Source organism: Dermacentor andersoni, chromosome 1 (assembly GCF_023375885.2).
Source record: "Dermacentor andersoni chromosome 1, qqDerAnde1_hic_scaffold, whole genome shotgun sequence".
Lineage (NCBI taxonomy): Eukaryota > Metazoa > Arthropoda > Arachnida > Ixodida > Ixodidae > Dermacentor > Dermacentor andersoni.
Genome location: NC_092814.1, coordinates 151,811,097 through 151,955,275, shown reverse-complemented (window position 1 = coordinate 151,955,275; position 144,179 = coordinate 151,811,097). Strand labels below are relative to the sequence as shown.

Genomic DNA, 144,179 nt, shown 5'->3' with positions numbered 1-144,179 from the left:
ACCCACGAAGCACCACAACAAAATTATATTAGGTTTTTAGATTTGACTCTAACCTTTCATACTCACGGTCACATTTGCTGGGCTTATAATCCAAGAACTAAAAAGACGTTGCTACCGTACCAATCCGCTCACTGGAAACTGGTCAAGCGTGGCATAGCTTTTTTTGTGCTTGTCGAATGCGGTGGAAAAGAGCTGTACGCATCTAATGCAAGACAGTGCCGCCCAGCAAGAGAGGAGACTGTTAGCGGAAGGCTATCCAATTACTTTGATCGCTGCAGTGGCTGAATCTGTGTACAAGCGATTGAAAATGAAAAACAGAGGGGATCGCGCAGTGCGAGACAAAATAAAAACGAACTTGGTGGTTATACCGTATGTACATAGCATTTCACAGAGATTGAAAAAGGTTGCGGCAAGAAATGACATCAGATTGGTATGTTCTGCGCCTTGTAAGCTTGCAAAACTTTTCATGGGGGTCTCGCAGCAATGTACGCGAAAGAGTACGTGCAATACCAAGCATGTCGCGAAGTACCGCACGTGCGACACATGTGTAGTGTACAGTATTCCTTTGAAATGTGGTAGAGATTATACATAGAACAAACCGGTCGCTGTGTGAATGATCGGAAGCGTGAGCATGCGAATCTAATACCCACAGGCACAGGAGGTAATCTTCCGCTACCATTGTAAGGAGTGCGGTTGTAATCCCATTTTCAGTGGCGTTTCAATCTTGGGGAAGGCTAAAACTCAGCAGGAAAGAGAGTTGATTGAAGCCTATCGCATCTATAAACATGGCCCCGAGAAGCGTGTAAGCGCGCCATCTGTGTTGCTTACCAAGAAAGAGCTTTTATTTCTTGACTAGTGTAGACGTGTATAGGTAGGGTATTTACCGTGTTTTGTTATGTTGTGCCATGCGCATGTTCAGTACGGACTTGGGGGACGTCGTTTTCATGAAGTTCAGTTGTTAGTCCAGCCACCTTCCTGTCGCTTTGTCTATGTTTGCTCCTCGATGTTTTCTACTTTCAAGTTTGCTGACATTCTCCTGGAATAAAATCAGGATGGAATAGTTTTAGGCTATATGGTCCCTTGGCCTAGACACAACAGACTCTGTTATTCTTCCGTTTGGAGTGTCGACCCTGGGATGCAGCAACAAAGTTTGCTTCGTCGTCCAAGTATTATTTATTGAGTCCAGCCGACTACGCCCTTAAATGTGCATATTTTCTCTTTTATTTTTCTCTTATTTTTCAAATAATTATATTCGATTTTTACTGTTGTTCTTATTCTCGTTTGAACATGTTTTGCGTATTTCCGCGTCATTTATACTCAATCATTCCTGAATATTTATGTCCAATTACAGGGGTGAAGCCAGGGGGGGGGGGGGGGGGAGCTTATGGGGCGTCAGCCCGTCCCCCCGAAATTCTTTCATGCTGTCATGTACCGCCGACCAAAACAACCCATGCGCCGGAAATCATTCTGGATTTCGACTACAATGTCTTTTTTGTGCTCGAAAAGACATCTCGGCGCGAACATTGCGAACTCGGGCTGGATTTCGTGGCAATTGCCATGCACCAGGAGTCATATAACGCAAGGAGCCCTAATCGAGCACAAAGTTTCAAAGGCGTTTTGATGGCGAGCGGGCTCGTCGCGGCATCTCGCGGCGGCCGCAGAACCTACGGAGCTCATGGATTTTAGTTCCGGCACCTTATGGGCATAAAGCTCTCATAAACTTTTGATGCGAAAGGTGCACTGACATTTCCAAAGTCGGGCTTTAGATTTTCAATTCCGCAACTTTGTGGATTTAATGTTCTTTTAAACATTTGATAACAAAGGTGCATTGACTTCTTTAAAGTCATACATCGCACTATACAACGAGACAAGCCAAATCAACATACTATCATACAAGTTGGCAAAGCGCGCAGCGAGGTCCTATAAGACAAAGCGTTGTGGTGGTTCATTTGCGCCGTCATGTCGCAGAAAAGAATATTAACATATTTTTCACCTGCGCCAAAGCATCGATGTCTAAACAGTAAAGCCAGCAAAGATAACTACGTTCTTATTTATTTTTTCTGCTTTGACTTTTATTCGCGAGGACACATTCAACCTCTTCAGTTTTCTTGTACACGCTACTCGCGGGCTGCCAGAGCCAGCCAGAGCGCATGCGTTTTTCTCGTGTTGCCCCGACCACCGCGCGGCGCACTTTGGTGTGCGTTCGCTTTTCTCTGGCCGAGTGGATTTTGGCCTGCGATAGCTTTGGACGCTTCCTGGCTAGCAGACGAGAAGAAGAAACAGTGGTCGCTTGCCGCCATCACTGAGGGGACTCGATGGACTGCAACGCCTCTGCTTGAGGTCATCACTTTGATGTTATTAAAACCCCTCCGAAAAGTCTTGTCTCGCCGGTGTAGGATACCGAGCAGTCTCACGTTTTCTTCGATATTCATTCGTTATCCACATTAGGTGCCCAAAGTAGGCATACGATTTAGGCCAACACGCTTTCCTTAGCGTTTTTTTTTTTTTTCACTTCAGTGCCCCCGCCCCACAAATAAAGAAAGACGTTGTTGCGGCGCAGAGAATTGTCGCTTGGTGAAAGTTCGATTTTTTTTTTTTTTTTTTTTGCGGAAAGTGATGCGCCACGGGACTCTGATACCTTATTATACTATTGCGATAGCCAATTATATGAAAACTCCAGGCGCATTCCTGCCGTCACCGTCATGTTCCGTGTAAACTCCAAGAGCTGAAATCGAAAGTTTGACGGCAGCACGCCTGGCCCGAGAAATACATGCTGAATAAACGCGAAAAGACGGCGTGATTCCAAGGGCTGAACGATTACTACTACAAGCAAGAATATCGGAATGCAAGGTTAAGGTCCGTATGCTGGAATATGATACCTTCTATGCCCGTCACCGACTGGAGTTCCTGTGCCCTACCGAATTCGCTTCAATACAGCTACACGCTAACTTTCAAGCAAACGTCAGAACACGAAATAACGACGTCATGCACCATGCCAAGCTGCAAAGGTTGCGACCATCCTGAAACGGTACGTCTTGAAGTTTACGAAGAGAGACTGTACACAATTTCTCTTCCTATAAGCCTGACAAAGCGGAAGTATCGGTCCCGAGCCTTGGTCCAAACTTTAGCACAGGGCCCACATGAGATACGAAGTAGCTGATTTGTGCTGTTGAAAAGGCTGTAAGCCAAGTCGACGCCACTAGACGTGGCGAAGCTCGCACGCGTGTTATTAATGTGCTTTCTAAGCTTCAAAACCCTTCTTCAAACTCCGCGCTGTCGCTAGAGAAGCATGAGGTTATCGACCGGCTTCGACGCAATCCAGACATTGTCATTCTTCCGGCTAAAAAAGAAAACGCAACTGTTTTGCTTGATAGTGGTGACTACACCAAAAAGATGCTGGCACCGGTTAGTGACGCCAATACCTATACTCGCCTGACGCGTGATCCCACAGGAAAACTGCAGAGACTTCCAAAAGCTTCTAACTCACGACTTCGATTTGGTCCCGCCCCAGCACAAATCACTCCATTACCAACTACTTCGTCACAACAAATCAGCTCCTGCTCTTTATGGCCTACCAAAGATACACGCAAGGTGTTCCTATGCGGCCCATTGTCGACTACACTGCCTCACCTCTGTGCAAGCTTTCCGGTTTCTTACACCGGATCATTTCACCGCTTGTTGGAAAAGGCGGTGCTCATGTACGCAATTCAGGCAACTTTATTAGGCAACTTTATACGACATGTCATAGTTTCATTTGATGTTAAGTCACTATTCACAAGCGTTCCAGTAAAACTGGCTGTAGAGGCTTGCACCGCTGCCCTCGAAGCTGACGGGTCGCGGCCCGACAGGTCTCGGATTGACGTTTGAGACCTGTGCCGTTTTCTTAGGTTCTGCTTGTCGAATACATACTTCGTCTTCCAACAACATTTTTACCTGCAAACGCCTCAGGGGGCGGTGATCTCCCCGACGCTGTTCAACATCTCCCTGATCAACCTTTCGAGGGCCTTGAACAAAATACCGAACATTAACCACACGATCTACGCGGATGACATCACCATCTGGTGCTCCAGCGGATGTGAGGGTAATGTCGAGGGTGCTTTGCAAGAGGCCATCGATGTGACTGAGCGGTATCTTATCCCCACCTGGCTAAGGTGCTCGCCCGCTAAATCCGAGCTCTTGCTCTACAAGAAGAGGCCCAGAGGCGGTTCTCACCGGTCCTGGAAGCCAGCAACAGAGAGCCACATTACGTTATTCACTGGTAAGGGCTCTCCAGTACCGCGGGTAGACACTATCAGGGTCCTAGGAATGTTTATCGAGTCGAACGGGGCCAATGGAGCAGCCCTCAAACGCATTTGCTCCAAGACCGAAAGTGCCCTCCGCCTGATCCGAAGAATCGCCAACAGGTACCGCGGAATCAGGGAGGACAATCTGATCCGGATTATCCACGCCTTCGTGCTATGCCACCTCGCTTATTCAGGGGCTATGCACAACTGGCTCGTATCGGAGCGCAACAAGGGGCCCTATAACGTAAAACTATTCCAATATGTTTCTATTCCAATTTCCTGACGTCAAATTCGCGTAACCACCGACGCAAGCACCGGGCGGTCACCCACAGAGTTGTCTGAACAGACCAATCAAACGCTCTCCTCGTTCATAGGAGGTCACTTTTGTTTGCTTGAAAAACGAATAACATTGCTTACACTGAGCGGCTTGTCGCATCTAATTGGGTGACAAGAGGCGAGGAGAACGCTCAAGTGGAGAGGGATTCGATGGGGCTGAGCCACTGCACTGAAAGTCGATAAACGGATGAAGAGGGTGGTGCCGGCGGCTACGATTGGTCGGCTTTCCCTTACTTAGCTTGCGGTGGCTGGTCGAAAATCGCGGCGGCATGCAACGGAAGCTCAAGAATGACGCTAAAACGGACCCTCAGCAAATAAGAGTTGGAAGAATGAGGGGGTAAACGTGCCGAAAATGCTCGAAAACGTTACACGGCCACGCAAGAAGGTTTATTATACGCAAATACACCCATGCTCTCAGGCAGGTACGAGTAGCCAGCGTCTGAGCGATCGGCGGCAGCCGTCTTCTATTCCTTTGGGAACGGGGCAGCCTGCGGTTATTCCGAAGAAAATTCAGTTTTGTTCGGCATAATAATACATATTTATCGCATACACGTCACTTTGACGCGGTGAGTTCTTGCGGTTTTGTGACGTCGCGTGACAGGCAGGTGAAGTGGGTGCAGCCCGAAAGCTTTTTACCAATAGCTGAGGGCTAATGGCGAAAAGGGTCTAATAAGAAATAACCGTTTTTCTTTCTTCTGTCAAATCATGCATAATCAGTGTGTACACATCATATCAGATGGGGAGGTATCGCAGTTTTCGTGACGTCGCGTGACAGACAGGTGAAGTGGGGGTGGTCGAAAAAAGTTTTTGACCAATCGTGGAGGGCTGATAGCAGAATTGGAATAGAAAAGTTTGGAATAGTTTTACGTTATAGCGCCCAAGATCAGTGCCCTAATCAGAAGGGTTTTCAAGCTTGCCCTCGGCCTTCCTATCCGAACGCACACAAAAGACCTCCTCAATTTGGGAATTCACAACACGTTCGAAGAAATCGTTGAAGCCCAAGAATTTTCCCAGTTTGTCAGACTCTGCGGTACCCCAGCGGGCCGAGCCATACTTGGCAAGCTGGGACGTAACCCCACGGTCGTCAGTCTCGACGCTGTGAAGCTGCCCAACGACGTAAGATCCAAGATTTACATACACCGGATGCCACGCAATATGCATCCCACCTACAACGAAGGACGAAGACGAGCCAGGGGTAAAGCTTTGCTCGTCAGCGCCCGCTTGAACAAGGACCGAACATGCTTCATAGACGCTGCTTCGTACGTTCAAGAAGAGGCCTCCTCCTCAGTGGTCATCGACTGTGATTCTAAAATCCTTAGCTACGCTACCATCCGCACTTCTAATTCGAGCGTTGCAGAGCAGGTTGCTATTGCTCTTGCATTGACGAACAGTGTGCATGACACGATTTATGCAGATTCCAAGGCCGCTGTTAGGGCCTTTCAGATGGGAATGGTGGCTCCCCAGGCCCTACGTATCATCCAAAGTGCTAAAGACATGAAACATCACTCTTTGGCCTGGTTCCCTGCGCACCTTGGAACCATTGAGGGTGCCTCGATCAACCCCAACGAGGAGGCGCACTCGGCTGCACGAGGTTTGACTGACCGTGCGCTGGGTAACGCGTCCTCTCCTGGGCGACCCGAGCCTCTCTGCTCGTACAACGAAATTTGCAAAGATAATTATCTGTCAAGAAGACTCCTGCCTTTGCCGCACTCCTCGCTGTGCAAGGCCCAGGCAGTCACTCTCAGACTACTGCAAACAAGCACTTACCCGAGCCCCGCGGCGCTGCACACAATGTACCCCGAACGGTTTCCAAGCCCGGACTGCCCTCTGTGTGGTGATTATGCGGACTTCGAACATGTCCTGTGGGGCTTCGCCTCTGCCGGTCCCCCTTTCACCCAAGTTGAAATGATGAAGCTAATTAGGGCCCAGGATCAGACCTCTCAAATCCTGGCAGTCCAGAGGGCTCGCGAGAGGGCCGTCAGGTTTCACCTGATGGTCCCCGAGCGGGCCTAGCCAGGTGACGTTGAGTTTGCTTACGTCTATAGTGGACCAAATAAAGTTGTTTCACTCACTCACTCACCTGCAAACGCATGCTACGGCTGTGAGTGCATCTATATCAGTTTCTGCTACGAATCTGGTCATGGAGGACGTCGAACGTTGGGCGTTTGCATATTTTACTCCTTTTCCAAAGGTTTTCCTGGGATATGTAGATGATTGCTTCTGCATAATTCACAAGGATGATTCTGTGATGTGTGAATCTGTGATTTCGCAACATGTTTATTTACCTTGTTTGATGCATTATAGACAGTGAGTTTTGTTTATATACGTAGATTTATTGGAGACTTATATTTAAATATCTTGTAGCGAGCTTTTGTGTATACATGCAGTGAACTTTGTTTCCAGTAGCGCTTTCTTGCCCTTTTTCAGGCTCTATCTTCGCATTTGTATATTCCATTTTATCTTCGCATTTCTAATGCATATTTTGCAGAACTGCTTTTTTATAACTTCTCTCTGTTGCGACGATAATTTCGTGCAATTACTCACAATACACGACCGTTGACAGCTGCTCCTGCGCAATACGTTGGAACGAATGACAGCGTCATTGAGATTTTTCCCTGGCCGTTGCATATGTACAAAAATGTAAAGAAGGTTCTTGAATTACAAAGTATCCAATTACAAAGTTTCATTAAAGTATTTGTCCTCAATTTGCTCACTTCATGGCCTTCACATTTTTCATATCAGCGGCATGCACTCCTTGCTGGTTTTGAACATATATAGTTCTAAAGCTCGTGTGATATTTTCTTTTAAATCTACAAAAAAGGTGGGAGCATTGATATCAGTTATTTCTGGCACAATTTTTTGGGACATACGAATATATTCTTTATGAAAAAAATACATATTTTACATGTCTTGACAGTGCGCAGCGCTGAAGAATTCATTTGCAGCATCTTTGGCGATGGCAATGCAGTTATTATCATTGATGTATTTGATCCCTCGACAAATTCTATAAGGAGCAGGCCCAGCTGGAACGTTAGCCCCCCCCCCCCCCCCCCCACAAACGAAATTTCTGGCTACGCCACTGTCCGATTATCAGTTGCAATAATCCATCGAATTCCACGATTCCAGAGTGGGTATGAGAAATATTGTTACTCAATAACACTTTCCCCTGCACGCGTCACCGTTGTGAAATTCCACCATCCCGTCCTTCCTAATTGGCACCGAGGGAGGTCGCGTCAATTCCGATTAGCTCAGAGGTTAAAACAGCATAATTCGACAGCGAAGAAATGTTTGACAACGAAACGAAGCCTAGCGACGAGCAAGCCCGCGCACAGCCGCCACTAGGCTGTACGTTCTCATACCCTGCACTCAGATGGCACTTAACAGCTTACACTCGGCCTAGCAGAACCGTGTTTATTTACTTCGTCTATGAGCAGGGCTTTTTATGGCGGCACGTTCATGCTTTGTCAGCGAAGGGAATGACGAATAATTAGCCGCACTTTCTACAAAGAATAACGGCGCTGTGCCATTAAAGGCGCAGCACCGATGGATCCGGATCGAGTTTGTGTCGACAGTTATTACGCTTGGCTAGCCTGTCTACGCCCGCACCGCCTCGTCGGCGTCCCAGCAGAGTCAGGTGTCTATAGCACTTTCGATTCGCGTTCATGCTGACGTCGAAAGCGTTGTCGTCGAATACAATGCGAAAGAAAGCAAGTCACAAAAAAATCCACGCCTGCGGACTGTCGAACGTTGAACGCCCGCCGACATGGGGCTAACCGTTTTCCGCCTACACTTCAGCGTAATTAAGCAGGAGCTCCAACGCACAGCATCTGTGCATTAGCGGTTACTCTGGAAAAGAAGCAAGTGCGCTTCATTCCCGCAAGCACTAAATGGCTGCAATCAATTTAACTGGCGCACGTCAGCCATTTCGGAACGAAAATGCCGGCGCAATTAACCGAACGGTCACTTCTCCGGATAAAATTCCGTCCATCAACGTATACTGCTGCGCGCAGGGAACCATACGGGAGCTCATAGATGCGCTGCGTCGAGCTTCGTTTAAAACTGTTGTGCGCAGCGAGAGCTTCCGAAGAGGTAATCGTGTTACCACCGACAGCAGACATCGCGGGCGGCCGGGCGAGCTCTCACCCTTCGTATACCTCCGAGCCAGGAACGCGCCAAATTAAGTGACGGGCTTCCAGGGCCCATATTGCGCCGAGCTGCTGGGCGCTGCTACAGCGCGCACGGCAGCGCAGCCTCGCTCGAGGCAGGCCACGTCAGCACACACCAAACTGCATCCCTCGTGGAGCACCTTTGGAGCTGGTGAATGCAGGATTTGCTGCAAGAAGCTCCCCAAAGGAAGTATCTAAAAGTTCGCAAGTGAATCTACCTAACGAGTCAAGCAGTGATCATTGCGCAGTCTCCGATGCTCGAAGGAAGGAATAACGTGTACCCACAGACCATGTTATTTCTATTTCAGTTTTTAAGAATAGTTCTGCGTCCTTCGATGCAGCACTCGGTATATACCATCATATATATTCGTTGAACTTAAAGGAGCCCTGCAACATCTTTTAGGGTGTAGAATGTACCTGGTATTAAAGGGAATCTCCTCACAAGGAGCTTGTGCAACATTTTTTTTTTTTTTTATGTCTTGCATGCGCAGAGTCATCGACATTCAGACGCTTCCGTTGCCGCGTCCTAGCTATGGCTTTCCTCTCCTTTTCGTCATTGCTACCGCACTCAGAGCTGTGCCAATGCGGAATATGACCACCACGCTACACCTACCATCAAGGCTGAGCTTAGACAAAGCCATGGCCTTCAAGGCCCGTCCGCAACGACTAATCATGGAACAGTCACAGCAAAGCGGTATTAATTGCTTTTATTGCTTCATAATTGCTATCCGCTATGTACGGTTGACATCACCACCTCACTTTGAGAATTCTCTCATTTTTTTGCCCTTGCTTAGTAGTTGCTTAGTCATGACGTCTATTGAAATCTGGTGAATAGCAATTGTGCATTTCTTGCGTATGAAGAAACAAGACAAATGGCCAAGACATTTGAGAGTTAAAGGAAAGATCAGGGCGGTCCTTCGAGTGAAATTGTGAACTTCCATCTATGTGTACAGGAATAATATTTGGCTCAGGTCTTCACGACATCACTTTCTAGCAGCTAAGAAAGTTTATTTGGCACGTTCAAAATTATTGCAGGGTCCATTTAAGTGAAGTACTACAGATGGCCTTCCTAACACGTTTCAAGATAGACAACTGATACTGGTAGTGGTTCCCCGATACCAACAAAGTACCAAGACACAAGTTGACACTACCCTCCTTTGCTCTCTTCTGGCAAGACACCACCTGCCTCGACAGCACTTCGAGGACAACCACTGCCATATTGATTGTGTCGATTTAGACAATTGGGAAAGCCTGCAAGTGAAATTTCGTATTCAGTCTGTTGGTAAACATAAGATTAAAATGTTTGCTCAAAGCCGTATCTATTCGAGTATAGGTCGACCTTTTTTGTTTTGTTTTCGAAAATGTTACGCAAGATGACCTGTCGACCTACATTCGTGACCGAAGAACCTCGACATATGCTCGTGAAGAAAGCTAGCAAAAGTGCCGAGCTACCTCGGTTCCTCCGTCGCGCACCCGCCGTAAATCCAGCCTGCAGCTACACAGACTGGATTTAAGAAATGCTGCATATCCAAAGCACCCGACGGCACCGAGGACGACATAGTTTATGTTGCCGAGGACGCCTGCGAAGCATCCGACGTGTACGACTTCTCTAGCTGTTACGACGTACAATATATATTTTGTGGCATCGCCTAGCGAGGTTTAGTAGCCGGGCTTACGGAGTGTGTCATCTGTCACGTTCAAATTTGTTTATCATTCTTCTAAAAAAATATGAGTCGACCAACTTCCGAATTTCATTTTTTTTTATTCGTCGGCGAGTTCAATATACATCTAGGCTACAGCATAAATGATTCATTCGTTTTGAAAAGGCTATGTTTTCAAAAGTATCTTCACCTCGGCTTCACGCTTTCTTTTAAAAAAATTGCTGGCCTAATTCGCCCAAATTAAGAGCAAAAGCCGTGTGTTCGACTCCCAATAAAGGTCGTGGGTCTTAATTCACCGTAATTAACACCTCAGTTAGTGGGTTCCACTCCCACCAAAGGTCGGTGGTCCGACTCCCAATTAATGTTGGTACCATAACGCCGGACATCCGATTTTTCGTCCCATGAGCCGTCTAAGGCTTTCGCCTTAATAAAAAACAAGCTTAAAACAAGCATCCGAACCATCAGTAAAGCATGTATAATCCCTTCAGCAGTTGTAGTGGTGGTTTTGCAACTGCATGCTTTGCTGGACATCCACTTTCACAGGGCCGGAATGGCGAGTCATTTTATTTCGATAGCAATAATATAGACACTCCAGGCACATTTCTGCCGTCGCCGTGAGGTTCCGTATGAGTGAAAGCGTGTGAGGGCGAGCCGGAGAACGTGGTTCAATCTCGCGTGCACGAGCGAGGAACGCGGCCCGGATGCACGCCCTCTCCTGTGGCGCGCGAGGCAGGGGGGTGAGGCGAGGGAAGAGGGGGGCGTTCTTCTCCGGCGGCTGCTACGGTACCTCGATGTCCTCCTCGCCCGCCGCTCCATACGGAGCGGACACAACCGCGGCGTCTACTACGACCTTGGCCACGCGAATCGCGGACGCCGTAGTAGACTCCTTTGGCGGACGCCGTAGGCACACTGTCTGCGCTCGTGTGTCTTGAAAGCGGTCTGCGACGTGGCTAAACTGCGCGCCCGCACGGGCCTCATCTTCAAAGCGATCGGCGATGTTTGCAGAGTGCGCGTAGTGCCGGTAGCTACGTATGCACTGTGCGTTTGAGGTTTCGTACGCGTTGAAGTGACAGGTGCACAGAGGTCACTTGGCTCGCGGCTCACGCCTTTCCGGGGCAGTCGCTCTACCATTTGAGATAACCAGGAGGCTAACCGATTGCAAACCGTGGGCAAATCAATCGACAACTCGAGACACTGGGTCACTAAAATGGCAAATCAGTTATGCAGAAGCCTGCAAGTTGGAGGAAAGTACATAAAAGGGGAAAAATTTTTTTTTCACTTTCCCAATATTGTTTCTTGAACATCTCATTGCAATGTAGCACTTATTTTTAACCACTTCTCAGCCACAAATAATTTTTACATACTTACTACAAGTGCATGTTTTTTTACCTGCATTTATTTTGCCATATGTACATAAAAGAATATGAGACCAGGAATGCCTATAGCCATTCTTTTTACTGCTATTGTTTAAAAAAAATAGCAGAGGTCATTGTGTATTATTTATTTGTCAAAATTACAAGTAGTGCAACTTTTGTCATGACGAGTTAACTCGTCCTCGGGAGTTTACAGATACATATCTTTAATTAATTTACGTACATTAATAGGTACATAAGGGTTAAAAGAGTACAGAAATTTCATCAGAAGTTCCAGCCAGTTCTTTATGAGCCAGGGTTAGCTATATATTTACATTCTTCACCGGTTGAGGACAGCATGACTATAGGACTACAAAAAGAACTTATGTTTCAGTGTTTTGTTTGCAGTGTAAACAGCAGTTATCACGAACAGCCAGCAGTAACCATAACTGCATCCTTCAGTCAATGTCTCTCTTAAACCAAGATATCTCAGACTACTCTGTGCAACTACCATTTTATATTCACTAAACTGTTGCATAGAGACACTACATGAACTATCTAGAAATGCAACGGCATTGCTTAAACTAGCACCAGTAATGACAAGCATCAAACTTCCTAAAGTTCTAAGACAGAATCTAGATCTCAAGTTTCTAAAGAACTTTGAGGAATTTTCAGAACCATAATATAAATAATAATGCCAGAAACAAGGCAGAAAATGCAGTGGTGCTGAAAAACAAAGCCACACAATCAAATGAAATATTACAGAGAGAACAACGACTAATAGAAGCGAGCAGATCATAGTATTGCAGTAGTTAAATTCCTTAATAAAAGGCATATCATAAGAAGCTAACAAACACTGACACCAAGGACAACATAGGGGAAATTACTTGTGCTTAATAAATGAAATAATGAAACGATAAATTAATGGAAATTAAAGTGGATGAAAAAACAACTTGCCGCAGGTGGGAACCGAACCCACAACCTTCGCATTTCGCGTGCGATGCTCTGCCAATTGAGCTACCGCAGCGCTGTTTCCCCATCCACTTTCTTGGTAATGTTGTGGGTTCAGTTCACACCTGCGGCAAGTTGTTTTTTCATCCACTTTAATTTCCATTAATTCATTGTTTAATTATTTCATTTATTAAGCACAAGTAATTTCCCCTATGTTGTCCTTGGTGTCAGTGTTTGTTGGCTTCTTATGATATGACTAACAAACATCGGGCCCCTTGGTTAACCCCCTTTCTTCTCGTTTAATAAAAGGGAGCTATTTAAATTCCTGAGAATATCAAGTACAGCTGAGAAAACCAAAAGCTTATTCCAGTGAGATATCATACTTCTTGCACTCATGAAACAAAGCACTGTTGAAACAATTTATCACTTAGACATGTAAAAATGTAAAATTTTCAATACAAGTAATATACAAGTATCTAAAAAACATGGGTTTTTAACATTGAAAGAAATACCAAATTGTTTTCTTTATACATTTCTGAAAAGTATCGAAATAAAGGTGGCAAAGAAAAAAAAAAATACTATTCACAAGTACATTTAACTGGGCAGCTTATAATTCGGCAAACATTAATGGTCTCTCCAATACATGTCACCATGACAATAACAACAGAAAAAAGACAGATCATGTGATTAGATTCACGATGAACATCATATTTATTAGATCTAAGATTAGGTCTAATAATACATCTAATACAGATCTATTCCATCTAAGTAAGTAATTATCATTTAGAAGAAATACCAGGTGTTTCAGTGAATACTTGGCATTTTAAAGAGAAAGCAGTGGGATGATATAGATTTTCTTTACATTACTTCGAACTGTCAAAAATGTGATAATCACTTATTCACTCTTTAGCTCCACATAGCCCAACATATCATTTCTGATACACTCACTTTGACACCTCCGAACTCCAATTTAAGCGTGGGAAAGGTAATGTAAATCTCATAGTAGCATTTTTTTTATATAGTACATGCTGGAGCAAGTTTTCAGATGCAGGTAGTTCAAGAAACGAATCATTATTTGTTACTATACTAATTCATCTTTGCTAAAACATCACTTCTTTTCATATGAATGTACTCTCCATGGCCAGAAATGAAGGTGAACAAGTTCTCCCATTTTTCTTTGCGTGGAATGGGGTTCAGGCTTTATGGGGTTAACTTAATTCACTAATTAACCGTTACATAAATATTGAATAGAACATGCTGCAATTGCTGAAATGAACCAATATTCATGGCACTGAAGCATGCCGGCATAGTATGTAACCAAAGACTAGCACCATTTTCAATGTCTGCCCACAAACTTGCAAAGAAATAGCATTGGCATTACGTTTGTCTTTTCCCAAATGCCTTCGCAATTTCTCTGAAGAAAAAAGTATGAGGAACTCGAACCAATGTTGTGTGTGGTAGCTTTCCAAAGATGAATACATCAAAATTGTGCTAGTCTCAAGATTCCTATTAAGCAGAGATGTCTGTAAACTGAAAAGAAAGTATATAAATGTTCGCTGAGCATGTTACTAAAACAACTTGCCAACCAGCATATTGCCACATACAGGGCGTTTCACGTAACTTGAACCAAGGTTTTATAAAAAAGTGGTAAGCCGCAGCTGAACGACACCAACGGCATATGGTTTGTCCTCATGTGGCGCTCCTTAGAGTATTCTTTATATTCCGCTTAATTCGTTCAATAACTAATATGACTTATGCAAAACTTTTAATATTCACTTAGGGCCAAGTGCGTTATGTTGCGTTGTAGAGGGGATTCACAAACGACCAATCCAATTTTTTGTGGCAACGTACATGCTGCATGTCAATATTTTTCGGCGTTTAAAGAAAGCCTGTGAAATATGAAATAAAAACCATATGACTGCGCTCGTGCACTATCGTATTGCAGTGTTCTCAACTCTGCATCGTGCCTATCGCTTATCAGAGACGACGGTGCTTCCTTTCCATGTGCCACCGCCAAAGATGCTGACGCACTGTTAAGCTGATGCCTATAGCCGCAGCCGCTCACTTCGTCACGGTCCACGTACACAGTTCTTTCACACAAAGCGCAGTTGGGAGCACTGTAATACGATAGCACGTGAGCAAAGTCACATGGTTTTATTTTATATTTCGCAGGCTTTCTTTGAACGCCGAAGAAAATCACCACGCAGCATGTACGTTGGCACTAAAAATTGGATCGTTTGTTTCTGAATACCCTCTACAATGCAACATGACACACTTGGCCCTAAAGTGAATATTAAAAATTTTGCATAATTCATCTTAGTTATTGAATTAATTAAGCAGAATATAAAAAATACTCTAAGGAGTGCCACACGATGGTAAACCATATGCCGTTGGTTTCATTCAGCTGTGGCTAACCTTTTTTCTTTAAGTCCATGGTTCAAGTTACGTGTAACACCCTGTATATCGGGTATCACTTACCTAGATAATGTCTTCCAAACAAGCCACAGGTTTATTTTCATGCTCTATTTTACACCATCGTCAGCCAAGTGCCATGATTAATCTGTGTAGTCAAGAATGTTTCTTGTAACAGAAAAAAACAATTTAAATGCTAGCACTATCCTCAATCTTAATGTTCACTGTTCAGTTTCCAGACATTTGGAACTCAACATTAGGAAGTGCAGCTGCAACCCTGTTTTAAGTGGACATGCTTTAAAAACCAACTGGCTTCTATTCTGCAATAATCTGTCGCTGAAAAATAAGCTCTTTATCTATACAGCACTGTTTTTGAGAATTACTGAAGCATTTACTGAAACCCCTAGTAAGACAACTCCCCGTACAACGGATCCACATGCAACATAATTTCGGATACAACAGACCATTCTTTTCACTTAGTTTGGTCTAACTATATTATTCCTGCCACAAATCCCAACTGAAACAGAGGAATCTTTGAGCAATTTTTGTCTAAATGATGCATATGCAGCGTACTTGGATGCGGCAATGTGTGCATGAAGCAATGCACTACACGGAACTTTTTCTGGCAACTTGCGGAAAACGCGGCTTTTAAGAAACGATCACACTGATGGAAAGCTTCATTTCACCTTGTAATCACATCAATTCGCACAAAACAGAACAGAGACTGCTATTTGTGGCGTCCAGGCTGCAAAGGACATGCAGCCAGATGGCAGCTCTGAATTGAACATGCCTCGCATAGCAGCTTTCATTCGTGCTAGAGGTTTGACAATGGCTGTTGCTTGAGACAAAATATACAATTAGTAAATCAATTTGTTCAAACACCATTATTTTGCGTGATAACAAATCGTAGCCTATGTTTTTGTCATCAGCCTAAATGAGGCACTTGGGCTGGCCGTCACGGCAGTAAGCTGGCCGCAAAGGCAGAAATATTGCTTGAACCCATTCTTTCGCCCACAGGATAACCACTTGCCATTGTGCAAGGAAACCATGGGAAAAGTGGCATTTGTCGGCAGCCAGCTTCTAGAAAAGGGCAGACAGCAAGTTACTGTGTAGCTATTGTGTTCACACCATTACTGTAGGCTCCTTCTCCCTTTCCATTTTCTTATCTTTTTATTCTTGATCTTTGTATTTGTGATAGCCTGCTTCCAGGTTCCAATAATCAAACCCTAGACGGTGATATATGTGGAGTTCTGTCATTTTACAATATACCACACCTTAGACGAGAATTTGGATGTAACCTTTCTCATTGTATTATTACAGTTCGTTATAACGAGCGTTAACTACCACACATCAAGTTATAGTAACACAAGCATGGTGATGTCCACGAACAGATAAAAACTTCGCATGAGTGAAGACAATAAACCTGGAGGTTACTCAAAATTGCCACATCATCCCTGCAAGTTATCATGCAATAAAAAGAAAAAAATAAAGAATTAAAGAACAGAGACTGCTTCATAATCTCACTCTGCATACAGGTACTACAGCTGCGTAGTAGCAATACCAGCTGCAGTGATAATCTGCCACTGGAGTAGGTTGGCTCACCAAGCAGCCACTCTAGTATTGAACTCGTATGCACAGGCAGTCAAGTCATTCACGATCTTAGCTATCCAAAAATTGTTTCCCTGGCTATAAAGGTATACTCTTGCTTGTTTGCTACCTGATGTAAGAACCCTTTGCGGAAGCCTTACAAGTAATGTCCCAGCAGAGCAAAAACTCCGGATGCATAGTGCAGGACGACATCTTGTAACATGTGGTGAGGTCAACCCCTACACATCAATCAAGCATTGGAAAAAGTTGTTGCCTTCAGCATGAAAATTGAGGTGAGGTGTTTCCAGCAGCCAAACACTCGATCTAGACCTGCATGTACTTCCTGCTTCCAAGACAATCTGTGTAGTAACGAAGAAGCATTTTCGCTCTGCAGGCGAGCTGACTCTGACATTTTGCAGAGGATTACCTTTAAAAATGTGCGATGAGTAATAATCAGTAACATTTGCAGTAACTGGATTTTATTCAATACTTTACATGACAAAACAAAAAATTTAGCTTACACTATAAATGATCTGCAACAATTCATCAGCAGGGAAGCTACATACTCTGCAAAACTTTTGCTTCATGGCAAATATTCGTAAACAAGCCTAAGACATTTGCAATGTTCTGAAAAATCCCTAGGTGTGAAATTTTTCCATTCCAGAGCTACCATGTCCCCCAATCACACATGGCGCATTTTCTTGAGTTATGACTTGCAGCATGCGTGCCGATATATTTTTAAAAAGTAACCATCTTGCCATTAGTGGATATTTTCGTTGCTTATAAAAGACAGAGGCGATGAGAACAGGACACAAGTGACATTAGTGTATCGCGTAGTCGTTTCTGTGGAGATGGCACATACCTACTCAGAGAGGTTCGTCAAGAATTGCATAGAAAAATACAAATGATTAGAGCTCATTTAAATCAAAAAGAAGTGTAGCACAAGTTTAATATCATCTGGCTAGCAACAAAACAGATGGAACTGAAGATTACAGGTTGATGGAAAAAATAAAAAGAAGAAGAAAGGAGTACTGATGTTGGCAAGGAAACCCGATGTCCTGAACTGGCTGTCCAGAACAGCAGAAAAAACATTGCCATCACTGTGTCCAAGAACTGAGGCACCCAAGGACAGCAGAAAATGAACAGTTAAATCAAGTCCAAAATGATGATGCAGTATGTTCGAGGTTCTTTTTAAAATATTTGGAAATTTTCAGCAGGAATTAAATATATGATGAATGGCTTCATCGTCACTGCCAAAACAACAGAGAAGAAAGGGCACGATATCAACTAAGTGTAAGCAAAAATTAAGGAGCCTGCAGTAGCAACATACTCTAGTAACAGTGACTTAGTCGCTGTGTTTAGCAGAGTTTACTACTCCAGGGACACATTAAGTGCTGAAAATTCTGGGAATATGTTAGCGATGAGTCAAAGAGTTCATGCATCATCATTTCCATCTGAAATGTAGCTGCCACAAAGAGTGCTGACAGAGAAAGAAACGGAATAACTGGACCAATCAGCGATGTCTTCACCAATGAATCTGGCACTTCGTTAAGCAATAAGCCCTTATAGCCTGGCACCCACACTAACGACAGAACTAATTGGAAAAAATTTAACTTGGGAGGCACTGATAACCAGAACTTTCACAAATCCAGTGAGTCACTAAAGCAGTGGAAGCAGCAATACAGAAAATCAGTGACAACCACTGCGGAATATGCTAATGTCATTTTTTCATAGGGCTAGAACTACTGCCACAATCTTCTACAAGGAAGGTGGATGCAAGTCGGGAGGAAAATTACCAGTCAAGAAGAGGGAATGATATACCTATGCAAATACTTGGGATCAGCATGCATATGTACCAACATGTATATGTAGGTATGTACAGTCTTGGTCAAAAAACTTAAAGCCACTATGAACAGCCGGGAAGTGGCTGCGCTCCGCTATCATGGCACTGCCATCGTTGGCACGTGCCACTGCTCACTTGCGCCAAGGATAAAGAGGGCAAGGGAAGCACGTCTCTCACTCTCAAGCATCCTTTGACAACAGCGCTCGTGAAAAACTAGTGCGACGTTCGATCTGCGAGCTGCGAGCTTGTATTGTGGCCGCCGTGGAACGGCACTTCGTGCGAGTAAATGCGGTACCTGGAAGAAACTGCCCGGCTTCCATGCAGCACATTATAGTATAAAAACTGTCCTAATCATTGCAATTTCCTATTACAATTTTATAACACACATTCAAAGGCGAGAGCCTTCGCATTATGCTTTTAGATATACATTTTGAATGTATTTCTGAGTGCAATAAAAACAAAAAATAAAATATAAACCTGAAATCTCTGTGCTACATAGAATTGTACCAGGTTGCATTGTAAGATAAGGGCAATTGACTCATCGTTCGTTTAAAAAGGACCAAAAGTAGTAATTTCGACTACAAAGGCTCTCTTCGGAAAGGGCCCGTAACCATCGTTACACTATTTCAAATACATAAACCACACTTCTCTACTAAGGAATGGCCACACGATTGTGTTTGACGTTAAAAGTTTTTTATTTAAACCCACAGTGAGATTATGAAAACTTTTCGGAACTAGAAGACATTTGCCCTGCCCAAGTAGGCAATTGAGTTAGAACCATTCCCTCGGCATTTTGGAAAGTGCCCATTACCTGGCCTTTTTTGATGTCTTTGTGCATACTGCCTCATTGTCATTAGGGCCCACTTTCAAGCACAAATGAGGCCAGTGTAGGTTCATCCAGTTTCCATTGGGCACCATGTGTTTGAATCGCATGGTCTACCACAGTCACGACATTATCACATTCTCGCACAGTGAAGGCGTCACGCCGGCAGTGCCGTCACTGTCACGGGTTCACTAGAAGAGGTATTTCAGATATAGTGTACTGAGGCGTCCTTCATCCCTACGAGAAAGGGCTTCACAGGTAATTTTTTAAAAATGGGTTATACCTAGAGTCCTTTCAACCAAAGTAGAGACCTTGGCTAGTTTATAGTCAAACACAAGGGCAAGCTGCAATTGTTCCAGGCAACCACAAACCAAACCACACTTAATCCCTTGAAGGCATGCTCTCCTCTGTGATTTCGTCGAGAGATGCAGGTGACACGTTTGCTACTTGCGACATTCATGGTGACAAATACGTGCCGCCATTGTGGCCCATTATTTAATATAACCTTCAGCAGCTGAAGTTAGATCTCAGCTGTGATCCTCGCAAAGTGTTCATGTTCGAGCATGGACAGGACTATTCATAGCGTTGTCCCTTTAATTTGATCCCGAAAAAGATTAACTGATGATTACGATACTCATAATTGCGAAATTTGAGCGTATCGCATTTGACAGCGGCCGCCAGAAACCTCCGCCCGCTCATCCAGCATACGCAACAGTCAGGCCTCGCTACCCGGCTGTTCCGTGGGACCTAACAGTGCCAGTGACAAACTTTCTCGAGGAAGTCACTGCACAAACAAACTTCCTTTTTGTTTCTTTTTATTTAGTCGCTCTGTTATAGTTTCTTTTACTCCATACTAACCTCTCCCCCTACTCTTTTAACCCCACCCCTCCCCTGCTGCTGACCGCTATTCAGGTGTCAGCAGACTGCGCTATATATAGCTACTGCAATCTGTAACAATTTCCTTCCCTTCTTTTATCTCTCTGTTTATAGGCACAAAGCTATGTTTAGCATTTCAAGCCTAAAACCTTCGTTTAGTGTGCCTGCATTTTGGAGAATGCTGAAAAAAAAGTTGACGCTAGGAAGAAAAAGGAACAAAAATAATTGGCGATCAACGTCACTCAAGGTTCTGTCCATTTCAGTCTCAATCTCTCTGTACTATTACAGCTAGTGTTGTGTTCCGCCAGGGCAGTGAGCACTGCAGTCAGCAGGCCATCTACCAATATGGCTTTCGAAGCAGTGGCCTGCACTTACAGGACAGCCACATCAAAAAGCGGCAGTGACGAACCATTTACCACACCTATAGCCACCATCAATCAGCAGCACTGACCATTTTACATATAGAAAGCTTCAACTGAGCCACTGTTGAAAGTATCAGCCGTGAGAAGGCCACCACGGGCAGCAACAAAATGACAATGGTGCCTGGCACAACTCGTCCTCAAAAGAAGGGAGGCGGGGGGCATTTTTCTCAACCACAGCAAATCACCTGTTGCAGCGTCGCGACAGGGACAGACTGGAGTATGCTGTGACGGCTAAGAGCAGATTTTTTTCCCTTCTTCAAAACCTGACTGAGTGCCGTCGCCTGGTGGGAGACACTGAACTACACGCAAGATGGCGGCAGTGACACCTGCACTAGAGTGTACTAAAAGGCTTTGTAGTAGGCTTAGAGGAGGGCACGCTCTGGTGTGTTCTATGTAGCGAGAGGTTCCTCCTGAAGCTTCACTCTAGTAGCTCCGGGACACGGCGGCTGCCTAGCGGGTGGAGTTACTTTTACCATTTAACTTCGAAGCAGACTGCCGGTTTCTGCGCTGCCGACTGGGCAATTATTTGTAGGGTACCCCGACACTTTGGCAGGAATAAAAAGGTGCGATTCTCTGGACCACTGCAGACGGCTCAGGGCAGATCGCACGTCGTTCCCAAGATGATGTTGAATGTCTGCCCAGTTTGTTCTTACAATCATTACACTTCCACGGGAAGTTTAATTTGCCTATGTCGCTGCCACTGCCTAATCGTACGCGAAGAGTTCACCCGTCACCTTCATCATGCCATTTGCTCTAACCACATCGAGTTTGATTGTTAAACTGCCGTGGTACATTACGCGGCTGCAGGAAAGTAAACTTGCCATGCAGTCACATAGGCTCGGAGACCAATTTGCTCAGTAATTATGGATATGCAATCTGAAATGGTTTGTCTACGGTACTTGTGCATGCTCGCCATTTTCTTACATTATAAAGCATGAGTAAATTCGCCAAAACAAAGAAGCATTTTGCAGAACATGTATAAACACTTTATTTACAGTAATAAATACAACATAATTGTCACACACATCTTGCGGAAACATTGCATAACAGCTTGCAGAAACCAAGCAGCATCCCAAACGCCAATCCGCACCCCCTGTCCCATGTTGCATATTTAACTTAGGCGCACCTACTCATCTTTCGGAGTTTCATTGTCACCTTGTTACCTCGCTTCTCTGCATTCTCCTTTCACAAATAAGTGCAGCCGAGTTGCCAGGTAGAAACTGACCACCTTCCTTGTTAGTTCAGCCGCGCGTTCGCTGCAACCAATTGTGTTCGTGCAGTTGACCTTTGCCAAACTCAGTACATCCAGGATGCTTTCAGAGTGCAGCTTGTTTTTGCTAAAGCATTCTGTGAACAAGTTCTCAAGTGTTTCAACAAAGCAGAACAATGCCCCACGTGGATACGATAGCGCTTCCTTATCCCTGAGCCGCGTGAAGTCTGTGACTTCTGAGCCCTCCTCACTGGTTCGCATTGTCAAAGTTTGCTTGCAACCTTCACACTTAAGTCTTTAACACACACTTTCGTGCGACATAACCAGCAACATAATATGCTAACCACGAGTCGCTCTTCTCTATGTACAGTACGGTCCACTGATTTAAAGGGAACCTCGCGCAGCGTGGCCGCCACGCTCCGCGAAGCGCCCCTTTTGAGAAGCGGCGATAATTGGCGACACCAGGCGCATGCGCAGTAACCACGGAAGGTGGAGCCAGCCCCGCATCGTCTGCTACGGCGCTCTTCTGGCGCTTGGCTAGCTCAGGCAGAAACTCTGGAACGTGACTGGAGAACTAAACATAAAAACCAGATTTTCCTCGCAGCTACATAATGGGCGTGCATTTCTGCAATATATTTTTTAAATTTCCGATTCTTGTGAGCCACTTTTTCCGCGATGCAATAGTTCTGCAGGAAAGACATCTCTAGTTCTCGTCCACTTTCTGTTCTGAACCCACGCAAGCCACCTCCTTTAGCTGCGGCGGGGCTATTACTGCATTTGATCTGTCGTCCAACATCAACGGCCGACATGGTTACGGTATTCATACTCCAGAACGACAAACGGTGCAGCTGCAGGCAACGAGACAGGTTAATGACGCAGAAATACACGAAAACCTTGGTAATTCGACCGCCGTTTATTCGGATAATTCCGACTGCCTTCGAGGTCCCGCCAAATGCCTATGCAAGTCTACTGCATCGAAAACTCGTTTATTCGGACACGCCGCAGCTGGATTCTCTTTATTAGATGGACTCCCTATGGTGGTACGTGCCGAGGTATTAACCTGGTGGGCTCAAATATTCGTTCTCTGCCCTGAACTGCATGACGCATTGTTTCCTGCGTCCCTATCATTTCGCGCAGTTGCAGGTGTGTTGGCAAATTTTCAGACCACCGTTGATAGGCCGAGAAAGAATTCGGCCACACAATTTCGTTTTCAGAGCATCGCTGTCATGCAGCACGCGGCGGCGGCGACTACCGCCCGCGCATATCGGACACCAAGTGAAGCGTGTAGCTGCAAGCCATTTAGAACAATTATTGCCTGGTCACTGATCCTTCTTCATCAAGTTTTTCGAAGGCATCTTGTCCCTTCACAGCCAATGCGTACTTCCCTTCAGCGCTGCATTTCAGTTCCGACGAGTCGAAACTCCAGGCTTTCTACGTGCTCTTCGCCGTTTGAGCGGTAAAGCTGCCTCCAGTGCGAAACCACTTGCAAAAAAGCTCCTGCTGGAGCACCTACCATATACTGAAAGTAGCTGCAGAAACCTTTACCACGATGGATCAGTTCTGCTTCCGACACTGTGGATAGTGTGCACAAATTGAAGAATTCGAAGAAATTGCAAAAAATTGTCATTGTCGCGCAGTTTTTGTCCTCAGAGGAAATGGCCATTGCGCAGTTTTTCATGAAATAAATTTATCTTTCACGCGAACAGTTTTCGTCAATTTTTCGGAACCTTTCAATAATCCTACCTTCGGATAATACGGACGTTTTTTCCCACTCCCTTACATTTCGAATTAACGAGATTTTATTTTAATCACTACTGTGTGCAAGAAATATTTTTCTATTTTTCCGCCTTAAACAGGGGTAGTAATTTCGATAACGAGAGGCCTTCGAAAGTGAAGTGCGTCTATCAAGAATATTTCAATGCGTTTTAAGTAAAAAATAACACTACTTCGCAAATCGTGGTTGTGAGGGACTTTTCTCTAATTTATTCACAACAAATAAGGCGACTTAACGAGCTCTTCATCCACTTAGTAGCGTGTAACGTCGCCTTCAGATTCGATGACTGCGCTCATTTGTGCGGGGAATGATCGGTACAACGCCTCGATTAATGTTGTCGCGCTTCAGCTGCTCCCATTCGGACTCCACTGCAGTCCACAAGCCGTCGGCAGACAGTCCGTGCAGACACTGGCGTGCCAGAGCAACCTTCATCATCCCCCAAATGTTTTCAATCACGTTAAGGTCGGGTGACTGAGGTGGCCAGGGGAGGACAGCCACGCCGTGTTGCTGTAGTAGCGCTTCCACTTTCTTGGCAGTATGCACAGGCGAGCGGTCATGCTGAAACATGTAGTCTTTGTCAGGAAACGGGCCACGTGCGAGGTAGGGCAAAGCTACATCTTTCAAAATGTCGCAGTGCCTCTCAGCCCAGAATTTTCCTTGAATCCGTACGAGGGGGCCGAGGCCTTCCTTCGTAACTACGCCCCACACGTTAACGACGGTCCGGCCACTGGCCGCAACTCTTTGCACGAACTGGGGTCGGAACCTAGAAAAGAAAAAAAATGCGTTGTCAACATCACTCTGATAGATGCTGCGCAAGAAGATTACACGTTGGCCTTGGCGCTGAGGTGGGGGGAAGCCTTCTCTTTTGCACAATAAAAGTTTTTTCGTTCACTTATTTCAGTTTAGGCTTTCGTACCAAGAAGGGGTTGGTCGTGCCCATTACGCAGATCCCTTACTATGCGTAGTAAAACTAAGTTATGACGGTTAAAATTTTGTTCACGTTCTTTATATGCGAGAGAGAACATGTCATCATATCAGGCAGTGGTCTTGTCCGCAAACACACCAAACCTAGTGTTGTGTCGGCAGCGGCAGGCAAGCGGGGGGCCCCGACGGGCGAACGCGCGGCTAGCGCCGGCGCAGTAAAGGAGACACGGAGCTAACTGCTCCCGATGAAAACCGGAACGAAGACCGAGCCAACCCGCGGCCGTTTATTACTTATAAAGGCTTCACACGCTAGATGACACCTGCCGATTGGTCCAAGCTTGTCACATGACAGAAGGGGGGTGCGCCATCTAGCTAAACAACTACAAAACATACATGTACGATGACAGAGATCTGACAGGGGGCGATGCTATACTACACCTAGTTCTTCTAGCAATAAAAAAGTAACTCCAAGTCAAAAAACAAAGAAAAGATATTTGGCAAATGGCACAAAATGAGACAGATTCTTCACGAAGTCCATTAGAGTTGGAAAACTCACTGGGTGTTTATGGGTCGCCAAACACGAGCCTTTTGGTCCCATTTGGTTGTGAAACTGCACTCATCTGTAAAAACAACTTTTTTCCAATCGTGAGCAGTCCAGGACTCGTGCTGTTGGGCAAACGCCAAGCGCTTCGTTTTGTTGCACACACGCAGCAATGGTTTTTGAACTGCACGTCTGCTTCTCAGGCCTGCGTCACGAAGGCGCCGCTTGATCGTTGTTTTGGAAGTGTGCAGACCAACCGCTTCCCGTAGTTCTTGGACGGATGAACGTGGATTCGTGGCTGCGACAGCGACGATATGAAGGTCTTCTTCGTGACTTGTTGCTCGAGACTACGGCTTGCGAGGTGCATCCTTGATTCGGTTTTCCTTCTTGTAGGCTTGTATGATCCGGTTCACAGTTTTGAGTGGCCTTCGTGACAACTGTGAAATCACACGTTGCGAGTATCCTCACAGGCATAGCCGCACGATATTCCATCTCTCGCTCTCTGGTACTCTAGCCATCTCGAACCGACCGCTGCCAGAGAAGTGAAGCCGTTGGGAACCCAACAGTGTCTTATCACCGCCACCCGCTCCCTGGGAAACACGAAATGCCGCATCAACCCTTTTGCTACTGGGCTGCTTTCGAAATCAACGGCTTTCTGGTTATCTCCAGCTCAGTTGGTATGTTCTGCCTTTATTTTAGCCTTTGATGCGAAAGTAGTTCGAAGAACGGCATCCTTAGCATCTGGCGGCGGGGCTGCGCCGCACTGTTGCACACCACACGCGGCCGGCTGCTCCTTCCACGCTTAATGCCCGTGTGCCTTGTGCCGCCGATCGTGGACTCGGAGCTTGCATTACGAGCCATTCCCAATTTCAAAAATTTGCACCCCCATTGCTAATAGCAGAATGAACCGGAAACATCTTTTGCATCAAATTGTGGGTATTTCTGCATCATTAACCTGTCTCGTTGACTACAGCTGCACCGTTTGTCGTTCTGGAGTATGAATACCGCAACCATGTTCGCCATTGATGTTGGGTGACGCGCCAAATGTACTAATAGTCCAGTCGCAACTAGAGGAGGTGGTTTGCGTGGGTTCAGAACAGAAAGTGGACAAGAACTAGAGATGTCTCTCCTGGAGCACTATTGCATCACGTAAAAAGTGCCCCACTAGAATCGGAAATTAAAGAATATATTGCAGAAACGCACGCCCATTATGTAGCTGCGAGGAAAATCAGGTTTTTATGTTTAGTTCTCCCGTCACATTCCAGAGTTTCTGCCTCAGCAAGCCAAGCGTCAGAAGAGCGCTGTAGCAGACGATGCGGGGCTGGCTCCACCTTCCGAGGTTACTGCGCGTGCGCCTGGTGTCGCCGCTTCTCAAAAGGGGCGCTTCGCGGAGCGCGGCGGCCACGCTGTGCAAGGTTCCCTTTAACAGTGGACCGTACTGTACTCGTTGTGGTCATGGGAAGAGGTCAGGCAGGTTCGGGAGAATCGTGGGGATGGCATCTTCTGATAGCAGGGGCCTTCTGTGAGGAATACGTATTTCCTTGCCATCAATTACATGCACATAGTCTCTGATTATGTATCGTGACTCGAAATATAGCTCGCAGACCGCACATGTCGTCTCATCCAATACTTTATCTGATTGGTGCAAATTCCGTTCTCACCTTTCTTCGTCTCGCGGAACATTGAACAAGGACGGCTTCAGTGTGCCTTTACGCGGCTGTGCCCTGTACAGCAGCCGGGCGCAAAACAATAGTTGCGGTGACGGTTAGGCATTTTCGTCTACCTGGGACACACGCCTGTAACATGGGCGACACGCAGAGACATGCGCTACATAAAGAAGAAGCCGGCAGCAAGCAACGAAGTCGCAGACATTCGACCGCCACTGCAGCATACCACAAAGAACCACACGCATGCGAGGCAGAAACTGGCAGGTGGTCTGTTGGTCTAAGGACTGCTCGTCTAAGGCACATTTGTCTATCGTTGCTGCAAGAGTCTCAGAGCCACGAGACGAACTCTCGTGCCTGGAGAAGACAGTCGATCGCCTTACCAGTGCACTGGAGAAGCTGATGACAGGTGGCAACATTGGCAACCAAGTTCGGCACAACTATTCGCCTTCACAGTCTCGCAGCGCACCTAGAGACTCGCTGCGGCAGTTGTGCTGGTACCACTGTCGCTTTCGCAAACAAGCAAGTCGCTGCACCCAGCCCTGTTCGTGGACGGGAAACGCACTGGCCAATCACTAACAGTGCCATGCGACATCGGCCTTCGCGCAAGCCGCTTATTCTTCGTAGCCGACCGCAACACCGGCACACACCTCCTCGTCGATACCAGCGCCAAGCTGTCATTCCCGCCATGGCCACAGATGACCAACGCGGCAAGTCCACGCCCACGCAGTGAACAACACTACCACAACGTTGTATGGGCTCCGGTCAATAACGCTAGACATCGGACTCCAACACTTGCACAGATGGGTGTTTGTGATCGCCAATGTCTGCTTTGCCATACTGGGAGTGGACTTCCTCAGCCATTTCAACCTACCATATTTACTTGCATAATGATCGCACTTATTTGTAAAAAAGATTGATGCAAATTCAGGGGTGCAATCATTATGCGGGTTAAATTTCCCGCAAAAAGAAAAAAAATGTTTTTTTCATCCCGTTGTCGCGTAAGGAGTATACCGCGGGCCTCTTTACTTTCTTTCCGGAAATTTTGTGGGCTTCTCGATGCGGGGGGAAACCTTTGTACACAAATAACCGCGACGGCGCCGCGGGCATGTGCTGCCGCCCGCCCGCTGACGCCGCCGCACCTTTCGTCGCATGTGCACATGACGCGTCCTTGTCCCACGCTCGGCTGTCAAAAGCTGATTAGTTATGGTCAAAGTGCTTTTGTGTACGGAGTGTTGATGCGACCATTTCTCGGCCCCTTAAACTCTGACGCTTATTAGATGATGTCGGCTTGCCCGATTGGTCGGAGTAACGAAATACCCCATTGGTGGAGAAGCCTGCGCCTCCCGCCGGTCCGCGGGTCCCTTGGATGCTGGGGAAACTTACTTAAGGAATAGTTTGGGGTAGTTTTGAGGAGTGAGCAAGTAGACAGCAGCAGACAGCACAACTTTACCAGGGGAGACCAGGCCGGTCAGGCAGGCCGACGACGACGGGTATGACATCGTTCTGTTTGCAGATATTTTTGTACAGTGTAAACTTAAGGTAAAATACCAAGTGAATAAACCTAGTTGTTGGAATGCTACCTCTCGTCGTCGTACCTGCGGATTTGGACTTACCCCTGCCAGAGCTCATCCCCATTCATCTTCCGTCTCCCTGGTGAGCTGATGCATCAGATATCTAACGGCTGCGTCACTTCGCTACACCATGTTTGCTGCAGAATGACAGAAAACTAAAGTAATGTTTAACAGTCTCGGAAGGGAACAGCTGTTTACAATAGGTAGTGAGGCACTGGAAGTGGTAAAGGAATACATCTACTTAGGACAGGTAGTGACTGCGGATCTGGATCATGAGACGGAAATAATCAGAAGAATAAGAATGGGCTGGGGTGCGTTTGGCAGGCATTCTCAGATCATGAACAGCAGGTTACCATTATCCCTCAAGAGAAAAGTTTATAACAGCTGTGTCTTACCAGTACTCACGTACGGGGCAGAAACCTGGAGGCTTACGAAAAGAGTTCTACTTAAATTGAGGATGACGCAACAAGCTATGGAAAGAAGAATGATAGGTGTAACGTTAAGGGATAAGAAAAGAGCAGATTGGGTGAGGGAACAAACGCGAGTTAATGATATCTTAATTGAAATCAAGAAAAAGAAATGGGCATGGGCAGGATACGTAATGAGGAGGGAAGATAAACGATGGTCATTAAGAGTTACGGAATGGATTCCAAGGGAAGGAAAGCGTAGCAGAGGGCGGCAGAAAGTTAGGTGGGCGGATGAGATTAAGAAGTTTGCAGGGACAACATGGCCACAATTAGTACATGACCGGGGTTGTTGGAGAAGTATGGGAGAGGCCTTTGCCCTGCAGTGGGCGTAACCGGGCTGATGATGATGATGATGATGATGATGATGACAACAGGTCAACAAACAGCCGGTTGCCGATGTAATAGTGCGGGACACCAAAACAAATATGGCAGCCGGCAGAGCAAGCCGAATGCGCCGTACGCAATTTTTTTTTCTTCCCGTGAGTACATTACATGCATTGAAACAGTGTCTTCCGTATCAGTAATGAATAATATCATTAATATCGGCAAGTTTGCAACAATAACGCAGCCATGTCTACTTTGAGGGGACAGAAATAGAGATGGTCGCGCTTAGCTGCCAGTGACATAGAAACACATGGCGGGCATGCTGCAGAAACTGTGGTATTTGTCTTCACTACTATCCTAATACGGCACGTTTCCACTAAGGGTGGGTAAATATCTTAGCTGTGTTACAAGCGTCGACGTACGAATAGGGTACACTTCTAAAGTATCAGTGTAAACGTGGCTACTATCGTTGCCGCTCACGATTTGTTGCGTGCCCAGAGGTGCAGGCGAGAAAAATCGAAAAGCGCCTTTTTTGTTGTTGACCACAAGCATTATAAGGCCTACAAATAATAAAGCCAAGGCAAGTTTGGCTGCAGCTTTTCTTTTTTCATGGAAGTGCAGAAAGTGATGAAAGAAATGAAATGGGGCAACTGCTTAAGAATGTTTGGTGCGTGCAGACCGCTTGGTATGTCTTGAAGAGTCGTTCGCGTAGCATTCAACAGCATTCGACAGAGGGTAAGCGTAATTATTATTAGCTAGACTTGGCACACGACATATCGCTGCGGAAAGTTCAGGGTGTGATCATTACACGGGAAAGAAAAGAAAATGAATTTGGACGACAAAATTCAGGGGTACAATCATTACGCGAGTGCGATCATTATGCAAGTAAATACGGTAGATGTGAGTGTTCGCGATTGGAGCCTGAAGGATAACGTCACGCCCCTCGATGTACTTGGCCTGCAGTCCAACCTCACCTCATTTGGCATCCATACGCTTTGGCCAGTCTCAACGTACGACAAGATAGATGCCGAGTGCCCGCAACTCACGAAGCCCTGAAACAATGCGCTGCCCGTGAAACACAAGATGAGGCATCATATCCCCACCATCGGTCCAACTGTCGCTGCCCAGCCATGGAGGCTAGCTGGACAGAGGTTTGAAGTCGCCCGCTGTGAGTTCAAACACATGCTTCAGCTTGGCGTTATTCATTATTCATCCTTCCTCTAGCAATTGGTCTTCACCTCTGCATCTGGTTCCAAAGCAGGACAGTGCCGATTGGCAGCCTTGTGATGATTACCAAGCTTTGAATGCCATCACTACTCCGGATCAATATCCCCTTCCCCACATACATGGCTTCGGCGCTCGTCACACAGGAACCAAAATATACAGCAATATCGATTCGATGAGCGCGTAACACCAAATTCTTGCCGAACCCAGTGACACTCCAAAGATGGCAATCACTACTCCATTGGGCCTATTTGAGTTTGTGTGCTTTACGGTTTAAAGAATGCGGCGCAAACTTTTTGAGGGTTCATGCACAAGGTTATGCGCGGACTCCCGTTCATTTTTGTTTACCTTGATGACAATCTCGTTGCAAGTTGCACAGATGAAGAGCATAATGAGCACCTTCACCTTCTGTTTGAGCAACTGGATGAGCACAGCCTGGTCTTAAAGCCCCAGAAATGCATTTTCAGAGTTGAAGCACTGGATTTTCTCGGCTATTGCATTTCATCCCAAGGCATCAAGCCACTGAAATCACAGGTGCGGGCAATTCAGTACTTTCCCTCTGCAACCTCCTTCAGAAAGATGCACGTGAGTTTCTGGGGCTCAAAGTTTCACAGGCACTTTATACCATCCTGTGTGCAAGTTCTTCAGCCGCTTACCGACCTGCTACATCACGACTCCAAAAAAACGCCTACCTTCCACTGGTCCTCAGAGCATGAACACTCCTTCCAGGAAGCCGAACCGTGGTTGGCGACTGCAGTGTTGCTGATTCATCCGTTGCCAGACGCGTTAACTCGCCTTATCGTAGACGCGTCGACCACGGCAGTAGGTGCAGCACTGCAGCAGCATGATGGCACAGACTGGACGCCACTGGGCTTCTTCTCAGAGGCCCTCAAACCTACAGAAACTTGCTACAGCCCCTCCAGGAGGGAGATGCTGGCCATCTACTGCGTTGTCAAGCATTTCTGTTCTTTTTTTTTAAGGCTGTAGCTTTTACATTTTGACCGACCACCAGCCGTTGACCTTCGTTTTCAAGAAAAACAGTTTTTTGTACTCATAACGTGAGCTTCGGCAACTTTCCTTTATCTCCGAATTTTCTGCAGACATCTGCCGTATCTCTGGGACCAAAAATCAGGCAGCTGATGCACTGTAACGGATCGGCGCTGTGCCTGCTGGCCCTGTGGATCTACAAGCTGTATCCTCTGCCTAGCAAAACGACCCAGAGCTGCACCAATTGAGGGAAAAAGGCTCGTCGCTTCAGCTTGTGGTGGTGCCGCTTCCCTACACAACATTAGTCACATGTGGCACATCACGGGCAGCTCCTCACCCGTTCGTGCCCCGTCAGTTTCGGCCGCCAATATTCGTTTCACTGCACAGGCTAAGCCATCCCAGCATCAGAGCGGCATAGAGGCTTATCACCGCTTCGTCTGGCCAGGGATCAACAAAGATATTCGAAGCTGGGCAAGAAGTTGCGAAGCCTGTCAAGCCGTGAAAGTGACCCACCACACGCGTTCAGCGGTGCAGCCATTTCGACCACCAGAGAGCCATTCGATCACGTGTATTTAGACTTGGTGGGGCCTCTTCTGCCTTGCCAAGGTTTCAGGTACCTCCTCACGTGTCTCGACCGGTACTCAAGGTGCCCTGAGGCAACGCCTCTACAAGACATCACGACCAAAGCAGTGGCAGAAGCATTTGTTGCTACGTGGGTGTCGTGGTACGGTTTCCCTTTGCGCATAACTACTGACCAAGGCCGACAATTTCAAAGCTCGCTTTTTTCTGCCCTGGCGAGACAGCTTGGCATGCACCTTCTTAGCACCATGGCTTACCACCCACAGAGCAACGACATGGTCAAGCATCTCCACTGACAACTGAAGGCGTCATTGACCGCCATGCTTGACAGACAGCACTGGGTGGAAAGGCTACCCCTAGTACTACTGGGGCTGCGAACAACAATCAAGGATGACCTTGGAGTCAGCGCAGCTGAGGTGCTCTATGGGTCAGCAATCCGCGTTCCAGGGCAGTTTTTCGGCACCCAGCAGGGCACTCCACCAGCAGCTACGCAGCACTTAGGCAGGCTACATTCCTGGCTCAACCAGCTTTGACCTACACCCCCACGTATTGCCTGTGTTTAGTTTCCCGACAATGGACACAACCACGCACATCTTTCTGCGGTGCACCTCTATCAAGCCACCAATGACTCCTTCCTATGAAGGCCCCTTTCATGTGGTTTTGCATTCATAGAAAACCTTGAAGATTGACGCTTGCGGCAAAGAAGAGACAGGGTCATGCGACTGTGTGAAACCAGCCTGTTTTGAACATTAGCCTTTCATTCCTTCCACCATTCACACCTAAACCTCCGGCATTCTATGGGAGGGGGGAGCCTTTGTAGCAACAGTCCGTCAATTCCTTGTCCGCGCCATGGGGGTCATTGCGTCTTGCTCCAGAAATCAAGTATGCCTCTCTGTGGAGGTCATTGCTCCCTGCTCTATCCTGGAACCAAAGAACGGCTGCCCGACTAGGGCGTCACCACTGGCACTCGAAAACTTGCTTTTACTTTTGAATAAAGCCAGTTGACTCTTCCTTCTCAAGCTGTCAAAACATGTATTCCTTGCCTTCGCCAAATCTAGCTCCCAACAATTTGTTCGATTATGATGCCTACCCTGCTTGTACCTTCAGTCCGCAGTATGTATTAAATACAAAATTCACTGACAATTATGGTAATCCCTAATGTAAAATTTGAGCGCAGCTCTATACATGTTTTAATTTAGTTATATATTGGCTGGTGTGGACAATCCGTCTCGTGAAGCAGGTTGCAAATGGAGCGAAGTGCAGCATGACTGCTTGGCTAATCCAGATCACGAGAGCCACCGCGTGGGTGACACATGGGCGCAATTCACAGCAGCCACCGTCGACAGACCTCCCAGACAATGCACGCTACTCTGGCGCCATCTCATAGCCATCGTCACCGCATTACGCTTTTGATCTCACCCTTTCACTATATCCTCCTCCTCTGCTTTTCTCCTTGTGTCTTTGATCCCGCACTGCACTCCGCATTTGCTTTTTCATGTTTCGCTGTGCTCGTTTGCCTGGTTATGCTGTCGGCGCCGACGCTCACTGCAGGAACAGGCACCTAAGAGCTGCACTCCAAAATAATATAAAAAGACATATTGTATACAAAATGGTATGATTATAATCTTTGGCAAACATGGCAGTGCTATGCACTGCATGGAAGCCACTAATTCAAAAAAAAAATCTCGTGCTCCTCTCAGGGATATTCCAGATGCTTTGCATGTCATGATGCCAGCAGGGCCATGCACATTGCATCACTAGGGTAAAAGCTGTCAATCGGTCCACCGACAAAGGACGAGAGCACCAATGCTACAAGAACTGGCTGTGTGTTTCGAGAAGAGAAGGGGGCTTGCCCACTGTGCACCACTGATCCTTTCATAAGCTCATGCAGCTTCCATTCAGTCAGCATCCTGCAGAGGTCTAGCAGAGGCAAATAATTGAGGACCCCTCTTTCTGGTTTCTCTATTCTGTTTGCTCAAACAATCCATAGCTTTTGCTGCACTGCAGAGTTTCTGAGATGGAGTGATGGAGTATAGAGAGGCATGCGGCAAAGAGAAGAGAGACACGTGGAGAAGGCAGTGAAGGCAAGCGAGAAACCACAGCAACTTTGTAGTTGTGCATGAAATGCTTGTAACACTGCTAGTATACCATCGTTTCGAGAAAATTTCTGTGGCTGCAGGTTCATTGTAAATGCAATGATTCATTCATTTTATTTCTGCACTCTGTACAAGCAAAATGCAGGGAAAATGAACAAAAAGCTTGTCTTATGACAACTGGTACACAGCTATCATAGTAACAGCAGATACACAGCTGCCACAATGTAACAAATTTTCAAGCTCAAAGTGGTTTACAGGCTCTTTAACAGAGAGGTACATTTGTAGGTATATCGACACAGAGAGTGAATATCACTTGCCAATGAGAAAAATGCTGTGTCGTCCATATAATCTTAAGTATGCAGGTCCTGATTACGCGGAATGGAGCTGAGCAAGACATTATAATACTGGAGAAAGGTCTGCCCCTTGAGGAATGCCTCTTCATTGTATCTAACAATGAAATGAAATATTGAGGCAATAAAATTCTCTAGAACTTAAGAATACTGCAATCCATACTAGAGTGGCTGGGGAAGTCAAGGTTTCGCAGCCAATTGACTAATATTACGTGTTCAGCGCTATCATAATATTTTACTGCGTGAAGAGTCACTGACACACCATACACCCTTCGGTGCCGTGTGGGTTCTATACAATTTTGAAGGACAATATGAGCCTGCTATATTGAATACCTAGGCATGAAACCAATTTGACTAGACTCAGGAGTACTATCTCACAAATAAAATTTATTGCACAGACATGTAGAAAACCCTTTGTATTAACTTTTCCAAATTCGATGTCAAGGCAATCGACCTGATATCGTCTAAGACACACCTGTGTGCCCCAGTTTCTTTAAGCAATGGTATGATCTCAGCAATTCCCATTCCAACAAAAGCTCTGAACTTCTAACAGAACAGTTGATGATGGCTAGTAGATCATTTAGGACGATGTAAAAACTTCTAAAATGGTTGAAGTGGATGTGTTCAGCACCTAGGGCTGCCGTTGAAAGCCTTAGGACAATTTTTAACAGCTAAAAAGCACTAGGACACTTATTGTGGCTATACAGCATGGTAAAAATATAATGGTTATAGTTTGCTTTAAGGACAACAATATTGTGGAGGAGCATTTGAGGAGAGCAGGTCGGACAATGTCGTCTCAGAAAATAACTGATGTTCCAGCCTTGTAGTATTAACTTTCAATGGCTCTATCACTTCTTGCTTCAACATTTACCAGCAGCAGAATTATTCTCTTGGATTGAAGAAAAGCAAGCAGCATGCATTTATTTCTTATGAAACAAAATAGAAATGCTTACATGATACTCACCCTTTTCTTTAAACAGAGTGCATCAAAACGCAGCAGCAATGACTTTATAGTCAATCCAGTTTGTCGAGGTTTGATTATGAAGCAATTTTTCCAAAGCAGCTTTTCTCTGTCTGTAGTCATGCAAGCAGATGTTGTTGTACAAAGAAGAGGAGGAATCACTTATAAATTGTTGTACGAAGCATTTAGCTTTCTTTACAGGCATCATTAAAGATTGAACAAATGCTCATTGCTTAGAGTTTCCATCATACAGGGAAGCCAATGACGAATGCAAATAGCACATTTACTCAATCCTAACGCACACCTATATTTAAAAAAAAAATTATCCAAACAATTGTCTGCGCATCACAACTAGATAAAAAACCAAAATAATGTTTGCAGTGTTGGCAACAGCCTCCCATCACAGCCAATGTCATTGCCACTGTCATGGCAAGTTAACAGAACACCTTTCAATGTTTCCCTGTACATAAGTAAATGACAGTGACGCATTACTTCATTATCAAAGCTCATAAAGGAAAAGTTATTGCACACATTGAAACAAAACTGCATCATATGTTTTTGGAGTTGCAGACACACATGCATTGCTGGATGAACTTGCACAGTAGTCATTTGAGGCATGGGTCAGAATCATGCTCATTATGGTCGTGAAATGGATAGCACAGAGAACATTAATGAATAATTATGGTGTTTTACATGCCAAAACTACAACCTAATTATGAGGCACGCATAGTGCCGGAAATTAGGACTACCTGGGGCTCTTTAATGTGCACCTAAATCTAAGTAGACGGGTGTCTTTCACATTTCGCCCCCATTGAAATGCAGCCGCCATGCACAGAGAACATGTTGTGGTTCACTGACAGTGGCAAAAAGCTGGCTGACACTAACGATGATGAATGTACATTGAGTGAACGTATAATGGTTTCCAGCAAGTACGGACGCGAGCACAAGAAGTAGAAACAGACAGGACAACGCTGGACATTGGACAATCTGGACAATCTGTACATTGAGTATAAATACATTTTTGCTCTCTTAAAATATAATTCTGCGCATTCATTTTTTTCTGATTGCAAGAATCAGGGAGACGCCATTTCTTTTTGCTGATTAAAAGAATGGGTGTGTGTTAGATTTGGGTACACTTAACATCTTTGTCTCAAAATCCTAATACCTTAGATTTTAGACACATGCAAACTGCGTATGTAAGGTAATTTAGAACTCCACTGTAGCATACACAAGTGCCCACTTGACTACCCAATGAAGTTACTAAGCATAATAATCAAGAAACACTCAAACATTGTCTGTGCTGGTGGCATAGTCAAAAAGGACATGCAGAGATGTGGGCCTGCAAACACCAGATCCAAAACAAAAGCAGCTTGACCTCTAACAATAGTAGGAAGTTGTGAATCTAGACAATTCTTAAGCACCATGCCCAGCGATGGGAAATTAATATCTCCAGCAAGTAACACCAATTTCTGCAAGTAAAAATAACGCTGTCCAGGAGACGTGAATCCTGAATACATTAAAGAAAACAGGCATTTATGATTAAGAATGGATAACAAGCTATCCCAGATGTCACAGAGCTATCACAAGAATCTTGGACTGCAGTAACATAAGCTCCAACTTTATCTTTGCCTAATGGCAAACTTCAGTTGATAAAAGTGCAGGTACACCACGTCTGAAAACCATATAAACGAAAAAGCAAACGTTCTTGAAACAAAAATTTCTTTTAGGAGCAAGCTAAGTTACATCTAAATGATTATATCATGAATCAGCTGAACAGAAAGACAAGATAAATCTGTAGAAACTTGAAAATAAGGAATGACAGTTGCAGTGCACCACTTTTAAACACCATAAAGCAAAGAGAGAATTTCAGTAGAAACTACCTTTTCCATAATGCAATCCTTGAATATTTTATTCGACCGAAACATTTTAGACTTCAAATGATATGACAAAGACAATGCACTGTTCAAGGGAGACTGACCACATTTTCGCCTAGAGTCAATGCATCGTGCTCAACACTTCTTGAGTCCTACATGTCTTATGTGTGGAGTTGGTCTGGACCTGATAAAAAAATTAGCTATCATATCTGTCATCAGATGAAGGCACACTGACTTTATTGTCATTGCTTGTTTTCGCATTATCCAGGATTTATCCAGGATCTTTCAAATTTATGTTCTCAAGTTGCCTGCAGCAGGAGAGCCATTGGTAAGCATACTATGGGAGATAGACATACAGAGACGCTGACGATTCGGTGCTGTATAGCTTTTGCCATTGCCTTTTCAACAGTGGGTGCAGGTGAAATGGTCGCACCTGTGAAAGAAGCTTTGCACAGAGACCAGCCCATCCATGAGCCCTCTTTTCAACAGTCACAACAGCGTCCCTCCTGAGGCACCATTGCTTATTTCTAACACCTGGATTTGCTGCACATGAACGGGATACAGCTGGGTGCAATCCTCGACAGAGACAACACTTCTCATTTTGAGCAATACAACCACTAGTAGAGTGTCCTTCACCACAGGTACAACAGATCAAACTGGATTTGCAACCAGCAGCACTGTGACAAAACTGCCAGCTATTTCAACACAGTAGGGGGCACAAAGCAAGTGGCTCAACCCTGAAAACAAGGTGCCATGCTTGAACTTTAGATGGACAAGATTAAAGGTGGGCAAATATTCGAAGCTTCAAATAAAAATTTAATATTACACACTAACTATGAATTTGTATTTTAAAAGGAACTATTCAGTATTTTCGCATATTCGAAACTAACTAAATATTTTGCAACAACCGAATGTTAAAGTTTGGTTACTGTTCTCCATCTGCTTAACAAAGTACTGCAAATTATGAAAAGTGAGACAACGACAATGTTTTCAAAGTAATGCCGAAACAAAACGGGTAAACGAAGCTTTGTTTTCAGTTTTGCGGTGGAAGTTTATGTGACAACCCGTGGTTTTCGCTTGTAGTCTGTCATTTAGTCTTTGACAGTCTAGTCATGTAGCAGTTATATGTTTCACGCTACCTGTGATGTTTTCCTTGGAACGAGTCCTTTTATAAGTGTCTTCGGTACAAAAGTCTTTCAACAGTTCCTTTTTTTTTTTTTTTTTGGAAAGCTGGTCAAACAGCAGCCATTTTAGCTTGGAAAGTTTGCTTGCAACCAGGCTCTAAAGCTGGGGAGAGTCTATTTGTGCCATTTTTTATATGACAATTAGTGATTGCGTGTTTAAATCTGACCTGTTGTCCTGGATAGCAATGTTTTCCTTTTTTTCTTTTTTTTTATACTAGCCAGTAGACGCATGGTATCTAATTATACCTAGATAAGTATTCCTGCTGTGAATACATGCGTCAGCTTTTGACTATTTGATTACATAGTCTATACTTACTACTCATATTTAATTTGCATTCAAAGAAGTCTATATTTGCCCACCTCTAGACAAGATGCATCCAAAAATGTCAAAGTAACCAATTCTGTAGGGACCTGCACCTCACAATGTCTGCAATTCGACTACAGCGGCATAATGCTGCTGTCACAGAGAGCTTCTCCAGTGTCTGAGATGGGCTTAACTAGGGGTCAACATCGAGAACAAGGCCTTTGGTGCATGAAAGGTGTGGTGAAATATAAGTACTCACTGGGACTGAAGGCAAGGAATGAACACTCTACAAGGTCCATGGCACAAGTGTAGTCTGGCGACCTGAATGAACATTATACTACATCTCAACCAAACTGCCAGACATTAGCAATACCCTGCAAGCAAGGTGTCATGGCATGGAGTTGCTCGTAAAAGGCCTGGAGCTTATTCAATTGGATGAAGCCATCAGCTGAGGGCACCAGCATAGTGGGAATGCTAATTGTGTCACAGCAGAGAAACAATTTCAGAGGTAAACGATCGTGCAGGAAAGAGGGTCTCCAAGAGGCATGCCCTGTTTAGGTGGTCTTCTGAAGGTCAGAACAGCCTCAGTAATCTGAACAAAATATTTAAAATAAGAAAATGAGAACTAGCCGACTCAACTCCAAAAGGAAAAAATAAACAAAAGGAATCAATAAAAGATGACCAAATACTTAACCAACGCAATGCATAGCACAAGTCAACAGAAGCACACGCTTCAGCCAGCTTTGTAGAGTGTCTTTTCCTTCTTCCTGGCCTCCTGTCCTGTTTCATTCTTCTTTCTGATATGAACTGGAAAGATTCAATAATATCAAGTTTCCAATTAACCCAACTTTCTCACACCAACTACTGCTGTTTGTGCTGTTAGGAGCTGTTGAAAGTTATTGGAGCATAAAGTTGCAAATAATGCAACAGAGATTTTGTCAAAGAGAATATGTTGTCACCATATCAGCATATATTCAGGGACATTTACAATTTGTGTCTATCACTTTTAAGCATTTATGGTTGTTAAGAGATACCCAGCCAAATGGATGTGTTACAGTTAGATTTTTCCAAGGTTTTTGACCAGGTGCGTAACAGAAATGATTAGTGGAACTAGAAATCATCATACTACCATAAGAAAAGTGATTAGCATTTACCTCAAACGTAGAATTAAGCGTGTTGAAGTAAAGGGTTATACATCCCGTGTACTCGTACTTACTTCTGCAGTTCTCCAAATGACTGTTACAGTCCCTTCTTTTTATTATTTAAGTTTACTAGCTAATTGATAGGGCACTGTTGGGGCACTGTCATGGAGCTATGCACATGAGCACATAGCTTCTTGACAGGCACCAAAAGATTCCCCGACAAGGATATTTGCCCATAATTATGTTGTTTCCGATGAACATTACTTATAAAGTGACCATGCTTTAGTATTATAAAAATAAAAGACTGATTAACAATTGATGAATGGTGTGAAAACCATAGCACAAGCTCAATAAAGAGAAAACTATTTCTCCATATAAAGAGGGAAGTTATGCCTAGTATTTATTTTCTACACAGTAACTCAGTTCAATAAGTTAAAACATATTTATAAGTATCTTTGAGTGTCTTAAGTATATAAGTGTCTTAAAGTCGCAATCATAAATACCTTCACATGGCCAACAAACGTTGCTAACATCTAATTTGCAAATTAGTTGTGCATATTAAAATTAAACAGAAATGTCACACCAGTGTCACGCTGCCACTTTCAATCGCAATTGGCTCACTCCCTCAGCTTGTGCAAAGGAGTTAATCGCAACCAAGAAATTAAATCCTGATTATGCATAATCACAACCTATAGTGCGCTGTGTGACACCCGCAGGTGGGGAACGATCCCACAACCTTCGTATGCAAAGGTTGTGGGATCGTTCCCCACCTGCGGCAAGTTGTTTTTTCATCCGCTTTCATTTCCATTAACTTATTGTTTCTTTATTTCACCTATTAAGCACAAGTAATTTCCCCTATGTTGTCCTTGGTGTCAGTGTTTGTTGGCTTCTTATGATATGACTAATAAAAATCAGACCCCTCGATTAACCCCCTTTCTTATAGTTCATAGGTCTAGACAGTTACACAAGATGTGCACAAATTGAAAATGGAGAAGGGAATACCCACATCATTTTCAAGGCACACAAATTTAACCGGCATACATTTCACAACTATACCACACCTCTGCTCCTAAGTTACTACAGGGAACTGCAGAATATGATGCTGAAATGCCAGGAATCAATTTCACAGCTGAGCACTAGAAGAAAAACTGCTGGCTGAGGTCCAGTATCTGCCTCAACAACACGAACTGTGAGCCAAAAAGCTCTTTGTCCATCATAGTCACTGTCATGCGTGGGGATTCTAATGTGAATACGAAAATTTTTTAAAGCATTCCCAATATGCCAAGCCAGCAGCCAGAAATAATCAAAACATACTGCACTGAAGTGTAGCAATAAATATGAATGTCACCACAGTACAGCAGTTATGTTAATTTACATTTTTGTACATTCTCATAGTTTGTTCTTTTCTCCTCCTGTCACATACGTTCTGTTAAATAATATCACAATTAATCGCTCATGCTGCAACAACCACATATCTCCTGTGGCCTGTATGCACAAACACACACACACGCACACACACAATTTTACAGAGTCAAAATTCTGATAAACCGATCACTGGGGCATTGGAATACTGTTCACTCGCCTCTCAGGCACATGACCAAGGTTGCAGTCACTTTCATTCCCATACCATTCCATGAAATGATCAAGTTAGTGCCATAAGTCCATTCCTTTCAATTCTATAGAGTTGAAAGCCTGAGACAACTCGATAATTTTAGCAATGGCCACACATTGTCATTACATTCCTTTGATTCCTGTGAAGTGCCACATGGTGACAATATGTTTTCCTGTTCTAGACAGCATGGCAGAAATGCCTGTAAACACAACTGCGTGAATGTGATGCTGCCAGGGGAAAAGTTGAGGAACTTCTATGGAAACAAGGTAACTTCAAATCCCAATTATTATAAACTCAATTCCGCTCCTACTGAAACGGTCACTATTCCAATCTGGGCTTCTGGAAACAGGAATCATTTCGGAATCGATATAATTCCGGTATGACAACTACGCAATCCTACCGGTGACTATGGGAAACCTTGGTCCCCGTATTGCTGCCCTGCTTTCCCTTCTCCCAACTTTCAATGCCACTGTTCAGAATATTTAAAGCGTATGTGTACATATTTACTTTAACTACTACATTAATATCCTACTACTGGCTCTAAGAAGTGAAACAGAGCATTGACAGGACAAGCATATGAAGCAAACAGTACATCGATCTCATCACGCGAGATCGGCAAAACTTCCTTGTTGATGCACCTTTAGTTGAGAAACAACTCAGTTATGATATATGTTGGAATGTTCATTTCGCGTTGCGGCTATATAAGCACACAGACATACTAACATTCAGGTACGTCAGTGGATATCGAGAAACAAAACCAGGCACCGAGTGCAGTCCCAACGAATATGCTGCACTTGTAATATAAGTAATATAAGAATAAGAAAAAGGCGTCGCGAAATATCGCCCACGCGTTTAGCGTGACATGAACATTTAGCAGATCCTGTCAGAGTACGTATTCATTGCGACGCAGCGCATCCCTTGAGAGCTCCCGGCAGATGGCCGTGTACATGCAGACACTAAACGGGCCCTCGCACTTGGCATTTTTACCGCTGAAGCAAAAACTTTCGTCTAAAAAAAAAAAAAAAACAATCTGGATGTCCCTCCTTGCACGCATATACAGGGTCTTCCGTATTTGGCCGGTGGACTATAAAAATTCTTGTACACAAACTACTCGTCTAATCGAGAGCAAACATCGCTCACAGGGGAGCATATTCTGGTCTAAGTTGTTTGAGATGAATTTAAACATCGGTACTTGCCTGCATTTTGTAGAATGAAGCAGAAACTGCTTTCGGCTACGAGCACAGATTTTGCAGACGGGAGCCAAGCTGCTGATCTGACAGGTTGCGTCATCTGGCGAACGGTGAGGTAAGCAACTTCTCGGCTCGGGGGATAGGAGAGAAGCGCGCTTGCTTCGAAGATTCAGTTCGTGTGTCCGTCGAGATGAGAGCAGATGGCGCAACCTGTCGGATCAGCAGCTTGGCTCCCGTCAGCAAAATCTGTGCTTGTAGCCGAAAGTAGTTTCTGCTTCATTCTACAAAATGCAGCCAAGTACCGATGCTTCAATACATCTCAAACAACTTAGACTACAATATGCTAACCTGTGAGCGATGTTTGCTCTCGGTTAGACGAGTAGTTTGTGAACAGCAATTTTTTAAAGTCCACCGGCCAAATATGGAAGACCCTGTATATTCACGAACATTATTGTTACATTTGCTTTGTAAATTCCCGGTCCGTTTCCAATACATCCATGCACTAGATGTATAATCTGTTCAGCCTGCGTGTTTCGAATGCCGAAATTCATTAGGAATGTACGGTATGTACTTAGCACAGTATGTACTTGGTCGAATTTCTTGTCTTCTTTTCGGGCATATTAATGATGCTAGAATATATTTGTCAGGCGTCCTTTAGTGCTGCTCACCGGTCTTGTCATCCGGAAAACAATGAACATTTAACAGGAATAAAATAAAGCGGCATAAGCGGATACGTCAGCGTTTCTATTTATCGTGGTCTCTCTGGTCCTACCGCTGTTTAGACATTGCGTTGAGGCTGATTTTACCACTCTCAGTACACTGCTGCATGCTCCTGACATAAAAAAAGAAAGAAAGAACGAAAGAAAAAAACGCTCGAATAATGTATGCAACTCTGAAAAAAATGCATAATGGTTACTGTTCGTGGCCCTCCTCCAATGTAATTGCAATTTGCCAATTTTACTAACTTCTTCGGACGGTTTAGAAAGACCAGTTAGAGCGTGCACGTGCACACCTGTCACATGGCTCCGTTCTTCTCCTCCTCGCGCACGCACCGTTCGAGCTCGAAGGCGCGCCAGAACGATGCACTTCGTCTCTTGCGCTCGCTGTTCCAGTGGACGAGGCGCGTTCGAGCGGAAGGCTAGAAGGGCGTGTCGCAGCACCCCGAGAGTCGCCGTAGGGAGGACTACGCGCGTTGGGGCGGCTTCTTGGGTGATCGCGTAATCGTGGAACGCGAACGGCGCGGCTGCGTAGTTGACACAGGTGAGCAGAGCCGGCTCCGTTCCGCACTGTTCTCAGATTTTCTATACCTCTACGGTATAGGCATGCCACTAGTCTCGCAGAATTGCAGGAAACCTGCCTGGTACACGGGAGCGCGTTCAAGGCGTCACGCGCTGGAGACCGCCCGCCTTTCATGCTTTTCAGCCGAGAGAGAAGTGCCTGCCAAAAGTTAAGTGTATAACTTTCGATTACTTTTCGTTCAGATCAAGGAGTCAGTCGAAGGACGGCGCAGAGTATTTCCAGTCAACCAGAGATCTGTCGGTACAGCACTGTCGGCCCGAGAGAAATGTCTACTTGTAGCGATTAACGGACACGCGTTAGACACAACAATCGGCCGATAGCCCGGGAGCTGCCGACTGTGGAACAGCTGCGGAATGCCGCGTCCACCGATTGCCAGCAGTTGAACAGTGTTCTTCACAACTGGCATGCATGGCCAGTGTGACATCCCTTCAGTGATGTTGTGCGCTCTGCGTGGCACGCCAGAGCGCATGGGTTCGTGTGGCCCACGGCATGGCAGCCATAACTTTTGTTGGCCCTCGCTTGCGGTTGTACAGCGTGCGTGGTGTTAGAGCATGCCACTGAAATTATGTGCAGTTTACATACCATGTGTGCGTCTTTTCTTTATTCCCATGCAATTGCAATATTTGTTGAGGTTTTCAATTTTTAAATCGAGTTTCAGAAGACTTTGTGGATAACTTACAAACATGCCGCTTCATTGCTTACTTTGAGTTATTGTTGGTGGTTCTTTAGTTCACAATATGTGTCATTGACGACGTAGCACAGCGTCCAAGTGGAACTACGCCTTGTAAACAGCAGTAGCAAAGTCACCCCTGAAAGAAATATTACTTTCAGCTGGAACCTTTATTTAAATATTTTTATTATTCATTTACTGATTGATCTAAAATACCTGCAGCGCCTGAAGGCATTAGCATTATTGCAGGGTTATCATTATTATTACAAGCACCACCATAACGAAACCTGATATGATAACTATAATTACGACAAGCATTAAAAGAAAGAATGTAGCATTAACCGTGGTACTTCGCCAATTTCTCAGCGAAAGATGCAGGCGCCAGCATTCATGGTCGACTGAGCAGCGATGAAGCGGGACGCGATGCAGGGATTAAGAAAAGTAAAAAAATCCACGCTCATGCATTCTGCGGGCACATTTTTCTTCATGGACTTCCGGTTGTGCTCAATTAAGGATTGCCACCAGTGCCTGTCATTGGCGTGCCCTCCTGTGCTCTAAATATTGTAGGCACAACAGCACATGTGAACCAGCCCTGGTTTCCCCGTAGCGCTGAGCCAGAGCTTACTGATTATTTGGGCTAGAATTCTCGTAGTATCCGAACGCTGCCCGTTCCTCGGGGGAACGCACAACGCGTGGACATCCCATCCGTTTTCCCGAGACCGAACTGAACGGAAACGAACCCGGCGCAGCGCGCGCGAAACCCTTTCATGCCCTTTCCCTCCCTGGCGGAAGCGGAACGGCTCCGATTGGTTGCGCGCGTGGCGTGAGCGCGCGCCTATGCAGCTGTAATCGTTGCTAATGACTCATGCTCCTACGCTGGCGCAGCTGTCAACTCATCAAACCGTCCTTTCCCACAGCTGCGTTGCTCTGGGAGCAACTGGATTTTTTATTTGACCACGACAGCGCCACTTGTGAGTCAAAACAAGCTTCGCTTGAAAAAGAAAACATTAAGTTTACTGGCCTACTGTAAAGGAATCGAAGTATGTTCGTTAAACCCGGAAATCCAAGTTCGAGATGTAGCTTTAGTGCTTAGCTCGCCTCGGGACTAAAGCAGCTCTCCGACTGATTTTGTTAAAAATCTCACAGCTGTCTCTGTTTTCGTATCTTCAGGGGCGGTATTCTCGGACGGTCACTTTCGGAGATACTTTCGCGAGATTTCGCGTGACCAGTGCTGGACGCGTCGGCGTCTATCAGCGACAATGTTCCATGGCACTGTGCCAACAATGCTGCCGCTGGTAGACGCCAATGTGTCCGGCGCTAGTCACATGAAATGACCCGAAATTGAAAGTATTTCCGAAAGAGACCATCTAAGAATACAGCCCCAGCTTCATCACTGCGTGCCACGAACCACGGTGTCTGATAAAGCTGACTGTAAGTTATGCAGACTAAAAAAGGAAAGCTTACTTTTGAATGAGGCTATGCGTAACGCACACAAACTGACAGTTATGAGAAATTGATTCACTAAATCAACATGTTCCATTACATCGAGAAAAAAATAAATTCAATGTCTTACTGTCGAGGAGTCCGAATTTATTCGCTAAATCGATAAATTTACAAAACGGAATTCTGGAGGCAGCTGCGAGACCTTAGCAGCGCTGGTAGCCCAGGGGCAGTGGTTGGTTCAGTGTGCATTCGCGAAATGACCCAGTGCCCCAGGGTAAAAAAGTATCAGGTTGTGCCATCAGGTGCTCTCGTTTGTGCGTTTCACTGAATGGCACGTTACGCAACGTCGTCTTATGACGGTCACCCGTCACAAAAATTGGCTACATAAATCATATAGACGCCTACTTTTACACTGTACATACGAGTGGAATTCGTTATATGGTTGAAACCCGACATTACTAAGTCGACCGACGGCCTAAATTACTTCGTTGAATGAAGAGTTTTGGTACTTCGGGAAAAATGAAAGTTTTTACTGACCGACCGTGGCGGAGAAATAAGTTAGCAAAATTAGGAAATTAGTTAGACTGGGTATCACTTGTTGCTGCGGCAGTTTAGCTTTGTGCTAAACCATTGCTATCATTTATGCGGGACTCAAAGGTCACAAGAAAATGGACACTTGAAAGAACAGCGCCATCAGCGCCAAGGGGCTTGCCTTCGTCAGAGTCACGTTGGCTCCGGGCTGAGGCTTGTGCTGCTCGTTTATTGTTAATTTGTGTCCATTTCCTTGTGACCGCTTTGTCGTGCCTGAATCTTAGGAGTGACTAACAATGGTCGAACAACGAATGTCGGTGCAGCCAACGTTTCGACAAGTCTTCGTCAAGGATGTTGACTCCAGCGGCATTCCTTGATCGACCACGGTTGTTCACTTCAAGCCTCCATGTTCCTGTGGACTTCTGTCTTGTATGAACCTTACAGTGGCGTAGCCAGAAGTGTTTTTCGGTGGGGGGCGCACGCACCTGACCGTGGACTGCGAGGGACGGGGCAGGGGGTCTGGGCTGGCCCCATATTAACACAAGTTTTGGGGAAGGGCGCGTGGCCCGGTGGGCTACCCTCTGGCTACGACATTGGAACCTTATGAGTGTTATAGCCCAAAGCAACAGAGGAAGCTGTTACCAAAGCGGTACCTAAGCTATAAGCAACGTTTTCGCCATAGTAGCTTCGTCCGAGTCAAGTTGCCTTCGGGCTGATACTGCCGATGTTTGCCTACATTTCATCACTCCTAATATTGCCGCAGTATTGCCTCGGTGGCTAAGAACTTTTCGGCTCATTTTATTTTTCAGACCTGAAAAATGGGATACACTTTTCGCTTACGTTACCACAGATAACCCGCCACGGCGGCTCAGTGGCTATGGCGTTGTTCTGTTGAGCGGAAGGTCATGGGTTCGATTCCCAGTCGCGGCGGCGGCATATCGATGGAGGCGAAATGCAAAGACGCTCGTCTTCTTGGGCTTAAAAGGCAAAAATTAAACCGCAGCCCTCCAACACAGTGTCTGTCATAGCCCCATGGTTGCTTTGGAACGTTAACGCCTATGAATGAATGAATCAGTCAGTAAGCCGCCATCTTGAGAAGTAGTTTCCTAGGCGCTTGTCTGGGAAAGTAACTGGGCCCTGATACCACTACGCGGCTATGCAGCGGAAGCAGTGCGCGTCCTAAACCTATAGAAGGGGCAGCGGGATGTTAGTCGTCATATTTTCCCGGACATTCGCTATCGGGACTTGAATAAATATGCGGGAGTGATTAATGAAACAGCCGTAAAATGTTTGTTTATGCTAATGTGCGTCGATCTTGGCAATTCAGAGGAATATTTAGCTCGGGAGCGCCTATATCTGACTACATGAGAACGGAGAAATCGTTTATCTGGGCGACCATAGCACCAATTTTAATCAGGTTACTTGCATTTAAAACAAAAGGTTAAAATCTAGTGTCTTAAGAAGTAGCTTTTGATATCTAGGCCATCAGTGTTTAGAATATTTTTAAATCTCAGAACTGTAATATACTCAATAATCAAGTTTACAATTCTATAACTCAGCACTGAAAAGCGATATAAATATTGTAAATTGCACCTAATAATTCATCTTAAAGCGGACAAAAATCATGTATTATACACCACTCCGAAATATGCCAGTAGCTTGTTAGTATGACTTTTGCGAAAACCTCGAAAACATTGTAATAATTTCACGTAAGTTGTAAATTCATACATCAAGTTTGTCCGCTTTAGATGCTGTAAGGGATCTAGTTTTATAGAACTGCGATATCTGTTTTTGGGGTGCAGAGTCACAGATTTGTAAACTTCGTGTTTCATTTTATTTTTAACTTGCGACTTTCCGCAAGCTTTGGTAAAAAATTCGAGGTCCTAAATCAAAATTATGCTTCCTAGAGTCAGTATAGTTCGGCTTTTCTCTCAAATGCAACAAATTTTATTCAAATCGGTCCAGCGGTTGTCTCACAATAGCATTTCTGCGTTTTACCTGTACTTTAATAGGGAAATCGGAGTTGGCCAAGCACTCCAGCGTCTTTCCGTTAGAAAGGACCGGCACATATAACAGGCTGTTAACCTAGCCTGCTTACGCACATGGCTTTGTCACCAAATAATTCCTGCTTGCACGGCAGGATCGGAAAGGCCTTGGAAGCGTGTTCACGTCAAGTGGGACAATGCACATCGCACTGATGTTCCCTCCACGCCGACGACAACCAGCCGCAGACATCCACGGTGCCACCAGTGCCAGAGGGAACTGAACATGAAACATGCGGAATAAAGTGGAAACACAGCGTACAGCGCCCAACAGAAGATATCAAACCAAGTGCGGTACCGGCGAAGATGCTTTAGGGTCCTTGGCTGTGTCTCTCTCTTTCTTTTTTATAGAAACAATGCAACGCAGACATGCTTGTTCTGGTTGCCCACCTGCTTATCCGATTCCTCTAAATGAAGCTCGGACACACAGGTAATTAATGCACCCGCATGTGGCGCTGCAAAGCTCCCGGATTCCAGCGCTCGCGCCTATAGCTGTCCATAGGGGGAGAGAGCTCGCGCCGAGCCACGTCCGTAGCCTACATAAGGCAGGGAATTCCACCGAGACGCGTTCGTGTTGCTCTACTCTTAAGCCATGCATTCTACGGAGGTTCCGAAGAAGGCGCAGCCCTCTTCTGCCTCCAAGGACCAGCCGCTGCTCACGCTACGATTTCCCAAGAAATTGTGGAAGATCGTCAACGAATGTACGTCGGGCGCCATTGCCTGGTCCACGGACGGCACAGCCATAGTGATTGACTACTCAAAGTTCCAGTCGGACTATCTTGACAATCGCCTCGACATCTTCAAGACTAACAACATCACCAGTTTCATAAGGCAGCTCAATTTGTACGGATTCCGGAAGGTCAGCCCTCACTACAGAGTCTCTGCGAGCAGCACTGAAGGCCCGGACGTGCACGTCTTTCGCAACGACTCCTTTGTTAGAGATCGACCAGACCTGCTGCAGGAGGTGACGCGTAAGACTGGAGCCTTGCGGTCTAGTGCACTCCACAAGCACAACGGCTGTTCGCACAAGGCGCACTTTCAGCACGTCCACGAGAGCGGTCACATAGAGATGCACTGCCAGGTGAGTGCTGCCGTGTTGGCTTCGTCTCCTCATCGGCAGCTCGCATCGGGGGCGTAGACATGTTACACGTGTATCACATGTGATACACGTGTATCACACGTGACATGTCCACGCCGCTGCTGTGTCGCAAGCAATCGCGATGCGCCGCCAACTAAGCGTTGCGAGAGGGAGACATTCCTTTTTTTTTTTTGTATTTGTTTTCTTAGCGCGAGTAAGTGTTATTGGAAACTTAATGCGAAGTGCCCGTCGTGAGCACGTTGGATGCACCGGCCAATACTCGTTCACCATGGACATAAGTAAAGCTCGGCGCTATAACTTGGGGCTCCGATTGCTGGACCAATGCTACACTTTTGAGGTGGAAAACAGTGAGGCGAAAAAAAAAAGCCATTCCACTCCGAAGATGGTTGACCAGCGAAGCTGTTAACACATGACACGGTGATGACACATAATTTTGAACAAAGGTACGAACTCATTGTCTTGGTGGGTGGTCATCGTGAGGAAAGGTACGCACACTCATTTGTCTTGCACGGTGGTCATTATTTCACTCGCAACTGCAATCGCATTCTTTGATGATGTCAAATCGATGCGCGTATGCCGCTGGGTGGTCGGTTGGGCCGGATCGGTGTGGCATCGCAAGGGATGTGTGTGCAACACGGAACGTGTAAACCGCTCCCTTTTCGGTACCGAGACATCCACATTGAAATCGCCGACAACGACAACACGGGTAGCCATGTACCTTACGGGACTACGAGTCATTGCATTTGTTGCTTGCTTACGGGGGTACGAGCCATTGCCCACGAGGGTATGAGCCATTGCTCACGGGGTATGAGCCGTTGATGATGACAGTTTTCGACACGTTGTTTCTGTATGTTGCATGCGTGATTAGAGAGAACACTTCGCCTCTGCCTTACGGGGCTATGAGCCATTGTATTTTTTGCTTGCTTACGGGAGTATGAATGCCTACGGGTATATGAGCCATTTATGGTTATAGTTTTTGTTCACAGAAAACAAAAATGCACGGAACCCTAGCCATATACAGCTTCGCTGTAAAAAAAAAAGGAAAGGGTGAAAAGGAAGAAAGGCTATATATGATAGTTTGCGTTCGCTATCGCTATGCTTGTCCTCCAGCCCATACAGTTTCCTACGAAACTTTGATCCAGACCTCTGCTCCTTGTGATTATTTAGGGTTAAGACTGTCGTGCGAGTTAGTACGAGTTCATTCTGTAAGAAGAAAAATTCAGGGGGGAGGGCGTCACAGGTGATCATGTATTATCGCGTTTTCTTTCCTTGCGCCTTTTACAGCGAAGCTGTTAGCCTTTAGTTGGTCAGGATTTTCGTGGCGTGCTCACCCAAAAACCGGCAGCTGAAAAAGAAGTTTGTGTGAGTTTCCGCGTAACAGAAGTATGTTTTCTCGAATATTCGAATTACAATCCGATGCTATCATGTTAGCAGGTTGTGTGTAAGTCTTACTTTACGAATTTTCTGACATATTTTACTTTGAGAAATTTGCTTAGTGGATATGTTTTCTCGAATATGCGAATTACAATTCGATGCTATCATGTCAGCAGGTTCTGTGTGAGTCGTACTTCACGAATTTTCCGACACATTTTAATTTGAACAATTTGCTTAGATGATATAGCTACTAAGCAAATTTCTCAAGTTAAAATGTCAGAAAGTTCGTAAAGTACAACTTACACACAACCTGTCGGCATGATAGCATCGGATTGTTATTCGAATATACAAAACATAACTATGTTACGCGGAAACGGAAAGACAAACCCCTTTTCCAGCTGCCGTTTTTTTTAGTAAGCACGCCACGAAAAATCCCGACCAACTAGAGGCTAACGGCTTAGCTATATGGTGTTGGGCTGCTAAAGACGAGGTCGCGGGATCGAATCCCGGCCACGGTGGCCATATTTTGATGGGGGTGAAATGCGAAAACACCGATGTACTTTAATTTGGATGCACGTTAACGAACCCCAGGTGGTCCAAATTATTCCGAAGTCCCCCATTACTGCGTGCCTCATAATCATATCGTGGTTTTGGCGCGTAAAACCCCGTAATTTAATTAACTTCGATTAGTTTAGTAACACATTTGCACTATGCGGAGGGCCTACTAGAATGAGGATGTGTGCTGTACCAGGGCCGCTAAATAAAAAAAAAGCTTTTTTTTCTTTAATCCAGCGGCCGTGTCACAGCATACATCCTCATTCTAGTGGGCCCTCCGCATAGCGCAAATGCGTTACTAAACTAATCGAAGTTAATTAAATTAGGGGACTTTACGTGCCAAAACCACGATATGATTATTTTTTTTAATCCAGCGGCCGTGGCTGTGCTAAGGGTACCGCCACCTAGCAGCCACGGCCACTCGGACAGACTTCAAACGGCAGCTGGAAATGGCCTTTGGCTTTCCGTTTCCGGGTAACATATATATGTTTTGTATATTCGAATAACAGTCAGAAGCTATCATGCCTGCAGCTTGTGTGTAAGTCGTACTTTACGGATTTTCTGACGCAATTTACTTCTATCATCACCAGCAGCAGCAGCAGCAGCCTGGTTACGCCCACTGTAGGGCAAAGGCCTCTCCCATACTTCTCCAACAACCCCGGTCATGTACTAATTGTGGCCATGTCGTCCCTGTAAACTTCTTAATCTTCAATTCAATCTTCAATTTACTTCTAAACAATAATTTAATTCAATAGGGCACTTGCGCTTGGCGGACGGTCTAGAGCAAGTATGCTGCACTTCTGCATGCACGCGTGACGCATGTTGCTTGTGGTAGTGGTTTTGTAACGTCGTCTAACGTCAGTTTAGGTGGTGGTACATTTCTAACGTCTGCACCAGCTTCGCTTTACTGTGTTGCTTGGTGTGTTTGGCCAGTTCGTTTTCTTAGGCACTATAAGTGTTCCTGGTTGTTGGTTTACTGCTTTGTTGTACTGTTAATTTTGTTTTATTGTTTTTGACTCTGGTTTTGTTGCGATTATCTGACATTGGTATTGCTGACATATTCATCACTGGGCTTAGATAACGATAGATGTGAGATGCCTTGGAAGATAGAAGGAGCATGCGGCCTTTGGAATTACTTTTTCCTTGACGGTTGGTTGTGATAGTACCGATTGTGCGATGGTCATGTGACAGAGGGCCCTTTATATATTAGAGCCCTGTTCTGTCGAATAAACAGTTGGCAGTACAACCTCTCTCCTGTCTTCTTATATGTTTCCTGTGTGCGTCATGTCTTTTTTTTTTTTTTTGCTGGTTTTTTAACGCTGTACTCCACTTTCACAGGGTGGAGTGGAGGCAGATTTCTTTCGATGATTTATTTCAGGTTTCGCTTCACAAATTAATTATTCCCCAAACTCCGTTTTTTTTTTTCATTTCCTCTTCGTTCTTTTTTTTTAACTTTTTTTTCGGCCTTGTGGCGGACGTTGGTGCACATTGGTGCGACATTGTAGAGCAAATGCCGTGGGACGCGAGAGAGCGTGTGTTTCACTGCCGGTAAGGGTACCATGAAGAGGCTGCGGACTTGGCCTTCGCATAAAATGCTTTCGATACGATCACCGTGGGCGAGATCTTCGACTTCGTGCCTCTCGCTTTCGAGGAGGGTGACGTGGGTGAGACGCTGCGATGTTTCCTGTTTGCGTCTCGCTGTTGGTCGAGAACGCTTTGCGGTTCGCAATCGTGTTTCGTTATAGAAAACGATACCGCAGACTCGAAAGCCTTCACAAGTCTCGTTGTCGCGAAAAGTGCTGTATACGCGTGACGCGGGAGGCGCACTGCGCCTTCGCGTCTCGCTGTCAAGAACGGTGACGTGGAGGTTGCGGGCTTCGCCATCGTTGGGAACGACGTCGCGGAGATGTGCCCTGTGCGAGACGCTGCGGGCGTTCGACGATTTTGCGGCTTGCTCGAGGTCGCCAGGTTTGGCGACTTCTCGCCAAATTGGCTACTTTTAGAGACCCCAGGCAATCTAAAAGCATGGTTTGGCTACTTTCTGGCTACATTTGACGGTGGAAATTTGTACATAACTAATGTCCAAATCTCACTCCGATGACTCCGTCGAAGCAACAGCTCGAAACGCCAGATCTTGAAGGCCATGGTTTTGTGTCTTGCGAGCTCCGAAAGCAAATCCAGGAGCTGAAAACATATCCCTCTTCTATGTCGTCCCGGGCTGTCTAGGATTGCTCGAGATGCTTCATTCGCAAAGCTCATAGTGCTGGGCACACACGCAAGCGCATCGCCTTTGGCGTATACCGACGAAACCTTAATCGCAGCCCTTTCACGCCGCGCAAGTGTCTTTAGAAATCCACATAAAGAATTTGATCAATGCAATAGAAATAACTCGCGAAGCGGGTTGATCTGTGCAAGCCGCGACAGTGTTTTGGCCTACGAGTACAATGCATGGCTGTGGACGACATAACACCAAACTAGCCTCAAAAGCCTTCTTCTAACTGGAAGCAGGCGGCCAACAAGAAGCCGCGAAACACGCGCGCAGTTACGCGCCGAAAAAGCACCAGAAATACCTCCTTCTGCCAGTTTCATAGCGTTCCGCCACCGCTACTAGCACAGACAGAATAATCAAGCCTTAAATACGCAAAAACTTATGCGCAAGCACCCAACAACAATTTTTTAATGTCTCACCTCGTGTAACTCTATGGGCGGCTTCCGAGCGAACGACCAAACTGCGAGGGGTGAGCTAGAGAGAAGGAGCGAGCTGCGAGAAGGCCAGGAGAAGGAGAAGCCGGGCGAGGAGGAATGTCGCTACCTTTTAGTTTTGTTTAGGTACTTTAATGGAACTAACCGCGCACTTTGACGTGTGATCACGTGTTCGGCCACCAGGTTTGGCTTCAATCACGTTGCGGTAAGTTCCTTGATAATTTGAAAGTACCGCCACTCTGTGAACTCTGCCGCGGCCAGCGCAACCTCCTCGCCTCCTTGTTACCTCTGGTGCGTAACCCCCCCCCCCCCCTCCCCTGCGGGAAGCGGTCTTGCGCCCGTTTTTCTGCACGAAGATTGGTCTCCCTGCCGTTGCCCTTGGAAACGCGCGGATCTTGCGTTTTGCTTCTGTTTTTCTATTTCGTTCGCGCCATCTTTCTCCTCATCCCGGCTGGCTCGGCGCTTTAGCTCGTCGTAGCGAACGTTGTGCGCTGTGTTTCCTGCTCTCTGTGCTAGCGCAATGCCGTGCTGTCGCGCTTATAACTGCAGCAAGAAGTTTGACGATGGTGATGCACTATTTATGATGCCACAAGGAAAGCGTGACGGCTTGCGCAGGAAGCAAAGGCTGCATCAACATTGGTCGAAAGAACTTTGTTCCGACAAAGAGCAGTGTTGTTTGCGAGGTGAGGCGTCTTTGTTATTGCTCGTATTCAAATCATCTCCTAATGCTGCATGTTTTTTTTTTCATTCTTCCGGCCTGCTCACCAGAGCTTTTGCTGCGACAGTTTGTATGTTGCATAAATATAGTATATAATAACTATAATATAACAAAAATCTATGGGCACTTTGCTGAGCTAAACTACGATAGGCGAAAGCCTATCTATGACTGCCTCTGTTGCTGTTGTGTGAACTGTTGTGCGAATGGACGCCGCCGTGGCCGCGAGCATGGGATGCAATCACAGCCATATGGCTGCAAGGTTTGTCGCCGATGTGTGCGCACCCCCACGCGCATGCCTGCGCTCACCCACGCGCCCACTCGCACAGCGCTACTGGCATGGCGCCTCCTCTCCTTGCTCCCCTCGCCGGTGATCACCGCTTTCCTGCGTCCACCACGGACTGCGCCCGGACACTCATGAGCCCCTAAAGGCTTGCGCCTTAATATTATATATAACTATATAAATAGTATGCTTAATATTCTGCTGGGACTCCATCACCTCGCACGTCGCCAACTGTTGATATTCTGTAGGTTGTGTTCCACTGCGAACAATTATGCGCGATGATACAGCCTCTCGATCGCACTTTTCATTATTGTTAGGATCGTTGCCCGTTTTTCTGAAAATCGAAATAGCGGCTTGTAGAGGAGCTATTATTTTCAACTTACGTGGATGTGTGCGTCAGTCATACAATGAATGAAGGCCCTGAAAAAATTAGTGGCAAGTATACCCGTGGTATTGCAAGTGATGAGCGGTAGCTAGTCCACATCGCGTTTTATTTTTTAAGTTTTAAGGCGAAAGCCTCCAGATCTGTTTCAAGGTCGCGTTATGAACAGGAAATGTCGCGTGACCCAGGAAGGCCAGGAGCCACCCAAAGCATGTCCAGCCGTGTATAAAAGATTAATGATTAACCAAGTTAATGATTCATTAGTGACCGGATTAAGGTGGATTAGGGAGGATTGAGGTTGATTAGGGTGTATTAAGGATGATTAAGATGCATAAACAAGGATTAAGGTGGATGAAGAAAGATTAGCGTGTATTAAGGTGAATTATGGCTAATGAAGGAGTATTAGGACCGATTAGGGTGATTAAAGAGTATTAGGTTGGATTAAGGTGATTAGTGTGGATTAAGGTGTATAAAGGAGGATTAAGGTGCATGCACGGGGATTAAGGAGGATTAGGGTTGATTAAGGTGGATGAAGGAGGATAAGGCCGATCAGGGTGGACTACGGTGAATTAGGGTTGATGAAAGAGGATTAAGACCGATCAGGGTTGATTAATGAGGATTAGGGTGGATTAAGGTTGATGGCGGTGGATTAAGGTTGATTACAGTAGGCTTTACAAGGCTTTCGCATTCGCGTCTCTTAGGCGATACCCAAGGAAACCTTGGCTTTTTGAAATTTGCTTTGAACTGCACTTCCACGCAGGCATGAGTGGGCGACGATTATTATTTGGTTTACTAACGGATACAAGCAATGTGCAAGGGGTGTTCACATGATCGTGCACGCTTGCTGTTGATATCGACATCTAGGCGGTAGCCGGAAATCATCTCTTTAATAGCAAATGCTTCAAAACCACCTTCCTGCGGTTTTGTTCTGTGGGGAACTTTTTCTATTGATTTAACACGAGCCTAGATCATTGCATGAATGCGCTTTGATTACGAAGGTTGAGCAATAAATGACGATTGTAGTCATGATTTAGTAATGCAGAGAATATTCTGCAGGCAATAATGTTTATCACTGCAACGTATTTCATCCTAATCCACCTTCATCCTCCTTCATGGACCTTAATCCTCCTTAATGCACCATAATCCTCTTTAATGCACCTTAATCCACCTTCATAGACCTTAATCACCTTAATTCTCCTTAATACACCTGAATCCTCTTTAATACACCTTAATCCATCTGAACAGTCACAAATCAACCATTAATTTTACTAATCAATAATCATCTCTCATACACGGCTGGACACGCTTTGGTTTGCTTCCGGCCTTCCTTGGGACATGTTATATTTTCTATACCTCACAACGCGACGTTGAAACAGAGATCTAAGGCTTTCGCTTAATAAACCACACGCAGAGGCATGTGCCACAAGCAATACTAGATATCTAGTATTTAAACTAGATATACTAGATATCTAGTATATCAGACGCACAAAGTAAAGAATTTCATCATGTGGCAGAAAAATTGTCTGGAGTATAGAACTCGCCTCAAGCTCCTTTTACATCAGTGTAACCCGTTCATATGGCTTTAAGAAAAAAAGAAAAACCTACCCATAAACGTTGCCTTCAGCATTATCGATGCTGTTATCAGCATTTCTGAAAGTTTTCAACACCACTGGTGCGCGCAACTGGCCCAAAATAACGCGCATCCATAGAATGCTGCGGCCCGTCCGCGGGAGCCCAGGAGAAAAAGCGCTGTGATCTACCTGTCAAATGTGAGAAACATGCAGGCGTACGTTCCCATGTCGACTCTCTTCTCCGAAACAGTGTCACCCCTTTTATTCCCCGAGCTGACACAAAGGGAAGGACGAAAAGAAGAAAACCCGAAGGGCAGGAGAGCGTCGACGGCAGAACGTGGCGAAAGCACTAATACTTCCACAGGCTCCCCAAGAGGACAGCGACAAGACCGCAATGGGTTATTTAAGACCTTCTTGGCCCCCGTGTTAATCAGAACCGGTCGAGTCTCGGATAAGAGGCACAACCATGTACCAATGAAGTGAATACAATCTTTTCAAGTTTTTTTCATCATTACGATGCCCGGCTTCGTCGTCGTATCCTGATTCTTGCGGTGAAGGCCCACCTCACCCGGTCGAGATCGTATTAACTGTTTGGCAGCAATGGGGTACTCCACCCTTCGTCCTTGCTGCAGCAGAATGGTGAGCGCTTGACTTTCTTTGAGAATTTGCCAAGTTTTAGCTCGTGTGTTTTCTAAAACTGCAAATTAGTTTCTGTACGTGCAGGCTCCTGTTGAAAGCTTCACGTCACGGCAAAGTAAGAAAGTCCTCGTTCGGGATTGACCATAGACTTAAGCACTGGGTATTGAGGTCAGGAAAAGTCAGAGAAGGCCGCAGCTTGCTGAGGCGATTCAGAAGTGCGGGGCTCTTGAGGACGAAATTACAGAAACATGGAGACAGATACAAAACGAGCTGAAAAAGCTGAACAAAACGCTGCAGAAGAAAGGCAAAGAGCTGCAGAAGAAAGGCAAAAAGCTGATCAAAGGGTCAGCAAAAAGTGATGAAGTACATGAAAGTACATGAAGTATGAAGTGAATACAGCCTTTCATACTTTAATTTCATTATCACGATGCTCGGCTTCGTCGTCGTCTCCTGGTTCTTGCGGTGAAGACACACCTCACCCGGTCGAGATCGTATCAGCGTGCCGTGCGCAGCGCTCGCAGCCGGCGGGCGAGGAAAATCGAGGAGGAGAGTGTCGCTACTTTCGAATTATCAAGGTGCTTTAGATGCGGTATGCTGCATGTGTTTTCTGTGATACCGGCTCCTATCTTTTTCCTTCCTCCAATGTTGAGGCCTTCGCCATATTGTGTCGCGTTGGGAACGACGTCGCGAAGATGTGCGCGAGATGCTGCAGGCGCTCGACGATTTTGCGTATCGCTGTCGAGAACGGCGACGTGTGCTAACGTTGCGGGCTTCACCGTCGTGTATCGCTGTTGGGTCTACTGTTAGGATAGACTACACGGAGATTTGACGTGAGCGAGATGCTGCGGGCGCTTCACGCCTTCACGTCTCGTTGTTGAAAACGCCGACGTGGACAAATTTAATGCGGTCTTCGCGGTCGTGTATCTCATTTGGGAACGACGTCGTGCACGCGATGTGGATTCCGCCTTCACTACTACGTGCCCCAGAAAGTGCCGCGTTCAAGACATTGGGCGCTGCGTCACAGAGCACCTTCGCGTTTTGCTCGGTATCGCGCTGTCGCGAAAGGCATTGTGGGTGGCTGGGCAATAGGCTGCGGTGTTCGGGTATAGCCAGGTCCACATGGTGCGATTTTACACGTGAGTTTTTGGCAGCTACGATTTCTGCAAATGCGAAATTCCTATTGCAGTTTCACATTCACCCACACGGTCGCTGCAGTTTTTGGCATTTTCGAGCACCTAGCGGAGGACTAAATTATTCTTGGCGTCAGTTTGCTTCGGTAAGAACAAAGTAAACCAACTTAGAGACTGTTTTCGTGAAAGTTCTTTGTGTTTGAGTGCGTTACTTTAGCAAAGCAAAAATGAAGTAGTAAGGCCACAGTGACGTGTCTACCATCCACGTTGTGATTGGTTCCCCGTCATTGCCACATGTGCGTTTTCGCAGAGAAGTTTAGCACTGGGAACATCGAAAAATCGCATGCACGAAGGGTCCGATGGCCCATTTGCCGCATCTGCGAATTCACAAGTGCGAAAACCCAGTCAAATTCGCACCATGTGAAACAGGCTTATGCCGTTCCAACGTGAGTCAGGAACGTTGTAGTAGACAAGACGCAGCGCGCTTCGCCTTCATCACACCAAGAAGGGTGCCGTGACTAGACGTTGCGGACCTTGCATGCACCTCCCGCACTCGCTATGAGTTTATGTCGTTGTGGTTGAAGCGCTGCGTAGTTTTTACTTTTGCGTTCAGCAGTCACCGTTAGTCAAGTAGGGTTCTTAGCTCGGCGAGTTGGTGTATAGTAAAGCTATAATGGTTCCAGCAAGGTGAAAAGCTGCGAGCACAAGTAGGAGGAGGAGCGTTCGTTGTGTGGTCTGTGGAGTGTTCCAACCACCGTTCGTCGTGTGTCTTACTTGTGCTCGCGTCTTTTCACCCTGCTGGAACCATCGTATATCTTCAAGAACGCCACCGTGGGGATACGCTAATGGTTTCGCAGTCAGGTCTGCACAACTAAATTTTTTTTTCATAGCTATATTGGTATGTAGTTTGTATTTGAATAACTTAGGAGTAATGACATAATATCTGGGCTGGTATTCTTGCAGGATAACTTTTGCAGATTCACTTTCTCGAGATTCCGTGTGACTGGCGCCGGACACGTCGTCGCCTACGGGCGACAGCGTTCCTTCCTGCCACTGGCAAGACTGTTGTGCCAGGAACGCTGTCGTCCATTGACGCCGGTTCGTTATGCGCTAGTCATATGAAATCATGAAAGCATATTTAGCGCCAGCAAACAAGGACGGAAGGCAGACGACACCACAATGCGCTAACTTCAACAACTTGATTTCAAGTTGTTTCAATAACTTGAAAATCAAGTTGTTGAAGTTAGCGCATTGTGGTGTCGTCTCCCTTCCGTCCTTGTTTTCTGGCGCTAAATATGCTTTCAGTTTACCAAGACGCCCAACAAATGACAATGCTCATATGAAATCTCGCGAAAGTGAAAGTTTCTCTGAAATTGATCGCCCAAACATGCCACCTGTGGTTTCGTATTTGTACCGCAGATGCGATTTCTGTCACGGGCTCCCGCATACTTCCGAATGTAACTGAAATTACGTCATCGCCCGACATGGCGGCACCATGTCCATCCAGGCCTATATCGACTGCCGACTTCCATCACATAATGTTCATGTGCCCTGAGCTCCAGTCACAATCTGAGTGGCAACTCACTGAAGTCGATGGATTGGAGACCACGGTGTCTAGTTCCAACACAGCCGACCAAACAAGTCTGGTGGACTGGGCTTTGAGGGTCGCCGAGGGCCACAAACTCCCGTCCACCCTACGCGCTCCTGAGCCCCCTCACAAGTGGTATTGTAATATAAGGCTCAATCACAATAAATGTTTACCACAACCATCATCTGGCCTGCCTAGGCCTTACTGCTTCAGGCCGAACGGGTAGGCGTTCCTAACCAGTTTGCTGCCTTCCCAGGAAATGAATGGTGCCGTAGTCTTTCGCTGCACTTTATCTCAACTCGGATCTCGCAAAGAAAGTTCAGGCGTTATCTCGACGCACTATTCTTGAGATTGGTTTTTGATATCCAAGGATGAAGCGACATAGGCAACTATCGATGTCATTGCAGTGGAATGATGGTGCCATCTGTCACTGCTACGGCAAAACACGGTGAAACAAGTCGCGCCAGATTACAGATGGCGCCACCGTTCCGTTTCAGAAAAATTGAACTCTTTTGAGCCGTGTTGTCTGACGACACACGCTTGTCATTGCCTTGGATAGGCGTTGTTTCAGGCAGCCCATGCAAAGATATATACTTGACCCGGTCGTGCATCAAGTCTCGGCAGCGTCAAATCGGTTTTATAAATAATTCATGACTTGTTAGCGCATCCTACATGAGTAAGCTTGTCGTGGCTAATCTTTATATGCTTCAGTGACGTATGTTACAACCCTGCATACCTTCATCGGGAGCGATGGCTGCGTCAACGGCATAGTCCAAGGAAGTGCTCTATAGGCTGCACGGCCAGAGGAAGCGTATGGACAATCCAGTAGGACCTCCCCAACAAACAAGGAATGTTGGTGAAGTAATGGACGCAGGAACAGGAATGAACGTACGTTTATTGAGTTAGTCGTTTAAGTAGCCAAACTCTGGCGTGACGTCATGTCACTCAGGCATTGACGCATGCGCTCTTGGCGTGCGTGAATTGCTGACATCACATCAATTCCTTCCCCTTGGGAGGAGCTCTAGAAACGGTCTGGCGCCTTGCGACGCCGGCTTGATCGGTGAATTGGAACTGCCAGGGGTCCAGCATTGGCAGTACCCGTGTCGTGCTCTTCCGGAACTCCAGTGTTGGCAGCTCCCGTTTCGTGCTCTTCGTTAGCCGAGGAATTGGGGCTGGTACCCGAAAAGCCCGCCAGAGGTTCTGCATCTTCGTTTGGTGGGGCTAACCCTCCGTTTCTTTCAGCGCCTTCCTCGTCCAACGATGTTGGTTGTTGAGCCTCCGCGCGGTGTCGTAGCTGATCTTCATGACGCTCACATAGTTCCCCATCCTCCGTCTTGACCGGGCTCAGGCGGGCGCCCCTGGTATTCTGTATCACTCCGGGTCTCCAGCTGGCACCTGCCCTATAGTCCTTGCACCAGACCGGTTGTCCGGGCGAGTGTCTGCGCGGAAGTGCTCCTGCAGCAGAAAAAGGCCGTGACACCACAGTATCCAACAAAGTACGTGGTTCGAAACCAAGAAGCAAGAAGCCAGGTGTCTTTCCGTTTTGGAGTGGGGTGCGCCGATAACGCAGTAGCCATCGGGCCAGGCGCCTTTCAAGGGTACCATGCACGTTTTTGCGCAGACCTTTAACAGTGCGTACTGCCCTTTCTGCCAGCCCATTGGATTGCGGATGATATGGAGAAGATCGTATGTGTACTATGCCATTATCTTCCACGAATTGGCGGAACTGTCTACTTGTAAACTGGGCCCCGTTGTCGGAGACAACTGTTCGTGGCAACCCAAATCTGCTGAAGATGCCCCGCAACGCTTCAACAGTTTTATCTGCGCTGGTTACTTTAAGCGGAACAACCTGGATCCATTTGGTATGCGAATCCACTACGATCATCAACATTCGTCCTTCGACTGGTCCTGCGAAATCAACGTGGATTCTAGACCATCGCTCAAATGTGTCCGGCCACGGAACCGGCTCTTGCGCGCGTGGCATGCTGCAGTTTTGCTGGCACACTGCACATGCGTGTACGATATTCTGGATATCCTTGTCAAGTCCGGGATACCAGAAAAGTGCTCGTGCCAGATTTTTCATCGCCGACATGCCTTGGTGGGTATCGTGCACCAGCTGCAGCATTGATTCCCGAGCTGCGACGGGTATCACGGCCCGATGGCCCCAATAAACAATACCATGGCTGCATGTCAGCTCGTCTTTCTTTTGGAACATAGGTCGTAATGCTTCTTGTGTTGCCGGCAATTTCCTTGGCCAGCCTTCCCGAACGTAACGCATAACTGCCATGAGCGTGCCATCACGTGCCGTCATTTCGACCAAATTGTGCGACGACACCACCCCTGTGTTCAGATGGTCTGTTAGCAGCACGTACTCCTGTTCATCTTTCAACATTGACTTCACTGTCTTATCATGTGGCGCTTGCAGGGGAAGACGGCTCAATGCGTCAGCCACAATTATGTCCTTTCCCGGTTTGTACTCAACGGAATACTTGTATCCACCGAGTAAAAGTGCCCAACGCTGTATCCTTGCTGTTACCAAGGGTGGTATTGGTTTATCGGGACTAAAAAGACGCATCAGCGGCTTATGATCTGTGACCAATGTAAATTGGTTTCCCAGCAAATATTCGCGAAACTTCGTCACGCCGAATACCGCCGCTTAGGCTTCGCGCTCAATCTGAGCATAATTTTGCTCGGCTGAAAAGAGGGTGCGAGATCGAAACCCGATTGGTTGGTTTACGCCGTCCACTCTGTGGTACAAGACGGCCCCGATACCGCATGAGGATGCGTCCGTTTCCAAGATGAGTGGTTTTGTGGGGTCATAGTGGGTCAAAATCTGCACCTCCTTTATCAACCGCTTCACTGCCTCGTATGCATTTTCTTGCTTAGCTTCCCATTGCCAAGGCCTGTTCTTTCTTAACTCATATAACGGCGCAAGCACTGTAGCCAAGTTCCCCAAGAATGCGTTGTAATACGTAACGAGACCTAGTAGCGCGCGAAGTTCCGTTCCACACGTAGGTTGAGGCATTCGTAAGAGCGCGTCGATGTTTTCAGTCTTTGGTCTCAGGCCTATTGCGCCAATGCGGTGACCAAGGAATTCCACTTCCGACTGACGGAATTTGCATTTGAGCGGGTGAAGTTTAACACCGGCCTCCCTGAACCGCTGGAACACCTTGCGCAACGTGTCACAATTTCCTCTTTTCTCGGCGACCACCACATCGTCTAAGTACACTTGCACATCCGGTAGACCTTGCAACAGTTCTTCCAACAACCCTTTTGGCGTGTTTGCCACCAGCAGCTTTGTCGCGTCATCTATTGGTAGCTGGTTGTATGCATCCTTCAAATCTACTGTACTGAATACTTCCCCCTCCGCTGAGCTTCGCAAATATGTCCCTTATCTTTGGCAGCGGATATTGTTCCGTTGGCATGCTGTGTTGACTGTCGTTCTAAAATCGCCACACAAGCGGATGGAGCCGTCCTTGATGACGGGAACGAGTGGCGCCGCCCACTCGGCGCTGGCGACCTGCGTCAGTATGCCCGTGTCAGCCAACCTTTCGATTTCTGCATTTACAGGCTCTTGTAGCGCGTACGGTATAGAACGGGCCTTACAGAATCGCGGTACTATTCCTTCGCGTAACTGTAGATGAACCGGAGGCCCCTTGATTAATCCTAGCCCTAGCGAAAACAGATCGGCATATTCCGCCCTTAACGTAGCAGCAATGGTAATTTGGTCAGCAGCTGGCGGCTTACCGTCGTTGACGTCCACGTTGAGCACTGGGCCTCCAGTCAGCTGGAATGCTTGAATTATGTCTCGCCCACACAGGTTTGGGCCTGTACAGCCGAGCACCACTAGCGTCGCGTTGGCGGTTTTCCCATAGTAGGTGACAGGAACTGTCAGCTGTCCTTTCACCGGTAGTCTCCCTAGGAAGCAACTCAGTTGAAACGACGACTTGTCGAGCCTGGGCCAGCGGTGGCGATGCTGGGCATAAGTTGGCCATGTCACTATTGACACTGTGTCCACTTGCATATTCACAGGCACCCCTTTCCACTGTAACGTTCGCCATATGGGCCGAACCAGTCCTGTCGACGACTCACGGAGGTGTAACAGGAACTGTCCGTAGTCCTCGCTGTCCGAGGAAGGTTCCTCACAGTGAGCTACGTTTTCTTGGCGTGGCTTGGAATTGCACATTGAAGCCAGGTGTCCCCTCTTCCGACAAGAGAAACACTCAACGCGGCGGAACCTGCATTTGGCGGTCTTGTGGGTGTCGCTTCCGCAGCAAAGGCAGCCGGTCTGTACTTCATTGTTCGATTTTGCCATCCTGTCTGGCTGTGGTCTTCTGAAGAACTGCCGCTCTTGCTTCGTTCGCAATGCGTGGACGCCCTCTCCGATTGGTCCATCTCTCATCTGTTGTACGTTGCGTGCCGCCATCTCAGCGGCTAGCGCCACATCCTCTGCTTCCTGCAGCGTGAGCGTGTGCATTGCTAGCAGATTACGACGCACTCCAGCATCCCGTAGACCGCAGACAAGCCTGTCGTGCAGCATTCTCTCTAGCGCCTGGCCGAAACACTTATCGACTCGTCAGCCTGCTGATTCCTTGTGAAAAACTGATAAGACTCCGCTATCTCGTTGCCTTTAGTTGCAAAGTACTCGGCCAGTTTTTGAACTGCTGCTTCGTACGTCAGATCCTGAATCTTGCCAGGCGCACAACGGCCTGCCAGGAGATCTACCGTCTTGGTACTAAGGGCGGCAACAAGTAAGGCCCGACGCTTCTTCGGATCGACAATCTCGTGGGCTTCGAAAAAAGCTTCTAATCGCACCTGATATGCGTCCCACTTGTCGTCCCCTTCGTCAAAAATAGGCGGCCCGGCTTGCGCCGCCATGCTTTACCCTGGCCGTGGGGGTTAATCGTCCTCGTCGCCACTGAAGTAATGGACGCAGGAACAGGAAAACGTACATTTATTGAGTTAGTCGTTGAAGTAGCCAAACTCTGGCGTGACGTCATGTCACTCAGGCATTGACGCATGCGCTCTTGTAGTGCATGAATTGCTGACATCACATCAGTTGGAATACGGTGGCTAGAACTTGACAGTGGCTAGAGCCACTGTATTTGGGACAGGACTAGCGGCTCAAACTAGACACGTCGGTGACCACGCGATAATGCATATTTCAATGCTTTCTACTAGCACACCTGTTTTAAACTACTTTCAGTGTTCCTATATGCACTCAGCAGCCGCAGCTTTTACGGTAACCTAATTTGGTTCAGAAATCAAATTGTCCTATTTTATTGTTTTCTGACTCGGGATGATCGAAATTTGTCTTGCGTAGCGCAAAGCACTATGGCAATTTCTGAATAAGCTCTAGATTATTATTATTATTATTATTATTATTATTATTATTATTATTATTATTATTATTATTATTATTATTATTATTATTATTATTATTAGCGGCTTCAGTTTTCCAAACACCGGAGGCGCAGTGGACCTTTCCAGTGGAATCGATTACACCGCAGCACGTATTCTCAGTGCTCTCTGGAACAGCGGTGCGCCCCATGCGCGTCACTGCATGCCTAATCATTTGGCCTATAGACATTTTCGGCCTAATAGTACCAGCGCCACACCTCCCGCGGTTGCTTAGTGGCTATGGTGTTGGGCTGCTAAGCACGAGGTCACGGGATCGAATCCCGGCCACGGCGGCCGCATTTCGATGGGGGCGAAAATACCCGTGTATTTAGGTGCACGTTAAAGAAGACCCCAGGTGGTCCAAATTTCCAGTCTCTTATATACTACGGCGTGCCTCATAATCAGGTCGTGGTTTTGGCACGTAAAACCCCATAATGAAATCTTTACTAGCACTACCCAGGCAAAGGAAGGCATTGTTTTTCACAGCAGTGATGCTGAGGCGGAACTTTTCATCGCAAGAACATAGTGATGAAAACGTGACCAGGATGAGCGTCGATGCTCGCTTGCCGGTGCCTCTTTGATCGCATGCATCAGTTCTTGGCCTGAAAGCGTGGCGTCAGTGATGCCTGCTCTACGACATAAGTTCACGTGCATTGTGAATATAATCGTAAAAGGGATCTGAAGTTCAGTGCGACATAATAGGCCTAAAACGAGAATAGCATACACAAGCAACGTCTAGCCTACAATCTTGTGGTTAGTCCAGGGTTCGATGGAACACTGCCTGGCGAGGTGTATACATTTTATTCCTGACAGCAAACAAATACTCGCCAAATTTTTTTTATTCAACCTTGTTTTATTGCGAAAGCAATACTGCTCGCACTTGCGGCCCATCGGTGGTCGTGGCGCCTCCTTACACAGCTGCGCGTCACGTGACCGTGTGACTTCACGCCAGACCGAGAGATTGAGACCGAGAGAGCTCGCGGCATCGATGGTGGAGGCGAAGCCTTGCGCGCCGCTGCTGCGGCGCTACCGAGAGAGGGCGCTCGCTGGTGTGACGTCACGCCAGACCGAGAGACGGGGCCGCAGCTCGCGGCATCGATGGTGGAGGCGAAGCCTTGCGCGCCGCTGCTGCGGCGCTACCGAGAGAGGGCGCTCGCTGGTGTGACGTCACGCCAGACCGAGAGACGGGGCCCCAGCTCGCGGCATCGATGGTGGAGGTGAAGCCTTGCGCGCCGCTGCTGCGGCGCTACCGAGAGACGGCGCTCGCTGGTGTGACGTCACGCTAGGAGGATAAATGGGGCTACAGCTCGGCTCCTCGCAGTGGTCGGCGCGCTGCCCTGCGCTATGTCGGATGATGTATAGCCATAAGTTTAACAAAGGGCAACCATGTCCACACCATCAGCCGAACCAAGGCGCAGCCAAGGGTATTGCTTTCGCAATCTTCCAGGCTTAACCAAGCTAAGCCTTCAGCCAATTTTTTTATTCAATCTTGTAGTTTAAGCGCACACAACGTGGTCATAGTTTCGCTGCTAGCGTATAGGCAGCTAGAAGGGCCCTGAAACACTATGCTCAGTAGCTGCTCTTTATCTCGGATGCTTTCTCTCTCCCACTGTCAGTCACTGCAAACGCACTGGCTTGTGCAGGGTCCGGTGAAATTATTGGTTTAATATACATGCAGCTTCCGCGATGTTTTGCCAGGCATGCATAACCATGGTGGAAGGAAAGAAACTAAGAGAGAGCACCACTTTGTGAAAATTGAGGTTATAAAAGTTGTCCCAGCACATCATCATCCCGGTAGCTTTCACCGAAACGCTCTGCTCGCGCACTTCAAGAACAGGCACGGCAGCAACGTTCGACCTGACAGCCGCGCTTGCACGCTGCAACAAAGTAGATAAACGTATAAGGAACAGCCGAACTAGCCTATGCATGCCGGGAGAAAATGTCAACAGAACGGTTGGCAAAGCACCCAGACAAGTGCGGGTTAAATTATACCGAGAACCAAACATTCTTATCCGTACGCAGAGTCTTAAGGTTCACGTGATGGGCCCCCTATAAGCAGCCTTCAATGGTCAGGCGGTGCAGCGATGGATGGATGGATGGATGGATGGATGGATGGATGGATGGATGGATGGATGGATGGATGGATGGATGGATGGATGGATGGATGGATGGATGGATGGATGGATGGATGGATGGATGGATGGATGGATGGATGGATGGATGGATGGATGGATGGATGGATGGATGGATGGATGGATGGATGGATGGATGGATGGATGGATGGATGGATGGATGGATGGATGGATGGATGGATGGATGGATGGATGGATGGATGGATGGATGGATGGATGGATGGATGGATGGATGGATGGATGGATGGATGGATGGATGGATGGATGGATGGATGGATGGATGGATGGATGGATGGATGGATGGATGGATGGATGGATGGATGGATGGATGGATGGATGGATGGATGGATGGATGGATGGATGGATGGATGGATGGATGGATGGATGGATGGATGGATGGATGGATGGATGGATGGATGGATGGATGGATGGATGGATGGATGGATGGATGGATGGATGGATGGATGGATGGATGGATGGATGGATGGATGGATGGATGGATGGATGGATGGATGGATGGATGGATGGATGGATGGATGGATGGATGGATGGATGGATGGATGGATGGATGGATGGATGGATGGATGGATGGATGGATGGATGGATGGATGGATGGATGGATGGATGGATGGATGGATGGATGGATGGATGGATGGATGGATGGATGGATGGATGGATGGATGGATGGATGGATGGATGGATGGATGGATGGATGGATGGATGGATGGATGGATGGATGGATGGATGGATGGATGGATGGATGGATGGATGGATGGATGGATGGATGGATGGATGGATGGATGGATGGATGGATGGATGGATGGATGGATGGATGGATGGATGGATGGATGGATGGATGGATGGATGGATGGATGGATGGATGGATGGATGGATGGATGGATGGATGGATGGATGGATGGATGGATGGATGGATGGATGGATGGATGGATGGATGGATGGATGGATGGATGGATGGATGGATGGATGGATGGATGGATGGATGGATGGATGGATGGATGGATGGATGGATGGATGGATGGATGGATGGATGGATGGATGGATGGATGGATGGATGGATGGATGGATGGATGGATGGATGGATGGATGGATGGATGGATGGATGGATGGATGGATGGATGGATGGATGGATGGATGGATGGATGGATGGATGGATGGATGGATGGATGGATGGATGGATGGATGGATGGATGGATGGATGGATGGATGGATGGATGGATGGATGGATGGATGGATGGATGGATGGATGGATGGATGGATGGATGGATGGATGGATGGATGGATGGATGGATGGATGGATGGATGGATGGATGGATGGATGGATGGATGGATGGATGGATGGATGGATGGATGGATGGATGGATGGATGGATGGATGGATGGATGGATGGATGGATGGATGGATGGATGGATGGATGGATGGATGGATGGATGGATGGATGGATGGATGGATGGATGGATGGATGGATGGATGGATGGATGGATGGATGGATGGATGGATGGATGGATGGATGGATGGATGGATGGATGGATGGATGGATGGATGGATGGATGGATGGATGGATGGATGGATGGATGGATGGATGGATGGATGGATGGATGGATGGATGGATGGATGGATGGATGGATGGATGGATGGATGGATGGATGGATGGATGGATGGATGGATGGATGGATGGATGGATGGATGGATGGATGGATGGATGGATGGATGGATGGATGGATGGATGGATGGATGGATGGATGGATGGATGGATGGATGGATGGATGGATGGATGGATGGATGGATGGATGGATGGATGGATGGATGGATGGATGGATGGATGGATGGATGGATGGATGGATGGATGGATGGATGGATGGATGGATGGATGGATGGATGGATGGATGGATGGATGGATGGATGGATGGATGGATGGATGGATGGATGGATGGATGGATGGATGGATGGATGGATGTTATGAGCGTCCCCTTTGGCACGGGGAGGTGGGTTGCGCCACCAAGCTCTTGTTACTTTATTGCCTAATGTCCTGTGCATATGTTAAAGGAGAAAAAAAGGAAAGAAAACAATTATGCGCATCCCACGCATTGTGGGAATCGATGTAAGCGAAGCATTCCATGCTGGATGCTTTGATGGACGTGTTCCTAGAGGTGGGTAGCGCAACCCGGACGAAAGACAAAAGGAAGTACACGATACGAGCGCAGACTAATAACTGGTTTATTTTTTCAAACAACTGATTAAATATACAGAGAATGTAATCACGTGTGAAATGACGCTTACAATTGGTGAAAGGGTGTCCGCTTATCTTGTCATTCAAAAACTCAGTTTCATTATGATGCAGAGCGATAGAAGTCTGGAGCGATAGACATGCCTGAAGTAGGCTTCCACAATTCCACAATCTCGCGGTTGATTTGATATACATCTTTATACAATATTTCGGTTTGTTCAAACACAGGTTTGCATAAGCAATTTCTACAACGCGCAGCCAGATTCGAGCAAGTTGCACTCCTGATCGCACCTTGGTGCTCCCTAAGACGGATGTTAAGGCAGCGTCCCGTCTGCCCAAACTACTTTTTGCCGCACGAAAAGTAAAAAACAGTACGCTCTGCGGCTCTGGACGCGCCGCAGAGCGTACATTCCTGTCGATATAGGCCTGCATGAACCAAGGCGAGAAAAGCTGGAGAGAGGAAGGTTTGTGCCAGAAGATGGCGCCAGGTAATTTGCTGGAATTTCGTTAAGGATTCGTGTGGGGGAGGATATCTCGACCGCATTTCGCGGTTGTGGAGGGTGATATGATATGCTACCAATCGGTCTCTGGCGAAGGAAGAGGGAAAAGAAAGCTTCGCTAAACCCACGATGAATTCCGATAACCAAAGTTTCTGAATCCCTGTTGTCAACTTACATTTACAGCGAAGCTGTATACGTCTACCGTCCAAGGAAAGTTTCGCGTCGTTGCCGTGGTAAGCAAAAAACTCCCCATACGTGGGCCGATCCCGAAGATAGTGCAATGACGGGGCGACTCGCGCCGGAGGTGAAGCAGGCGTTAAGCACTCTCCATACGCAGGCCGATCCCGAAACTGGTGCAATACCGGTCCAACCCGCAGCGGAGGTGAAGGAGGCGTTAAGCACTCCCGAAGATAGTGCAATGCCGGGCCGACCCACGGTGGAGGTGAAGCAGGCGTTAAGCACTCCCCATACGTGGGCCGATCCCGAAGATAGTACAATACCGGCCCGACCCGCGGCGGAGGTCAAGCAGGCGTTAAGCACTCTCCATACGTGGGCCGATCCCGAAGATAGTGCAATACCGGCCCGACCCGCGGTGGAGGTGAAGCAGGCGTTAAGCACTCCCCATACGTGGGCCGATCCCAAAGATAGTGCAATGCCGGGTCCGCATACACAGCTTCGCTGGTTATCCTTCTTCACAGAGTGGAAGGACTGATATTTTTTGTACGCCTTCGTCATTTGTCGTTTCCCTACTTCCACCAATCTTCCAATCGGCTCTTACTAATCTCTATTGCGGACACGTTTACTTTCCCCATGCTCTCGCTGAACCCAAGGGCTTCAAGGAGGCCAGTGATTCCTAAACCGACCGCTGGGCAGATATCTTCACATTCCAATAAAACATGCTCCATCGTTTCCCTAGCTTTACCGCAGCAAGCACATGCTTCTTCTTCCTTCTTTTATCTCGCTTTATAAGTGTGTGTTCTAAGGCATCCTGATCTCGCTTCGAAAAGTAGTCAACTTCGCTTTGAGTTATCATAATTGTTTCTTTCCTAATTTCGTCTTTTTCCTCTTAAACAGTTAGTCATGGCAGGTTTCTTTTCCACTGCCGCCATTCATGAGATTATCTCAGCCTCACTGACTTTCAGCTTGACGTTCTTTGTTGCTGTGTTGCCCACCCTACAGGCTGCATCATCATCATCATCAGCCTGGTTGCCCACTGCAGGGCAAAGGCCTCTCATACTTCTCCAACAACCCCGGTCATGTACTAATTGGGGCCATGTCGTCCCTGCAAACTTCTTAATCTCATCCGCCCACCTAACTTTCTGCCGCCCCCTGCTACGCTTCCCTTCCCTTGGAATCCAGTCCGTAACCCTTAATGACCATCGGTTATCTTCCCTCCTCATTACATGTCCTGCCCATGCTCATTTCTTTTTCTTGATTTCAACTAAGATGTCATTAACTCGCGTTTGTTCCCTCACCCAATCTGCTCTTTTCTTATCCCTTAACGTTACACCCATCATTCTTCTTTCCATAGCACGTTGCGTCGTCCTCAATTTAAGTAGAACCCTTTTCGTAAGCCTCCAGGTTTCTGCCCCGTAGTTGAGTACTGGTAAGACACAGCTATTATACACTTTTCTCTTGAGGGATAATGGCAACCTGCTGTTCATGATCTGAGAATGCCTGCCAAACGCACCCCAGCCCATTCTTATTCTTCTGATTATTTCCGTCTCATGATCCGGATCCGCCGTCACTACCTGCCCTAAGTAGATGTACTCCTTTACCACTTCCAGTGCCTCGCTGCCTATTGTAAATTGCTGTTCTCTTCCGAGACTGTTAAACATTACATTAGTTTCCTGCAAATTAATTTTTAGACCCACTCCTCTGCTTTGCCTCTTCAGGTCAGTGAGCATGCATTCCAATTGTTCCCCTGAGTTACTAAGCAAGGCAATATCATCAGCGAATCGCAAGTTACTAAGGTATTCTGCATTAACTTTTATCCCCAATTCTTCCCAATCGAGGTCTCTGAATACCTCCTGTAAACACGCTGTGAATAGCATTGGAGAGATCGTATCTCCCTGCCTGACGCCTTTCTTTATTGGGATTTTGTTTCTTTCTTTATGGAGGACTATGGTGGCTGTGGAGCCGCTATAGATATCTTTCAGTATTTTTACATACGGCTCGTCTACACCCTGATTCCGTAATGCCTCCATGACTACGCAGGTTTCAACAGAATCAAACGCTTTCTCGTAATCAATGAAAGCTATATATAAGGGTTGGTTATATTCCGCAAATTTCTCTATCACCTGATTGATAGTGTGGATATGGTCTATTGTTGAGTAGCCTTAACGGAATCCTGCCTGGTCCTTTGCTTGACAGAAGTCTAAGGTGTTCCTGATTCTATTTGCGATTGCCTTAGTAAATAGTTTGTAGGCAACTGACAGTAAGCTGATCGGTCTATAATTTTTCAAGTCTGTGGCGTCCCCTTTCTTATGGATTAGGATTATGTTAGCGTTCTTCCAAGATTCCGGTACGCTCGAGGTCATGAGGCATTGCGTATACAGGGTGGCCAGTTTCTCTAGAACAATCTGCCCACCATCCTTCAACAAATCTGCTGTTACCTGATCCTCCCCAGCTGCCTTCCCCCTTTGCATAGCTCCCAAGGCTTTCTTCACTTCTTCCGGCGTTATCTGTGGGATTTCGAATTCCTCTAGACTATTCTCTCTTCCATTATCGTCATGGGTGCCACTGGTACTGTATAAATCTCTATAGAACTCCTCAGCCACTTGAACTATCTCATCCATATTAGTAATGATATTGCCGGCTTTGTCTCTTAACGCACACATCTGATTCTTGCCAATTCCTAGTTTCTTCTTCACTGCTTTTAGGCTGCATACTTGCTGGTAAGCTTCCTAGTTCTTTTCGTCCACTGCGAATCAATGTTTTTCCTGTACAGATACCTCAACACTCTCCCAGCGCAATCACTTTCTTCCATATTCCTCAGTCATTCTTCATACTCAATTTTACTGCGAGCTTCCCTCACTTCAAAACTAGTCCAGCCCATATCACCCGGCACAGCTTCATTTGTAGTCTTCCCGTGAGCGCCCAATGCGAGGCGTCCCACTGACGTTTGGTTACCATCGTCTCCTGATTGTACCCCTGATTTCAAGCAAACAACCGCATTTCCAAATGCAAGTCTGGGAACCATTACACCTTTACACATACCCTGCAGCACCTCGTACATATCTTAACCCCTGTTACACTCCGTGTTTCATTATGGTCGTATTTCTGTTCCCCTTTACTGCTATTGTTTTCTCAAGTGTTTTCATATATCTGTTGCCTTCGTTTATTCATATACCAGTGTATTTATATTCTTTTAAGCCAGGTATTTCCTGGCCCTGTATTGTCACTGTCTGTTTGCTGTTTTCATTGAATACCATAAGACCTGATTTCTTAACGCTAAATTTCAGACCTAACTTATGGCCTTCCTGTCCACAGATATTAGCCAGACGTTGCATATCACTTTGAATGTTAGCTAGCAACACAATGTCGTCAGCGTAAAACAAACCTGGAAGCTGCTGCTCTACTACTGTGCCGACCTGTTTGTATGAGAGCTTAAACCCGATATTACTTCCTTCTAGCCCCTTTTCCCTCCTCACCATGTATATAATAAACAGCAGCGGGGAAAAAGGGCACCCCTGCCTCAGTCCCTTGTTGATATGAACTTTCTCCTCACTCCTCATCCCTTTCCATTCAACGCAAACGGTATTTTCGAGGTAAATCTCCCTTAAAAGCTGTAGACAATCGTCGCCTAAGCCTTCCCTTTCCAGAATATCACACAAAATTTTGCGGTCTACGTTGTCGCACGCTCCTGGAATGTCTAAAATAGCCACATCAATCAATTAATTAACTAATTAATTAATTAATTAATTAACATTACCTTACAAGCCCACTGAAGGGCATTAAGTAGGGGGGGCAACAGTAATTACATGACAAAGTGCAATATAGTTATACAACATTAACACGCAACGAATTCAGGTTATCACGCAATGTTTCACAATTGCAGATGGATGCAATGTGATCGGGGAGACCGTTCCGATGTGCAATAGCTGTAGTTAGTGGTGATGAATTAAATGCCGGTGTTTGACCATGAATGCGCATGAAACTAAGTGCGTTGTGAATGCGACGAGATGTGCTCACAGGAGCATGAAGCGGCAAACAGTGAAAGTTATTACTATAAATGTACCTGTGATACAGACATAAAAGAGCAATGACGTGGCGATCTTCTAATGACTGAAATGCAAGGTCTTGTTTTATTCGGGTAATGCTAGAAATTAATAGTTGCCAGAGATGCATACGGCTGCCCTATTCTGAATGGCTTCCAACATATGGATTAGATAATATTGATATAGTGACCATGTGGATGAAGCGTATTCTAGGTGTGAGCGAACATAAGCAAGATATGCTAATTTTTTTACATTAGAAGGCGCGTTGCGCCATTGTCTACGCAGGTAGCCGAGAGATTGAGAAGCTTTGGATGAGACATTTGCTACATGCGTTGTCCAGGATAAGTCTGATGAAAGATAAACGCCGGCATATTTGTGCGGTGGGGCAGTCGGAACTACGGTGTTATTAATCGAATAGTGAAACACTGAGTCAGTTCGCTTTCGACTATGCGAAATTAACTTGCACTTGGAGGCGTTAAGGGTCATCTGCCAAGTTACGCACCATTTATAGGTTAGTTCAAGGTCATTTTCGAAAGTAAAATAATCATCAAAACATTTAATATTGCGGTAGATGACGCAGTCGTCAGCAAACAACCTAACTGAGGTTGAAAGGTTAACGGGCAAGTCGTTGATGTATATTAAATACAGTAATGGACCTAGCACACTGCCTTGCCGGACACCGGACGTGACGTCACAAAGGTTAGACGAAATGTTGTTGACCACTGTAAATTGCTGACACAAAGACAAAAAGTTACGTAGCTAAGAGAGTGTTAATGAATCAATACAAAGGCTAGACAATTTGGAAATCAAACGGCAATGCGGTACAGTATCAAACGCTTTAGCAAAATCAAGAAAGAGGCAATCGGTTTGATCGTTAGAGCTCATGTTAAAGTGAAGGTCAGTCGTGCATTCAAATAACTGAGTGTCACATGAGTAGCCTTTTCTGAAGCCATGCTGATTAGAGAAAAAGTTAATTGATTCAAGGTGATCGTAGATATGAGGAGCTATAATATGTTCAAGTAATTTGCAGCATATGCACGTTGGTGAAATGGGTCGATAATTACAGGGCGAGTGCCTGTCACCGGATTTTAATAGGGGAACTATACCTTACCAATCTTCCAGTCCTTAGGCAGCTCACCTGGTGATAAAGACTGGTTAAAGAGGAGACACAGAAAGCGGCTGGAAATATCAGTGGTATTCTTCATTATTTTAGAGTTGATGTGATCAATGCCAGATGAAGTAAACTTTTCAGATTCGTGATGAGGTTCGCAATACCTTCGGCAGTGATGGTGAGTGGAGCCATGAAAGGGAAGAATTGTTCAGGAACAAATGGCACATTGGAACAATTTTCCTGTGTAAAAACAGACGCGAAATATGCATTGAAAGCAACGGCAGAATCTTCATAAGAAAGCGGAGATTATTTTGAACCGTGTATTGTAATGCGATTAGTAGACTTAATATAGGGATAAATTATTTGCCAGAATTTTTTAGGATTACTTCTAATAAGTGAGGGCAAGTCCTATGGATAATATTTCTAGTACAGTAAACTTGTAAGCAATCCTTGTATTTATCCCAGTACAACGGAGCATTCTTACGGTTCGCAGTATTGTAGAAACGTTTCTTTTTATTTCGTAATGTTCGAAGTTGTTTACTAAACGAAGGGTTAGTTTTATCATTGGATATAGAGATTAGCGGCACGTACTTGTCAACTAATTCTAATATCTTTTGCTTAAAAAGAACCCAATTCACATTCATGGTCCGTGAGGCAAACGACGGCAGAAAAGGTTCGTTATCAAAAGCTTCTAGTTCGGTGTTGAATCCACCCTAATTACCACGGTTATAATCCCGAATAGTTTTATGGCGCACACCAAGCAGCCAGACCAACCGGAGCAATCGTCAATACCACTTGCCCTCTTTGATGCATCTCTGTATGCCAACTGGACTCCGCCGAAGAGAGGCCACTCTGCTTTATCGCTTATGGCTAGGGGTGGCATTCACGAAATCATACTCGTTTCGCACTGCAATGGCCGACAACACTCTCTGCAATGCCTGTCTTAAATACGACAGTCCTGAATATAATGTTCAGACAGTCCCTCGTGTCCGTTCTAGCGCACCTTGACAATAGACAATTGTCAGTTGAAACAATTTTCACATGTCGCCGACAGAAGACATCGCAGCTGAACGCGACGAAGGGACTACTTCGGTTTTTGAAAGAGACGTACTTGGACAAGCGGCTGTGACAGTGATGTCATGTACCACGCAAGAGTGACAGACTGTAACTGACTATGTGTGTGCTGTGCTATGTGCTCTCTCTCTCTCTTCCTTCCCCATCTTTCATCACCCCCATCCCGTTCCCATGTGTAGGGTAGCAAACCGGTTAAGCTAAACTGGTTAACCTCCCTGCCCTTCCTTCTCCCCCTTTTTCCTTCCTTCCTTCCGAATAGTTTTAGTCGCTGAAGCTGTAAAAGTTAAAAGGTAGAATAATTTGGAAATTAAGGAACTTGTGGTCAATGAATCCTTTTATATAAGAAATTGGACCAGTAGGCTCTGGTACAGTCGTTAAAACTAGGTCCAATATTTTAGTACCGCGGGTGAATTGGTTAACGGCTTGTGTTAAGTTGTAGTCAAGAGTTAAATCGAGAAAAACTGATGAGGCGCGACATGTGGTAGACATGGCAGTCCAATCAATGAGCGAATAATTGAAATTGCCAAAAAGGTATATACGTCAGCTGAATATAGTTGTGTAGCTCGCTCTATGTTATCACGTAGTTCCCTAGAAAAAGAATTGTTCTTGTGCATTCTCTTTCTGTTACTTTCTTTTTATAGAAACAAATTAACCAACATTCCAACTATTACGAACGACATTTCTTCACGATAAGGTTGGCAAAATTGGTGATGACGCACTCTGCAGCCAATCAGACAGCTCGCCCTATACTAGCGTCATTAGGGGCGGCTGAAAATTCAGCAGAATGATGTCCTGCGATGTACATCTTTAGAACTTTATAATAAGTTACACACTTTACGCAGAGCACGTGGATGCTTCAACTAATGATCAGAAGGACCTACTCTAACGACTCAGTACGTTTGTACAAAATCGTCAAAATCGTATCAGGTTCCCTTTAAAGGGTCCCCGACACGGTTCGGACAAATTTTATAGACGCGTAGGGTACAGCTACAGTTAATCATTCACACCACAATTTGTGCAAGGCGTCTCATATTAAGAGAGCTACAGACGATTACAAGTTACCCTCCTCCATAGCCATGCATTTTCTCCTCAACTCGTTCGCCGAGTAATCGGTGCTCAGCTCCGCCTTCACTGGCTCTGCGTGATGATGACACGCTGTGTCGTCTACCTCTCCACCACCCGCTTGATAGTCGACCCCAACCGAGAGCTATCGAAGCAGCGAGCAGCGAAGCGTTGCGAGCTTTCTGTCGCAGCGCCGAGCGTGTCCGGTATTCGGGTAACTACAGGCGAGATGGGCGTTTCGACGGGTGGGTGGTTGGAGGCATAAACTCCAGGAGGTTAAAGAAAAACTACGAAAGTGGAATTCGTTATGGGCTCGGGTGAAGCCGACGGCGGCCATCTTGCGGGGCTAAGAAGCGGCCTGCGAAGAGCTGCACAGCGCTGTTCGCCGACTTTTCCAGCGGTTTTTAATTCCTTAACGAATTTTCATGTTCTATTGCAACACTGGCCTTTCAGGCGAGCCATATTGGAGGTCTCCAGATCGCATAGATCCAAGTACTGGGGCATTTTTTTATATTTTATAAGCATCAATTTGCAGCTACCGCAAAGTAGAAACATTCACGCAATAATTAGCGTTTATTCAGCTTCCTTAATGCAGTGTAGAAATTGATCAATCATTAAAGTTGTCAGAACAAGAAATCAATTAAAAACTGAAAATGTAACACGAGAAATAGCAGTCCATGAAACAAGCATAAGTAATCATTATTATGTTCATTATCATCAGGTGTTGCCGGTGCTTTAGCATTCTCATTGTATGGAGCGTCTCGGAACTTTGGTGGCGGCTGTTTCCTTTTAGCCTGAAATATAAAATTTTCCTTTATTCTAGAGCAAGGCAATGCTAATCTGCAACCTTATTTAAACGAGAACGATAACGCTAACATGTCAGCTGCGTGTACGTCAACTTTCCTAAAAGCACCCGAGCGTGCTAGCACATATACGACGACCCGAAACACATAAGCTGCGGCGACTGGGGCGGTATTCTGGACACTCCGCCATTTTCTTCGATGCGTGACGTATACGCTTATTTAACAGGGATAGGCGGGCTAGTTCGTGGTCGATACTGGAATGCATCATTAACAATTTTTTATGAGGTTTTACGTGCCAAAACATCTTTCTGATTATGAGGCACGCCGTAGTGGAGGACTCCGGAAATTTCGACCACCTGGGGTTCTTTAACGTGCACCTAAATATAAATACACGGGTGTTTTCGCCTCCATCGAAATGCGGTCGCCATGGCCGGGATTTGAACCCGCGACCTCGTGTTCAGCAGCACGTTCTAGGCCACGTTATCACTATCTCGTGAAACATAAGTGACTCCCCGACTCGGCTGGCTGAGAAAGCCGAATATCACCGATAGCGTTGCGCGCGCCAGAGATATCCGCTAGCGCGACGCAAGCGCCGGCGCTGCCATCTCTATTTCACTTCGCTGTTTACTCTCACCGCGGGAGGAAACTCCAAGGCGCCGCCTCACGTACATTCCTTTTTATAAATTAAAAAGACGCCATTGTCACAACTTTTGATTGTGCGAAAAGGCATTAACATTGATTACAATGCAAACGCAGCAGTGAAAAGTGGACAACGTGGCAGAAAGTTTGCTACCAACCAATATTATTTCTTATAAACGCGTTCTTTTGAAAAATGATCGCCCAAAACACCAATGGCAACACGACCCGAGGGCGATGGAAATACTATGAGCACGCGTTATGAACAAATAATTTTTATGGCGCCAAACGACGGAGAAAGTGTGGCAATACGCATTCCTTTCGGCCGCCATTGCATATGGCTACTCATTAGCATAACTCGCGCGGCTCGTCGCACCACAAATTATGGCGGAAAATCTATGCAATGGCGGTCCAGCGCAACGTCACGCAACGTCAAATTGACGTCTACGAAACGGCCCTTCCTGTGACGCTCCCCACAGCATATTCCTTCAGCCAATCAGCAAGCTGGCATATTCGCGAAATTGCAGATTCATTGCACTGACTTCTGTACGCTACCGCTCACATTCTTTTTGAAGCGCTAACGTCGCAATATAGCTGCCAAAGACCAAAAAAAAAATGTATTAGTCCATAAAATTTGCAGCTCCACGTCACGTTTCGTCATCTTGATGAAAACGCAAAATTGCAGTTTGCAAAACTTCCGTTTCCCGGCACAAATTTCGAGGCGCGTGAGCTCTCCAAAGCCAATCAGAGAGTCAACATGGCGGATAATGGCGGCCGTGCAGCCGCCATGCGTGTCGAGAATAGTCATGGAGGAAGGAAACTGAGGAGAGGCCCTACCCCCTCCGCGCGCTAGGAGAAAAGTGTGGAGGAAATGACGTAGTAGGTTCTCCTTTGTTTTGCTGTTTTTTTTTATTTATTTGCTGTAGTGGCCCCGCTTTTCGGGCCACAATGGCGGCTTTGTTATTGTTCTGTGCGCTCACACGTGTTGCACCGTAGGTTTCGTACCGTGGCAAAGGCGCCGTGCGGGCAGGTTTGCGTTGGTCTCCGTGTTTTGTTGCGCTGCGATATCTGGACCGTGCTCTACCAGATGTTGCTGTGGCCAGGTGGGACAGGAGGAACTAAATTTCGTGAAATGAACGCGCATGCAACGCTGTACGCAATGTACCGCGCCAAGGCAATGGCAACGGACGAATGAATATCCGCGGGAAATTTTGCCCTCATTGGCGGAATCATGCTAACGTGCTAACGATTGTTTAGTATTGCTGCGGAGCGCGCGGGTCCGAGCAGCACGGTTGCGCGCAGCGCGGCGTGGTTTCGCGAGAAATGTAAACACCGTGAGAATAGCGCTCCTGGCGTGCTTTTGCCCCCCGCAAGATGGCGACACGGCGGCTTCACTCGACGGGCGCTTCCTCCGCTCCAGCAGTTTTTCTTTAACCTCCTTGCATAAACTGAAGCTGATGAAGGAGGCTTGTACTACCTCCTATACCTCCTTTTCTGCTTTATTACAACGAATGCTACCTTCCCATTAATGCTGTAGAATTCATTAATGTTGCCCGCTATGTCCTGATGCATCAAAGATACTACCCTGTGTTCTCTTATCTGGAAGACCTCTGTAGCAGAGAACGTAGCCGTTAGTAGTGTAAGCCTCACTAGTTTTTGTAATCTCACTAAAGCCAATCGTATCCTAGGCAATACCTTATAATTGCTCAAAGAGTCCTGCTACGCTAGCATCACTCGAGAGGGTTCACGTGTTAAACGTTGCCAAATTCAGTTTTTAGTGGCGGCCGTCCGGATCTAGATATATTTAGCACCCCCTGCGACGTCACAGGTTCGACCGCCGCCTTGGTCAGGTGCTCCGTAGCCGCTGGGGACTGTTGCCCATGGAGTAATTTCAAGAGTCATGAGGGAGGTATAGTGGCCGAATACTGACCCAAGGAAGCCAATTCTTGTTCTGGTGAGGGAGTGTCTGTTGAAGCTTAGTAGGCCTTACTAAGTTGTTTGCACCCCACTGGCTTTCGGCAGTTCTTTTTTTTTTTTTCTTTTTGTCGGCGTCGCGCGCGACTTAAGTCTGAAAATGTGGACTGGACGAGGATTCGAGCCCCCGACCTTCTGATTAGAAGCTCGATGTTCCACCTCAGTACCTCTGCTACATACGCGTATTCGGTGCAGAAACTTGGAGGTTAACAAAGAAGCTCGAGAACAGTGGATCAGAGCGCAAACGAAGATAGCTGATATTCTTGATGGCTTGAGGGCAAACAACCGCGGTGGACCAACGCTTCCTAGGTAGCAGGCCTATGCACTCTGCTTTATGACGTCATGCTACTTGGACCGAAATTTCCACTGTCAAGCGCGGCGTGACGAAAGCAGGGACGCCAGAACCACCGCGGCTTACTCGGGAGCATTTCCATTAGATTCTATGGCAGTCGGGCAAGGCAGCATGACACGTCCTGGATCGAAGTGCACATGCAATAAACAAATGTCGCTTAAAAATGCTAAAACTGATTTTGGAATATGCTGGCGCTGCCGGTGAGGCAACTTTTGTAGACGCGTAGGCTACAGCTACAGTTACTCATTCGCACCACAACTTGTGTGAAGCGTCTCATATTAAGAGAGCTACTCCGCCAGCCGGCTGACAGTCGACCCCAAGCAAGAAAAAAAAAAAATTAAATTATGGGGTTTTACGTACCAAAACCACTTTCTGATTATGAGGCACGCCGTAGTGGAGGACTCCGGAAATTTCGACCACCTGGGGTTCTTTAACGTGCACCTAAATCTAAGTACACGGGTGTTTTCGCATTTTACCTCCATCGAAATGCGGCCGCCGTGGCCGGGATTCGATCCCGCGACCTCGTGCTCATCAGCCTAACACCATAGCCACTGAGCAACCACAGCGGGTACTCACCCCAAGCAAGAGCTTCATGTGTTACACATGAATCTAAAAAACATTTAGTAATATGAAAATACAGCTTTTGCAGAACCCTTGTACACAACGTAACAAATTCACGTAATATATAAATTGACATCGAATTTGTACGCTTTGAATGATCTAATGGATGCCGTTTACCAAACGCGATATCTGTTCTTGATGGAGATATATTAATTTGTAAACTTCGCGCTTCTTGTTTTTTTTTCAGACTTGCGAATTTTTGAAAATCTTAAGACAATTCAGGCCCTAAATCGAAATTCCGCTTCCAACAGTCACTAAAATTAACTTTCTCTCTCAAATGCAATAAATTTCATTGGTTATCTCATAAAAACGTTTTTGCGTTTAACATGTAATTGAATAGGCAGCGTCGGAGTTGGGCCCGAGCCAAAGCTTCCTTTTAAGTGAGCTCCTCTCCGCCAGCCGCATGGCAGTCGACCCCAAGCAAGAACTATCGACGCCAGCGTGCGTTGCGAGCATATCTGTCGCAGCGCCGATCGTGCCCGGTGTTCCGTTAACCAAAGGCGAGATGGGCGCTTTCATGAATGGGTGGAGGCATAAACTCAAGCTGATGAAGGAGCTTTAGCGTAGACGTACGTGTGCGGCCTGATTGGTCTGCATGGTTCAGCCACCTGGTGGCGCAGAGCTTAACCAGCCAAACAAAGAGCTAATATTGCTCTAACCAAGTGTAAAACATTTTAAACGTTCACAAAAACGCGTTCAGGATTACGCTCCTGAGGAAAATTTACACCGGCAGCAAAGTAGAATAGACTTCATTGCAGCTACTGTGCTTGGTTGAGCTCTTTCCACCAGGTGGCTACACCGTGCAGCCCATCCTGGCCATTCACGTTTGCGCCTCTGCTCATCTCGTGTGAACAGTGTGGCCAGGTTTGGCCATATTGGGGGCGAGCTCCACCACTGGAAAAGCTGGCGCCACCGTTGGCATGACGTGGCATGAGGGATCACGTGGACACAGCGGCCGCGTCGGCTGCTTCGGAAGCGCCGAAGCGAGCTGAAAACGAAAGTTTAAAGTCCCACCTGCGCCGCGGTTCTGATTAAGTGGTGAGGCTTTACCGCCTTGGGTGTCTGCTTGACAACATTTGAAAGTACTATAATAGGTAGTCGCTGCCTTTGGAGGCGTGCAGCATGGGAGGCTACTGCTCGGTGCCGCAGTGCCGGGCGTACGCAACGGAGCCCGTTGTCAGCCTCATTCACACGTAGCCGCAGGAAAAGGAGCTGCGTGAAGCTTGGCTGGCGAAACTTAGAACCGGCGGACAGCCATCGGCTACAACTCGGCTATGCAGCAAGCACAGACGTGAGGAAGATTTCTGCTACGGCGCCGGGACTGCGCGATGTTCGGTGAGTAGCAGAAAACGCGCACTGAAGCGCTCGCCCGCGCCCGGCTGCCCGGCTATTGTCATGACGGTTTGCTCTATGAACTTGTTGATGCTAGATACTGGCAAGTTCACTGGAACGGAAAGGGAGCGGTAAGACGCACATTAAAAGAAAGGCATGACATATGGTCGTGTTTGTGTTATGAATTATTGCACTGGATTACGAAATAGAAGCAGAGGGAAATCGCACGCTGAGAAGACCGATAAACATACAGTGCGACGCAACTTGAGAAATAATATTGATATGCCCAAGAATTTAGAAGACAGAAAAAGATTGAATCGTCGCGTAGGGACATCACATGTCGCTGTAGGCGTCGAAGCCTCTTCAACGAAATTATTTTTGAACAGTTGTGATAGCATCCACGCAGCAATGGTTGCTAGTGTACTGTCAAATGCTCACATGCTGCGGCCTAGAGCTCACAGCACGTTGCAAAAACGCGCTCACAGCGAAAGCAAAACATTGTGCGCCGACATTCATGCAGACGCGCAGTCGGTCGCCGCGAACCCGTGCGATCGCTGCATTGAGGCTTCATTCTGTTATGCCCCATTTGGTTATACAGACACCCCACTATAAGAACATATTTCACATAGTTTACTCTCAGCGTTTGGCTACCTTTCACGCAAGAAGCCGGTTCGGGAGACTCCATCGCGGCGACCGCGCGCAGTGGCGTTCACTGTACGTATTCGGTAAATAGCGTCTGTAAACGATTCTGTGCTTTCAGTTTGCGCAAGATTATTATATCGACAGTCAAAAACTTCCCTCGTTTTGAGAGTACCTACATGAATGTCCAGGAGGGCTGCCGCGTGGTGTTTTTATTGAGCGCCGTAAGCGAAACCTATGAGGAGCGCGCCGCGTGATCCCTCATACTACGCAAGGGAGGCGTTAGGATGGATAGTTGGGCGTGTTGGTTAAGCATGATTTCTGAAGTGTGTGTGTGTTTCTTCTTTGTCCTCCGTCTTTTTAGCGCCTTCGCTTCAGAAATCAAGGGAGGCGCTTCCGACAGATGGCGACTCCGTAACTCCTCGCCCCCAATATAGCCAAATTGGGCTACAGGAAAAAAAAAATGTTGGGCGTCGACTTGGGCGAGTTGGCTATGTGGCTATATTTGGGCTACTGAATATCAGCGATATATCTACGACTTGGCTTTGTTTGGGCTATAAGTGGGGCCCTGATCCACGCTCGAGAATTGGCGCTCATCGAGTAGAAAAAACAATCTCGAAGGCTATGTTTCAGCTGGCTGAGCCGACAGCGCGGCTGTGCGTGTGCTCGAAATAGCTTCCCTTCCCCCAGTGCGCCGTTGTCTGAGCCGATGACTTTGATCTTTGATTCACTTATAGTTATACCGCGCTTCACCGTACGAACATTTGCGCCTGCAACATCGTCTCATCTTTGTCTTATCGGTTTCAGTCATTAGACACCCGATCACCGGGCATCGGGATGAGCCTGGGAGTAGAGGGTGTTTCACAGTACACTGTACTAACATGGCTATGCTCAGAAAGGGTGAGCAATAAAACAGGGTTGGGCGATCGTGGCGCTGGCATGAAAGATGGGAAGCACGGGTAGATGACACTCCAGTGTGTTCATGGCCATGGCTTCTGGGTGAGGTATCGCGCCGGGCACAGCTTTCGACCTACTCCACGTTTCTCAAGGTAAGCTTTACTGCCATTTTATTTTACCTGCGAGATGAATTTTACCGAGATCCCGTGTCGATGCCCACTGTCGGCGCCTTGGTCTGTATGCGAAAAATGGTCCCGAACCACGCAGGTCCTCCGCCTGGCGCATCGGTGTTATTGAACTGATTTTCTCAAAGTAAAATGTGCCAGAAAATTCGTAAAGTACGACTTACACACAACCTACAGACATGAAAGGGAAAAATTGGCATCCACCCGAATCGTAGCACGAAGCTACAAAGGAAACCCACACGGGCTTCTCAGAAAGCCTCGCAGTGGAAAAATTCATCCGGGACCAGGGACCAATGTCTTTCTGGGACGGTCGCTGTGCCATCTGAGCTAACCATGAGGCTAGCCGACGCAGTGCAAGGGCGATTTAATCGACAACTCCAGGCACTGGGACAATGAATATGGCATATCGGTTCTGCGGAAGCTATTTGCAGCTTCGTGCTACAGTTCGGGTGGATGCCAATTTTTCCCTTTCATGTACTTTCCTCCACCTTGGGGGCTTCCGTAGAACTGATTTGCCATTACCTGTAGACGTGATAACGTAGGATTGTAATTTGAATATAAAAACATATTTCTGTTTCGCGGAAACTCAAACACATACGCCTTTTCCAGCTGCCGTTTGAGGCCTGTTCTTGCAACACCATCAAGATCGCGCTCGCATCCGCGGCAGCGGAGGCGCCCGCCGTTCGGAGGAAAGAAAAGAAAGAACCAGAAAGCTCGCCTTCGTTTGTAACGTTCGCCGCCAGCGTTTGCAGGTAAACGTTATGGTTACATAAGCTGCAGTTGCCGGGAAGCGTCAGAAACAGTCGGGTATCTTTGACTGCTGTGGCGTTCCACTCTTAAAGGCGAAGCTTAAGCGACCTCCAAGTTTTTTGTTCGTGCTTACATTCGAGATTCATCTCGATAGGTTTGCTCTCTGCAGCGATTCGCTGGAAGTTGATTTTCCGGGGCCAACCAAAAAATGTCCTGTGTGCAAGCATAATGTCCCTGTTGTTGATGTCAAGGGTCGGCCGTACAGGCATTTTGTTACGATGGGTTGTGCAAAAAGCGATTGCCGTAGTCGATTGTGAAAATGTACATACAAATAAAACTGCAAGAAAATGGTGATAATCGGCTACAATTTTTTTGTTCGTTTTTTTTGTGTTAGGCTGCATTTGGGCTACAATTTCACTAGCTTTGGGCTACGCCGCCTTGTCCGACCTGGCAACACTGCCCGTTAAACGGCACGGTCAAACTGCCAGGTCCAGCCTGCTTGCGCTTGCGTTTACCCGAATACCGGACACGCGAAACATCATTGCGGTAGTAATCCTCCGGCGTATAGTGACGGCCGCAAACGCGCAAATCCTGGCGCCGATCGGATATCGACCGTCCGACGCGCTGCAGCTGCTCCGCTCGTCTGCTGCCTTGCAGAGGGACGCGATGTCGCAGCTTGAAATATTGCCAGTCGCTACGTTTGCGGCCCACAACGTAACAAGGGTGAACCATGGTGTTTGCGAAAATAAAGATCGGGATCAACACTGACCACGGAGCGCTTTGTAACACAAGCAGACGACACCTGCTATGTGCCGGAAGTGCTTAAAAATTCTTTATTCTCTTTCTGTTATTCTTTTTATAAAAACAAATTAACTAACATTCCAACTATTACGTTCAATATTTCTTCACCATAAAGTTAGAAAAACTATCGATGACGCGCCCTGGGCAGCCAATCGGATAGCTCGCCCTACTGGCGTCATTAGAGCAACTTGCGTCAAATGGTCAGGGGCGGGTGAAAATTCAACCCAGTGATGTGCTGCGATCGCTAGCGATGTACGTTTTTAAAACTTTATATTACAGGCTTTATCCGGAGCACTAAGATGCGTCAACGATCAGAAGGACCTAAAAAGCCTCAAACAAAAGCCTCAAAATCGTTTCAGGGTCCCTTTAAACGTAAATCGTAACAGCATCTCCGGAGGGGGGTAGGGAGATTGAGGGAAGGAAGATCTCGACGCGGAGGGGCAAGCAGCCACTGGGCAAGTTGTCGGTGTTCCAGCTGCGGACTTTCTCTCCATGGTGACGAACCTTTTGTTCGTAGCACGTTGATTTCCTGGAGTCGTTCAGCAGTTCTGAGGGCCACATTTGCTAGCCGACTATAACAATTTTCCTTTTTTCACCCTTCGTCATTGGCTCGGACATGACTCGCTCACCGCAGCGCTGCCCCTATCGCTGCGATCTTCCTCACGGCGTGTCGCGTGATACAAGCAATGGAACTTGAAATCGAACATTACGATATACGAGCCCTTCATTGCCTGCGCGAAGTAAAATTGAAGAGCGTGGTGCTGACGGTGCGCGCTGTGCGGTGAAATTGAGGACGAAAGTGCGGCACTCCCGAACTAGAGCAGTAAGGGCAGCCAAATAGACCACAGTATCTTCCCGTCCTGACTGTATAGTTTTATCAGCCGAACGAAGGAAACGCTGGACCAGCCTAGGTTAAACACTTCTGATTGCCCGATGGCGATCTGCGAGCTATTCACGCTGGCGATAGCATTGAGAATTCGATCTCACCATGCAAATATCTCCTTGGCATTGGCTTTGAAGCGGAGGTCACGGGAAAGCTGACCCAGCCCTTCTACCGGCCGACACAGTATAATTGCGAGAGCAGCTTCGTGGACAGTGTCGGCAGCAGAGATCTAGGCCATTCCGATGAATGAGTCGCTTCCGACCGACCTCTGTGAGCTGCAGGCCGGTGGCGATGAACCGCAGCGCGCAATTCCATCCTCTGCGTGGAATGACGACTGGTACGCTTGCACCTGAGTCTCCTCCAGTTCGTAGCGTAGCTTGCAAAAGGTCTACTTAGAAAGCTGGCAGGATCGATGCAAATAATTATCTGTCATCTCTTCGAACGCGTATCGCACTTCCAGCCGTGGTCAACACCGAAAGAGTAACGCCGAGCAGACGACAAGGGCAAGTGATAGTCTCCGAAGCAACCAACGCACGTGCGCGCCACCAGGGTCGGAAGCCAACAGCCAAGCCACAGCAACGGAACCCAAAGCGGACTATACCTCTTCGCCTGTTCCACTCTTAGCCAACGACGGGTTCGCTTTGAAAATGATTGACAGATGCGTGACGTGATCATAATTTGCGGTGCCACCCCGCTGTTTCTGACGGCCTCTGACACAAGCAAAATTTTGACCAGTCAGGTGAGGCCAAGCGGACGGTTCTCCTTCCGAACCGTTATAAGATTCGGCCCCAGGCCTCGTTGTGCCCTTGTGCCTTTTCTCCCTGGGCGGGACTGGTGAAGGTGCACTTACAAACCGGTCTCGCAATCTTTTCGTCGTCTGATTGATAAGCAGTCACTCCAGAACAGTGCCAGACCCACAACCACAAAGCCAGCGTGCACAAGGTCATCTTCCACCAAAACACACCAAGCTTTACAACAAAACTGGCTACTGCTTTCCTATCCCTTGCGCGCGTCCTCCCCCCTAAAACACTAAAAACAGCCATTCCCTAAAAGCTTCAAGGATTGATTACCAAAATCAACTAACAATCACCTACAACCACACGATACTAAAAAATAAACGTATGAAAAAAATACCTACATACAAATGATAAGCAAACCAGAATGGGGATGAGGTTTTCGCTACGCTAGGGGCAACGACTCAGATCAACTGCGTTCCCATTCAGTTCCCTTGCAGCGAAAGGGCACCAAGGCCGCTGAAAACCGTGTCGCACGGTACGGATAGGCCGAAGTGTTGCGAAAGAATCGGGATCTTCTCCCGGTAACGTGTCCCGCGTCTTAAAGCTCTGCCCTTTCGAACTAACAATTCGCCTACGTGGCGTCCGATCGCCACACAGGCACACAAAAAAGCGCACTTTGAATTATGGAAGTCGTGACTGCGATCAAAAATGGTCAAAGGGTCAAATGTTGCGTATTGAGTTGCTCGCTCGGTCAATGCAACCAGCCAGTACCAGCACCTCGAATGCGAAACGTACTGAGTTCTGCTGACCGCCTCAATTCTTGCTTAAACTAATTCAGCGAGTGACATTTAAAACATAAAACACAAAGCTACACTCGACCTGCGCGTAAAAAAGCTTGAACAAAAATTTTGCTTCTCCAAACGCGTTTCAGCCAAGAAAATTGTACAATGGTAACTATGATAAACGCACCTACATATAAGCATTACCAAACTTAGGTTTGTCTTTAGAAACCTCCAATCTCAATGCTTGCATACAAAAGCAGCGCGACCACCCACAAAACCAGCTTAACTTTAATTCGTGTAACTGGCTCGTACAATGACAGAAATTCTGAGCCTAACACGAACGTTTCAATTTAAACACCAGTCCGAGGCGGAAGCCCTCGGAAGCCCTCGGACTGTTGCCCTCCTCTATGTATCAACGCGCCGAAAAGCTGGTGTTTTAGAGCGTAGGCGCCCGTTTCTGCGGCGAGCGGCGTCGGCGACGGCGTAAGCGAGCGAACCAGTACAACGAAAAATGAAATAGCGTACGCGCAGCGGGATATGAAAGAAGCGAGCCGCGAACGGTCGAGACCAACTGGCCAGGTCCAGTCTGCTTGCGCTTGCGTTTACCCGAATACCGGACACGCGAAACATCATTGCGGTAGTAATCCTCCGGCGTGAACGTGAACGCAGTAACGTGAACGCGGGAGAGAGAGAGAGAATAACTTTATTGAATTGGGGAAAGGGGGATAGGGGATTAGGAGCTTGATGGGTGGCGCCCCAAGTCCAGGGCTCCACTGGCTTCTGCCGCTAGCCGAACGTGACCAAGAAGAGCCTTCTGCACCTTCGGATCTGAGCTGCCGAGTTGTGCCTCTCATTGCTCCAGTGTGTTGGTTAAATTATACCTAACTAAGTAGGCATTTAAATTCGGTGGTGTATTTTGACATCCCCATGAGATGTGGTACAAAGACGGTGGCGAGTCGCTACACCACGGACAGGCACGCCCGTACATTGTTGGGAAAATTTTGCTCAATCTTAATAAATTTGGGTAGACCCCCGTTTGAATCCTGCGGAGATCTATTGCGTCTTCCCCTTGCAAAGATGTGGGGGGGGGGGGGGGGGGGGGGCGCCGTATCTTTGGCGCATGCCGCGCTGGTGGGCAAAAATATCGCGTGGTGCCATACGTGCCAGATCGTTACCCTCCTCCTCGCGACGGCTTTCCTATGCAGTGGCGGGTTGTGAACGGGAGGGCGATGGTTGCTCCGCTCGGTTCGTGAGCTCTCGAGCTAGAGCGTCAGCCCTCTCATTTCCCTCAAGGCCTGCGTGTCCCGGACACCAGAGCAGTCTGTATGTATTCTCGAGTTACTTTCCCAGGAGGTGGCTAACCTTGAAAGGGAGACGGCCGTTCATAAAGAAGCGGCACGCCTCCCGAGAGTCTGAAATGATGGTGATATACGACGGCCCCGTCCGTTCCCGGTCTTTGATTGCCAAAGCGATGGCGAAGCATTCTGCCTTGGAAATAGAGGATGTGATCAGGGAGGGCGCTTGAAATTAGACTAGTCTTGTCGTTGCCTATGACAGTGACTATCGCACGCTTCCAGTTGTACTGAGAGGCGTCAACATAAACGGTATTCTCATTATTTCTGACTAGTTTGCCTAGCCATTTCACCCTCTCTTCTCTTCGCTTCTTGCTTCTGTCTTTGTGCATATTTCTCAGGACAGGAGCGACTGAGATCTTGCTTCGGACGGGACCGGGAATATCCACCAGTACCTCGTCCAAGTTTTGGCGGTGTGGTGGAATACCCGCCCTCAATGTGATCTCTCTGCCCGATCTCGTCTGGCTAAGTCGGCTTCTTTGTGAAATTAAAGTCGCCGCCTTGAGCTCGGCGTATGTGTTGTATACACCAAGGCCAAGGAGCTTGTCTGTCGGGGTGCCTACCGGTAAGCGCAAGGCCACCTTGTAGGCACCTCTGATAATAGTGTCAACCAGCTCCTCCTCACTCTTGTTGAGTGTGTGAAAAGGGAGGCTGTAGGTTAGTTTGCTGATAACGAGCGCCTGTACTAAACGGACAGTGTCGCTTTCCTTCATGCCTTGGTTGTGGAAGCTGATTCTTTGAATCATCCTTGCCACTTGTTTTGTTGCCGACTTTAGTAAATTTATGGTGTGGCTGGCCCTGCCGTTGCTCTGAAACCAGAATCCCAAGGTCCGAGCAACAGTGACCTCTTTGATTTACTGATTTTCGATTGCAATTTCTATGTCCCCATTACTTTTATATCGTTTCCCGTGGATGCGTATTATCTCCGATTTTTCGGGAGCACAGCTGAGACCGCTGGCCCTGGCAAAGTTTTCAACTGCAGTGGCCGCCTCTTGGAGGGTCTGCTCCTTCTCTGCTAGGGACCCGCGCGTGGCCCAAAGGGTGATGTCGTCCGCGTAAATAGTATAACCCAGTAGCGGGACACCGTCTAGGGTACGCGCAAGTCTACACATGGCGATGTTAAAAAGTAGAGGAGAGATGATCGCACCTTGAGGCGTACCTTTGTTGGGCATTTGAAACGGATCGGATTTGACACGCGATATTCCTGTCGTAGGTTTCCTCCCTGTGAGGAATGCTCTAATGTAATTAAAGACATTTTCTCCGCAGCCAATTATATTAAGCTCGGAAAGTATCGATTCATGTGATATATTGTCAAAGGCGCCCTTCAGGTCAAGAGCTAAAAATAGGTGGTCCCCACCCTTGGGTATGCCTTTGAGCACCTCTTCCTGCAACAGGAGTGTTGTGTTGTACTTTCTGGAAGCCACGCCTCACCAGCGATTATAGTGAACCTTCGACGAGTCATGTATAAAAGCCGACGCGCATGATCCGCTGATCAGATTTTCGATTATCGCCGACTCTGCTACATGTCTCTCTCAAATTCTTTGCCTTAATATATCGCGAAATAAAAACACGCGTAGAGCTGCGCTCAAATTTCGCATAAGGGAGTATCGTAATCGTCGGCGAAATTTTTTAGTCGGCCTTCTGATGAATCACTGTCTCTGACGCCTCGAGGTATGCTGTCGTTCGTTGTTCGCCTTTATGCATCACACCTGATCCGGATGACGTGTGTGTGTGATAGAGAGAGAGTGAAAAGTTGATTAAGTATAATATTGGCTGATTAATATTCTCGCGAATGTAATACATAGTGTGCCCGGCTAGCCAGATAATGAAATGCGGCGTCCGTAACAGGCTCCTCACGATTTTTTTTTTTGCAAGTAGCTTTGAAGATCGTGTAGAAAGTAACATTAGATTACCGTGCATCGCTTGTGTGGTGTTGCGATAGAGAAAAAGCGCATTTAATACTTCGCATATACAGCGCTACAAACGGCCTCGGTTATTTATTTATTTACTTACTTATTTATTTATTTATTGTTTATTATTATTTCTTCAAATACTTTGCAATGGTTTCCAGGAGTCGAACACGAGCGCCGCACTGCATTTCCCGCCGATCGCGCGAGCCCGCGCTCCGACGCAAGTGTTCGCTCTCCCTGTTCTGCGCGTGGGCGTCCTCCTTCTGTCCACGTACATCCGGTCTCGGGTGGCAGGTTCTTCGCTCCTGCTCGACCGCTGGAAACCGTGTTCCAGCCTTCACCTAGCAGGGCGTATATAACAGGACGTACCGGCACTCACTGTTACAAACCCTCGTGCCCCGCCGCCGTACATCAGCACCAGCCGCCCTAGTCCGGGTCTGTACGTCTGTCGGGCCCGGTCGCTGACGGGCCTGGTCCAACGAGAAACATGTGGATGCATGCTGTCGGCCGCGGCACGGTGACTGCCAGCGCTGCTGGCCGGCCCTTCCCACGGTCGAGCCGTGTACGACAGGGTGCGCTGACGTTTCCTTTTCTTTATTCTTCGATACGTTTCACGCGAGAGATAACGGCCGGAGAGCGCGTGTGAATTTTTAAACGGAAGTGCAAGCTCCTGGCATGACGGTGGCGGCTCACGTCGCACGGAGGACGCGTTCTCTCATCTTGGCTTGCTTCGTGTCATGGAGCTTGGCACGGGTGTGCTACACATCGCAGTAACTCTCCGCACTCGGTGACGGCGCGAGGCGTAGAGTTTTAACCGTGATGCTTGTAAACCAGATAATGTATCTGCCACAAGCTGCTTTAAATAAATTGCTTCAAGGATTCTTATATAACCTCTTGCAGGCTTGGACATGTTGAGTCGACAAGCGCAGCTTGTAGAGCGTCCGGTGACGTGATCAGCTCGGCCAAATATTTTGCTGAACGCGTCGTTCAGAGCCCACAGAATATAAGAAGAAACACCGCACGTGGTCTCCGCAGGCGGCACCGAACGGAGGCTGTCGATACGCCAGTGGAGACGGAACGCCGAAACAGAGCACCGCCCCGGAGTGCATACTCTTCCATTACTTGCACATCTCCGAATGCCGGCGGAATATGCGATAACAAAGGCGCGGGGGAGAGCAGTTTATTACTGAATTTTCAAGCACACAGTTACGGGTTCTCAAATAATGAGTGAGCAAATTATATGAGCATTCGGCCTAAGTGGGAGCCAGCGGCGAAGGCCGAGTGCAGCAGCCCACGGTGAGCCTAGTCGCCAGCCTGGCGGATCCAGTCGTAATGAAGGTAGTGGACCAAGTGGCGGGCAGTCTGGCAATCGGGGGACGGCGAGTGGCGGAAGGCTGGCTGTTGTCGCGCAGTACATCCGAGCTCTCCTCTCTTCAACGCCCGCCAACAGCCCAGCTGGTGGTTATAGCCTCCGCCGTCTTAAGCGTAGGCACCGCCAGTTGTGGCGCAGTTTCTCGAAACCAATGGCCGTGAGCTTCCGCTATGATATCGCGGCACCAAAGATTGCGTCACCGGTCAATCAAGAGGGCAGGCTTTGAAACACGTGGTTACCCGCATTGCACTTACTCAGCAGTAATATTCGTCCAATATGACGTGGTGGTCGGCGCTTCGCGCTTAATTGTTCCGAATGTCCAGACTTATTGTTCAAGAAGCCTTTAAAACAAACACTGCCTGGAGGGGCACCATATCTTGAAGAGGAACAGAACGCATGATATGCATCGGTGAATACAAGCGATGCATGCTTGAATTTTACCGGCACTACTAGAGCGTATGTTCTTTAAGAAAACACGCCCTTTTCTTGTTGATAACACTGGTCGACTGCCTAATTGTTTGTACTGGCGCCTCTTGTGATGTCATGCGTCCTTCTTAATGCAGCCGCTTTCGGCAGCCTTCAAGGACCACCCTCCACGTTCCGGACACGGGTGCTGCAACATAAGCATCGTCACCAACGGGACTTGCATCGGATTTTCTAAAGTGACGTAATTTTCGTTTCATAGCTTAGCACTCGGATAAGATCGCTTGTAGCGAAACCATAGTGATTAAACGATGGTGCGTGGAAAAAACAAAACGAATATATGGTTATTTTCCTTGGTAACTACTGAGGTAGATTACTGAACCGATTGTTCCGCCCTTTAAGTCTTTTTCTACACTTGGAACCAAGTGGGCATCCAACGATGTCCAAATGGAACAAATTGGGCCCCATTCAAAAAACCTAATCCGGAAGCAATGTTCAAAATAGCGCAACATAGGTGCTCCGCTGAGTATACATAGTTATGAAACGAGCGGGAAAACAGGCAAATGTGACCACTTGAAGAGAAATGATTTCTCCAATACGCTTCCTTGAAGTAGCTGCCATATTATGCAAGTGCTACAGGCGCGGGATACCTGACATAAAACGACGTGCGAAAACACCCGCCTCCCCCTTTTCTCCTCCGGCTAGTACACTGTGCCTCGGTAGCCACCCTAACCTCGGTCGGGTGCGAGACCCCCCAGAAAAATATTCCTGGCTACGCCACTGTTGCGAACCGCACTATGCCAACATATACCAGGTGCGATGACCCCCGCAAGGCCTGTACGTCTCAAGAAACTAATCGCTATTGGCTAACTCCTACAATGTAACTCTACCAAACTGAGCTGTCAGGCCGACTAAGGGGCCATGTGTTGTGACCCAAAGTTAACCTTGATATTGTTGGGATGCCTCTGGGGGAAGAGAGACGGATCGCTGGTTCCTTTCGATGCCAAACCACAGATAGGCCACAGCGCTCCCACCGCGTGCCAGAGCCGGCAAACTTGCATTGCGCAGTTGCTCACAGAGGACGCATGCCGGCTGGATCTTTCGTGGCGCAACCCGCCACCTCATTCCAAAGGGGACGCTCACAGCATCCATCCGTTAATTGTAGTAGAATTTTTTGACAGCGGCTTGCCTTCACTACTCAGAAAAGAAACATAGGGGAAGTTACTTGTACTTACTAATTGAATTAAGAAACGATAAATTAATGGAGATGAAAGTGGATGAAAAAACAACTTGCCGCAGGTGGGGAACGATCCCACGTATTCGCATTACGCGTGCGATGCTCTACCAATTGGGCTACCGCGGCGCCGTTTTTCCATCCACTTTTTTGGGCATTTGTTTTACTGCTAGAAGAACCAACCTGGGCGTGTTAGCCAGCGCCACCGCTGCTCAACCCATATATATAAGTACTGCACCGGCAGAGACGAGAACTTGCCGAGAAGTTGGCCGACCCAAAAACTTCTTTCATTGCCTGAATGCTGGCTCGCGCTCGCCGCACTTGGTGACCTGGTGCCATTTTGCCCCTCTCAAAAAAAAAAGAAAGAAAAGAAGAAGACATCGTCCCGATACCCGTGCAAGTGGACGCAGGTAAAGAGAAAAGGGGAACGAACAGACAATAGGCACAGGGGGAGGGTAGAAAGAAAGTAAGAAAGTTGACACGTTGTCACACTATAGCGCGTGAAATAAGGCTTGATTCGTACAACGCGGACAATCTCCGAGTGGTGCTTTCGACGCCGGGGGCGATATGGCACTATCCGAGAGAACCTCATAGTTCACGTCACTAACGCGGCACAGGACTTTGTAGGGTCCAAAGTAACGACTGAGCAGCTTCTCTGACAACCCTTGGCGGCGAACCGGCGTCCGCACACAAACTTGATCACACGGGTGGTATACGACTTCGCGATGGCGAAGATTGTAGCGGCGTGCATCTGCACTCTGCTGTTTCGTGATGTGTAGGTGTGCCAATTGGCGAGCTTCTTCGGCGCACTGCAGAAACTGCTCAGCGTCAGGGGTGAGCGACGCGTCGTAATCATGTTGAAGCATCGCATCCAGCATGGTCTGAACTTCACGTCCGTAGACAAGATGGAACGGCATGAATTGCGTTGTTTCCTGAATGGCTGTGTTGTACGCAAATGTTACGTGCGGTAGAACCTGATCTCTCGTCTTGTGCTGTACGTCTTCGTACATGGCTAACATGTCGGCGATGGTTTCGTTCAACCGTTCGGTCAACCCGTTGGTTTGCAGATGATATGCAGTGGTCTTGCGATGGCTTGTGTAGCTTAGCCTGAATAGATCGTCAATCAGCTGCGCCGTGAAAGCTGTGCCCCTGTCAGTGATCACGCACGACGGGGCGCCATGTCGAAGAACGGTCTGGTCTATAAAAAACTGGGCAACATCAGCAGCCGTGACGCTTTGTAGAGCCCTTGTCTCGGCTTATCTCGTTAAGTAGTGTGTGGCTACTACGATCCACTTGTTCCCGGCGGATGACAATGGAAAAGGCCCGAGTAAGTCCATTCCTAGTTGATCGAATGGTGTGCCCTAGGTGGTGCGGTCGGTTGTAGCGGCCCCGCGTGCTTCAGCGGCGGATATTTGCGGCGTGGACATTCACAACTTTTTAGGTAGCGCTTTACAGATGTAGAAAGTTTGGGACAGTAGTACGCCTGTCGAACTCTGGCGAAAGTGCGTGAGGAACCCAAGTGACCAGATGTGTGATGGTGGTGGCAGGCAAGGAGAATGTCGTCGCGCATGTCAGTAGTTAAGACGAGAAGGCAGGCTGTTCGAGTTTTTCTTTATACAAGACACCAATTTGGCGGCAGAGGGACAAGAGAATGCGAGAAAGGCATTGTGGTTTGGGAGAGTGGCGTCTTTCGAGATTTTTGCTGATTGCGCGGATTTCGGCGTCCTTGCGCTGTCGTGCGATTAAGTACGTTGCGGTGAGGGCCCCAAGGAATCTCCTGCCGTCCTCGGCGTCGGGTTCACAAACTTCAATGGGTGCATGTGACAATGAATTAGCATCTTCGTGCTTGCGGCCTGATTTGTATAGGATGGCAAGATCGAATTTTGCAGAATAAGGCTCCATCATGCGAGTCGCCCAGAGGTATGTCTGTCAACCAGCACAATGAGTGATGGTTGGTCACTACTTTGAAGGGGTGACCGTAGAGGTAAGGCCGAAACTTCATGGTGGCCCATACTACAGCGAGGCACTCTTTCTCCGCGGTGGAGTAGTTTACATCTGCGTGTGAAAGAGTACGGCTGGCGTAAGCTATCACGCGCTCAGTGCCCTCTTGATGTTGGACCAGGATGGCGACAAGACCCACGTTGCTGACGTCGGTATGCATTTCAGTATCAGCGTCCTCGTCAAAGTGAGCAAGAAATGGTGCTGTCTGCAAATGCTCCCGTAGCTCTTTGAAAGCCGCGTCCTGCTCTTCATTCCAGACAAATGGTATATCTTCTCCTGTGAGGCGAGTCAGAGGTTCGGCAATCCTAGAAAAATTGGCGATGAAGCGGCGATAGTACGCGCAGAGCCCCAGAAAGCGACGGGCTGCTTTCTTGTCACGGGGAACAGGAAACGAGGCTACGGCAGTGGTTTTGTCAGGGTCAGGCCGAACGCCATCCGCGCTCACAACACTACCGAAAAAAAAATTCAGTTTATAACCGAAGTGGCATTTTTCTGGCTTCAGTGTGAGATGAGCGGCGCGCAGTGCTTCCAGCACAGTCTTCATACGATGCAAGTGTTCGTCAAAGGTCGCCCCCCGCAGGGGCGTCTGCGTCAGCAGCCGTTTGGTGTGTTGCGACACCACGTGCGCGAGCACACGAGGATTGGAGCCTCCCGCGTGTAGCCGTGCGCGGCTTCGCCGTGTCCGGAGAAGGGGCGATCCTGGGGGTTGAGCCAATGCCGGGTGTTCGGACCGTTAAGGCCCCCCGGCGGAGGCAATACACCTCTTTGGCCTCTGCTTCACGTAGACGGCACCTCCAGACTGGCCCACCTGCAGGAAATCGGCAGTCTTTTCCTGACCCCCTCTTCAATCTTTTTCTTTCCTATATTCTTTCTTTTACTGTCCTATCATCTCTTCTCTTCCGTCACTTCCTATTTTTCCTAGGCGGCTTGGGTTAACCTTGTGTATGTGCCCTTCCTTGGGTAGAATATATTAGGTTACAGTGGCAATGTACGGTTGGCGCCTGCAGCCTTACGCGTTAAGCGCTGCAGCGTCCCCTAGTTGGGCTCCGTGGTTGGTGGCCGCCATTGCTGCCGAAAAGAAACTATTGTACTACTATGGGAACACCCATAGGCGGAGCGTTTTCATTTTTCCGGGGGGGGGGGGGGGGGGGGGGGGCTGAGGCCCGACCAGCTTTCCGAACCTAATATATATATATATATATATATATATATATATATATATATATATATATATATATATATATATATATATAATTGCATTTGAAGGAACTTTGTGTGACCTCGAAGAATTGGGCGCTGAAGTGACGCCGTTATATGAGTTTATTAATATGAGTTTATACAGCTGCGTCTTACCAGTACTCACGTACGGGGCAGAAACCTGGAGGCTTACGAAAAGGCTTCTACTTAAATTGAGGACGACGCAACGAGCTATGGAAAGAAGAATGATAGGTGTAACGTTAAGGGATAAGAAAAGAGCAGATTGGGTGAGGCAACAAACGCGAGTTAATGATATCTTAGTTGAAATCAAGAAAAAGAAATGGGCATGGGCAGGACACGTAATGAGAAGGAAAGATAACCGATGGTCATTAAGAGTTACGGAATGGATTCCAAGGGAAGGGAAGCGTAGCAGAGGGCGGCAGAGAGTTAGGTTGGCGGATGAGATTAAGAAGTTTGCAGGGACAACATGGCCACAATTAGTACATGACCGGGGTAGTTGGAGAAGTATGGGAGAGGCCTTTGCCCTGCAGTGGGCGTAACCAGGCTGATGATGATGACAAGACCTCATAGTAGGCGACAGTTCCATTTCACAGCCTGAGTCCTCTCGGTGGTGTAATCTTCCTTCGCGTAATTGTCACATACATGGCTATCATTAATAATGCTTCGCCTTTGCGACGAAATTGCATTCTCTCTCTCTCTCTTTTGTTTTTCTTTTTCTGCGAGTCCAAGTATAAGTGCTGCTGCGCATGACTGCTATTGATTCTGATTACGAGTGAATCCGGCTTGGCCTCATTTCGGTTATTGAATTAATTATACAGTCTTCCCCAACTATCACGCACCAAGACTTAAAAAATAAAGAGCAGCTGAGTTACTCGAAGAAACCCTAGTAAATATTGTTTCCAGTGCAGTGGAGTAGCTGCCAGTAGTTTTTCGTTACTGTGATTTCATTCGGTAACTGTAAGTTATTATCTAACTCGAGAAGTACTGTCTTAGCTTTCAAAATGTCAATGAGGCATTTGTAGGCACCCAGAGTGACATCTAGCAGCGGTGTTTTCAGCGACGTAGTAATTGCGTACAATTTTTTCAGACTGGCAAAGCAACCTCACGAAGTATGCAAAATACCATGTGAGTGCGCTCCCATCCGCATTCTAAAGCAGCGCCCTCAAATAAGGTGATTGAAAGCAACTGCATTGCCTGTCGCAAACCCGAAGAGACAGCGCTTCACCTTGATAATGGTACGGAAATAGCACCAACAGCAGGTTTCGCGGGTTCGTAGCTATTCCGTCGTCTCATTTCTACACCACACTTATTATCAGTCTCTCAAGGCCGACTGATCACATTGATAAAAAAAGCCTCTTGATAACGGGGCCGAATTTACAGGCCCGTGCCTTCCAATCTATTGCGCATGAAAAGTCGCATCCAGCCAGTTTCGTGCTCGGCTGCTGCTGTGTGCGGCTGCACAACCGCAGGAGTGGTAGGCGTGACAGCTGAGAAACTCGTCCACCACTCCTTCAAGGATTTCGTTCACGTAACGCTGTCCAATCAGTGTGTGATCGAAGGTGGGACCGATTATAGCACCGGCGTAAATTCCTAACCACACATTGAGCGACCACTGGTACTGGTGACGATTGCGCTTTACCCTGTGTGGATTGGAGTCCCTCCGATAGTGCGCATTATGCAAATTTACCTAAGCGCTTCTGCGAAAATTGGCTTCATCTGTGCACATGATGTTGCTCAAAAAGTCTGGTGACTCATCGGCTTTTGTGAGGGCCCAATTCGAGAAACCTAGACGATTCTACAGGTCCCTATTTTGTAAGAATCGGTGCTGGTTAAATTGGTACGGGCGAAAGGCCATCATTTAGAATACTCCAAACTGATGACTTGCAAATTGGTACCTGGGCGGCCACGTCCCGTACGCTAGCATGAGGGTTTGAGGCCATAGATGCTAGAACATCCTTGCGTAGACTAGGACTAAAAGGTGGAGTCCTCCGCCGCTGTTTCATGAAGCTGCCGGTTTGTCTCAGGTTTTCATAATTTCTGATAATAGTCAATGCGTTTGGTCTACCGCCACACTTCCACGAGTTCCACTTCCATTTGAGGCCTTCCTCTTGTTGCCATGTGCAGCTCCTAAGGCAAAGATCATGTTTTCCTTCTGCTCATGAAAGAAAGACATTGCGTCCGGACGAAACTAATGCACCTTTAAATCTTTGCACTCACGTTATCAATTCGCTATTTGGGTGATAGTTTTCGCAACAACAAAAAAAAAGAACCATCTGCGCACTTTATCTACGCTAAGACAACAGATATCACAGCGTGTTTCCATGCAACACCAAACGGGACGTGTTACTTCGGCCGGGGCGCAGCAGATAAGGCACTACCTCGATCACGATGTTATTCTTTATTTCTTTTATTTCGTCCTTGTTAGCTCAGAGGGAGCATGATTGAGGGCGCTGCTTTATGGTGTGGGTGGGAGCGCAGTCACGTGGTATTCTTCATATTTAGCAGGGCTTATTTATCAATCGTAAAAAATTAGTACGCAATTAGTACTTCGCTCAAAATACCGCAGTTAGATGTCCCTTGGCTGTGCCTTCAAATGCCTCATTGACACTTTGATAATTAGGATAGTACGTCTCGAGTTAGATAATTAATTACAATTACCTAACTAAATCTCAGTAACGAAAAAATTACTGGCAGCTACTCCACTGTACCGGAAACAGCATGCACTAGGTTTTCTTCGAGTAACGCATTGCTCTTATTTTAAATCTTCGTGCATGATAGGACACCCTGTATATATTTATGACCTTTGCACGCAAGTGACGAGGTTTCCATCCCAAGTGAATGTTGTAATTTGTTAGAAATGTTTTTTTTATTTCAAGAGTCGTTAGCATTACTTACTGGAAAGAGAAGCAATACTGAGACAAACAACATTCACGTGCATTTCACGCGCCATTGATAAGCCTCTGCCGAAGGGATGACTGATGACTGAAGTTCATGTTCAAAAAAGCAATTTGAAGCGTGGTGAACATGCAACAATATATTCAATCTCTAGGCATGCACTATCCATACCTTTAGAAATAATTTTTAGCTGCCTACCTCCATCTCTTTCAAAAAATATAATAAGCTTTGTCCTGTGTGTATATTTAAATATATTGTATATGTGGAAATTTAAAATAATGTTGAAGTGAAAAAATACGGATCAGGCAGGCGCCGCTAGTGCTTCTAATGCGCGTGTCCTCCTAATGTCAGGATTTGCAGAAATAAAGCGAAAGTATGAATTAAAAGCCGTGCACGTCCGCGCCAACAACGATGCAGTAAGCTATTAACTCCAGTAAAACTTCAAGTGAAAATGTCGAGGAAATTCAAAAGAAACCTCAAATGATGTGGGTGGCAAAGATCTGGCAATGACACTTTAGGTGTGTGCGTGTGGGTGGTGGGGAGGGGCTTCGGCATCGCCCACGGGGGGGGGGAGGCTCATCACCCCCCCCCCCTGTGTTCGGCGCCTATGGGAACACGAGCATTTCCCCGCATACTTGATCGTCACCCTAAAAAGAGGGGATGCACTGCTGAACTAAACACGTCTTTCAACCGACCAAAAGAGACCTATCCAAAATTCGATGTTGTACACAGTGAGAATTCTGAAAAACAAGCCCGATTATTTTCCCCATTCATAGTTGCAAAATCTTTGATCGAAGCCTTATGGCCAGGTTATAAAGTGATGAAAATGGCTAGCGGAGACCTTCTTCTTGAGATCCCTCAGAAATGTCAGTACGAGAAGCTTGGCAGTCTTCTGACGTTTGGCAACATGCCAATTTCTGTCGCACCACACCGATCAATGAATAGCTCACGCGGAGTCGTATCAGAAGCAGACCTCCTAGAATTGTTAGAAGCTGAACTCCTGGAATGGTGGAAGGACCAAAATGTCACCAATGTAAAACGTATCATCATTAGACGGGACACCAAAGAAATTCCCACCGAACGTCTTATCCTAACATTTCCATCTAGCGTTCTGCCGGAAACTATTGAAACAGGATACATTAGGTTAAATGTCCGACCATATATCCCAAACCCTAGACGGTACTTCCAATGCCAAAGATTCGGCCATGGCGCGCTGAGCTACGTGGTCAAATAACCTGCGCAAAGTGTGGAGTCCAGGGCCACCCCTCTGAGAACTGTAGCGGCACACCCCACTGTGTGAACTGCAGTGGTGACCACCCAGCCTACTCACGTTCCTGTCTGAACTGGAAAAAAGAAAAAGAAATAATAACCTTAAAAGTCAATAAAAATGTTTCGTTTAAGGAAGCCCGTAAGAGGTGCTCACCTTTCCACAGCACACCTCAAATGCGGCTGCGTCGGGGGGCAGCGTCGCAGCGGCCACCGCCAAGTGCCCAGCCCGCGCGCAGCGAGCTGTCACTTCTGACTCCTGCCCCTGGGGTGGAAGTAGTTAAGCCTGCTCCACCCAACCAGCAAACAGGCCAGGCTACCTTAGGGTCGCCGGCACCACAAATGTTCTCGGCGCCAAAAGCCCCCAAGGTGGGCGCAGTCAAGGCTGTCTCACCCTCCCCGGCTCCTGCTGGCGCTGGCAACAGCCAGCGCAGCTCAGACGCAAAGGCAGCCCCATTGACCTCCGGGTTTGTGGGCTCAGGGGTCTCGTCCTCCGAGGCGAGACACTCTCGCGGAACTTTTCGCTCGCAAGAGCGCGTGTCCGGCGCCTGTGCAATGGACACTACACCTATCCTGACGGCGCAGCAAGCGCCTAAGGTGCGGCGAGGCTCCTTTGTCCGCTCCAGAAAGGACAAAACCCGCGTTACAGGGCCTCGAAAGTGCTCTTTAATCTTTGGCAAGACTTCCGTTTTTGTACACACAGCACCAATTTACATACAGTATGGATACACAAATTATACAATGGAACGTCATAAGTCTTCTTAGAAACCTCGACGATGTGCAAGAACTTATCCACGAACACAATCCAAAATTGCGGTGTGTACAGGAAGTGCACTTTGAAATCGAGACATATAAACTTACTCCCACGGTATGTTACGTTTCGTAAAGATCGCGATGATGCTCTCGCATCATCGCGAGAGCATCATCAATTACAATGGCAACACCGCGTGATGATGCTCTCGCATCATGACGCGGTGTTGCCATTGTAATTCATAAAAGCATAGCGTGTCAACGCTTACAGCTACAAACGCCCCTTGAAGCAGTGGCAGTTCGAGTTGTTCTCGTAAACAAACTCATCACGATTTGCTCGCTTTACATACCCTCACATTACCAATTAAACAATCACGAATTTTAGTCCTTCATAGATGAATTGCCAGAACATTCTGTCGTTCTTGGCGATTTCAATGCACACAGCAGACTGTGGGGCGACTCTCGTATAGATGCGCGAGGTCGTCTTGTTGAATAGTTTCTTTTTTCCGCTGGTGCGTGTCTGATGAATAAGAAGGAACCCACATATTACTATCTCGCAAACAGAACCTTTTCTTCAATTGCTCTTAGCGTAGTTTCCCCGTCTATACTACCTGAACTTGAATGGAAAGTTACCAACCATCCTTACGGGAGCGACTACTTCCCCATACTGCTGAGAACATCCAAAGAAAACGAATATCCACCACATGCTCCTAGGTGGAAGGTTGATACAGCCGATTAGGAGAAATTCCGAACTCTTACTAGTGTCTCATCGGCTGACATGTCTTCGTTAGCAGTTGATGCTGCTGTGGAGTATTTTACAGCCTTCATAATTGATGCCCGCATCTAAATGCATATCTGAACTAAGTGGTGTGGCATGCAAACAGCGTGTCCCGTGGTGAAACGACGAATGTAGGAACGCTCGTAGGAAGCAGAACAAAGCGTGGGGGTTGCTACGCACTTCTCCCACTGCGGAGAATCTTATTAACTTTAAGGAAGTAAAGTCCCAAGGCAGGAGAACGCGCCGACAGGCCAGAAGAGAGAGTTGGCAGAAGTTTTTATCGAGTATCAACTCGTATACAGATGAAGCCAAAGTCTGGAACAGGACTAATAGGGTAAGAGGGCGACAAACATATTCACTCCCTTTGGTAAAAATACAGGGCGATAACTAGCAAGACCAGACTCACTTGAGGAGCACTTTGAGAGCGTGTCAAGTTCAACCCATTATTCACAATTATTTCTCAAATATAAACAAGCGGAAGAATGTAAGCCATTCATAAGAAAATGCCGACAGAATGAACCGTAGAACCGTTTTTTTTTGTGTTGCTGATTTGAGAGCTGCCTTGATCGCATGCAAGAGCTCTGCACCGGGATCTGACAGAGTCATGTATGAAATTATCAAAAACTTACACAATGAGACGCAAGTTACACTACTCGCACTTTTCAACACTATTTGGGCTGTCGGATACCTTCCAACAGCATGGAAAGAAGCCATTGTGGTCCCTATTTTGAAACAGACAGGGAAAAGACCCTTCCTCTGTGAAAAGTTACCGCCCGATAGCCCTGACAAGTTGCCTTTGTAACGTATTTGAAAAAAATGATTAATCGGCGACTCATCAATTTCCTTGAACTGAGCAAAACGCTTGATCCCTATCAGTGTGGCTTCAGAGAAGGGCGGTCAACAACCGATCATCTTGTAGGTATTGAAGGAAATATCCGTGGCGAATTTGTACACACAGTTTTTCTTATCCATATTCCTCGGTATGGAGAAGGCGTACGACACAACGTGGCGCTACGGAATCTTGAGAGACTTGTGCAAAATGGGCATCCATGGCAATATGCTAAACCTAATAGAAAGCTATTTGCCGACTTTTACCCGGAAGGTACGATTAGGCAATGTACTGTCACGTCCATTTATACAGGAAACTGTTGGACCCCAGGAAGGCGTGCTCAGCTGCACACTCCTTATCGTTAAGATGATCACACTTCGTGCTTCATTACCACCGGCCATTTTTTATTCCGTCTACGTGGACGACATTCAAATAGGTTTCAAATCCTGTAACCTCGCAGTGTGCGAAACAGGTACAGCATGGCTTGAACAAAGTGTCAAAGTGGGCAGACAAAAATGAATTTAAAATTAATCCTCACAAAAGTTCTTGTGTCTTTTTACAAGAAAGAGGGGACTGGTTCCAGATCCTTGCGTCGAACTGTGTGGACAACAAATACCTTTCAACAAAGAGCACATATTTCTAGGTATTATACTTGACTATAGGCTCCCTTTCATTCCACACATTAAATATGTTAAAGAAAAATTTCTAAAAATAATGAAATTATTGAAACTTCGATCCCACACTACATGGGGTGGTGAAAGGAAGTGTTTAATGAATCTTTACAAGAGCCTAATTCAGTCGCGATTGGACTATGGTGCCGTAGTATATAACTCTTCCACCCCGAGCGCGCTAAAGATGCTAGATCCTGGCGCTTTCAGGACAAGCCCGATTGAAAGCTTGTACGCAGAATCAAATGAGTGGTCACTCTACTGGCAGAGAACATACATCAGCCTCATATATTTTCTCAGAATACACTCTAATCATGAACATCCATGTTTTAATATCGTTACCGATATGACGTATGCTACACTTTTCCGCAATCGACCCTCTTCTGAAGATAGCCTTTCTCGCTGCGTGTGAGGGAGCTTAGTGATTAAATACACGTCCCACTCCTCGAGCATCGCTTAATGTATCCAATCAACCTGTTACCTCCTTGGAAGTGGCAGTTGGTAGAATGTGACGTATCCTTTCTAGAAGTTACAAAGCATGCTTCAGAGGTCGAAATCCGAATGCATTTCCTAGAACTTCAGTATACGCACTCCTGCACAGAGTTCTACACAGACACTTCCAAATCACATGCCGGGGTGTCCTACGCGGCCGTTGGTCCACCTTCTCGGAATCCGATGTACTGCATCCGGAAACAAGTATCTTTACGGCCGAAGCCTACGCAATATTGTCGGCTGTGATGTGTACAAGGAAATCAAAGCTCCAAAAAGCAGTCATATATACAGACTCCCTAAGCGTCGTGAAGGCCTTGATGTCACTCTGTAAGCTGAACTCGATCTATTCCTACCTGTGTAAAGCTTATCTGTCTAATCAGCATATCATTATATGCTGGGTGCCTGGCCATAGGGGCATCGAGGGCAACGTTCTGGCGGACGAGATGGCCACGTCAATTGCATCGCATGCTGTTAATCCTACCGCTGCTGTCCCTGTCACAGATCTGAAGCCTTTCTTACGAAAGAAACTTCGAAACCACTGCAACGCCCGTGGGACGCAGAAACAAACAATAAACTGCGCGTGATAAAGCCAGTTAGGTTTTTGGCCCTCCGCAACAAAATCGCGACAAACAGATGCCCTATTCTGTCGTCTCAGAATAGGACACACATTTGGCACTCATAATTTTCTACTTACTGGAAATGAACCTCCAACCTGTGATAGATGTGGTGAGAGGCTGACCGTCCTTCACGTCCTCCTGGAGTGTCGGGAGGCCGAATCTGAGAGAAAGAAACATTTTCCTCTTGCATACCGCTATTGTGTCCCTCTTCATACGGCTATGTTTCTTGGCCAAGAACCGCTCTTAACCACTAAAGCCGTGCTCGGTCTTTTGAATGATGTTATCCTATATGTTGTAAGTCCATTACATTCGTAGCGCATCCTCTTCCCAGAGGATGCCACTGTGATAATTATTTTATATAGCACATGCCTCCAGGCCGTCGTGTTTCAAGGGCTCTAACGAGGCAGTAGTGCTCTAACCAGTTTAAGCATCTGACATAATTTGTATATTGTATCATTCTTTTGCAATGGATTTTAACGCTCATAGTACACGTCATTTGTCATCGACATAATCTTATTACACGTAGATTTTACGCACTTTAGAGCGACTATTTTTAAGGCCCCTTTACAGCCACGTCACATCAACTTCATAGCACTCATAACTACACTGTGAACTCATCACCATGTACATGGCGCTCTTTGTCCATACCTGGCCCTTGCGCCAATAAACACCGCACATTTATTAAAAGGTCACCGAAAATACGACGGCGTCATCAAGATAAACCAGGCAAGTATGCCACTTCAGACCGGTGAGAACAGCGTCCATCATTGTCTGGAATGTTGCAGGCGCAGAGCACAGGCCGAAGGGGAGCACTTTGAATTCATACAGGCCATCCAGTGCAACAAAGGCAGTTTTTTTCACGATTCCGTTCATCATCAATCTGCCGGTACCCGCTTTTCAAATATATTGATAAAAAATACTTGGCCTGTCGCAGTCTGTCGAGTGAATCATCGATGCGGGGCACGGGATAGACGCCTTTTTCAGTCACGCTGTTTAGCCTCCTGTAGTCAATGCGGAAATGTAGCGTCCCATCCGTCTTCTTTACGAGGACGACTGGCGATGACCAGGGACTTTTGGAAAGCTCTATAACATCTTCGGGAAACATCTCTTCGACGTGCGTATGTATCGCGTCAGGCTCTCTGGCCGAAACTCGGTAAGGCTGTTGTTTTATGGGCGAGACGTCGGTATGAGTAATGATTCGGTGTTTCGTGATAGGCACCTGATGCACCTTAGAGGACGAGGCGAACGTTCTTTAATTGAAGCAGCAATTCAAGCAGCACTATACTCGTTGTTGCTCCGGGAGTGTCGAATTAATGTATACCTTGTCGAGTGATGCAGTCGCGGCCCTCGGGGTCGATTGGAGATCATTGTCCAGTGATGCAGACGTAAAACATTCAGCAATGCCCCTTGTGGGGTAGGCGAAAGCGATAGCAGTGCGACGAAAAAGGAGGCGGTACTCATAGCTAAAATTCGTCACAAGCAGTGCAGAATGTCCGTCACGAAGCGCGACGAGGCTGCGAGCCGCGCAGATGCCTAGTGTGAGCAAGAGTGACACGTTGCCTTAATCGATTGCCTCACTGTCACGTAACTTGTCGCACACGACATCAACGAGGACGCTCGAACGTGGGGGTAACGCGATGCTATCGGCATAAATGCGAAACGTGCTGAGAAGGCTGTCGTCGGTTTTGTCTGCTGCTCTCTCTGTCGAGAAGCTCATGGTGTGCTCCCGAAGGTCGATAATAGCACCATATTCCCGTAGTAAGTCGATTCCCAGGATAAGGTCTCTGGAACATTCGCGAAATACAAGGCAACTGCAGAGAAACGTACGTCCGCGAATGTCAACTCTGAGTGTGCACATACCAAGTGGGGCACCTACATATCCGCCAGCAGTACGAATTTGCGTTCCGTACCAAGGCGTAACTACTTTCTTCAGATGCGTCACTGGTTTTCGGTTCATGATCGAGTAATCAGCCCCTGTGTCGAATAACGCACTGACTTCATGGTGACCGTCAAGCACCACAGCTACATCTAAAGAGGGGCGGCGTCCGAGTTTAGTTGCTGTCGTCGTCGAATTGCTGCCGGTACGCGCGCGCATCGATGGGAGGCCTTGCTCGCGTCGATTGTCAGCGGCCTCGCTCACGAAGGTCGCTGTCTTTAGTTTTCCCGTCTAGGGCTTGGCGAACGCCCATGCGCCGCAACTGGGAAGCTCCGGGAATTTGAGTAAGATCGTCTAGAAGACGGTGACCGTGACTTCCGCTGCAAGGGCAGTGGCGTGCGCTGCTGAGACAGGTATTCTTCGATCGCTCTTGGTCTTTCGCCAAATGTTGGCTTCGAGAGTCGACGGCAAAACCCAAAAGTCCAAGGCAGCGATACGCGCATTCACGGTATAAATGTCCGACTTAGCCACAGTGATAGCACAGCGGTCGCCTGACCAGTGCGCGCCAGACGTCCCAATTCCCTTGAAGCGGCTGCCGATTCTCCAAGTGCTGCATCGGTTGCATTGATGGAAGGGTATCGTGAGGCGTGGGGCGCACGAAGCGCGGTGGAACAGGAATATAACTAGCAGCTTCCGCGTATGATGCGCGCCGGAGCTCCGTCGGCACAGGTGGTGTGACGTCACTGGGAAGTGGGACTTGCAGAGCATGCTGTACCTATTTCCTGATGAGGCCGGACATGGATCCCGCAGTAGGTTGAGGCGGGCAGTGAATCCTGTGTAGCTCGTCGCGCACCACTGATCGGATGTGGTCGCAGAGAGAGTCGATGTTGATGCTACTTCCCGCAGCTCCGATCGGACCCACTATTGACGCGACACTGATTTGTCGGTCGTACACAGCTGACCGCTGCTGAATCACTTTTTCCATTGTCGAGGCTTCCATTAAAAACTCAACCACGGTCTTCGGGGGACTCTGAACGAGGCCATCCAAAAGCTGCTCGTTAACCCCTCGCATTAAGTGGCGGAGCTTCCTATCTTCTGCCATGTCCGGGTCAGCTCGACGAAAGAGGCGAATCGTGTCTTCAACGTACATCATTACGCTTTCATTCGGCACTTGGATGCGCGACTGAATGGCCCACTCGGCTCGTTCACAGCGATCAGCATTGGCATAACTTGCCCACAGGTGACGGCAAAACTCGCTCCACGACAAGAAGGGTTCACGGTTTTCGTCCCAGTTACGAACGCCATCCTCCAGGCTAAAGTACACATTTTTCAGCTTGGTCGCATCGGTCCACCCATTGAAATCAGCGACGCATTCGAACTGAGCCAACCAGTCTTCGCTGTCCTCGAGGAGGGAACCATGGAAGACTTGTGGCACTTTCTGTAGCGTATAGTGAGCAGCAGTAGTGGTGCCTTCCATACCGCTTTGGTGTGTCGCTGATGTCGTCTCGAGAAGAGGTCCAAGCTCAGGGGGAATTCCTCGGATTCTTCGGCTGGCGCGGTGAACAGGTACAACACTGCAGGTACAGAACTACCGGGAGGCGTGTAGAACATTGGCTGGGACTACCCAGCACCTCCACCAGTTTGTCACGTGCTACAGAACGTCTGGATGACAAGAAGTACTGCACCAGCAGAGACGAGCACTAGCCAAGATGGCCGATCCAAGAACATCTCGCTTCGTTGCCTGAATGCTGGCTCGCGCTTGCCGCACCTGGTGACCTGGTGGATACATATCATCTAGGTGGTCAGAGACCTTTTGCTTGCACAAAGCAGCTCCGGCATCCACCCTAAAAGCAGAAAGGCAATCTGTTTAAAGTACCTTACTCGTTCGATAAGTTACACTGACGGCGGTAGAGATACGTGTCGATCTGTTCAACCTCGAAAGTGCTTAATTAATTATGGGGTTTTACGTGCCAAAACCACTTTCTGATTATGAGGCACGCCGTAGTGGAGAACTCCGGAAATTTCTACCACCTGGGGTTCTTTAACGTGCACCTAAATCTAAGTACACGGGTGTTTTCGCATTTCGCCACCATCGAAATGCGGCCGCCGTGGCCGGGATTCGATCCCGCGACCTCGTGCTCAGCAGCCCAACACCATAGCCACCTCGAAAGTGCTTATCCGCGTCTCCTGTCCAGCGTGTGACATTGTCCAGCTTCGCCATCGACAATGTCATAGTGAATACGCCGGTTCTAATCATATCAGCGAAGCCAAGCAGCATTTTGCTCGGCCAATATTTCGTAGGGCATTACCTGGGAAAACCGACCGCTGATGTGGCTTCGATCCTTTCTGCCGTGGAATGCTAAGGCGTCCATGCGTCCACCTCGAGCGAGGTGTCCGCTGGCGTCCCGTCGCTACTATGAGGAGCAACCTCTGCCAACCTTCATTCTCAATCATTCTTCATCTCATTCAATTCAATCTTCATTCATATGGTGTCACGCGCGGTCTTCCACGTGCTTAAGACGAATTAATAGACTTCACGTGGCTTAAGCATATTTTGCAGTCGTTGCTTGCGTTTTCGTTTAACAGCGCCGTGTATTCATTGTCAGCTTGAGCACAATAACTGCAAAGCGTCTCTGCACCTGCTGGCGCACTCCTGGGAGCTCGTGAATGCTGTCGTGCGCTGCTCGTTCATGGACGGGATGCCTTTTGCTGTTCCTCCCTTGACGTTCGAACATGCGAAGTTTCGCGGAGAAAAAAAGGAGGAGGACAGAAAGAAAATAACGAAATTAAAACGAAGGCCCTCATGCTACTTTGAGGGAATGATGCAGCAGCACTGTTGCTCGTCCTTTCATTTAATGATTATTCATCGACATTTACATGGACTCCTCCACTGTTGCTCCTTTATATCCATGCTCACCCAGAACTACTACTTCCTTCCTTTATTTATTTATTTTTTTTGTCGTCTAGATCTATTCTCAAGAGGCAAAATGCGTCGTCGCTTTCTTGCTTCCAAAGCAGCTGAAGTGTCCGCCTACGCTTTGGTTTACTGGGTACTTTTTTATTTGTTTTAGCTGCACCAAATTTTTAATAATTGGCGTGGGAGATAGCACAATTCTAACCCTTGAGTTATATTACTCGATGAGGCGGCCACTACTTCTACGAGAAATCAGAAATCCGTAATTGAATAATTAACATAATTTCACTTATTTTTTAATTAATTATGTTACGACACATTGCAATTTACGAATTGTAGCCGCGGTGAGTTCGCAAGGCGTATCCACTTGGAATGATTACTGAGGACTGCACCAGTTTAAAGATATTAATTTTCAAACTGTCTGAGGAAACGCATTGGCATTCGAGTTACTTTTCTGTTTCAGTGCATGAAGCAGCGTTTTTTTTTTTTTTTTTTTTTTAGGAGTGGGACAAAAATGCATTTTTACTGCAAGTTTGACGGCGCATATCTCGAAACAAGTGCCATCTTCGGAATTTGTTCCAAGTGGATATGCCTTGCAGACTCACTCGCTACGATTCGTAGATTAAAATGTGTGCAGTAAAGCAACTAATAAAAATGTAATTAGTGTAATTATGTTAAATATTCAATTAATTATGCACATTTCTCGTATAAGTAATGACCGCCTCATCGAGTAATTTAGTTCAATGGTTACAATTGTGCTATTTGCCACAGGCAATATATAAAAAATTGGTGGAGCTAAAAAAAAAAAATAAAGACGCAGTTTCGCCCGAAAGGCGAAACACCGATTGCGATACCAAATTAATAGAGAGGTATACGAAGTAAGGATAGTAGCTTTATCGGCCGTATAAACTTGTAAACACTCGCTTACTAACTAAATTAACAATGATATATAAGCGCGACTGAACGAGGACGTACAAAGAAACAGACACACAGAGATATGTATGTTTATATATATGTTCTCATTCAGTCGCGCTTGCAGATTATATTACAGGTTCAAGCCAATTAGCCCGACAACGTGTTTTAACTAAATTAACAAGCACGGTGTCACGCGCGCAGGAAAACATGAGAACATCTCGCTGGATGAGGACGGAAAATCGCTGTAAAAAAATTTGGAGGACGCTTAAGCTACGCCTTTAAGAGATCTGGGGTGCGATCTTGTACGCGTTCCAAAATAGAACGGAGGCGGTCCGTTCCACCGAGCCACACACGAGTGGTCTATTTGAACCGTGACGAATGCCATGACGTCAATTGTGCCGTGATATCTGCTGTCAATCATTCCGTGTCGTCGGCTATCGGACGAATACAATGGAACGGACCGCCTATTTCGCGACATAAAGAACGGACCGCCTCCGTTCTATTTTGGAACGCGTACAAAATCGCACCCCAAAGATCCCTGGCTGCTTCTCACGCTTCCCGGCAACTGGAGCGCATGTAACCGCAATGTTTACCGGGAGACGCTGGCCGCGAACGCTATGCACGAAGGCGGGCTTTCTCGTAAGAAGGAGGCCTTTTGCGTGGGCCGCGATGCGACGGAGGCGAGCGCCAGCTGGAGGTATTGCAAGGAACCGGGCGCGCCGCTCCGTGGTCCCCAAGACACCCATCGCACCGGCGCGCGCAGATGGCGGACGCCGAGGCAGGTCTCTGAACGCCGCGGCCGGTCTGTATTTGTGAAGGGGTTTCTTTGAGCTTTTGCGTAACAGAATTAAGTTTTCTCGTATAGTCAAATTACAATCCGAAAGCTATCATGTCTGTAGGATGTGTGTAAGCCGCAGTTCACAAATTTTCCATGTATTTTAGCTTAAGAAATTCAATTAGCTCAGTCAATTTCTTGCGTCACATGGATCGTCTGGGTGTGGGTGGTTCGAAAGGCGAATTTTCTGCGACACGGCCTCTTTAACGCTATCGCGTTCAAATGATGGAGTGAGGAATTGCGGCAGCAGCAGCGATCGAATTGACCTTCGTGCATCTCTCGGTTCAACTCGAATAAAACATCGAAAGTACAGCGAATACTAAGCTACCAGCACTACGCGCACTCTGCAAATATCGCAGATAGCTTTGAAGATGAGGCCTGCGCGGGCGCGTACTTTGGCCACGTCGCAGTAAACGTTGCATATCGCTTTCAAGATACGGCGCCCGCACGGCCTGCACGGCCGCGCCGTAAGCAGCAGCCGCCGGACAAGAACGCCCCTCCCTCGCCTCACCCCCGTGCTTCGTGCGCGACAGGAGAGGGCGCGCTTCCGGCCCGCCTTCCTTGTTCGTACACGCGAGGTTGAGCCGCGTTAGCCAGCTCACCCTCGCACGCTTTCACTCGCTCATACAGCATACGCGAGCAATTATAGACCGTTTTTTGAGAATGTCGCCGGATGGATGGAAGTTATGAGCGTCCCCTTTGGAACGGGGCGGTGGGTTGCGCCACCAAGCTCTTGCTATTATACTGCCTAATGTCCTACCTAGGTTAAACAATAGAAAAAGAAAGCACTATGAACTCCCACAACCAAATTTTCTGACCCGCTATTGCGAACTTTGCTTTTGTACGTCTCCGTCTTTTGTCGTTTCCCTACTTTTCTTCCTCCAAATCTCCAATCGCCTTTTACTAATCTCTGTTGCGGACATGTTTACTTTTCCACTGCTCTCGCTGAACCCAAGGGCTTCAAGGAGGCCACCCTGCAGGGGCGTCTGCGTCAGCAGGCGTTTGGTGTGTTGCGACACCACGTACCCGAGCACACGAGGGTTGGACCCTCCCGCGCCTAACCGTGCGTGGCTTAGCCGTGTCCGGGGAAAGGGGGATCCTGGGGGTTGACCCGATGCCGGGTGTTTGGACCTTTACGGCCCCTCGGCGGAGGCAACACACCTCTTTTGCCTCGGCTTCACGTAGACTGCGCCCCCGGACTGACCCACCCGTGGGTAATCGGTAGTTGCCTTTCTCTTTCTCCCTCCAACCTTCGCCTTTCTCTCACTTTCCTTCTTTCCTGTCCCCTTCTCATTTCTTTATTACTTCCGAGCTTCCTGGCAGCAAGAGTTAACCTTGTGAGTAGCCAACCTAGGTTATGTCATATTTGGTTATGGTGGCAACGTACAGCTGGCGTTTGCAGGCCCTGTTTTTGCAGGCCCTGCAGCGCCCCCTTGTTGGACTCCATAGTGGGTGGCTGGCGTTGCTGTCGAAAACTGCACGTCTACACATGGCTGCTTCCTTCCCTCCACTACTTGATCGCCCTCAAAAAAGAGGGCGCACCGAAGATGTATTTCAGTTTTTCGGTCGCCAAGTCCACAACTTCCCTCGTTTTCATGTAGTACACTCAGAAAAACCAGGCAAACCAGTGCGAACCATCACACCATTTCTTGTTTCAAAGTCGTTAACTGAAGCTTTTGGTCCAGGATATAAGGCGTCGAGGATGGCAAGCGGTGATCTCCTCTTGGAGCTCCGCGATCAGAAGCAGAAAGAATAATTGCCAAAACTAGTGTCATTTGGGGAAACCCAAGTAATCGTAACCCCGCACCGTACTATGAATACCACCCGTGGCGTAGTTTCAGATGATGATCTTTTGGAGTTAACTGAAGCGGAACTCTTGGAGGGCTTCAGTGAACAGAATGTGATCAATGTTAAAATAATTAAGATGAGGCGAGATGGCAAAGAAATCCAAACCAAGCACTTGATAATTACTTTCGGTTCAAGTATCCTGCCCGAATCAATCGAGGCAGGGTAAATGAAGCTCCGTGTTAGGCCATACGTGCGAAATCCCCTTAGATGTTTCAAATGCCAACGTTTCGGTCACAGTTCGCAGAGCTGCCGAGGCCGCCCAACCTGTGCGAAATGCAGTGCCCATGAACACACCTCTGAAGCTTGTGAGAACTCTCTCCACTGTGTAAACTGTGATGGGGAGCACGCCGCGTACTCGCGGTCGTGCCCATCCTGGAAACAGGAAAAGTAAGTTGTCACAATCAAAATCAAAGAAAATATATCTTTCAAGGATACCCGTAGGCGGGTTTCATACCTGCCCAAGAACACCTTTGCCAATGTGACCCGTCAGGAGGCAGCGACACAACGGCTTCTCGCGGCTGTCCGACACACAAACAGTGACCCAGCAGTTACGCCATCTGCCCCCGCGGTGGTTGCAGCTAGCGCTGCTCCGCCACCCCAGGAGAAGGGGCCATCCACCTCCGGACAGGTGGCCTCAAAAGTCTCGTCGAACGTGCCGAGACCTTCACGTCAAACACAGCGCTCGGAAGAGCGCGTGTCCAGCGCCTCGCAAGAGGCGATGGACACAACCACCAGCAAGACGGCGCCACCAGCACCTAAGGAGCGGCGAGCATCTTTCAACCACTCCAAAAAAGACAAAACTCGCGGCACGGCGCCTCCATAGGCCCCGTGAGCTAATCCTCATCTCTTAAACACACAGCACCCAACACACTTACCATAATGGAGACACACATACTACAATGGAATGTTAGGGGTCTTCTCCATAACTTTGACGATATTAGAGAACTCCTACACAAACATAATCCAAGGTTGCTGTGTGTTCAAGAGACACATCTGAAACCTACGAACACAAATTTTCTTCGTCACTACACAATCTATCGTAATGACCGCAACGAGGCGAACGCCTCGTCTGGCGGTGTAGCAATAGATGTTGACAAGTCAGTAGCTTGTCATCATGTCGCCCTTCAGACGATCCTTGAGGCAGTGTCAGTTCGGGCAATTCTTTTTAATAAATTAATCACAGTATGTTGCATATACATACCCCCAAATTATCATCTCCGAAAAAGCGATTTTTATAACCTAATTGATCAGATCCCGGACCCCTACCTACTCTGATTTTAATGCCCACAACACCATGTGGGGAGACACGCGATGCGACGCGAGAGGTCGTTTTATTGAAAATTTTCTTGTAAACTCCGGTACATGCCTCTTCAACAAGAAAGAGCCAACGTATTTCAATATTCATCATAATTCATATTCGTCAATAGACCTGTCGATTGGCTATGCTTCAATTTTCCCTAATTTGCAATGGCGTGTAACCAAAAATTCCTATGGAAGTGACCACTTTCCTGTAACGTTAAATTTAATACATCAACATGAATGCGCTCCACATACCCCCCCGGTGCAAACTAGCCTCCGCGGAATTGAATCATTTTAAGGAATCAACTTACTTATCACGACATGTTATCACCGCTTATAGCATAGATGAAGCAGCAGCGTATTTTACTTGTTTTATACTCGACGTAGCAGAAAAATTCATTCCACAAACACAAGGACTCTCATGTAAAAGACGGGTTCCCTGGTGGAATGAACAGTGCAGACTGGCACGAAAGAAACAAAACAAAGCGTGAGGTTGCTGCGTCGCTCCCCGACTGCAGGAAACCTCATAGAATTTAAACTGCCAAAATCGCAAGGAAGGCGCACGCAGAGACAGGCAAGGAGGGCTAGCTGGGAGAGGTTTCTCACGGGCATCACTTCCTACACCCAAGAGTTCAAAGCATGGAATGGCGTAAGAAAGCTAAAGGGGCAACAAATCCACCCTTTGCCCTTAGTGGACGACCAAGGGACTACCTTGGAGGACCAGGCCAACGCTCTGGACGAACACTTCGAACATGTATCAAGCTCCACACGCTACACAAAATCATTCCTCAATTACAAACAATTAGCTGAACTTAAGGTACTGAATCATAAATGCCGTCCGGATGAACCATACAACCGTCCTTTTGGTATTGCCAAGCTTAAAGCTGCATTGAGCACATGTAGAAGCTCTGCACTGGGACCTGATAGAATCATGTATGACATGATTAAAAACTTACATAAAGACACACAAATGACACTTCTGGCACTTTTCAACTCAATTTGGGCTGTCGGATACCTCCCGTCCTCATGGAAGGAAGCTATTGTTATTCCCGTCTTGAAGCTGGGTAAGACCCTACCTTGGCGGCAAGTTATCGCCCGATAGCTGTTACAAGTTGTCTCTGTAAGCTATTTGAAAAAAATCATTAATCGTAGACTAATACATTTCCTTGAACTGAACAATATGCTTTATCCCTATCAGTGTGGCTTCAGAGAAGACCGGTCCACGACTGATCATCTTGTGCGCATTGAAGGAAATATCCGAGATGCATTTGTACATAAACAGTTCTTCTTATCGATATTCCTCGATATGAAGAAGGCGTATGACACAACGTGGCGATATGGGATCTTGCGAGATTAGTCGAGAATTGGAATTCGTGGAAATATGCTAAACATACTAGAAAGCTATTTGTCCAAACGTAGTTTCCGCGTGAAAATCGGCAATGTATTGTATCGACCTTTTATGCAAGAAACTGGTGTACCCCAAAGAGGTGTGCTTAGCTGCACGCTCTTTATTGTGAAGATGAGCACGCTTCGTGCTTCATTGGCGCCAGCCATCTTTTATTCTGTTTACGTAGATGACATACAAATAGGTTTCAAATCCTGCAACCTTGCAGTGTATGAGAGGCAAGTACAACAGGGTTTGAACAAAGTGTCCAAATGGGCAGACGAAAACGGATTTAAAGTGAACCCCAACAAAAGTTCTTGTGTGCTTTTCACAAGGAACAAAGGGCTCATGGCAGATCCCAATATCGAAATGTATGGTCAGCAAATCCCTGTGAACAAAGAGCACACGTTCTTAGGCATCATACTTGACTCTAAACTAACTTTTATTCCACACATAAAGTATCTTAAGGTGAAATGCTTAAAAACAATGAACTTACTGAAAATTTTATCCCACACAACATGGGGCAGCGATAGGAATTGTTTAATTAATCTTTACAAGAGCCTGATTCGATCACGATTGGACTAAGGTGCCGTGATCCACCATTCTGCTGCCCCGAGCACGCTAAAAATGCTAGATCCGGTCCACCATCTAGGGATCGTACTGGCCACTGGCGCTTTCAGAACAAGTTCCATTGAAAGTTTATATGTAGAATCAAATGAGTGGTCACTCCATCTGCAGAGAACATATATCAGCCAAACATATTTTCTGAAAGTTCACTCTAATCATCAACATCCGTGTTTTAATACCGTTAACGATTTGACATATGCTACACTCTTTCGTAATAGTCCCTCTGTAAGACGGCCCTTTTCACTGCGTGTGAGGGAGCTTAGCGTTGAAATGGATGTCCCACTCCTCAAACATCGCCTAATGCCTCCAGCTAAGCTGCTACCTCCTTGGGAGTGGCAGCTGATACAATTTGATATATCTTTCCTGAAAGTTACAAAGCACGCCCCGGAGATTGAAATCCAAATGCATTTCCCGGAACTCCAGTACAAGCACTCCTGCACGGAGTTCTACACAGACGCATCGAAGTCACACGACGCGGTGTCCTATGCAACCGTCGGTCCATCCTTCTCGGAATCCGATGTACTGCATCCGGAACAAGTATCCTTACGGCTGAGGCCTACGCACTATTGTCGGCTGTGAAGCATACAAAGAAAACAAAACTAAAAAAATCAGTTATATATACGGACTAACTAAGTGTTGTAAAGGTCTTGATGTCATTCTGTAAGCACAAAAATTCAGTAATTAATGAACTCTATTCCGTCCTGTGTAAAGCGTATATATCTAAACAGCATGTCATCATATGCTGGGTGCCGGGTCACAGGGGCATCGATGGTAACGTTCTGGCGGACCAGATGGCCACGTCAATTGCATCGCATTCTGTTAATCCTACCGCTGCAGTCCCTGTCACAGATCTAAGGCCCTTCTTGCGTAGGAAACTGCAAAACTACTGGCAACGCTTGTGGGACGTGGAAACAAATAATAAGCTGCACGTAATAAAGCCGCAATTAGGTTTCTGGCCTTCTGCAACAAAATCACGCCGAACAGATGTCCTATTTTGTCGTCTTAGGATAGGACACACATTTGGCACCCATAACTTTTTACTTACTGGAAATGAACATCCAACCTGTGGTAGATGCGGGGAGAGGCTGACCGTCCTCCACGTCCTCCTGGAGTGTCGGGAAGCCGAATATGAGAGAAAGAAACCTTTTCCTCTAGCATACCGGCAGCACATCCCGCTTCATCCTGTAATGTTCCTCGGCCCAGAACCGCTCTTTGACACCAACACAGTCCTAGGTTTCCTGAAAGATGTTGTGTTAATGTTATTAGCCCCATACGATCGTAGCGCTTCCTCTTTTCAGAGGATGCCGCTGTGATAATTGTTTCGTATAGCACATGTCTCTAGTTCCTTGTTGATATGAACTTTCTCCTCGCTCCTCATCCCTTCCCATTCAACGCAAACGGTATTTTCGAGGTAAATCTCTCAAAAGCTGCAGACAATCGTCACCTAGGCCTTCCCCTTCCAAAATATCCCACAAAATGTTGCGGTTTACGTTGTCATACGCTCCTTTTCTATATATATATATATATATATATATATATATATATATATATATATATATATATATATATATATATATATATATATATATCATCATCATCAGCCTGGTTATGCCCACTGCAGGGCAAAGGCCTCTCCCATACTTCTCCAACAACCCCGGTCATGTACTAATTGTGGCCATGTCGTCCCTGCAAACTTCTTAATCTCATCCGCCCACCTAACATTCTGCCACCCCCTGCCCATAGACCCATAGCAGGCCTATTGTAAGAGTGGGTAAAAACAGTGGTGAAGAAAAAATGAAGTGAAATCAACAATGACTCTCACAACATGTGTACGACAGTCAAATAACTGGAAAATCGTTTTCATAGATTTTTAAAAGCAGTGAAACAGCGAAATGCATACACATAAAGTATAAACTAAACCTAATTTAAGTAATTGAGACTAGTTACACATGCTGGTTTTCATAGAGAGCACTTTCGAATTCGCTCACCGGGAGTGAACGAAGGCAGCCAGGTAAGGAATTCCATACTTTTATAGTGCGGGGAAAGAAGCTGTGCTTGAACGTATTTGTATGGGCATAGGAAGGGTTAAGATTAAGCTCGTGGAAGTTACGCGTGCAAGAAGGCTTGGTGATACATATGGAAGCTGTGTTTGAAGTATGATAGGACTTGTTCATTATGTTGTGCAAAAATGTTCATGATTCCACATCACGACGTACTGAAAGTAATGTTAGTTTCAATGTAGGGAGGGCAGACGAGGGTGAAAAATAGAGGTCATACAGGTGAAAAATGAAACGGACGGCTTTTTTCTGAACTGCTTCTAGTTTGATTATGTTGTTATTGTTGTGGGGTGACCAGACTATTGCGGCATAATCGATAACGGGGCGAACAGGAGTTTTATACATTGAGAGTTTAGTTGCCTTTGGAGCCTTTTGCATACTACGACGTAGGTATCCAAGTTGTTTTAGGGCCTTTGAATATGTTTGGTCAATGTGTGTAGTCCATGACAGATTGTGAGTAAATGTTACGCCAAGGTATTTGTATTGTCGAACTCTGGTTAAAGGTGATCCATTCAAGGAATATGTCGCAATTACAGGTGCTGCTCTTTTCGTGAAGGACAAAACAACCTTTTTTTTTTATTAATGTTCATTTTCTTTTTTTCACACCAAGCACCGAATGAGACAAAGGAATCGTGCAGTCGCTTATAACTAGTCGCAGAGTCAATGACATCGTATAAGACGCAATCGGCAGCACAAAGACGAATGCTGGAAGAAACATTTTTTGAGAGGTCATTGACATAAATGAAAAACAATAAAGGACCCAGGACGGATACTTGAGGAACCCCGGAGCCTACTTCAAGTATGGATTACCTTGCAGAACTAAAATCGACGTATTGGGATCGGTTAGAAAGGAAACTAGCAATTAAATCGACCAGGCGGGAATTTTTTAGTATCGCATTTAATCTTTACAAGAGGTGAGAATGAAGTAATGAATCTAAAGCTTTAGAAAAATCAATGAAGATAACGTCAATCTGTTTACCGAGATCCAATTGATAAGCAATGTCATGGGTGAAGTCGGTTAACTGTGTGATAGTACTGAAACCACGTCTAAAGCCATGCTGAACATTAGTTAGAATGTTGTTCAACTCAAGAAAATCTGTTATGTGTTTGTAAATAATATGTTCCAGCATTTTGCACGATTGGGGAAGTTAAATAAATTGGTCTGTAACTCGTTACGTCTGTCTTGTTACCTATTTTATACAAAGGTATAACTATTTCAAGTTTCCATGATGAAGGAGCGATCCCTGTTTCTAGAGACTTATACAATATAATCTAAAGATAGCGTGATGTCCATTCTGAATAGCAAAGTAAAAACGAATTCGGAGTACTATCAGAGCCACTAGACTTTTTTGTGTCTAAATTTAAAATCAAATTAAGGACGCCATTAACATTAACTGCAATGTCGGAAATAGAAAAATCTGAATCATTATCAAAAGCAGGGTAGACATGAGGATCGTTTGTGTACACAGAATGGAAATATTCATTGAACGCATTGGAGATGCGTGCAGGATCGTTTACAATTTCATCAGTGATAGTAAGTGAAGATGAAGAATAAGTAGTAGGCATGACAGAACGCCAGAACTTCCGAGGATTTCTTAGCAATCCTGGCAGCTCGACATGAAAGAAAAAATCGTTGGCCTTATTCATTTTCAAATTTAGTTCCTCTTTGGCAGATGTGAATCTAGCAATTGCATCTGGGTCATTACTGCGTTTTGAGCGTCTCAGTCTTCTAACGCGGTGCGATAATTGCAAAATTTCTCTAGTCATCCAAGGAATGGCACGATTTTTTTTTACTTTTGAACGGAACAAAACGTTCAATACACAGCTTTGTAATGTTTTCAAATTGGCGAACTATTGTATTCACGTCACAATATTTACTGAGTGTGCATACCGATTTGAAGCGTTCTGATAAAACTTCAAGAATAGATGTGTCGTCAGAGTGATTAAAGTCGAAAAAACAGACTGTGCAGTTTAGCGATATAAACACTGCCTTCTGATCTGAAATTTCACACTCAGGCAGCTTATCAACAAAGTCTGAACTAATGAACACCGGGTCAAGAAGTGCGTTTTGTCTTGTTGCGCCATCAACTGCTTGCGTAAGTCCAAAAGATAAATAAAAGTTAATTAGTTCGCTACCTAAAGAACTGCGATGCGATAGTGAGGGCCAGTGAATATCTGGTGTGTTCAAGTCCCCCATTAGAATTCCCCCATTAGAAACTAGATGCATGGAAACTGTGCGTGTTGATATAATCAGCGAGAAGGGAAAAAGGTTATCGGGTGAGGAGGCAGGTGGATGGTAGAAAACAGAGACTATAATTTGTTTGTTTGGTTGTTTGTTTGTCCGTTTGTTTTTTCTTTGCTTAGGTACAATTTACATCAAACAGAGTCAAGATCTGCTGGAGGATAGATAACGGAAAACTACAGATCAGATTTAAAAAACAAAAAGTGCGACACCGCCTCGCCTGCCAATTTTGCGCTTTGATCGGACAGCTCCGTAGCCGGGTGAGGTGATTTTAGAGTCATATATGTGATCGTGAAGTCAGGTTTCAGTAGCACCAATGAAATGAGGGGAATAGGAGGTTACCAGGGAAAGGAACAGCGGGAACTTATTTACTAGATTTTTTGCATTCAAATTCAAGAAAGTAAGCATGTAAAAGCCGCGGATATGTCAATGTGAAGACGACGTAGCCGGGAGAGTGTTTGGCAAGTCTTCAGAACGACTGGAATTATTCACAACGGTGTTTGCAGCGAGACCTGAATCGTCAACTAGAGCGCTAGCTGCAGCATTCCACCTGTAGCGGACACCATTTATAAAAACGTGGTCATAACACAACCTCACCATAGAGGCATGGTCACGAAAAGAAGAGGTTGCTGCCCATAGCTTTTTGCGAATGACAAGTACATTAGCCGAGAAATCTTCAGTAATGTAAAATTTTGTTCCTTTAAGCTTTGAGACAATTTTCATTATTTCTACTTTGTTCCTGAAGTCTAGTACTCGTTATAACTGGGCGCGATCTACCTTCGCGTTTGGTAATTCTATGACAGCGTTCGATGGGTGGGCATTCAATTTGAAGTTTCTCTGTGAAAAACTGGTGTACATCAGACAAAAGCGTGCGCGTGTTTTCAGCATTATGTTCACCAAGTCCATGCAAAATTATATTGTTGCGTCTGGAGCGATTTTCAAGGTCATCATTCTTTTTTATTAGTTCCGAAACGGCCTGAGATAAAGAGCGTACAGTCTGTTTCACACTTAAAGGAAAACACGGAGCGCCTTGAATCGCGATGCGGCGAGCGCTTGAGTCAGGTGGCGGCAGCAGCTCGCACAGGCGCAGGCGCTCCAAGGCGGGGTCTTGAACCGCGTCGTCTGCTGCGCCGGCGGGCGCTGGCCGCATTGTCGGGAAGCGTGCTACTGCGCGGACTTCATCCTTACTGCGCGAAATGAGTCGGTATTCGTTACTAAGCGTTGTGCGACACCTACTGATGCGCCTCGAAGGTAAGTTCATCACTGAAAGGAGCAGGGCAGTCATAGACGATGTACTGATTCCATACGTTCTTGACGGCCTGTTCCCGGAAGGCGACTATACATTTCAACACGGTAGGTTGCCGATCCACACTGCTTGTGTTGCGCAAGAAATTCTCGAAGAGCGCGCCGTCACTCTCCAGGACTGGCCGCCCCAATCCCCGGGCGTCAACATCATTAAAAATGTCTGCGGCTGATTGAAAGTATCACTGGCTCACTATCCTCTCTATCAGTCGCCCGAGGATAGGCTTTGGTACACCATCGTCAGCGAGTGAGACATGCTGCGAATGAACACGTCATTGACCAAGTTACTCTACACTTCACTACCTTCCAGGATGAGCGCTTTCATCGCTGCCGCTGGGGACATGACGAGATACTAAGTGAAGTTCGGAGCGCGACGCGCCCAATTCCCCGCCGGCGGGCAGGGTCTGCCTGGTGTAGTGAATGATTTTCGAGGAGAATCACTTCCAGTTCATTGTCTTAAACTATAACATTGCTTTATTCGTATCTGTTTCATCGTGTTTGAACCCCATAGTTATCATTGTTAAGTGCTTTGTTTTCCTTTCGAGTCAAAGACTGAGCACGTTGCGCGCACATGTTGGTGCGTCTTGTCGCTGCGTGTTACGCTAGCACATACAGTGAAGAAATATACGTGCACGCACTCGGTACCCCGGCCTTCCGAAAGAACAGACGAAGCATGCTGCCAAAAGTCACACACACACACACACACACACACACACACACACACACACACACACACACACACACACACACACACACACACACACACACACACACACACACACACACACACACACACACACACACACACACGCACGCACGCACACGCACACGCACGCACACACACACACACACACACACACATGAAATGTGTGTGTGTGTATGAAATGACGTTTTGTTAACAAATTAACTGGAACGCCAATGCATTTCTCCGCAAAGTTCGGGAATTTATATCTCGAAACTGGTGTCATCTTGAAAATTCGTTCCAAGTGGATCCACCTTGCGAACTCCACGGCTGGAATTTGTAAATTGCAACATGGGCCATAATTTAATTACTTAAAATTTTAATTGTGAATTTTTATTAATTAGTCGATTTTGCATCTCAATTTTTTGTGCAAGTATTGTCCGCCGTTTCGAGTAGATCAGCTCATGAACTAGAATTGTGATATCTGCCACAGGCAACCTTTAAAGATTTTTGAAAGTTCGCTGAAACACGCTGTATATGCATGTATATATGTATGTTTCTTGCACTTGAAGAAACTTCGTGTGACGGCGAAGAATTGAGCGCTGAAATGACGACGCTATATGAGTATATACAAGACCTCATAGTAGGAGACAGTTCAATTTCACAGCCCGAGTCCTCTCGGTGGTGTAATCTTCCTTCGTGTAATGGTCGTTCACTTGCCTATCACTAATACTGCTTCGCCTTTCCGGCGAAACTGCAGCCGCTCTCTCTCTTTTTTTTTTCTTTTTCTGTGAGTCCGAGTATAAGCGCTGCTGCGCATGACTGCTGTTGATTCTGATTTCGGGTGAATCCAGCTTTGCCTCATTTCGGTTACATAGTGAATTATGCAGGGTGTCCCAACTATCATGCACCAAGATTTTAAAAAAGAGCAGTTGCGTTACTCGAAAAAAACCTAGTGCATATTATTTCCAGTGCAGTGGAGTAGCCGCCAGTAATTATTTCGTCACTGAGATATAATTCGGTAATTGCAATTAATTATCTAACTCGAGAAGTACTGTCCTAATTTTTAAAGTGTCAATGAGGCATTTGTAGGCAACCCAAAATGGCATCTAAATGCGGTGTTTTCAGCGGCGTACTAATTGCGTACAATTTTTTCCCGACTGGCAAAGAAGCCTCACGAAGTATGAAAAAGAACAAGCGAGTGTGCGCATCATAAAGCAGCGCCCTCAAATAAGCTGATTGAAAGCAACTACACTGCCTGTCGCAAACCCGAAGAGACAGTTCATCACCTTGATAACGGCACGGAAGGAGCACCAACGGCAGGTTTCGCGGCTTCGCAGCTATTCCTTCCTCTCATTTCTACGTCACACTTATTATCCGTCTCTCAAGGCCGACTGATCACATTGATAACAAAAGCCCCTTGACAACGCAGCCTAAGCGCCGCTCTAACCACGCACTACATGCGAAAAGCAATGTAATGGGCATAGAATGTTTCAAAATCCTGGCATTGCTCGCACCGCATCGAAAGAGTGCGTGCGAAGCTATACTTTGCGCCAGAAACTTGCTTCGCACCAAAGCCAAATTGGTCACCGTTTTATTTTTCATGAAAGTGTATACGTGCTGCAAAAACAGGTGCGTGTCAAAAAATAAAAGCGACATAAACAGACCGGGAAGCGACCAGCCTGTAGAGGAAAGGCAAAACCGATTCAAGAAAGTAAATATACCACTTCTAAATCAGCCGAATTGGCAATCAAGATGTCTGCACAAAAAATCAGATTTCAGTGTGCCCTTATTGTCTATGAATTCGTAAGCTCCGCTGAACACCAGCCTAGAGGACGTGTTCGAATAGGTCTCCTTTTGCAGCTACGCAGTACTGTGTCTGTTTTATCTCCGACAGGGTCATTCTGGACTCGCTCTTGGCTTTCGCCAAGGACGCGCAGCTCCTAGGACTGCTCTGAATACGCCTCGCCCTTCCCTTCCTATTCCACATTATAGGCCTTAGAGCCATCCCTCAATAAATACATATTGTCATCATCATCACATCTTCAGTGGCTTTCTTCACGACCTACGCCGGAATTCTACGGCAGACATCCGTTATCCTTGCCTTGAATTAATCTGACGACCGTCTCGATCACGTAAGCACGATCTTTCACATAACCCCAAAGAAAGAAATCGAGTGGGTAGAGGTGAGGTGACCTAGCCGCCCAATTTACAGGCCCGTATATACCTTCCAATCTATTGCGCATGAAAAGTCGCATCCAGCCAGTTTCGTGCTTGGCTGCTGCTGTGTGCGAGTGCCCCATCTTGCTGATACCTCAGAAGTGGAAGGCGTGACAGCGGGACTTGCTGAGAAACTCGTCCACCACTCCTTCAAGGATTTAGTCCACGTAGCGCTGTCCAGTCAGTGTGTGATCGAAGAAGATGGGACCGATTATAGCACTGGCGTAAATTCCGAAACACACATTGAGCGACCGCTGGTACTGGTGCCGCTTGCGCTTAACCAAGTGTAGATTGGAGACCCTCCAATAACTTGCATTATGCAAATTTACCTAGGCGTTTCTGCGACAATTGGCTTCATCTGTGCACATGATGTTACTCAAAAAGTCCGGTTACTCATCGGCATTTGTTAGCACCCAATTCGAGAAATCTAGACGATTCTACAGGTCCCTATATTCTAAGCGTTGGTGCTGGTTAATGTGGTACGGGTGAACGACCATCATTTGAATCTTAGCTCCAAACTGATGACTTGGAAATCAGTACCTGGGCGGCCACGTCCCGCACGCTAGCATGAGGATTTAAGGCGATAAATGCTAGAACATCCGTGCGTACGCTAGCACTAAAAAAATGGAGTCCTCCACCGCTGTTACTTGAAGCTGCCGGTTTGTCTCAGGTTTTCATAATTGCTGATGATAGTCGGTGCGTTTGGTCTACCGCCACACTTACATGACTGATACATATATGTTTGCGGCCTTCCTCTTGTTGCCGTTTGTAGATCTCAAGGCAAGGATCATGTTTACCTTCTGCTCACAGAGAAACACATGGCGACTGGGACGAAACAAAACGCACCTTTAAACATTTGCACTGACGTTGTCAATTAGCTTTTGTGGTGATAGGTATTGTGGCAAAAAAAAAAAAAAATCCTTGCACTTTATTTTCGCCAAGACAGCAGCTATCACAGCTTGTTTCCAACTAACACCAAACAAGACGTGTTACTTCGGCCGAGGCGCGACAAATAAGGCACCAGCTCAATCACGATGTTTTTCTTCATTTCCTTTGTTTCGTTCTGGGTAACTTAGAGGGAGCCTGTTCGAGGGCGCTGCTTTATGACCCGGGTGAAAGCACAGTCACGTTTATATTCTCCATATTTTGCGGGGTTTATTTATCAGTCGGAAAATTAGTACGCAATTAGTACGTCGCTGAAAATATCGCAGTTAGATGTCCCTTGGGTGTGCCTTCAAATGCCTCATTGATACTTTGATAATTAGGGTAGTACGTCTCGAGTTAGATGATTAAATACAATTATCCAATTAAATCTCAGTAACGAGAAAATTACTGGCAGCTACTCCACTGTCCTGTAAACAATATGCACTAGGTTGTCTTCGAGTAACGCATTGCTTTTTTTTAATTTTGGTGCATGATAGCTAATTGAGACACCCTGTATATATTTATAACCTCTGCATGCAAGTTACGATGTTTCCATCCCTAATAAATATTGCAAATGATTAGAAATGTTTCTTTTTCATGAGTTGTTAGCACTGCTTAATGGAAAGAGAAGCAATCCTGAGACACACAACATTCATGTGCATTTCACATACCATTGATAAAAAACTGCTGGAGGGGTTAATGAAGTCTATAGGTATTTCATGGTAAAAAAATCACGCGAAGCAACTTCAAGCGTGGTGAACATACAGCAACATATTCATTCTCTAGGCATAGGCTATCCATACCTTTACAAACAAATTTTAATTGGCTACCTCCATCTCTTTCAGAAATATGATAAACTAGGTCCCGTGTGTATATTTAAATATATTGTGTGTGCGCATTTTATTTACAGTGGAAATTTAAAACTATGTTGAAGTGAGAAAATACGAATGAGGCAGCCGCCGCTAGTGCTTTTAATACGCGTGACCTCCTATTGTGAGAATTTGCAGAAATAAAGCGAAAGTATGAATCAAAAGACGTGCACGTCCGCGCCAACAATTATGCAGTAAGCTATTAGCCCCAGTAAAATTTCAATGAGAAGGTCGAGGAAAGTCAAAAGAAACCTCAAATGATCTGAGTGGGAAAGCTCTGGTAATGTCACTTTACGTGTGTGTGTGCGGGGGGGGAGGCTTCGGTATCGCCCAGGAGGTGCTCAGCCCCCCCCCCCCCCCCAGAAAACTGCGGCGGGGGCTCGGGCCCCGGAGCCCCCCCCCTCGCGTAGTCGGCGCCTATGGTTCCTATCTCGAGAGGGCTCCGCATTGCCGCTGCAAACCGAGTTGGAGCACGGTATGAACCAGTCGAATGTACCATTAGTCCTTTCTGGAACACCGTTGTGTTACTCAAGTGAGTTATCTGTATATAGCTGCAAGTAGGGCTCAAGTCAACAAATTAAATTATACGTTCGATAAAAACTTTTTGGACCAATGAGGACACTGGTATAAAACCACCGGATCATTTATTTGTGTACTTTACGTGTGTGAATGACCCTAGGTAACAGTTAGAAAAGCTCAAGCAGTGCAGCGTGTATAATCATCGTCAAGCCCTCTGCCCTCAATTACGTCGCAACATCTGTATTCTACGCAGGGACGGCCACCATCTCGCCACAAGGCGCCACGTCGAAAGCAACGCGATGAGATGGCCCGCTTGGAGAGGTCATCACACGTTCACGGGGCTTCGGTGATTAAGTGGCAGTACAGTGCTATCTACTTGGATGACACTTCCTTGCACTCGAATGGCTCTACCAGCGACACGGCCACCAGCGACGACGACTACATAGCCAACAACGCACAGCAGCATTGTTACGATAATCAGTATCACGAATATGCCCCGCCTCGGCCACTGCCACCGCCGCCACCACCACCACCACCGCCGACCCCTGTGTCGACTCCGCCACCAGCTGGCTCACAAGCGGCGGCGACCATCTGGACGCGGGAGTACTTGCCACCTCTGCGGCCGACACGTCGCGCGCAGTCTGTCATCCACGCCGAGGCCACCATGACACTCAACGGTGACATGAAGGCTCTGCTCGACCCCAACGAGTCACCCAAGGTGGTGCTACTGCACCCAGGCCGTGATGCTGAGCGTGTTTGCACACCGCCGCTCGAAGATTCCTTCATGCTGAACGGCCACGCCCGCGAGGCTGAAACGCCGAGCGACAGCAACCTTTTCTACGTTTTCATGACCGAGGACAACGCGTCCGTTGACGTGCCTGAGCCAACCGCCAGCTTCATCACCAGCCCTGCTGAAGCGGCAGTTGCTGCGGCCGCCGCCGCTGCTGCTGCTGCGGCAGCCGCTGCAGCCCGGTTTCAGAATTCGGTGTTAGCCACGTGGGAGGATGTGGCGACCGCCTCCCCAGCAGTCTTCAAAACGAGTACTAACGGCGTGCCCTGTCCCAGTGGTGCCTACTACCGCGTCTAGCCTTGCCATCTAATTTCCCTGGCATCAGTGCTTCGTAAAAACTTGTCATTCTGAAGCCAACCTGTCTTGCCATAACTCTGGCTATTTACCTATCCTTAATCCTCTTTTCTCGCTGGTATGCTTGCGCACACTTTCTGACATCCTGCTTACCATCGTTCTGTGCTTTAGTACACGGTGTTCTTGTATATAGCTTAGGCAGCAAGTAACTGCTCTTAGTTCAGGCCTTTTATAACCATTAACTTTTGACTTCATGTTCATTTCCCGTGACTTCTATACTAACTCCTTTGACTTATGCACTGGCTTTCGGTAGTTTATTGATGTGCAGTGATTTCTTGTTAAATGTATTGCTCATTTTATTTTTTCATCTCAATACAAGTGGAAATGTGTTTTCAAGCATGTGTAATAAGCAATAAAGGTGTTGACTCCAAGCTATCGAAGTCTTGTTTGGTCGGTCACCACAACACTGGAGGCACCGCACCGGTGCACTCGTAGACATGGTGTCCGCTACTACGGAGAAGCTGAAAGCTCGTGCACCTGTCTGCACCTGCACGGGCATGTCACCTCATAGGCTTGACTGTTCAGCATAAATGAATGCAAGCAGTGCCTTGAAGATGCTGTCAGCATTTACTCGGCATCACGGACCGGGTGGACCTGTGCACACCACTATGCCACTAGTGGTTTGAAACGAACAACAGAGTCGATTCAAGTACTTCACAAAATTAGCACTTAAAAAAACCGCAAGTAGTTGTGTAGATCTTGTAAGGTAATGAAAAACCCGTATATATTGAAATTGGCAAAAGCATAGTTTGTAGGGTAGCTAGCCGTAGTGCAATAAATGCAGTCTCGATGAGACCACAGAATTTGGCAAAATGTGCTGAGAATCGTCAATGTGGCCGATAGCAACCTCGAAATTTCTTTAAATTATACTGGTTGCAAATCTTATATTCGTCATCCCTTCTCAATAGGGTTGCGGAACTGCTATCCCAGAATTGGAATGATTCTGGAATATTCCAGTTTTCTTAAAGCCTAATGGAACTTGAATGCAATCAAGCCTATCTTAATCGCATAAGTGTTGCTCGATATTGCTTTCGCTAACGATTTAACACAGGTAGTACAGGAAAGCCCTCGAAAAACGGGAACAGTACAGTCCATATTGGACTTAGTATTTCTTGATGCACGGCTTGAAAATTATCAGGTAGCAGTTGAAGCTGGCATATCAGACCATCATCTTGTATTTGTACAAATCAAAACCAAGGTTCCGGCAACAACTCCTAAAGAATGCACTACGCACGTTCCTAATTTTGATAAAGCTGACGACACGAGCATCATCGATTATTTGTCGTTTCATCTAGGCAGTCTGAGCTCTGACGATGATGTCAATGTGTTGTGGGCAAGATTCAAAACCATAATCTTGCACTGCGTAAACTGATTCGTACCAATAAGAAAAAAGAGAAGAAATAAAAGAAACCCCTGGATAACGCGAGAGATTGTTCGCCTGAAGCGAAAAATAGGAAGACAAAGGAAAGCAAGAAATAGTGGAAAGATATTTAACCTATCAGCACAGCTGCGAATAAAGCTTAGACAAGCAAAAGAGAAATACTACGAGGAAACACTTCCTAACTTCATGGTATCTTCTCTGCAAAAGTTTTGGCGTCACTTGTCGCAAACCACTCAAACCCAATACGGCATTGTTTTTAACAACGAAATCATAACTGACTGTTCAAAAATTGCGTCTTACCATAACCAGTTCTTCCAGTCTGTCTTTTCAAATGTTTCTAATTCTACTGCTCCAACTACAGTAACATCATTTTCACACATTTCAGATATGCCAGAAGTACGAATTAGCTATGAAGGACTACTATCGCTGCTGCTAAACATCCGAGAACATAAATCTGTAGGTCCGGATGGAATTCCAAATGCCTTTTTGCGAAGATACTCTGAATGGGTTGCTAGATACCTAGAAGTTATCTTTAATGCATCCTTGCAACAAAAACTGGTCCCAGACGACTGGCTTGCTGCAAAAGTTATCCCGATACACAAAACCGGTGACAAGCAGAAAATTGAAAATTATCGACAAATTTCTGTAACGTGCGTCTGCTGCAAACTCCTCGAACATATAATACCGAAAGCAATATATAAGTACCTAGAAGATAAGAAAGCACTACATTCGAACCAACATGGCTTCCGGCAAAAACTGTCAACTGTCACACAGCTGGTTGAAACCATCCACGACTTTTCAAAAGCAATAGATAACGGAAAACAGGTCGACGCAATATGCCTTGATTCCTCAAAAGCTTTTGATAGGGTCCCTCATAATGAATTAATTATCAAATTGAAACAGCTTGGAATAAATAACAATATAGTGGAATGGGTCAGGTCATATCTATCAGGTAGGACGCAGTACGTGGACGTAAACGGCTACCAGTCCGATCGTTTATTTGTAACTTCAGGCGTTCCTCAAGGGTCTGTCCTTGGACCGGTATTATTTCTCGCTTATATTAACGATATTTGTTCAGATATTAATGAAAACGTAAATGTGCGACTGTTCGCCGACGACTGTTTAATTTATCGAGAAATATATAACCACAAGGATCAAAAAATGCTCAGCGAGGCACTGGCGTCTGTTGAAGAATGGTGCGAAACATGGAAAATGCAAGTAAATAAAGAAAAACTGTTGTTTTACGTGTTACAAACAAGGTTAAGCACGTCCTAAATTTTGATTATCAACTTGGTTCCACTGTGCTAACTACCGTTAACAAATGTAAATACTGAGGAGTAACAATATCTGAAGACCTCAACTGGACTCAACATATATCACTAACATTTATTTGCTCTACCGCTAAAAAAAGGTATGGTTCATACGTCGCAAATTAAAACTCGCTCCAGCCCCCGTAAAGTTAACAGCGTATTTAACAATAGTAAGGCCTACACTGGAATATGCAAGCATCACATGGGACCCCTACCAAAAAGGATTAATTCATAAAATTGAGCGAGTGCAAAGAAGGGCGGCTAGATTTATTCTTTCAAGGTACTCCCGTACTGATTCTGTGACAGAGATGTTGCAAGAACTAAATTTACCCCCCCTCTTGGAACGCCGTCGCATAGCCAGACTAAAGTTATTGTTTTTGCTTTCTCAAAATTTATTTAACTTTGATGCAGCGCAGTACCTAATTCCGCGACAAGTCCGAAGCCTATGAAGTGACCATCACAGCAACTCTCTAGTATGTCAATCTCGTGTGAACACATACGCATACTCTTTTTTCCCTAGAACCATAAGAGACTGGAATGATTTACCGAACGCCATATGTGATTCTCAAACTGTAGAACATTTTGAAACCGAAGTTACAAAATATTTTCTAAATGAATCCTCATGATCTAACATTTCTCGTGTAAGTTGTAGAATGTAGTATTGTTATATGTATAATGTTGCGATGTATGTGATGTAATATGTATCATGTAAGTTGTAGTATGTAGTACGTGATGCATTTTTCGGCTACACATTGCTGCTTTATGTTTCACATAACGGTTGTTAAGTCAGATTTTGTATTTTATTTATGTATAATGGCACGCTGTGATTATGTATTAGCTATACAGTGCTGCTTTATGTAAGCCATGGTGCGTTTTGTGCTATATTTGTACCCCACCCCTGTAACGGCCCAATCGGCCAACAGTACCTGCAAATAAAAAAATAAAATAAAATTTAAAAATCGGAATGGAATGGGTTTGTTTCCTCACAGCTATATTTTACCCTTGGATCACCAAATGCACGCAGATGCCTTCAAACATTTCTGCCATGCTGTCTAGATCAGGAAAACTCCACGTTGTCAAGGCGGCTCCTGGTGCTGACTTAAACAGGTAGAAAAATGTATGCTGTTGCGATTACACGCAGGCCTTTCCTTCTAGCTGAGAAGTCTAGGAGCTCAACGCTTATCACTGAACTCAGAGCAGGATGATGTTTAAGAGCATCAGGCCAATATCAGTCACCAGCAAGGAAATGAGCCTGAAGAAGTGAGCCTGCCACTATGAAGTTGCATGCTGAAACCAACGTACGCCTTTGAAGTTTTTGGAAAACGAATTCGCCTCGATCGCTTTCCACTTCTGCCGCACATTGCGAAGGGTGTGTTGGCTGTGAACACTACAATGGAGGAGGTGGAGTGCATATTCTTTACTGCATATATGCGGAAAGATTGCATTGTTGGGGGGAATCAGCTTTCTCTCTCTCTCTCTGTGTGTGTGTGTGTGTGTGCGTGCGTGCGTGTGTGTGTGTGTGTGTGTGCGTGTGTGTGTGGTGTGTGTGTGACGAAACTAACTGTTATTGGGCGAACCTGCGCCCACAAAAACAAGCTACACTCAAAGCTCAACGAAAGCGGCGAACACAGTCGGCGATCGTCGAAAATCTCATCAGCGGGTCTAGCGCGTCGGCTTTTATACATGAGCCATCGAAGGTTCCATAAAAATCGCTGGTGCCCGCAAGTCTTCCAGAAAGTTCTACGCAATTCGCATTGCACCTGCAGTCAGATGACACAAGCTTTGGTGACAACAGACAGCAGCAAGAACCATCGATAACATTCGAGAAACTTCCGATAAATGCGGGGGTGTCCCGCGCTGAGCGATAACATTCGTTAGACGGTGAAAAGCGGTCACCCGAAAAAGATATACAAGTACACGTGTCAATATATATATATATATATGTATATATATATATATAACCTCTAATGACATTTGCACTTAAAGAAACTTCGTCTGACTTCCAAGAATTGTTCGATCAAGTGACGGCCTTATATGAGCATTTACAAGACCTCATAGTAGGAGACAGTGCATTTTCAGAGCCTGTGACCACCAAGAGACTGGCATATCTCGGATGAGCCATGCGACAAGCGGATTCATGAGGTTAATCGCGTTAGGGAGATGTATGTGTTTTGTGCCTGTTAAGTCGCACGAACGCACATAAATGAAAAAAGCCATGTAACGCCTTGTGTAAGTTTTCATACACAAAGATACAATCAAGAAATCTTCGCACCGAACGCGATTGCTTCTCGGTTCGATTCTTTTTTTTTTTTTTAATATAAGCTGTCAAGTTGGGGGTGCCGGCCATAGCACGGACTTATACGGTGAGAACCTTCCTTCGTGTCTGTCTTATGGTTCGCTATCACTAACACGGCATCGCCTTTCCGGCGAAACTGGTCTCTTTTTTCTTTTTTACTGGGAGTCCGAGTGTAAGCGCTGCTGCGCATGACTGCTATTGATTTTGATTTTGAGTGAATCCGGCTTGGCCTCATTTCGGTTACTGAGTGAACTATATATGGTTATGACCTCTGCATGCTAGTGGCGATGTTTCCATCCCTAATAAATGTTGCAGTTTTTTTCATGTTTTTTTAATGTTTTAATGTTTTTTTTCATGTTGCTTTTTTTCATAAATGTTGCAAGTTTGTTTTTTTCATGAGTCATTAGCACTGCCTACTGAAAACAGAAACAATACTGAGAGACATATCATTCGCATGCATTTCACACACCATTGATAAAGGACTGGCGAAGGGATCACTGAAGTCTGCACGTTTTCTTTTTTCAGGGTCAAAAAAGCACGCAAAGCAATTTGAAACGAGGTGAACACACAACAACATATTCATTCTCTAGGCACAGGCTACCCATACCACTAGAAATCATTCTTAGTAGGCTACCTCCTTCTCTTCAAAAAGATACATTAAACTTTGTCCTGTATATATATTTAATTGTGTTTGTGCATCGTGTTAAAATGTTGAAGTGAAAATAATTCACCGATTACGATACTCCCTAATGCGAAATTCGAGCGCAGCTCTATACGTGTTTTCGTTTCACGATATATTCGCTGGCGCGGAAATCTATCTCGTGTGGCACGTTGCAAGCGGAGCGAAGTGTTGCGCGACTACCTCGCTAATCGGGAGATCGCGAGAGGCAGCGCGTGGGTGACGCGTGGGCGCGATTCACAGCAGCCGCCGCAGACAGACCTCCCAGACGATCGTGCGCTACTCTGGTGCCATCTCGTAGCCATCGTCGTTGCGCTACGCTTTTCTTCTCCCGCTTTCGCCATACCCCCCCCCCCCCCTCCTCAGCTTTCTTCCTCGCGTCTTTCAACCGCCGCTGCGCTACGCGTTCGCTCTTTCATCCTTCGCTGTGCTCGTTCGCTCAGTTACACCGCCGCTCGCCGCTGGAACGGACACCCAAGAGCTGCGCTCTAAAATACGGATGAGGTAGCCGCCGCTGGTGCTTCTAATGCGCTTGTCCTCTCATTGTTAGGATTTGCAGAAATAAAGCGAAAGTATGGATTAAAAGCCGTGCACGTCCGCGCCAACAACTATGCAGTATGCTTTTAGCCACAATTTTAAGTCAAAAGGTAGAGGCAACTCAAAAGAAACTTGAAGTGATGTGGGTAACAGAACTCTGGTAATGACACTTTACAGGAAGGGCTCTGCACCCCGGAAAGCTTCAGAGGGGGCTCAGGCCCCAGAGCCCCCACTGTAGTCGGCACCTATGATTTGCTGTTTCACTGATTGAAACAGCTCAATGAAGTGGATGATCAGTCTTCATTTAAAAAGATTGAGTTCATTAATAGAAAGCATTAAATTGTCAACTTGAATATTCACATTAAGCAAAACGTACTAGTTAAGTCATCTTAAGTAAATTAAATCAGTCATGACTCAATAATGTAAAGAAACACAGGAGGCACTGACACTGTGGCTCAAAAACATTCAGATTTTAACTTTCTTGAGTAGCACAGCAATATGTCAGACTTGTGTATAGCACCAGTGATGCGAAATGTATTTCTTCCAGTGATAAAGAAACATCAAGTGGTGAATATTTTTGTTGAATACATGTAAACCTTCAAGTTTTTATTGTAATCATGTAACTGCGTGCTTCTGAAATTTGCTTTTCCTTATTAGCCGATTTTTTTAGTACTATTACTATTTCTAAATAGCTTCTATACAGACTGCTTGGATTATGCACCCATTCGTATGTAAGCTTGCAGCTTTTCTATGTTTACCTAATGATGCATTACAAATGCTTTTGCAATACCTTAGTTAGCGATAAATTCTGTCTGTCAATTGGACAACACGGAAAAGTGACAAACATCTTGGATGTAGCGAAAACTTGTGAAGTTCTCGGAGCCTTTTTCTCTTGCCACCAAATTAGTACCGTGTGCTTATGACAACACTTTATCACCAAGGTACGGGAGTGTGTCTTTGTTTATACTGTAGTTCGATTTACAACACCAGAATAGATTTCTTGTTACTGCTTTTTCATATGACAGTGTAACCTGAATAGCAGCTTGGGCTTGTTGGTTTTCCATCCTGCTAGTAACAGCGCAAAATGTAGACAAGGGACGAGACAAGAAGACACCACAAGCGCTGACTTTCAACAACGTTTATTCCAAAAGAAACACGGCTTCTTATAAACATTGCCCTCACGTGTCGCAGTCACGTGATCACACATCATGTGAAACAAGCACTTTTTTTCCTTTTATACACTCAAGATAGCGGTTGCACGTGCAAAAGCTCAAGTTCTTTTTTTGTCAGTAACAAGGACGGCGTGCTAACGCATTGGTCACGAAGTCTAGTAATCTCGGCCGCCTCAATTATCTCCCGGACCAGCTGGTCATTGTGTTTCTTCAGCACTTCACAGCGTCTAAATTCTGCGGCGCAATCTTTTGAGGGGCAATCCCTGATATGTATGCCAAGATTCCTGTTAGCCTGCTCGACGCTAAGTTTGTGTTCCTTCAGTCTCTCATTTGTGCATCTAGAAGTTTGCCCTACATACCTTTTTCCACATTTCAGAGGTATTGAATACACAACGGCTTCCGTGCACTCCACAAAACGATTCTGGTGATTAGTCGTGCACCCTTCCTGGTTTGTCGGCTCTTCAGCATTGACGCGTCGGCAGAGGCTTTTTAGTTTGTTCGGGGCAGTAAGCACTACATTAACACCAGCTTTGCGCCCAATCTTTTTCAGGCGGTGAGATACGTTGTGCACGTATGGCAGGGCCACGGTCCGTCGTTTTTCTTTCGGCTTCTCGCTACCTGGCTCGCCATGGGCACGCTTGAGTTTTAGGTTCTTGCTCATTTTTTCCGCAACGGACACAAGAAGGTGCGACGGGTAACCAGCCCTAGTAAGCCGATCAACCTGCCGACGAAAACGTTGTTCCATTGCGTGGATGCACGATTTTTTGAGCGCATTTGTTAGACAAAGGTTTGCAATTGCTCTCTTCACTAGTTTTGAATGCGCCGATTCGAATGGCAGTGGCGCCTTGTCGCCTCTGGGTTCATAGGCCCAGCAGACCTTCCCTTTGGAGAGCTCGAGTCGGAGATCAAGGAATCTCAAAGACCCTTGCGTGGGGACCTCGTGGGTAACGGCAAGCGGCTGAAGCGCATGACTAAAGCATGTTAGTGCCTCCGAAACTGCGTCATCTGAATTCGTGCCAGAGCCATCACATAGAACCAAGTAATCGTCATCACCCTGGCGAAGCTACGCACCGACACTACCCTGAAACGAAGAGCAGCAGAAACACGGACGCCTGGAAGCAGTGTCCATACCAGCGGAGTCGATGGTCTGCCTCAGTCGATCCTGGAGGTTCTACGTCATGGACCGAAATTTGCCGTCGAGCCGAGGACTTCTACACCGGAACTACTGGCAATGGTGCGACGAGTTGCGCGCGCAGGGCCAGAGTCTGAAAGTGCCAGGTGCCTGTCCGACGGAGTCGACGTGGTCGCCCGTTGCAAAATGGGCACGAAGAGCCTACCTGTGCGACAAGTGGTGACGTATTTGAAAGAACATTCCCTCTCGTTGCTTACTTCTGACAAGGAGGGGGGCTTCGCTGTGATGCCGAAAGACGTCTACCAATGTAAGGCGTTAGAGGCCATAAGTTCTGTTTTTAACAATCATGAAAAGTCTGTTCTGCGGAAAGCAAAGTCAGCTGCAAAGAAGCTATGCGGAAATCTCAAACTCGACCGCCTTGTGCGTAGCATCGAAACTAGCAAAAAATCATCCCTTGACATGTTTTTCACTGTAAAAACGCATAAACCTGAGTGGCCCCTGCGGGTTATAGTATCTGAGAAGGGCACTTGGCAGAAAACGATTGCCCTGTTTTTGCAAGAAAAACTAAAGCTACTAACTGTTGACGATCCTTTCCAGGTGAAATCCTCAGACGCTGTAATAAGGTTTTTAAAAGACAATTCTAGCACTGACTTTGCAGCATGCTCTGTAGATGTTAAAGATTTATATTATTCGATCCCCCAACATGAAATTTTGGAGTGCGTGGAAGAATGTATAGATGCACACGGTGCTGTCGCCTTTCAGAACGCCTCCGGGGTTTCAACTGGTGGGTTCCTGGAACTCCTTTCTGTATATTTGAAATCCACTTATGTTACGTGGGAAGGGAATGTGTACCTCCAGAAACGCGGCGTCTGTATAGGGTCATGTATTGCGCCAGTACTTAGCGATTTGTTTCTTGCCCAGAAAGATAGATTACTTCAGAACGCTCTAACCAGAACAAACGTCCGGGGAGTCTTTCGGTATGTTGACGATTACTTGGTTCTATGTGATGGCTCTGGCACGAATTCAGATGACGCAGTTTCGGAGGCACTAACATGCTTTAGTCATGCGCTTCAGCCGCTTGCCGTTACCCACGAGGTCCCCACGCAAGGGTCTTTGAGATTCCTTGATCTCCGACTCGAGCTCTCCAAAGGGAAGGTCTGCTGGGCCTATGAACCCAGAGGCGACAAGGCGCCACTGCCATTCGAATCGGCGCATTCAAAACTAGTGAAGAGAGCAATTGCAAACCTTTGTCTAACAAATGCGCTCAAAAAATCGTGCATCCACGCAATGGAACAAAGTTTTCGTCGGCAGGTTGATCGGCTTACTAGGGCTGGTTACCCGTCGCACCTTCTTGTGTCCGTTGCGGAAAAAATGAGCAAGAACCTAAAACTCAAGCGTGCCCATGGCGAGCCAGGTAGCGAGAAGCCGAAAGAAAAACGACGGACCGTGGCCCTGCCATACGTGCACAACGTATCTCACCGCCTGAAAAAGATTGGGCGCAAAGCTGGTGTTAATGTAGTGCTTACTGCCCCGAACAAACTAAAAAGCCTCTGCCGACGCGTCAATGCTGAAGAGCCGACAAACCAGGAAGGGTGCACGACTAATCACCAGAATCGTTTTGTGGAGTGCACGGAAGCCGTTGTGTATTCAATACCTCTGAAATGTGGAAAAAGGTATGTAGGGCAAACTTCTAGATGCACAAATGAGAGACTGAAGGAACACAAACTTAGCGTCGAGCAGGCTAACAGGAATCTTGGCATACATATCAGGGATTGCCCCTCAAAAGATTGCGCCGCAGAATTTAGACGCTGTGAAGTGCTGAAGAAACACAATGACCAGCTGGTCCGGGAGATAATTGAGGCGGCCGAGATTACTAGACTTCGTGACCAATGCGTTAGCACGCCGTCCTTGTTACTGACAAAAAAAGAACTTGAGCTTTTGCACGTGCAACCGCTATCTTGAGTGTATAAAAGGAAAAAAAGTGCTTGTTTCACATGATGTGTGATCACGTGACTGCGACACGTGAGGGCAATGTTTATAAGAAGCCGTGTTTCTTTTGGAATAAACGTTGTTGAAAGTCAGCGCTTGTGGTGTCTTCTTGTCTCGTCCCTTGTCTACATTTTGCGCTGTTACTAGCAGGAGTGTAACCTGAATTGCCTATTAATGCACACGACATAAGTTGCCAGTACTAAGAGAAAGCTTTAGCTCGGGCCCAACTCTGATGCCGCCTATTCAAATACATGTAAAACCCGGAAACGCTTTCCCGAGGTAACCCTTGACAGACTTTAATGAAATTCATTGCATTTGAGAGAGAAAGTTAAATTCTAGAGACTGTTGGAAGTGTAATGTTGATTTAGGGCTTGGAATATTTTTGAAGAATTCCCAGACATTTACAAGTTTGAAGAAATAGCCCAAATCCAACTCTACACCAAGATTTTGCAGTTCTGTGAACTGCATCCATTAGAACATCCAAAGTGGATAAATTTGATATATAAATTGACAGTTTATGTGAATTTATTACAACGTTTGCAAAAGTCTTGCACATTAGTGGCGTACCCATGAGCCATATACAAGACACCATTTTTGTCTCCTTTAGATGTACTATTAGATGCAATTCACACAATTGTGATATCATTTTTCATTGCCTAGTTGGAGTTGCAAACTTGAGTTTTGTTTTTCTTTTTATAAATTTTACAGTTTTCAACATTTCTTAGGACATCTATGGCCTAAACCAAAAATCCATTTGCAACAATCTCTTGATTTTAACATTTTCTTTTAAATGCAACAAATCTCATCAAACTTGGTGTAGTGGTTGTGAAGAAAAATGATTTGTCATTTCCCATGCATTTATATAGGAGGCCCCAAGCTAAAGCTTTCTCTTCAGGAGAACTGTTTCATACCCTGTAGGCTACATGCCAGAATAAAGGAATGGAATAGCCATTCCTGAACTGCCAATTGGATTAGACTTGGAATTGAAAGGAATTGTGCCACTTCTTCATTCCATGCAATGGGAATGTAATTCACAGCTTCTCAATCTTTGTGGGCATATTTCTTTGCATCACTGACATGCGATGTGGCAAAGCACACACTAGCTTTGCAAAGGAATACTGACAGAAATATTTTGTCTTGCTTTTACTGGTCCATCAGTCAGCCGTTGACTCCACAGTCACGGTACAAGGCCTGAATTAATTGATGCACAGCATATGATTAATTACCTAATCTTGCTGCAACCAGTTCAAAGAACGCTATGTTAAGCAATACTTTGTGGGATAAGTTTGTTGACCAGGCTTCCGCACTAAATGACGAAAATTGGCAGTAATGGTCCCGAGGTGTTGCAAACTCCAGATGCACATGCATCAACTAGCCCAGCGCAGTAGTCACAACCCATACTATGACCATGTCACCGAAACCTCGGCAACAGCCATGTAAGGCTCAATGGTTCACAGAATGAAATTGGTGTTACGAAAAGCTTTTTGGCATTCTGGACTGAGTGTTTGAGACTTAGTGTGGCACAGAGCAATCAGCCGATGGAATAATACTGCAACTTAAATTAGCTGGCACACAATATATAGATTCAATAAACAAGGCCATAAAGATACCACACACATATGTGATATGAAGGTTATAAACAGGGATAAGGTGCCTCGGAAAGGCTGGCCAACGTTTCGATAGGAGGACCTAACTTCGTCAAAGGCAGCCTCGTCATCCTCGCCATGTTAGTTTTAAAGGGAGTGTCTCCCTTTACAACAAGCCGCTACCGACAACCGCACGTGATGTCACTGCACTAACCCTTTAAAACTAACATGCCGAGGATGACAAGACCGCCTTTGACAAAGATAGGTCCTCCTATCGAAACGTTGGCCAGCCTTTCTGAGGCACCTTATCCGTTTATAACCTTTATACCATAGTGTGCTATTCCATCTGTCAACCCCTTTCTTGATTTTGGATTTCCATACACATGTGGCACTTGTGGTCTCCATTGTCTGTTTATGCCCTCGTTTATTTCACACCATTGTATATAATTCATGTTCTATAAAATCATATGTAACCACTGTGCAATAAAATCTGTACAAGACTATGGATTGACAAGATGACTTTTCCATTGTGTTGAAATTCTGGCAAAGACTTTACATTTACAAACAGTCATTTTTTATAATGGTAGCTTTATAGATAACTTCTAATGCATATCAGAAAAAGTATGTTTACTTAAGACAATACTCCACAGCACATGTAAACAAGTTACGTTGCAGATGTATAGTGTTCCTGGACAGCTGTCACTCATTACATATTCATAACAATGAAAAAAACAAAAACAAATATGCTGGCTTCGTGAAATATTGGGTTTTCAACAAGATCT

The 144,179-nt window shown here is 46.5% G+C and overlaps 1 protein-coding gene and 1 long non-coding RNA gene across 4 annotated transcripts; one reads left to right on the top strand and one right to left on the bottom strand.

Moving 5' to 3' along the window:
* Positions 1-21,675: 21,675 nt before the first annotated feature.
* Positions 21,676-42,856, bottom strand: LOC126546219 (uncharacterized). 3 transcript variants are annotated; one of them, XR_011893769.1, is made up of 5 exons: positions 42,700-42,836; positions 37,695-39,556; positions 35,391-35,500; positions 33,400-33,548; positions 21,676-24,459 (listed from the first exon to the last, which is right to left on the bottom strand). It is a non-coding gene; the product is annotated as an uncharacterized lncRNA (long non-coding RNA). The 3 variants fall into 3 exon arrangements; XR_011893768.1 differs by having other exon boundaries at positions 35,391-39,556; positions 42,700-42,856; XR_008608794.2 differs by lacking the exon at positions 42,700-42,836 and adding an exon at positions 42,227-42,693 and having other exon boundaries at positions 35,391-39,556.
* Positions 42,857-48,569: 5,713 nt separating this feature from the next.
* Positions 48,570-131,686, top strand: LOC126546209 (uncharacterized). The gene is made up of 2 exons (XM_050194361.3): positions 48,570-49,759; positions 130,425-131,686. Exons 1-2 carry the CDS (start codon positions 49,271-49,273, stop codon positions 131,256-131,258), a joined length of 1,323 nt encoding a protein of 440 aa, XP_050050318.1. The 5' UTR covers positions 48,570-49,270; the 3' UTR covers positions 131,259-131,686.
* Positions 131,687-144,179: the final 12,493 nt, after the last annotated feature.

Coding starts and splice junctions, on each gene's coding strand:
- LOC126546209 (XM_050194361.3), top strand. CDS start 49,271: ATGCATTCTACGGAGGTTCCGAAGAAGGCGCAGCCCTCTTCTGCCTCC. Junction 49,760..130,424: donor ACATAGAGATGCACTGCCAG/GTGAGTGCTGCC, acceptor TATTCTACGCAG/GGACGGCCACCATCTCGCCA.